The sequence below is a fragment of the Peromyscus californicus genome, unplaced genomic scaffold, assembly GCF_007827085.1.
Source record: "Peromyscus californicus insignis strain IS unplaced genomic scaffold, ASM782708v3 Scaffold_5__1_contigs__length_169319896, whole genome shotgun sequence".
Taxonomy (NCBI): Eukaryota; Metazoa; Chordata; class Mammalia; order Rodentia; family Cricetidae; genus Peromyscus; species Peromyscus californicus.
Genome location: NW_026294573.1, coordinates 51959356 through 52103534, shown reverse-complemented (window position 1 = coordinate 52103534; position 144179 = coordinate 51959356). Strand labels below are relative to the sequence as shown.

General features: G+C 44.3%; 2 protein-coding genes and 2 pseudogenes across 2 annotated transcripts; 2 read left to right on the top strand and 2 right to left on the bottom strand.

Moving 5' to 3' along the window:
- Positions 1 to 29444: 29444 nt before the first annotated feature.
- Positions 29445 to 31768, top strand: Foxd3 (forkhead box D3). The gene has a single exon (XM_052717918.1). The coding sequence runs from the start codon at positions 29834 to 29836 to the stop codon at positions 31259 to 31261; it is 1428 nt and encodes a 475-aa protein (XP_052573878.1). The 5' UTR covers positions 29445 to 29833; the 3' UTR covers positions 31262 to 31768.
- A 12105-nt stretch (positions 31769 to 43873) lies between these two features.
- LOC128097151 (ubiquitin-40S ribosomal protein S27a-like) lies at positions 43874 to 44544 on the bottom strand (annotated as a pseudogene).
- A 43776-nt stretch (positions 44545 to 88320) lies between these two features.
- LOC128097699 (60S ribosomal protein L27a-like) lies at positions 88321 to 88852 on the bottom strand (annotated as a pseudogene).
- Positions 88853 to 90139: 1287 nt separating this feature from the next.
- Alg6 (ALG6 alpha-1,3-glucosyltransferase) lies at positions 90140 to 143836 on the top strand. The gene is made up of 15 exons (XM_052716794.1): positions 90140 to 90253; positions 96382 to 96641; positions 106292 to 106376; positions 112069 to 112158; positions 113278 to 113366; positions 115551 to 115633; positions 116391 to 116455; positions 117933 to 118118; positions 118701 to 118836; positions 120892 to 120977; positions 124176 to 124260; positions 127348 to 127418; positions 129902 to 129970; positions 130071 to 130269; positions 142261 to 143836. Exons 2-15 carry the CDS (start codon positions 96560 to 96562, stop codon positions 142456 to 142458), a joined length of 1524 nt encoding a protein of 507 aa, XP_052572754.1. The 5' UTR covers positions 90140 to 90253; positions 96382 to 96559; the 3' UTR covers positions 142459 to 143836.
- The last annotated feature ends 343 nt before the right edge of the window (positions 143837 to 144179 follow it).

Below are 144179 nucleotides of genomic sequence, written 5' to 3'. Positions count from 1 at the left end.
GGCTCCGAGTTTTCTTTTATTTCCGTCTTCACGCCACGTCTAGGATATGGACGATTTGCAAATTCCTTGCTCCAGAGGAAGCCTGCTGCCACGCCCCCCAGTGACTGGCTCCCAGAGGCAGGGCAACTTTGCTGGAGAAGGCGGATTAGCTGGCGGATTAGCTGGCGGTAAATGGGAAACATTTTTTAAACACCACCGGGTTAATCAGGAATTGGGCCGAGGCTGACATGGTGCTCTGTCTTTCAGCTGACTCCAGCATCCCTATGCCAAGCACTGGCAGGCCACCGGCCACCCAGGGTTCAGGGTTCCAATGCAGCTCCAGAAGCTACAAGTTTTCAGTCCCTTTCTCCAGATCTCAATGTTGCCTAAGCAAGCATTAAGAGATTATGGTTATAATAGGTGTGCTTACACCAAATAAAAGGTTTCATTAATCAAGCTACATTGAGATAAACCTGTCACTGGACAGAGAAGACAAGAAATCAAATGCTGTGAAACTTCTGACAGATTGTTAAATAGATACCCTTTGAAACAGAATTTAATTTACTGTGATATTACAGCTATTTATGCATCGATAGACAAGTGCAGATTGAGTTCAGAGGTCAGCTCTAGAATTGGAAAAATAAAAGCACAGGATGAAACAAGAGGTGACGGTTACCTTCGTCTGATTACCCTACCTAGGAAGGTTCAACTGGATCCTGTAGAGAACCGAAGCGAGACACCTGGGGCAGGACTGGATAGACAACTGGGAGCAGGTCCCGTTAAGGGGCCTTCATGCTGTTACAGAGTTGACCACAACTTAAACACTCAAGAGCCGTTGTAGGGCCCTGGAGGTCACCCTAGCCGGTCTCTCGCTCCCCAGCAGGTGAGACCTCTCCTTTGTGTGTTGTATGTCACAGCTGAGTTCTCAGCCACTCAGACCAGGGTTCAAACCTTAGCTTCACCACTGACTCCTGCCCGGTGACTTTCTTCGGTTTCTGGGCCCCATCAGTAAAACAGAGGTACTGGCAGCCAGCACCATCTCAGAGGGCCGCTGCAAAGACCGAGGCCACATTTGAGTAGCATCTGGCAGAGGGGCTCAGAATGACAGTCCTTAGTCCTTCCTTAGTCCTTCTCGTTGTTTCTGTCCTATTTTTCTTCCTCCCCTGCCTATCCCCCAGCACCAGCCACCGTGCCCTACCACACGTCCAGGCTCTCTGTAACTCTTTGGCTGACCTTCAGGTCATGACCGGGTTCAAAATAAAGTTATAAAAGCCTTGTTTGTGGAGTCAGTCACACGACTCATGGAGCAAAACTGTATGCAGGCAAGCTTGATAGTCTCATATGATTTCCCAGGACACACATAGGGGCAGATTCCCACAAGTGATCCTCTCATCTACACACAGGCACACACGCGCACACACGCATGCAGAATGGAAAGCACAGTGTCTATTATAGTGAGGAAATAGAAAGAAAAGACCCAACTTTACTATTTCATATAAAGACTCAAATTGAAAATAATACCTATATTCTCTAACATTATTTTAAGTGCATGAAAGCTATAACTTCCACCCGGCATTTTAATCAGGTATTCCTTCGTTTAAGTTATATTTCTCAGCTGGGTGTGATGATGTACGCCTTTAATCCCAGCATTTGGGAAGTAGAAGCAGATGGATCTCTGTGAGTTCAAGGCTAGCCCTGTCTACAATCCAAGTTTCAGGCTAGTCAGGGCCACAAAGTGAAACCCTGTCTCAAAACAAAAACTAAATGTTTCTCACCCATACATTGAAATAAGTAAACTTTGTTTTAAGTATAAGTGCCTGCTTATACAGATATATACCATGTAGGCAAAGAGGCCATGAGAGGGTATTGGGTCCCCTGGACCTGTAGTTATTGTTGGTTATCAACTGACATGTGGGTGCTGGGAGCCACATCCAGGAAATGTCCTTAACTATGGAGCATCTCTTGAGCACCAAAGCAAGTAAATAGTTTGGAATCAAGACTGAGGGCATTAATTTTTCTTAAGAAGGTTAATTTCAGCTGGGTGTAGTGATGCATGCCTTTAATCCCATCATTCAGGAGGCAGAGGCAGGTGAATCTCTGAGTTCTGAGTTTGAGGCCAGCCTGGTCTACAGAGCAAGTTCCAGGACAGCCAGGGCTGCACAGAGAAACCCTGTCTTATAATAATAAAAAAAAAAAAAAAAAAAGGAGGAGGAGGAAAAGGAAGATTAATTTCCAAATTATTGTTTTATCTTGTTAGATTTGTTTTATTTGTTTGTTTGTTTATGTTGGTTTTTTTCCTCCCAATTGCTGGGATTAAAGGCATGTTCCACCATTGTCTGGCGTTATGTTTGTTTTGTTCTGGAGACAAAAATCTCAATATGTAACCCAGGTTAGCCTCTTGATCTTCTTGCTTCATCCTGTCTAATGCTGAAATTACAGGCATGTAACACGACGTCCAGTGTTCATATTGCTTTTTTGTTTGCTTGCTGGTTCTTGTTCTTGTTGTTGTTGTTTTAGATAAAGCTCTCATGTAGGATCTCAGGCTGACCTTGAACTTGTAGTCATCTTCCTGCTACAGCCTCCCAAGTGCTGCAGTTACTGGCATCAACCATCACATCCACCTCAAATGACTAATCTTGGCGTTGTCGTCAAATCTGACTACTTTAACCAGGCCCCATGCCTGAATTCTAGCACTTAGGAGACTGAAGTAGGAGAATCCTGACTTCAGAAACAGTCTGGTGGCACATGCCTTTAATCCCAGCACTTGGGAGGCAGAGGCAGGTGGATCTCTGTGAGTTTGAGATCAACTTTGTCTACATAATGAGTTCCAGGCAAGCCAAGGCTACATAATAAGACCCTGTCTCAAACAACAACAAAAATATTGAAAGGAATAATATGTGTGCTAGTGTAAGGTACATACTACATATGAAGTGGTGTAGCATCATTTGAGTGTAAAATACGATAAACATCTATACTATAAATTCTAAAGTAAACATTAAAGTAATAATAGTAATAAAGCTATAACAAGTTAGGCCAACAAACAAAAGACCTAAACTATAATGATAAGACACACTCATTCTGGAGCCAGGGTTTGTAACAAAGCATGAAGGTCAGAGATGAGGGTCACAAGTTGGAAGCCAGCCTGGACAACATAGTGAGACTCTGCTTTAAAAAAAAAAAAGTGCTCAAGTCAATTGAATGCAAGAAACATAAGGATCTCAAGTTCAAGACCAGCCTGAGCTACACAGTAAGTTCAAAGTCAGCATAAACAAGAGCTCTGTGCATCTAAGAAAGTATGTGCAAGTCCCTGGCCTCAATCTCCAACATCAAAGAAAATAGATAGATAGATAGATAGATAGATAGATAGATAGATAGATAGATAGATAGATAGATAAAATATATTAGCACTTAAGGTCAGTGTGGGAACCCACCAAGGTTTCCAAGTGGCTTTACCAGTAGGGCTGCATAAGAGGATGATTGGACCACAGGCCTGGGTACCAGGTATTTGGAAGGGTCTACACTTGGTTGTATCTAGCAAGGGGGAAGTCTTTGGCCTTGCCCCTTGGCATTGATATAAAAAGCCCTTTTGAATAAATTTCTGGACTGGTGCGTTTTGACCCAGGTCTTCCCGAGGCTATCCTGTGCTTCTGTCTTGCCTCTGGCCATCTAGGTATCTCTTTCTATCTAAATATTTCCCACTTCTCCCTGCTCAAGAGTACCTTGATCGTAAAAGTGGGGGCCGGTCCCCCATAGGTCAGCAAGGTGACTGGTTGGGTAAAAAGCTGGTTATTGCCAAACCTGATGATACGAGTTCAGTTCCTGGGAGTCACATGACAAGGAGAGAGAACAGACTCCTAACAGTTGACCTCTGACCTCCACATACATGCTATAGCGCATGTGCCCCATACACATGCACAAGTAAACAAATGTTAAACTATTTTTTGAAAGAGCATTCAAGGAAGCAAAGAAAGATATAACGAGTAACATAATGACCAATTTAACGTACCACAGCCAAAAAAATTCACATTAAATAAAGTGTATGAGCACCAGTAATTAAAAGTCAGAGATTGTCAATCTGAAGCAAAAAAAAAAAAAAAAAAGAAGGGCCAGAGAGACAGCTCAGCAGGGGAGGGTGTTTACCTCCAAAGCAGAAGGGTTCAGTCCCTGGGACCCACATGGTAGGAGAGAACTGACTCCTCCAAGTTGTTCATTGATCACATACGCACTGCGACATGTGAGCTCACACATATACATATATGCACACACAACTACTACAACTACTACGAATACGAATACGAATCAAAGAAGGAGAGAAAAGAGATGAGAACAACAACAAGTCTTAGCTTGGCTCCTTCCTGTTGCTGTGATAAAACACCACCATGAGAAGTGACTTGGGGAGGAAAGGGCTTACTTGGCTTACAGCTTGCAGTCCAGCATTAAGGGAAGCCACAGCTGGAACTAAAGCAGAGGCCTCAGAGCAGTGCTGCTTCCTGGTTTGTTCCCGTGGCTTGTTCAGCTGCTTTCATACACAGCTCAGGACTGCCTGCCCGGGTTGGCACCACCCACATCAATCCACGAATCAAGAAAATGCACTACAGAATTGCTTACAGGGAATCCGATGGAGGCATTTTCTCAATTGAGGTTCCTTTTCTGAGATAACTCTACCTTGTACCATGTACATACACATACACACACACACACACACACACACATACATATATATATATACATATGTATATATATACATACATATATATACATATGTGTGTGTGTGTATATATATGTATGAAAAAGGAAAGGAAAGCCCCCAGTGGGGCCTGTGGTTCCTACTTGTAGCCCAGGGTCCAGGCAGGAAGACTATTTGAGCTCCAGGCCAACCTGGACTATATTTTGCCACCCTGACTCAGACAAACAAGCAAGCAAAAATGGAATCAAGAGATCCACTATAGACATAAAGCTAAAAATAGAACCCGGAGCTTGGAGAGATGGCTCAGCAGTTAAGAGCATTTGCTGCTCCTGTACAGGACCTGAGTTCAGCTGCCAGCACCCACCTGATGGCTCCCAGCCATCGAGATTCCAGTTACAGAGGATCCAATGCCCTCTTTTGGCCTCCATGGACACTGAACACAAATGGTGCACAGGCATACATGCAGGCAAAACACCCATACACATAAAATAAAAGTAAATAAATCTTTTTTTTTAGGGCCTGGAGAGATGGTTCAGTGGTTAAAGAGCACTGGCTGCTCTTCCAAAGGTCCTGAGTTCTATTCTCAGCAACCACGTGGTGGCTCACAACCATCTATTGTGGGATCTAATGTTCTTTTCTGACATAAAGTTGTACATGCAGATGGAGCACTCATATCCATAAAATAAATAAATATTTTTTTAAAAATTTGTCAAAAGTTGAAAAATGAAAAAAGTTATACTTGTTAAAACTATCAAAAGGAAACTGAATATTAATGTCAAAGTAGATTTAATAGCAAAGATTATCACCAAAGACATTTTTTTTAAACAAACACTCTTTTATTTTGTTTTTTTTATTCATTTATTATGTATGCAGTGTTCTGCCTGCCAGAAGAGGGAGCCAGATCTCAGTACAGATGGTTGTGAGCTACCATGTGGTTGCTGGGAATTGAACTCAGGACCTCTGAAAGAGCAGCCAATGCTCTTAACCTCTGAGCCATCTCTCCAGCCCCAAAGACAATTTTTTATGTTACATTTATATTAGAAAATTTTATTTTATAAAAAAAAAAAAAAGGTTAAGGATTGGAGACACAGCTTAGCAATGTAAAGCACTTATTGGCTGTTCCACAGTACCTGAGTTAGGTTCCCAGAATCCATGTCAGATGACTCACAGCTGCCTGCAACTCCAGGTCCAAAGGACTGGTGCCCTCTTCTGGCCCCTAAGGGTACCCCCATTCATGTGCACAGACACTCACACATACACAGAATTTTTTAAAAGTTAAGGGGGAAGGTGTCAATTCTGGGGCTGGAGAGATGGCTCCAGAGTTAAGAGCACTTCCTGCTCTTGCAGAGGACCCAGGTTCTGTTCCCAGCTCCCTCCTAGTGTCTCAAAACACTTTAATTCCAGTTCCAGAGAATCTGACCTGGCCTCTACAGGCACCAAACACAAATGTGGTATGAATAAATATACACATGCAGCATGCAGATAAATACCAATACACATAAATAAAGATAAAATCTTAAAAAACATGAAAGTGTCAACTCATCAAAATGGTATAAAAAATCCTAAATGGTTATGAACCAAATAACTAAATTTCAATATGGATAATAGAAAACCTGATTGAATTCTAGGTAAATAAATGCACAATTTCAGTCAGATTTCAATATTCCCTACAAAACTTATAAAATAGCTTGATGAAAAGTAAGAAAATACACAAAAGACTTGAAAAATACTGGCAACCAACCTGAACTCACTGACATTATGGAACACCGAACAACAGTAAGAATACACATTATTTTACAAGGATTATTATCACAGACTACATAGGAAGGTATTTAAGCCGTAAAGAGTGACCACAGGCAAATTTAACTTAGAAATCAGGACCAGGCGGGAAGAACCAGTGTTTAATGTGAATGAGGCCCTGGTGTCAATGCCCAGGATTGGGGAAGAAATTAAAAAACCAAAAGTGCATGTAGGAAATTCCCAGGTATTTGGAAACTGAACTCCTAAATGTGTGTATGCATACACACACACACACACACACACACACACACACACTCTCTCTCTCTCTCTCTCTCTCTCTCTCTCTCTCTCTCTCTCTCTCACACACACACACACACACACACACACACACACACAAATAATAAAGAAAATAGTACAATGCAAACTCCCCTCCCAGCAATCTACGAGGTTGACCCTAGCAAAGACTCCTAGTACTAGGGAATATGGAACTGGCCATGTTCCATAACTAGGCAAGACTTCCAGTAGAGGGACTGGGACACCAACCCAGCCACAAAACCTTCAACCTACACTTTGTCCTGCCTGCAAGACATTCTGGGGTAAAGGTGGCTCAGAACTTGAGGGAGTGGCCGAGCCATGACTGGTCCAACTTGAGACCCATGTCACAAGAGAGAGCTCATGACTGGCACTGCCTGGAGGGCTAGGAACCAGAGGCTGGAAAGCCCAGAGACCTAGGATAGAACCGAACACGACCAGCACACACACACAAAAAGCTTAAGAGCACTGGCTGCTCTTCTAGAGATCCAGAGTTCAATTCCCAGCAACCACACGGTGGCTCACAACCATCCCTAGTGGAATCTGATGCCCTCTTCTGGCACAAAGCCGTACTTGCAGATAGAGCACTCATTTACATAACATAAATAAATCTTTATAAAAAAAACAAAACTAATAATAGCTGTATAGTTCAAGTGGATAAAATTTAAATAACCCCCCACCCTCACTAAGTGCAATACTGTAAATGGGTTCAATTATCCAATCAGAAGACTAGGAGAGAGGCTCAATGAACTAAAAAAAACTCCACCTTTGTTCTTTGTGTTTGCTGGAGACAGATTCTCTCTCACTCTGTAGTTCAAGCTGTTCTTAATCCTCCTCCACTTCTCAAATTCGGGGATTACAAACACGTCACCAGCCTGCTCAGCTCCCTTCCCCGTTCAAGGGCACACAGAGACCCAAACTAAAGTAGTGGAGACTGGAAGTAAAGCCGTAGAGAAGCTATTCCACATAAGATATTCCATACCGACCAAAACTTAAAGACAACAGACAGAGCTGTGCAAATATCAGACAAAATCAGCTGAGGGCACTTGCCACCAAGCCCGATGATCTAAATTCAATACCCAGGACCCACATGTTAAAAAGAGGGGACTGACTCCAACAAATGATCTTCTGAACCCCACATGCACACCATGGTGCGCGCTCGTGTGCGCACACACACACACACACACACACACACACACACACACGCACACGCACGTGCACACACACACATGCATGATGCACGCACCAAAAAAATTAGTTCATTTTTAAAATCTGTAGTGTGGGAAAGATGACTCAGTGATTCACAGTGCTTCCTACTCTAGCAGAGGACACCCAGCAACAAGATAGCTTGAACCTGAACCGCAAAGTAGACCCTGTGTCAGAAAACAACCCCCACCCCCACCCCCACCCCCACATCCCCCACCCTCCCATCTCCCCTCACTACCCAGCTAGAGAGATGACTCAGCAGTTAAGAGCACCTGCTGCTTTCACAGAGGGAGGCAGATTCGATTCCCAGCACCCGTATGGTAACTCACAACCATCTGTAACTTCAGTACAATGGGATCCCAAAACCCTCTTCTAGTCTCTGTGGCCACCAGACATGAACATGGTACACAGATATACATGCAGGGAAATATTTAAACACATTTTAAAAGTAATAAATCAAAGAAATGTACAAAAAGGGGGTAGAGGTGCTGGAGAGAGATGGCTCAAAGCATGTAAGAGTGTCCTCACTCCTCTTGCCCTGTTCTGTTCCCAGCATGCACATCGGGTGGTTCCTAACTGCCCATAACTCCAGCTCCAAGGAATCCAGCACCTCTAGCCTCCCAAGGGCACTTGCACTCATACAGGCAAATGCACACCACAGAGACACACATTCACATATGCAAAATTCCATAGAATGAAATAAATGTCTCCACCCCCACCCCACCCCCGCCCTAGCCCTGGCTGTGCTGAAACATGCTCTATAGACCAGGATGGCCTCAAACTCAGAGATCTGCCTGCCTCTGCCTCCCAAGTGCGGGGGAATAAAGTCATGCGCCACAACCGCCTATCAAAATAAATGTCTTTTTTTAAAAAAAAAAAGTAAATCTTTTGAAAAAGTTTAATGCAATGAAATGTCAAGGAAACAAAAATCAAAATTACAGCAGAAGGGAGGGTTATCTGGGGGAGGAACTCACAAACAAGAGAAAGGGAACAGGGGAGGGAAAATAAGAACAAAGTGTAAAGACATAGTGTATGGGCACATCAAAGTGAAATCTGACGCTTTGTATACTAACAAAAACAGCAATTAAACAATCCATGATTATTCAGGTGCAGCAAAGCATTCCAGGAATCGCAGCCCTCAAGAGGAGGAGATGGACGATCTGGAGTGAGCTCCCTTATAGTCATTTCAAGGCCAGCTGGAGAACTGTGTGAGACTGTCTTCCAACCCACAAAACAAGCAAGAGCTCTGCTAGCAGGGCGTAGACTAGCAGTGCAGTGTGAGTACGGTCGAAGATTCTTGGGAGGAGTCTTTGCGAGCTTAATGTGTACCCTGTTCTAAAATAGCTATATATTATAATCTATAAAGTCACGTAACCCACGGAGCGCTCACTGGCTCACTCCATAAGCCCGGACCCTCCTGTGAATTCCAGCTCTTCCCTCAAAAAGATACCGCCTCCCTTAGAAGACTATGACCTTAGCTCACCAAAGCAAAAGAACGCACAAATTACATAGTTTTCTCTGTGGTGTTGAAGGAAATGGCAAATCCGAGCACATCCCCTTCCCCACATGGGTGACCGTCACTAGGTTATTTTGCCCGCGGAAAGGTTAACCGCATCAATATCCAGTTTAGTCCTAGTTGGGAGGTGGGTCACATTCCTGAAATAGGTGTGGAAGCAGCCCACTGCCACCACTGCCACCACCACCCCACCCCAGAGAAACCCCCCTCTCTTGGGGGTGGGGGGGGGTGGGAGGACACCCAGGGCCAAAGCCCTCCAGTTGAGCGAGACACGATTGCTCTGAAGAAACAATGCACCAAGAAAAATGAGGAGGCTACAGAATATGCTAAACTTTTGGCCAAGAGAATAAAGGAAACCAAAGAAAAATGCCAGGAACAGATTGCCAAGAGACAAACTGTCCTTGCTGAGAATTTCTACTTTTAACTCTGGGTCCAGTCAAAAATAAGTCTTTAAGAGTATCAAATAAATGATCAGACCTTGAAAAAAATAATAAAATAAATCTTTAAAACAATGTGTGAATTCAGAAGGGGAAAGTGGGGTGGGGGGGTGGATAGGGAAGAAGTGAAGGGATATGGATTTGATCAAAACACGTGACATGCATGCATGAAATTCTCAAAAAAGAAAAAGAATTTTAAAAGTATCACTAGGCCAAGTGTGGTGGCACACTCCTATAAATCCTATGTTGGAGAGCAACCTAGGCCACACAGTGAGTTTCCAGTCAGCCCCAGCTCCTTGAGGGAAGGTGAGCCGATTCCATGAGTAAAAGGACTTACTGCTCCAGCCTGGTGCTTTCCACCCCTGGAACCCAAGACGGAAGGAGAGAACCAACTCCACATGAGTGCCATGGCAGGCACAAAACTGGCCACGCTACTAATAATAAATACAATTCAATAATGAAAACACATGAAGGGATGGCAAGGTGGTTCAGCAGGGAAAGGTGGCCACTACCAAAGCAGATGACCTGAGTTCCATCCCTGGGACCTGTGTGGTAGAAGAAGAGAACCAAACTCCAAGCATTGTCCTCCGTCACTGAGGCACTCACAGACACACTGACCCAGAGATACACACACACACACACACACACACACACACACACACACACATAATAAATATATAGGTGCACATAACACAAACTGGGGAGAGTGGGGAGAGGAGGCAAGAGCATCTGTAGTTCAAGGTCATCTTCTGTTACATTGGCTACATAACAAGTTCTGAGTTACAGGAGACTCTCATAAATAGATAAATTACAAATAAATAAATAAATAAATTATAACTAAATAAATGGGAGGCAGGGAGATAAATCAGTGAGTAAAGCATTCCATACAAGCATGAAGAGTTCAGATCTGCAATACCCACGTGTAGTAGTGGCAGCCGACCTGTTAGAACCCACTACATGACAGTCAGATACAGGGGGATCACCACAGTAGGCTGGTATAAAGGTAAACAACCCTATTGCTGGGGGTTCTAGACAGCCTAGTTTTGCTTTAAGGAACTCTCGAACTTTCCTCTGAAACTTTGAAAGCCAGACCTCCATCATCTGCCCTGCTCTCAGCATTGTATTCCAAGGTCTTACGATAGCTCATTAAACTCTGAACACTCAATGACCCAAAGTACCAAGTCCTTCCCCAACCCTCCCAAAACCACGTACAGGTCTGTCACAACAATATCCCGCAAACCTGGTACATACTAACTTCTGTCACAGTTGGGGATTCTATTTCTGTGTTGAGCAGAAGTAACCTGGGGAAGAAAGTGTTTATTTCATCCTTACCAGCTTATGGATTCCCTAAGACACTGTCTCTACTCCTAAGGTTGAGCATGTTTACTGACAAGACTGTGGAGACAGTAAAAAGCTCAGTGATGCTCAGGGTTGGGGAACGTAGATGAGGAGGAAGAGGACTGTGATAATGGGTGGATCGTCATATGTTTGTTCAGACCCATAGATTGTTAGACACAAAGAGTGACCCTGATGCAAACTCTGGGCTTTGGTGATAATGACACATCAGTCATAGCTAATGTCCACTCTGATGTGACACATTGTTAGTGGGGAAGGCTATGAGTATATGGGATATTCAGGTAAAGCTGTCCTAAAAACTAAGGCTTTTTTTAAAAATTGCCTTTCCATCTTTCAATATATAAATCACTAGGTCTGAAAATATTGCAAGGAGGGAAGGAATGCTTAGGGAAGTCTGGAGGACAAAGCAAGGAGGCAGGGAGGCTTGGACTTAGCTTTGGAACTCTTGAAAGTTTGCATGAATGTGCTTATTCAGTTCCATTATTGCTCAGGGTCTAGGGTGTTTTCTCCAAACTTTTGGTACCAACTCATTAGCAAGCCATGAAATTAGTTTTGTTTGTCATAACTAACATTTTTTACACAAGAATAGAAAAAGACATGGAAGGTACAAATGTAGAGTGGTGGTATCATTCTTTCCTACCATGTTCAAAGCTCTGAGTTTCTTCTTCTGCACCAGAAAGGGGAAAATCATGGTACAGAACACATGGTAAATCTTGTTTTGTGGAATGTGTACTTAGATTTCTCTTATATACACTGGTTGTATTAGTTACTTGTCTATTGCTGTGATAAAACACCATGACCAGGGTGACTTACACAAGGAAGGGTTTATTTGGGCTTACAGTTCCAGAGGGCTAGAGTCCATGCTGGTGGAATGAAGGCCTGGTGCAGGAACAGGAGCCTGAACTGAAATCAGGAAGCAGAGAGAGTGCACTTGAAATCTTTCAAAGCAGGCCTCCAGTAACACACTTTTTCCAACAAGACTACACCTCCTAAGCCTCCTCAAACAGCTCCACCAATCAGGGACCAAGGAATCAAATGTGCGTGACTATGGGAGACATTTTTATTCAAACTACCACAGTGGTTCACAATCCAAGACAAGCATGGTTAGAGTTATAAAACCAGAGATCCTTCAGAAAGGGATTACTCAGCTGGAGAATTAGCTGAGTTGGATGAGTCAAATGAAGTTTCAATATTAACACTTCACAGCCCATGCCCGCTGGTGTATTCTCTAATCCCAGCACTGGGAGCTGGGGCTTGTGGGTAAGGAGAGGGTTGGAAATGAAGGAAGACCTGAGTTCCAGGCCAATCTAATCTACATACAAGTTCTAGACCACCCAGGGCCACAGAGTGAGAGTCTGTCTCAAAAAAGAAAGGGGAGGGAGGATATTAAGGATATGCTCAATTAATTGCTTTTACATTGTGTGTGTGTGTGTGTGTGTGTGTGTGTGTGTGTGTGTGTGTGTGTGTGTATTCATAAAACAGCTACCTCTGCATCCCAAGTGCTGGGATTAAAGGAATATGGCGCCCTGCCCACCCTTTGTAGAGCTGGAGTTACAGATGGTTGTAAGATGCCCAATAAGAGTGCTGGGAAATGCACCTGGGTATTCTGGAAAAATAGCAAGTGCTCTTAACTACTCACCTGTCTCTCCAGCCCCCAGGTTTAACTCTTAAAACATTATCCTTTCCACTAAGACTTAGGAGTTTGGGGCTAGAGAATGGCTCATCATCGAGTTAAGAACACTGGTTGTTCTTTCTAGAGGTCCTGAGTTCAATTCCCAACAACCATGTAGTGGCTCACAACCATCTATAGTGGGATCATATGCATAAAATAAATAAATTAAAAAAAAAGACTTAGAAATTCAGTTACATGTGATGGCTCAACCTGTTACTTACTAATTTTTTTTTTTTAGAAATCCAAGATCCTGGGTAGTGCATGCCTTTAATCCCAGCACTTGGGAGACACAGGCAGGATTTCCGTGAGTTTGAGGCTAGTCTAGTCTACAAAGCAAGTTCCAGGACAGCCAGGTCCTTCCTTCCTTTAGAAAAGGACATGTGTTTATTGCAGGTTGTGGTGATGTAACCCTGTAATCCCAGCATTTGGAAGGTGGAAGCCTGGGGATCAGGAGTTCAAGATCTGCCTCAGTTCAAAGTTAGCCAGACCTACATGAGACTTCAGTCTATAAAAAGAAAATAATAAACAAGCAAGCAAATAAAGAGACTGTCTGGAGCAATGATTAGCCTCACAGAAAACAAAACAGAATGTTGCAGTATTAGTGGATGGTGTATTCAGATTTGCTATCTGCAGATTTTGTAATTCTTAGTTGAGAATTGTTTGCTGTGCCTTATAAATATTCTTTGAAGTAGGAGCCCTTGTATCAGGAAAATCATTTTCGTGGGATATTAATTCACATTTTTGCCTGTTATTTATTTACATGACTTTAAAAGCAATTAAGACATTTAGAAAACACATTAAACTACAGATTAATGTGCATTTTTCTCTTGGACTATCTATCACTCAAAGGTTTACTGTACCCTTTTCCACCCAGTGAGATAAATGTTTCGGAAGCAAAGAGGCATATTTCCTTTCTGTCTGCTTTCTTAGAATTTATCTAAACATGCTTATTGAAATATCCTGTCATGTAATATTTTAGCAAGATGCCCTAAATATATACAGCTTGCAGACGGTAAACATTGCAAGACAAGATTGCTACCATGTTTTCTTCCTTAGGCAAACAATACCACGGGCAAAATGCCATGTGTAAACAATTGCAGAGGTATGTAAATGAAATTAGCATAGTGAAAGCTTAGGCTTAGCTATTTTCTTCTGAGTCTTTTAAATAAGAGTGAATATTCAAGTAGGGTAAATGCTTTGGGACATCAGGGTTCTTTGTGAGTTTCTTTTCTCGGTTCCCGAAGAGGACGTACCGCCAAACTAAATACCACTTTCTCTAAACAACATCTGAGTCAGATCACAAAGAAAACACTTCCCTCTTTAAGACGTTGTGTTTAAATAAATTTAAATTCCTAAAGAGTCCCGGTGAGTTTGCTAAAACCACCGAAGACGAAATACTCCCAGTGTAGTTCCTTGAAACGGGTCTTCTGTTCCTAGGAAGGAAAGCTGCATGTCAAAACCAGGTCTGCCTTCTGTTAACCAGCCCGTCAGGACACTGAGCATAGAGCCATCTGAGCTAATACATGAAGATTCACAGTCTCTGGGTCATGGCTTAGCATAAAATATTCCGGGAGAGGATAAATATCGGGGGTAGCTGGCACCTTTTAGCAGCTTGTTACAGGTGGGGGTGGGTGAGCTGACCTTGGACTGAAATCTCAATCTAGTCTACCTTCCCTTTGTGATACAGCACTGAGGACGAGGTAAAGCCCGCCAGTAGACTCTCAGTTTTGTTTTCAGCTTTAGGAATTTTATCTTCTTTATTCAAAGGGAAACAAACGCTTACATTTTTGTTGTTAAAACTACAATATTGGTTCCCATAAAATTCATAGGCCTTGGTCAGTTTTCTGTTCATGTGAACCCACCAATTAAATACATAACTAGTTTAACACCAAGAGTTAGCAAAATTGTCCCCTTTCCCTTCCCAGGCTGGCTTGGACCTGCCTCAGCCTGGAAAGTGCTAGGATGGGATTACAGGTGCATCACCACACCTAGCTTGAAAATATTCTTTTTAAAAGAAAGAATTCTTCCAGGTGGTAGTGGCGGCACACACTTTTAATACTAGCATTCAGGACACAGAGGCAGGCAGATCTCTGGTCTACAAAACAAGTTCCAGGACAGCCAGAACTACACAAGGAAACTGTATCATGAAAAACAAACAAAAAAAAAACCAAAGAAACGAAAGAAAGGATTTCACCAGGATACAGGCCAGTGGGAGAGCACTGGCCCTGACAAGTTCAAAGTCTCAATACCTCAATTAAAAAAAAAAAAAAAATCTTTCAGACAAAAAATCAATACACAAAAGAATTCCTTTAGTTGCTGCTAGGGGTTAAAGCAGTGATTGCCACACGTGTTCCGGTCACTTTTTAGCTGTGTGACCGTGAACACGTGACTTAATGACTAAATGATGGGGAGGTTAGCTAGATGTTGTAGTGCAAGGCCAATATATACACACAGTCTCGGCCTTTGGGAGGTGAGGTCAAGAGGACTGAGAGTCCAAGGCCAGCCTCCCCCTTACATAGGAAGTTTGAGGCCAGCCTGGACTAAAAGAGACCCTATCAACAAACACATTTAAAAAAAAAAAAAAAGGAAAGGAAAGAACCTACTAGTCAAGGTTGTTGGGAGAATTAAATAAAACTGTGTGCAAATAAGGACCAGCTGCAGGAATGAGCACCCGGAAGCTTCACAGCAGGAAGGAAAGGAGACTGGATGCAGAGAAATGGAGGGAAGGGTGGGGGGAGGTGGAAATGCGCCATTACAATCACTTCTTTTGTTTTGTTTTGTTTTTGGTTTTTTCGAGACAGGGTTTCTCTGTGTAGTTTTGGAGCCTGTCCTGGATCTCGCTCTGTAGACCAGGCTGGCCTCGAACTCATGGAGATCCGTCTGGCTCTGCCTCCCGAGTGCTGGGATTAAAGGTGTGCGCCACCACTACCCAGCTACAATCACTTCTTGTAAAGTACACCCACCATACTTGGCAAACAGTCATATTACCTTCATGTCCCCTATTCTCCATATTCTCTAGCATGTACCTGAGCTACTGACACCCTCCACAGCCGGGCAGTGATGGTGCATGCCTTTAATCCCAGCACTTGGGAGGCAGAAACAGGCGGATCTCCGTGAGTTCGAGGCCAGCCTGGTCTACAGAGCGAGATCCAGGACATGCATCAAAGCTACACAGAGAAACCCTGTCTCGGAAAGAAAAAAAAAAGATATTTCAATATTCATATTTTAAAAGAGCAAGTACAACTGGACCACAGCAGTTCTGGAATCCAGGTAGGCACAGTTGGCATTTCTCTTCCTTCACCTGCTGTGGGTGTACCAACTGTCAGGTCTAAAGATCACTATTGTAAAGGATGACCTAGCAAGGAGCAGACCTCTACAAACAGTCCTGAGGTGGACTGCCATCAAACAATGGTCGCCCTGGCCTGAAGCTTTAGGCCATCACATAAGATATTGGGGAAGCACAGCCAGTCAGTGGCCCCTCTGAATTCCTTATTCACAGAATCTGCAAGAAAATATTCCGTGGAGATGGGAGTGTGGGGGGGTAAGAATAAAGTTTAATAATAAATATGAATGATAATGTCACCATAACTGGGAGTGTAAGTACACAACTGTAATTCCAGCATGGCGGGGGGGGGGGGGGGGGGGGGGGGGGGGGGGGAGAATTAGGATGGAAGCAAGAGAATCCAGAGTCCAGAGTCATCCTCAGCTACAGAACTAGTTCAAAGCCAGCCTGGGGTACATGAGATTCTCTCTCTCTCTCTCTCTCTCTCTCTCTCTCTCTCTCTCTCTCTCTCTCTCTTTCTCTCTCTCTCTCTCTCCCCCCCCCCCCCCTCACTCACACACATATAATACACAGACAGAGAGACAGAGACAGATTTTATTAGAAAAGGAGCCTTAATCTCTTCTAGGCCAGAAGGACTAAGTGGTTAGTCATTGTGACTGTGGGAGAAATTAGAAAGAGAAAAATAAAAAACAAAAACAAAATAAAACAAAACAAAAACAGGTATTTTAATGAAATTAAAAAGAAACATTTTTCAATTGTACATACAGTGAAGAAAAAAACTGTCACCTATTTTTTTTTCTTTTTGTTGTTTCACTGTGTAGCCCTGTCTATCCTGGATCTCTCTCTATAGACCAGGCTGGCCTGAACTCACAGAGATCCACCTGCCTCTGCCTCCCTGCACTGGGTGGGACTAAAGGTGTGCGCCACCACACCCATCTTCTAATATCTCTCTTAAGCTATATATCTGAACTGTCCAATAAGATAGTCACTAGTCACACGTGGCTATGGCACATTTAGGGTACAGCAGATCCACACATAATGACTGTAGGGTTAAAGTATACATCCTATTTCAAATACTTGGTAAGAAAAAGAGAATGAAAACAAATCTAAATAAATGTTATACCAAGTATATGCTGAAATGGTAATATTTTTAAGTGTATTGAGCTAAATAAAATGTACTGATGAAGTAATTTTTATGCATTTCCCTTTGCTTTTTAAAATGTGGCTATTGGGCTGAGATGGTGGTTCATCCTTCTCATCCTAGTACCCTGGAGGCTGAAACAGGAGAATTATGAGTTTGAAGATAGTCTATACTATTCATAGGAAGCCCCTGACTTAAAGAAATAACAATAACATCAAAAAGTATGATGATTAGGTTAGAAGTTTCATTTTGTTTTATATGAGAGTCTCACTATACAGTTGGACTGAAACACATTGTGCCCCTGACGTCGTTCTTAGCCTGATTTTACCTCAGCCCCAACTCTGGGATTAAAGGCATGTTCCACTGAACATTTAAATATATATACAAATCTCTCATTTGTGGCTCATATCACATTTCCACAATTACTATTTTCCAGACTCTAATGTCCTGCTAATTATCCCAAATGACAATCAACACCCCAACTCCAATAGGAACACAACCCAGATCACCACCAGGCCTTTCAGGCCACTCTCCACAGGGACAACAGAGTAGCAACAATGTGTCTAATCACATTCCTTCCCTCTCACACTTCTGCAATAGTCACTTTCAGGATGACAGTCTGAGCCCCTCCGTGTTACTTTCAAAGGCTCACAATGCCTACCTTCACCATACAGAAATAGGAAACAGGTGCAATGGCATAGGCCTGCAATCCCAGCAATCGAAGAGGCTAAAACAGGGTTTTGCCTGGATTACAGAGCAAGTTCAAGGATAGCCTGGGCAATTGATTAGGACCCTGTCTCAAAATAAAAAGTAAAAATTTAAAAAAGGAGGGGGCTTGACTACCTTGTCATAGTTGAGCCCTTGCCTAGTACCTGTGAGGCTCTGGGTTCAACCCCCATTACTATGAACTAAGAAAACAAAGAGAAAATGTCAAAAACATTGCAAAGATATACTCCATAATAAATAGATGAATCGTAAAACCCTGACCTAAGCATTCTGGGTGTCCTTCATCAAACAAACAAATAAATAAATAGACCCAAAGAAAACACACACATAGAGAGTTACTGTTACCCCCATTTTACAGATGAGAAAATGAGGCACAGTGGGCCTAAGGAACTTGCTCAAGGTCACACAGTAAGGGTAGGATGGAGGGCACAGTGTTTTGAGATTGGACTGTCGTCCTCTGAGCCTGGAGCAGGGCATGCATGGGAAACTGAAAGATATATTAGAGGCCCAACCTGGGGTGTAAACCTGCAATCTTAGCTGTTCTGGAGGATGAAGCTGAAGGGTCAAAGGCTTAAGACCTGCCTGGGCCCAGCAGTAGTGGCACACGCCTTTAATCCCAGCACTCGGGAGGCAGAGGCAGGCGGATCTCAGTGAGTTCGAGGCCAGCCTGGGCTACAAATCGAGTTCCAGGACAGCCAGGACTGTTAGACAGAAAAACCCTGTCTTGACAAACAAACAAACAAATAAGACCTGCCTGGATTACTAAGCAAGCTCAGTGTAGCCTGGGTAACTCAATGGGACCCTGTTCCAAAATGAAAAATAGCAAAAGGACTGGGCTTGTAGCCTTTTTGCCTGGTGTACACAAGGTCATGGGTTCAGTCCCCAGTAATGGAGAAAGGGGAGGGGTGGAAATATGAGAGTGCTCAGTGGTTAAGAGCTTGCCAGTTGGGTGGGGCTGAAGAGGTGACTCAATAGTTAAAATCTCTGGCTGCTCTTATAGAGGACCTAGTACCCACATGGCAGCTCACAACTGTCTGTGACTCCAGTTCCAGACGATCTAACACCCTCACACAGACAGACATGCAGGCAAAACACCAATGCACATAAAATAAAAATAATAAATAATTAATTTTTAAAAAAGAGCTTGCCAGTTACACACAAGGCACTGAGTTGGAGCCTTTGCAGAAAGAGACAGGAGGAAGGGAGAGAGAGAGAGAGAGAGAGAGAGAGAGAGAGAGAGAGAGAATATCAAATAGCAAGTTAGTCTATGGCCATACCGCCCTGAATGTGTCTGTTCTTTTTCTGATCTCACAAGCTAAGCAGGGTTAGGCCTGGTTAGTACTTGGATGGGAGACTATCTGTTAGAGGCATTAAAGAATTCAGAATTTGGCCGGGCGGTGGTGGCGAACGCCTTTAATCCCAGCACTCGGGAGGCAGAGCCAGGCGGATCTCTGTGAGTTCGAGGCCAGCCTGGGCTACCAAGTGAGTTCCAGGAAAGGTGCAAAGCTACACAGAGAAACCCTGTCTCGAAAAACCAGAAAAAAAAAAAAATTCAGAATTCATGTTTCCTTTATCTTCTCTCATTCTATTCTTTCTTTTCTTTTCTCTCCCTCTCTGTCTCTTCCTTTCTGTTCCTGTTCTTTGAGGCAGGCAGGGTCTTACTCTGTAGTCCAGAGTAGACTACCCATTAGAACTCACGATGTACAGCAAGCTGCCCAGAAGACCAAAGCTACACATGGCTGAGATAGCAGACCCATGCCACCACACCCAGCCAGAACAGAATCTTTTCTTCCATAAACAATGAGGCAGCATCAAGAGGTTTCTAATTAGGGAAGTGACTAGCATGCCCCAACTGATACTTAGATAACTTGGCACCCATATGAATGCCTGAAGAACAGGGACTAAAGCATCCCCCACTCAGCAGTACTGGAGGGTGAACCTAAGGTCCTTCCCCTGCCTGTGTCTCCAGCCCTTGGCACCCCCTGCGCTGTGTTCTCTCTCTCTCTCCTTCCAGACACCCTCATTTCATGTCAGGGAGTTACTATGAACTCCCTTGAAAAGCAGACTCTGCACTAGGTATAATGACGTACCCTCGTCATCCCAGCACTGGGGAGGCTGAGACAGGAGGATTGCCACAACTTCAAGCCTGGGTTATATAATAGGACACTGCCTCTAAAAAAAGAAGCAAACAGCCTTATTTTTTCTTCTAAATCCTCTCCAACCCAGGCTTTCTTCAGTTCAGCTTCTACAGTTTAAACCTGCATGACCTCTTTTTTCTTTTCTTTTTCTCTCTCTCTTTCTCTCTTTCTTTCTTTCTTTCTTTCTTTCTTCCTTCCTTCCTTCCTTCCTTCCTTCCTTCCTTCCTTCCTTCCTTCCTTCTTTCTTTCTTTCTTTCTTTCTTTCTTTCTTTCTTTCTTTCTTTCTTTCTTTCTTTCTTTCTTTCTTTCTTTCTTTCGGTTTTTCGAGGCAGGGTTTCTCTGTGTAACAGTCCTGGCTGTCCTGGAACTTGATCTGTAGACTGGACTGGCCTCGAACTCACTGAGATCCTCCTGCAACTGCCTGCCAAGTGCTAGTATTAAAGGCATGCACCTGGCCCTGCATGAACTCTTATCTCAGAATAGTTTAAATAACCTATTTACTATCTCTATTCTTGCTCTTTTCAATGTACCCTTCCCATGCCCCCAAAAGATCATTCAAAATGTCATTCTGATCATATACATAAAATCCTCTATTGGCTTCTTATCTACTTTAGACTTGACTTGTTTTTCTTAATTATACATGTGTGTGTTTGTATGCACAGGTATGCGTCTGTGCACATGTGCCACAGTACATGTGTGAAGGTCAGAGGGCAACTTGTGGGAGTCGGTTCTCTCCTTCCACCATGCCCAGTTCCTAGTGACTAAATTCAGGTTGCCAGGCTTGGCAGCAAGCCCCCTTTCCGCACCGAGCCACCCAGAACACCCCACTCACCTGTTTTTAGAGTGTTGGTTTGTTTGTTTGCCTTTGTTTGTTTTGTGGTTGTTGTTTGCAGGACAAGGGCTTTGCACAGGGTAGAAAATCCCCCTGCCGTGGAACAACTTTCAGCCCTGCTGCTTATGTGTCTTTGAGGCAGGGTCTCCTGTAGTCCAGGCTGGCCTCAAACTCATTATGTAGTCAGGATGACCTTGAACTCTTGCTCTTACTGCCTGTAACTCTCAATGCTGAGCTTATTTTGTGTTTGTTTTGAGGCAGGATTTCACTTTGTACCCCAGACTGGCCTGGAACTACCTATGTAGATCAGGCTGGCCCCAAACTCTGGGCAATCTTGCCTCTTCCTCCAGAGTGCTGGGGTTACAGATATGCTCCACTAATCTGGGCCAATGCTGTCTATGAAGGAACCTTCACGATTTTCCTCCACTCACCACCTCCTAAGCCCAGTCACTGCCCTATCTTCTCCCAGCTGTCCCAAAACCATTTTCTGCCCCTATTTTGCATAGCTCTGCACCTGGATTCAGGCTCTGCTTTCTGCCTAACTCTTCCTCTCTTCATCTGCCCACCTGCTACTCATCATCAGAGACAGTTTAAGGGTCATTTCCTTTGGGAGACTTCCCTACATATACCTCGTCTCCTCTGCAGGCAGACTACACTGCACTCCCGTAACATTCTATGATGTGTCTGTATAACTCATCATCCTGCAATTTAACTGTGGAGTCCTTGAATAAGTACTCCATCAGAGCGGGCTGCATCTTACTCATCTGTTCTTGCAACCATTATTTGAGCCCTACATTTCCAGGTGCTGAGCTGGAGGCTAGGGATGCAGTGGCGGGGGGAGGGGGGCACGACACGGGCCAAACTCCTGAAGTAGTTAGCACAGTTAGCATTTGGAAGATGCTGCTTGCCTTCTCACCCCTTATTCCAGTTCTGGGCTTGTATGAATGTGATAAAGTCAGAAAAGTCAGGGGGTCTACCACTCGGCCCTTTCAACAATCTCTCCTGTAGTTACCTTCCAGGTAATCTTTCCCACTTACATATGTGCCCATTGAAATGTCTCCTATGTGTTTACTAGTCAGCATCCTTTCATGCCTTCTAAAAGGAGGTCACGATAGCCCCAGGCACAACTTCTAGCCTAAGTTCCACTTTTCAAAAAGAATGTTTTTGTTTTTGTTTTAATTGTGTATGTGTGCACAGATATGTTCATGCGTGTGGGTGTATGTGGAGTGCCTAAGGAGGCCAGAGGAGTCAGTCCCCTACAGCTGGAGTGACAGGTGGTTGTGTGCTGCCCTATGCCAATGCTGGGAACTGACAGCCCTCTGCAAGAGCAGTACATCTCACTCCAGCCCCGAAGTTCCACTTTTTCACTCCCCCCCCTTCCCTACTTTCTTCCTTCTTTGATGTCCTGGCCACACCGTGTGTGCATTGGTTCTGTGCATTGTACTGTGCATTTCCCTCCTAAGCACCTCTGGCTCTCCAGAGGTGCTGTTAAGCACTCAACCTAGTACTTTCCCAAGGTATTCGCAGTTTTCAGTTCCCTTCTTCCTAATATTCCGCCGATATCCCTAACGTCAGTAGCTAGGACTGTGGTGTTTGGTTTTGATTTGCAGTTTTTCTGGTTTTCTTATCTGTTCTGAGCCAGGGTCCCTCCTACCCAGTCCCAGGTTGGCCTTGAAATGGCGGCCCTTCTCCTGCCCCAGCCTTCAGGATCCTGGAATTACGGGGATTAAGGGTGTGCCACCTCACCCAGCTTTCTCCCTGAACCGGAAAGTCTCACCCCCTTGCCATTCTCCACTCCATCCGGGCCCTGCTGAGCTGTCCTTTTTGTCTAAGGGAGATTCTGTAGCCTGCTCTTCCTCAGACTTTTCTTTTCATCACCAGCACTTTCCAGAGCCGGAAATAAAGTATTATTGAATGCATAGTTAGAAACAAATACCCCCCCACCCCACCCCCTCCAAATCCCAAGAGTTTCTACATCCCAGGAAAGCTACAGCGAGAGGGAGCCAGAAACATCCAAATTGAGGTCCAAGAAAAAAAAAAAAGTCACTTTTAAAAAGTATGGGAGAAGCTAAGTGTGTTTCACAGTCCTGAGTTTCAGCACACGGCTTAGGGGTTTTGTAAACTCCGTTGGACCTCCCATGTGAACAGAGTAATCCGCTGCTGCATCGGCGTTTCTGAATGCTATTCAAGTATTTTCTCCAGGATGTGTGCGAAGCAGAGGCGTGGTGTTTTCAGATTTTGCCAAGGTACCTAAATTGGAAATTTAGTTTCTCAATGCGTGTATTTCCGAGTAGAGAGGACAGGGAATTCCTGCATAAACGCAAAACCATGAACATTTTGGTGGACAGCGTTCTAATAGGTGTTCTAGGTCATTCAGGTGCTTGGGGTCATGCATAAATAGGAAATGGATTGCATGCTTCCCCGCAGAGAATCCTTCCCGAGGCCTGAAACTCCTCCCTCTCCTCCCCTCCCGCTCACAAGGCAGACTCCCCACGAGGCCTTGGCAAGGGGGGTCTAGCGACCGATGCAGAATCGTCCTCTCTCCTGCCAGGTCCCGAGATGGCAAAAGATTCTTAGGCCAGGTTTTTCCACACACACCCCCCACCACCCATGAGGTTCTGCTCCCAAGGCAAGGCAGGCAGGACCGAGTTGCGATGTGGAGAATTCGATGTCCGAGAGACCTCCTCGGAGGAGTGGATCGAGTTAAATATAACTGCGCGAATGGAATGGCGCTAAAAATAAGGTAGCAGCTGGCAGGTCCTCGGCCCTGTCCCGGGGAAAGGAGGGGGCCAGAGTGGTCCCGCGCTGGGAGCGGCCAGAAGGGTACAGCGTCTGCAGCCTGGGTCCGAGGATCACTGAGGTTCCAATCAACTGTCGGAAGCCGGAAAGGGGTGTCCGTCAGGCTGGCAAATCTCAGGCTAGGCATTAGGATGCTCTGGGCTTTCAAAGACGTCAGAGGGCATGCGCACGTGCCTGGAAGTGAGGGTAGAAGGGCGGGGCGTCCAGATGTCATGCCCCGCCACCAGGGGGAGCTGAGGGGAAGAGGAGAAGACGCGGACCCTGGGGGAGGTGGGTGGGCCCCGGAGATGTGGCCGCATCGCTGCCACCACGCGCTGCCTCGAGGCCCACGGGTGGTCGCGTTCTCTCGGCGCCCCCGCTCTCCCCGTCTCAGTGCCCCACCATCAGACCCACAATTGAAACGTTTCCAAAACGGGCTATTTATTTGCTCCCAATAAATCGATCGGCGGTGATTAAGAAATCGATGTGGCCTGGGTGGGCAAGTCTCTCGCTGCCATGGAAAGAGGCTTTTGCGCGCGCCCGCAGGACGGCAGAGGGCCAGTCAGCCCCGGCTGGGGACCGGCGTGCGGGGACGGTCACACCCGAGGACCCGGTACCTGGGCACCCTGGCCCGGAGGGGAAGGGGGGGGTCGCGTCCCCTCGGACTGCGAGCGGCGGACAGCAACGAGACTCGCCTCGGCCCCTTCCCTTTTTTCCCCAGCTCGCCGTGGAGCTGGGGCCGCCAGCGGCCGCCGTGCGGCTTTGAGGCTTTTGTTGCTCTTCGGCCGGCTGAATAGGGATTTTGTAAAGCGGGACAGATAAAAATGAGCAGCATCATATTGTTTGACAGAATGATCCCGCGTGATGAAGTGTCGGCTCCGAAGGGGGTGAAAATGGTGAATTCCTAAAAATCCAGCCCTCGGCTTCTCCAGCAGCTACCGTTAGCCTGGAGGGACCCAGCGGACGCCGGGCCCGCGGTGTCGCATCGAACAGCGTCGGCAAGACTCTAGCTTTCAATGCCAAGTCATTTTTAAGCCCCGATCCTGCCCAGGATCTTTCTCCTCGCGAATGAAAAGAACAATTTTCGAGAGAAAGGCTCGTTTTGATTAAATCTGACATGCTGCTGATAACTCCATGCTAATGTGAAATAATTAACATAATAGCCATAATTAAAAGCACGCTAACAATGCCATAAATTTATCACACAATTTTACTAGCTTTCTGCCCCTAACTGCTCTCTCATCGTTAATTAAACGTGTTGCCTTTTACAGAATGGATGTTTATACATTTCCAATATAAATAAATTCGAAACCATCCTCTCTCTCCCCCCCCTCTCTGTTCTCCTTTCCTTTTGGTCTCTCGCCATTTATAGGCAGGCGGACTGTAAGTACCAGGTACTGAAAATAAATGAAGTTTTGAGATGTAAATCTAAACAAGAACATTAAATTAGCCTCTCCCCCCAACCCTTCCCCAAAGAGCTCTGAAGAGGTATGGGGGCCGGTGTTCGTGGGGGTGAAAGTGTGTTGAAAAGCATTCCCATTGGGCAGTGGATATATTCTGCATGGGTCGGGACCCCAGACACCACCTCTGCCCTTCCCACCTTCTTCGGTGGCAGCCATCCAGACAAAGAGGTTGATGATGGTTTAATAAGTCTATGAAAATTGTCCAGAAGGAACAGACTTCGGCTTGGGGGAGTAGGTAATGGATCCTGGAAGGAGGGCTGCCTTTCAAATAATTCCACCCATGGTTTGTTTTCTCTGCTAAAGAAAGTAGCTGCCCTGAGTGGGGGACGCTCCCCTGACTTCTCCGGAGGCTGCTTCTCCGGAGGTGGTCTCGCCTTCCCGGATTGTTAGAAAAGTGCATTTGCGCGCAGGACCATTCGTCTGCTTCAATGATTTGGTCAAGCCCGTGCCATAGTCCCTGACTTAGGGAAAGACAGCGACTGGGGTCGTGTAGGCCTGCGTGGACCATCATGCTTCCCACACTCTCTGACCCAGCCCCTCCTCCGGTGTTGACCACTTAAGAATCCAAATTGAGTTGTAATTAATTTCCCCCTTCTCCGTCATAAATTGTTCCATCCACATCCTCCCCTTCCAGGACGCACACACTAAATCTCTCCTCCTCTGGAGACGTCTCAATTTTCCTTCCTATCGATCCTGACCACTCTTTCCTCCTGTTACTAGAACCTTAGTTCCCCCTTCACTCCCGGGCCTGTTTCGGTGTCTCCTCCAGCCCTGTGATACTACCTATTCTGTCAGCCCCACGAGAACCCGGAGTTTCTGTTCACTTCACTCTCATTAGGCAGAATCATTCCCAACACTTGAGACCGCTGGCTGCCATCTTCCTTTTAAATATCTCACGGGAAGTTTGCTAGCTGACCCAAGCTGTCACTCTCGTGCTTAACTGTGTTAGTGTGTGCGCCCCTTCTCCCTCAGTGCCCCAAATAATCTTTGGCGACTGAATGTTTATCCTTGCCCACCATTTCTGTTCCCTGTACCACTCCCTCTCTCCCCCAATGTGTATCGCCCGCCCCCCCCTCCCCGTCTCTATTTCTATCCCTAACTTTGGCGGTAACTGAGGACCTGGGTTTTTAGATGCAAGCTACAATCTCGCTGCTGTTTAGCTTGGAATCCAGGCAGCTTCCCGTGATGAGGGCCCCTGAAACCTTCTGGTCTACCACCTGTACTGCCGCTCAGCCGCCTTCTCTCGCACAGAGGCTGTGCCAACAGCAGTGTCCACCCGGCAGGAGGAAAGCCACAGCGGGTCCCCAAACAGAGCGACCGCGGGAATCTCCGCGGCCTCCCTAGAAATCGATATTAAGCCACTAGGCCCCGCGCGGGCTCCAGGTTTGGGGGCAGCAAGCAGCCAGTAGGTTCTGCACGTCTCATCATTGAGCTAATCGAGTCGAAAAGTTTCTGTAGGGGCCGGACCCAGCATCAGATGGTAACACTGATTGAACAAGAGATTAGCACAATAGAGCTCTAACCGAGGGGAAGCGTTGCTTTTCACGCTACGCACCGTAATTAATGGTATGAATCAATTAATTTGACTTTTATTGTGTCGAAGGAAAAAAGCGCAACAAATGGAACCGGCAGCTGGGAGTTGTTCACCACCCCCTTCCCTAGAGAGGTTCCAAGGAGACACACGGGAATGGACCGCCCAGATCCGGCCTTGGCGGAGGGGGAGAGGCTGCCAACGGCGACGCGGAGAAAGTCTCCTGAGCCAACTCAGGCCCACGGAGAAATCGAAATTAGGCTCATTTGGAGAGTATCTCAAAAGGAGCCCCCGTAAGCAGCCTGGGAGCCTGGGTTCTCGCGCGCGCACCGGCACGCACCGGTCCGCTGGAGGCCTGGCTATCAAGACCGCAGTCCGGTCGGCGCAGAGCTTTGCGCCTGCGGCTATCGCCTGGCAATCCAAGTTGGGCAAAAGGCGTTCCTGAATTGGTAAATTTGGATCATGTTTCCTTTTCCTCCCCACCTTTCTTTGAGTCGCTTGGGCCGTTGCCACTGTAACCTCTTGCCTAGGGTGATAGGCAGCCAGGCCCAGCTCGTAGCTCCTGTCGTTTTCCGAGAGAGGACTGTCTAGTCAGTGTAGAAGATGTTTTTATGAGCCAGTGGGTCACAAGCGGTGCAGCAGCAGAAATCAACTCAGACATGCGTTTTAGGGTCAGGTGTAACCCCGAGAACAACTGGAAACAAAAAAACATGGAGATTCCAGACTTCTCTGGATAGTCAGTGCCTCCACCCACCCTGCAGCAGCCCCAACACGGAAGGTCATCGAAGTCCATATTCAAAAGGCTAGTGGTATTAGCTGGGGATAACAGTCAATCTGTGTGTCCTAATGCCTGTTAAAAAAAAAAAAGTTTACAGATTAAAACAATTTTTTAAAATTAATTTGACGTTCCTGGGAAAGTGGGTCTAGGTGAGGGCCCAGGACATGGGAATCAGAAGCACACTGGCAGACTGGAAGTACATAACTTTTCCACTGTTTTCTAGAAGCACCACAGAAATGGCTTCCTCCCTGACTTCCTCTCTCATTCTTTTATAAAAGGCCTTTCCATCTCAGGCCTTCAGCTGACGGAACAGTCGGGTTTCAAGAGGGCCACAACCGGTAACTGCTCTGCTCTGGCAGAGAAGCGGCCTAAAGGCAGAGGGAAAAAAACAAGGATTCTAAGAACCACCGGGGGTGGGGGTGGGGGGGTGGGAGGAGCGGCTCCCCTCGGCTGGACCGAATCCACTAGTCCCAGGAGCACGAGGCGCCAACTCTGGGTCAGTTTAAAGTCGTCCCCCCCTACCCCCACCCCCAGCATCTCTGGGAATTCCTGGTCTTTCCTACCATCGCTGGCATTCCTGGTCAGGGAAAGTCCATGTGCGCTGGACACATCCTCGCCTCTTCTTTGACGCAGGTTTCTACACAGGTTAAGTCTTGAAGGGTTTGCCTGTGCTTTAAGAAATAACTCACATTAGTTAGAAGCAAAGGTGAACTCACCCCCGCCCGGCATTGCCCTAAAGCACTGTGGTTCCTTGGAGGCCGTGCCCTCTGCTCAGGAAGTCTGCGCCCGCTCCCCACAATTTTCCAACTGTCCCAGTCCGTGCGCGACCGACGTCTAATACCAAGGCCCAATGCCTCCTTCCCACCCCACCCCACCCGACTTACCCAGGCCTCTGCCAACACCTGCTCCATTTCCAGCTCATTTCCGACTTTTTCTGTGCTAAGTCGTTTAACAACTCCAACAGCCAGTTATGGCTTCTTTGTTTATAGGTTCCCTGTTATTTTACGTTCTTTTTATTTCTCTGCAACTATCCTAATAGGTTAATCAATAGCTATTTTCTGACCCCGGGAAACCCCAGCTGATGGTGTTGTGGCCATGCGAATATATATATATATATTGCTCATATATATATATGAGCAAGCCCGCGTGGAGCCAGGGAAGCTAGGTTAAGTCTTGAGTAGTTAGGTCTGAGAGTGATGGGGAAGCACATCAGCAGGTGTCTTGTCTCTAGAATAGCCCTGAGACAGGAGGGGGTATGAGGCCTAATTAGGAAAAGGGAGCCGGATGTGCTCCCTTAATCCTCGAATCGAAAACAAACAAAAACCCAAACCAAAGCAAAATCATAAGTTTTCTTAAAAACAACAATCTTGTTCTGCACTGCGAGTCGGTCTAAATAATATTAGCAAAGTAGGGAAGGCAGAAAAGGGCAGGGGGCAGAGAAGGCAGGGCGGTAGGAGCCCTACGTCCGGAGGACACTCTCTTAGGCCCACACCCTCTCCACCCCCACCCATCCACACTCACGCCCTCCCTGGACCCGGCGCCCGGCTCCAGCGTGGGCAGGGGTCTCCCGGCAGCCCGAAGAGCCCTCGGGGCCCACGGGATGCTAGCGCCTTGTCGGTCAGGAGTTGCGCTTCTCTTGTCCCTTTGTTGACAATTCCCTGAACCAACTTGAGTTTGGCCAGCTCCACCGCGGCCCTGACGTCACGCGCGGTCACGTGGCCCCGCCTCCCGCTGGATCTTTAAGTAGAAAGTAATCTATCAGGCCAGTCCTTAAAAAGGGACTTTCGACTACCCGGGCTTGGCGTCCCTGTCACCCCCACCCCACCCCCGCGGTTGCCCCTGTCCGCGCCCTCCGGAGCTGCTTGGCACCCGGCGTCCCGCTCTCGCCTGGACAGCTTCTGAGCCCCACGCCCAAGCCAGAGAGGCCGAAGAAGGCTGGCGAAGTGAGGGGGCGCGGCGTGGAGGAACCTTCGGGGTCGCGAGCAGTAGCTGCCGCCTCGTAGGGAAGCGTCGGGGACCGCAGGAGTTTGTGGAGCGCGGCTGCGGGCGGCGGAGCGCAGCGCCCGCCCCGCGCGATGCCGGGCCTCCGGGTGTGAGCTGACCCAGGAGGGCCCCCGAAGCTACCTGTGCCCTCCCCTCCCCCTCCGCTCTCTTTCGGGGGGCACCCGCACCCCCTTTCCCTGAGGTCCGCGGCCGCCCCTCACGGACCCCCTCGCTCTCTGCTCGCTCCCGGCCGCCGCCACCAACCCCGTGGAGGGATGACCCTCTCCGGCGGCGGCAGCGCCAGCGATATGTCCGGCCAGACGGTGCTGACGGCCGAGGACGTGGACATCGATGTGGTGGGCGAGGGCGACGACGGGCTGGATGAGAAGGACAGCGACACGGGCTGCGACAGCCCCGCGGGGCCGCCGGAGCTGCGCCTGGACGAGGCGGACGAGGGGCCACCGGCGACCGCTCATCACGGCCAGTCTCAGCCGCCCCACCAACCACCTCTGGCACTGTCCACCGAGGCGGCCGCGGCCGGGCCGGGGAACGACGCCGGAGCGCCGGAGGCCGACGGCTGCAAGGGCGGCGAGGACGCGGTGGCAGGCGGCGGTGGGCCCGGCGCGGGCGGCGGTGCCGCGGGAGGTCTGACCCCGAGCAAGCCCAAGAACAGCCTGGTGAAGCCACCCTACTCCTACATCGCGCTCATCACCATGGCCATCCTGCAGAGCCCGCAGAAGAAGCTGACCCTGAGCGGCATCTGCGAGTTCATCAGCAACCGCTTCCCCTACTACCGGGAGAAGTTCCCCGCCTGGCAGAACAGCATCCGCCACAACCTGTCGCTCAACGACTGCTTCGTCAAGATCCCCCGCGAGCCGGGCAACCCGGGCAAGGGCAACTACTGGACCCTGGACCCCCAGTCCGAGGACATGTTCGACAACGGCAGCTTCCTGCGGCGCCGGAAGCGCTTCAAGCGCCACCAGCAGGAGCACCTGCGCGAGCAGACGGCGCTCATGATGCAGAGCTTCGGCGCCTACAGCCTGGCTGCGGCGGCGGGCGCAGGACCCTACGGCCGCCCCTACGGCCTGCACCCCGCGGCGGCGGCGGCGGGCGCCTACTCGCATCCCGCGGCGGCGGCAGCGGCGGCGGCGGCAGCGGCGCTCCAGTACCCGTACGCGCTGCCGCCCGTGGCGCCCGTGCTGCCGCCCGCCGTGCCCCTGCTGCCCTCGGGCGAGCTGGGCCGCAAGGCGGCCGCCTTCGGCTCGCAGCTCGGCCCGAGCCTACAGTTGCAGCTCAACACCCTGGGCGCCGCCGCGGCGGCCGCGGGCACGGCGGGTGCGGCGGGCACCACGTCGCTCATCAAGTCCGAGCCCAGCGCGCGGCCGTCGTTCAGCATTGAGAACATCATAGGCGCGGGATCCGCGGCGCCGGGGGGCTCGGCTGGGGGTGGCGGGAGCGCGGGCGGGGCTGGGGGCGGTGGGGGCGGCGGGGGCGGCGGCAGCACCCAGTCCTTCCTGCGGCCGCCCGGGACGGTGCAGTCCGCGGCGCTCATGGCCACGCACCAGCCCCTGTCGCTGAGCCGGACGACTGCCACCATCGCGCCCATCCTGAGCGTGCCGCTGTCTGGACAGTTCCTGCAGCCCGCAGCCTCTGCCGCCGCCGCTGCCGCCGCCGCCGTTCAAGCCAAGTGGCCCGCGCAATAGTGATGAGCCGGTGGTGGTGGCCCGGCCGGGCGGCGGCCTCCGGCAGAGCCTGTGCTTTCAGGCTGTGCGCCCGCTCTGATCCTGGTCCTTCTGCCCTGGTCCTGGTCCCTCTACCCAATCCTGGATTCTGCCACCCGCCCCAGACTCCCCAACACCGACCAACAGCGGCCTCCATCCCCTCGCTCACCTAAGCTGGCCGAGCAAACTCAACACGCGTCCGCTGGGAATAGCTTTCCGTACAGGTAAACTGATAACCGAATTTCCAAAAATGCACCCGACGGCGCCTGCTCTCAGTACTGTGGGGGTGGGAGGGAAATTCTTTGTACATATTTGTATAAAAATCATTGACTTTCTTTTTGGGGTTTTTATTTTTTTAAGAAAAAAAACAAATTCAGTAGATTTAGAGATATGAACTTTCATTTTTTTTGAAGGTTCACTCTCCGCAGTTTTATGCGAGAAAAAGAATGTATAGAGACGTTGGGAGATTTTAAATACAAAAAAATTTTTCAAAAAGGCGAAGTGTCATTGTATTATAAAAGTCTGTTTATATATGAATGAATATATATGGTATTCTAAATGTTATTCCATCATGTTGTACACAACTTTGTAAATAAAATTTTAAAATGCTCAGCCTGGTGTTTTATTTAGGTGTCTAGCAAATGGTAAGATTTAATATGGGATTTGCATTGTCTTCCCCCAGAAAATCTAGCAGCCTCAACCAATGACCTTTTTGAACGTTGCAAATTAATAATTTGGGTGAAAAAACATTTGAATTTGAAAATGGAAAGAGTATACCTAATTTAAATTATAATTAGTTTCACATAAAGCCAGAATAAGGATGACGGTCTCATTTCTATCGAGCTACGTAAACTGTCTTTAAAAATCTAAACAACAGCATTCCCTTTCATTTTAAAGAAGTCCACCAGGCGAGCGTAACAGTGTTGGGTCATTTTAATCATCCTTTCAAGAGCAAAACTCCAAGCATCCCATATCTTAGCATTTAAACCTTGGATTTTTGAAATTGCTTTTTATCCCCTAAGAGGAAGTACTAAATTACATTGATTTTTTTTTTTTAATTAATAAGGTAGCGTTTCAAGTTTTGTATTGGGATGGCATTATTTGCATTAAGATGACAGGCATTAGTTCTTTTATTTTTTTTTTCAGAAAAAAAATTCAAGATCCCTCTTTCCATGGCAATAATCAACTCCCATAACTGGATTTCTAGAGGATTTCTGAAGCGGCAGGCCCTCCCAACCCGAGCCTTTCTGAAGGCCAAGAAATCATAATTAATTAACATCCTTCTAAAAACAGGTGCATTTTATCCCCCCCCCCTTTTTTTTCTACCTTAGCCAGGTTAGGATTTTTGAGAGATCTATACGGTAGGAGTGGGAAGTGTCCTCGTAGATTATTTTAGGTATGCATCCCAGATATTTCAACGTGCTTTGTTTTTTAAGGTGTTAAAGTAGAAATGAAACGTCTAGACTAAGAGGCCGGTTGGGCCACCACCAGCATATTCTCAGACAGCATCAATTCTAATTATTTTGTAATTAATTTAGCTGTTACAATTACTTATGCGAAATCAGTTTTTAACTCCAGAACTGCACGTAAGCGATGTCAGCTCCACCCTGTGAGCGTCTTGTCAGTGAAACCCAGACAGTGTCAGAAACCGTGTTCACTCCTCGCTTGCCACCCGCAATCCGAGCCTTACTCTCGGCGGCCGGCGTGGGCTTGCGGGTCGCTCTGAAACACACTTCCTCGCAAATACCGACTCTCTTTTTCCTGGTGAACCGTAAATGTTATTGTTCCCTGAGTAAACATTCCGTCGGGAGCCGAGTCCTAAAATAAAACAGGCTGCTGGGGTGAGAGTTTTTAACTTGATAAACAAGAACCCGATAATCAGCACTGTGGAGGAGCGACTGTAACCTTCAGCGAGGAGAGCTTTACTTCGGGCGGGTCCCTTCTAATCTCCATTTACAAGGAAAACTAAACGGATCTAAATTGGTTTGTGTGTTGCAGCTATAAAAGTCACAAGTTGTTTCACAGTTGTGTCTGGCTAATCGGTTTTTACACAAACAGCAAATGGTCCACGATTTGTGCAAACACACAGAGGTTACTTCTAAATTTAGCTGGCACCCCTGGGAAAAGGGAAAGGCAGGGCTTCTTGAATTCACTTTTAGCCTCAAGAAGCTGCTGATCCAAGGCTTCTAAATGACATTGGATAACAGGGGCCTCATTCCATCCCTGATCCTTTGTTACTTATAAAATTACTCGCTCATATTTCCGCGCATAGCAGCAATACCGGCCGAGCCTGAGCACGCAGCGTGACGCTCGGATACAAGCTGCCGCTGGAGATCCGCAGGGCCTTTTCCAGCGATGCGTTAGGCGGCGCGGTGTAGAGAACGCAGCAACTTTCCTTCAGCCACTTTTGCTGGAACAGCAAACAGCCTCCTTCCCGTGTGTTTGGAGGGTAAGGGGCTTCATGTCCAAACGCCAGAAGCCAACGGTTACTGAAAGTCCTGGCAAAATACCGGCAAAGTAGAGCCTAGCCCTAACCCTGGAAAGAAGCTAAGCTTAAACTGTTTAAATGGTGAAGCCTTAAAGCAGACGAGGAAATGTAGATATTGTCGATAAATGAATTCAAGCACTTAGTAGGGTGGGGCAAGCTTTAAACCCACGTTTGATGTTTGCAAACGCAGGCACGTGTGTTGAAGGGCGATTAAATCCCTCTGAAACTGAGATTTAAAAACAGTGCAATTGCCACCTGCTTTTTATTACAGTTTAAAAAAGAAATTAAAAGAAAAGAGGGGCATAAATAAAGGAAGCAGGTTGGTTTCAAAGGCGGAAGACGGTAGACTTTCAGTTATACACCGATTTAAGCATTCCCCACTTCTTCAGACACGGATTTCCAGGCAATCAATTCACTCTCAAAGCCCGGGGCTCCTAGTGTGACCTCAGGGTGGAGTTCCTGAGTGGGCCTCTCACCCAGTCCCTTGCGGGAATGCAGGGAGGATCTGGAGACTCAGAAAAACGTGAAATACTCCTACTGGCTGAGCAGAGCTGTAGCTGCGATGGTGGATATGGCCTGTAGGGGGCGACGAGCAGATGGAAAACTCCCGAGCTGTTTGTGAAGATCCAACGCTAGACGCCCTCACCCCTCCACCCCCACCCTCCGGTCCAGGTCTCTTCCTGGCCAGGCTCTGAATCAAGGCGCCGACACCATCCTTTATCCTCACGTCCTGGGACGACCAGGTCAAATCTCCGAGAAGCTACGTTCCTTGGCCCGTGTCCTGAAAGGGACAAGGTCTCGAGGCGAATTAGTCCTAGAAATTATGAAACAGTGAAATTTAGTGATGAGGACATACTGGCTGGGAAGCAGCTAAGAACTACATTTGAAGTTATTTATTTTCCGTGGCTTTATAGGAGGAGTCTCGGTGGCGAAGGGAACATCGAGTGTGTCGGGGTGTTTTAGAGTGAGTTCTTTGAGAAACTGACCTGTAGAGAATGTGATCTTAAAGAGTCAGCTATAGAACCATGAGTCCACAGAACTCCACCTGTGTCCCAGACGGTGCGGGCTGCAGCGGAACCGAAATAGTTGGGGGGGGATGTAGGGGTGGGGGGGACATCAGGGTGAGAGAGGCCTCGCAGTAGGCATCCCAACCAGGTATTTCCTTTTAGTCAAGCGGCCTAGTTTTTGTTTTGTTGAATCTCTCCAATTCTTTGACTCTCCTGCAGAATTAGGTTAGTGTCAGTGAAAAAAAAAAAAAAAAGGCTGCAAAAACTGTCTAGTATGAAAGTACCTTACACCCCACGCTCACGCTGGTCTCTCCTTTTCCCCGTCCCCCATGTACTCCAGACGGAGAAACAGTCCTGCTCTAACACTGGTAGTGTCCGCGGTGTTTTTGAACCTCTGGATGTTACGTGTGCAAAAGAGTTTTCTAAGATGGGTCACAGAACCGGTCCCAGCCCCTGCTGCCTCGGGGGGACTGAGCAAAAGCGAGGCAGCTTCTCCAAGTCTCGAACCGTCCTCGACCACGCCCTGCGCCCTGGGAGGAGAGGACGCACACTCCAGCCCGAGCCTGCTGCGGGAGGATTCCTCTCTGGCCCACCGGTCTACTTTCCTGCTGCCACTAACCCAGGCAAGTGGGGAAATCGGAGACCTCCGCTGACAGAAGCCCCTCAGCGCCAGGCCAGGCCTCGGAGGCGAATTAAAGGTAATCAGATCTCAAACCCGCCTAAAAGACCACCCTCCTACACCGCCCTCCAACAGTTGGCTGGGTGGTACCCAGAGCCAACTTATTCTCCACCGCCACCCGCTTCTCGTGCCCTCTTAGGAATGTACGAACCATTCTTTGCTCTCTGGGGTAAAACTTGCCAAATAGGGCTGTGTACCAAACAGAATTCGAATAGAAACCTAAAACGAGCACAATCATCCCGGTTTTATTTATCCAGGTGATGTCTTATATCGGAATTTCCCTAAATTACTCTTAAGAATTAAAATGTCCTACATTTTGTGAATAATTAAATTAGTCTACTTCCCTGTTTTTAAACATAAAACCGATGCCGAAAGCGTCTTCTCCCAGAGGACTGTTTATGCACACAGCTCCACCCCGCTAGGGGTGAGAATGAAGGGAACATCACCATTCCCTTCCAAAAACCATGCCTAGCATATCGGCCTTACAGCAAACGCCAGGGGATAGTTCTTTCCTTTACACATATACAGTTCCAGAAGACCCTGGGACTTGCCCAAAGCCACCCAGAGGCCAACCTCTGTTATTAGTCCTGGGATGGAAACATGTTTCTTACCCGGGAAGGACTGTGTGCCATCTGAGGAAAAGAAAACAGCTAGCCTTAGGGCAAACGAAGGTGGGGGAGAGAGAAAGACTAAAGAAGCATCGGGCTAGGGGCAGCTGCGGGAAGGCGGCAGACCTGGGCCTTAGGGCCGTCCCTCCATCCCGGGTGCCTTCCCTCAGCATCGCGGGTGAGGCACCGCACTGGGTAGCTCTGCCCCGACCGACTGCTTCGTGACCTTTCCCGGAGAACTGAGGGAAGAAAGTGAGAACTTGGGCCAGTGGCTCCCTTAGCCGGATGGGCCAGCTGCCCAGTCACATCGCTGCAGTGTCTGGAGTGGATGCCACCGGTGGTCCGCCCCCACCCCCACCCCACCCCCGCTCCCACCGTGCTCGCGGGGCATCAACCTCCACATCAACCCCGAGGGCTCCAGCTCCCGCAGCCTGGAAGTGTGGATGCAAGGAAGACCTGGAAGACTTTAGGAAGGCTACCCAGAGGGGAAAGGCACCTGCTGTGAAGGTGGCCTTGGAGAGAGATACACGCTGGGGACAAGTCCCCCCTCGCAGGGCCCTGCGACGCCCTAGCGGCCTGCGCTCGGGAGGCAACCTACAGGAGGCAATTGCCCCCAGAGTTAACCTAGGCAGCAGAAGCCCCAGCTGAAATCTCGGGTAAGTTATCACTCTAAGCCATGCATGGCTGTAGCTGAGGACTCTCAGCCAGCCTGGGGGACAGAGTTGAGTGTTTTCAGGCTTGGCCTGCCCGTGCCTCCTCCGGAGCCCAGGAAGAAGCACCCTCTCTGCCACCTGGCCCGCCCCTGTGCGACCTATGGGGACTCCGCCTTAGAAAGAGGGTCCTGAGAAGCAGCTTTTGGTTCCTTTCCTCTCCGGGCTCCTCGCACACCTCTCAACAGATGGAAGACAAGACTCGGTCTTCTACAAAAGCACACTCTTGGCCCTTGTTAGCCTTTTCTGCAAAGGGCACATGTCCGGTTTGTGAGGAATTCTGCACTACAGCAACCTCCAACGCTAATTTTTCTCTTTGCTCTCAAGCTCCATCCCGGAAGGCAGCGCCTCCTCCAGGCAGCCTTCCCCAACCATCCAACTTAAGTTAGTCGCTCCTTCTCTGAGCTCACAAATGAATCAGTTATTCGTGCTCTCTGATTCCCGTATGCACCCCTTACTTCCTATTGCTGCTGGGCACAAGGGACTGTCCAGATTAGATGCCAGCTGACCTCGAGCGTCGATGAGCGGGGGGGTGAAGAATCTTGGAGACTCTGAGGTCGTCATAGCAGGTTTTAAAGAGTTTGAAGGAGTGTTTTCTTCCCGTTCCTTTCCTCCGGCCCCTTTCTTTATAACAAATGCTTTCTATAAACAATCTTAATTTTTCAAAGTGAATTTTTTTAAGGCATTTCTTAGCTATCTAAAACATGGAAGACGTGAGCTGTTCATTGGATTTTCTGAGTATGTTTTCTCGGCCACTAAAATCGACTGACTACTTCTTGGCTGAAATACCATCAGCTACTTCTGCTGTCATCTGATGGGAATCCCCTCCAAGAGCCTGTGTGAGCCAGCCAGTGCTTCTGCTCTCACACAGTAGTCCCTCGATCTTAGGGCATCCTGATTTGAAAGTTTTGCTTTCAAAGGATTCTTTTATTTCCTTGGAAAAGGGCAATAGCTTTGAGAGCTCTTTGCTCAGGTTTTTATAATAAAGATGGTCCTGGTATATGTTGGGATTCTTTATCTAAAAACATAAAGAATCTATTGTGGTTTGGCAACTAAAATAAGATGGGCATGGGAGGGGGTGTCCCAGTACCATCTGGGAACCTTTCTCCAGGATCCATGTGGATACCACATTGCCTGTGACTGTGACAAAAGTCTCATGGAATGGTTGCTAGCATTTTGAGCGTTTCATGCCCCACCCCCTGTCAGATAAAAAGTATTTTTAGAAAGTTAAACAGGGCTGGAGAGATGGCTCAGCAGTTAAGAGCACTAACTAGCTGCTCTCCCAGAGGACAGAAGTTACATTTCCATCACACACATGGTAGCTCACAACCATGTAACTTCAGGGAACTCAACACCCTCTCCTGGCCTCTGCTGGTAACACACACACACACACACACACACACACACACACACACACACACGGTGCACATACAAAACACCCATACACATAAAATAAAAATTTAAAAAGAAAGTTAAGTAAATTACTCTTTCATTTTGAGTCCCTGGCAAAAAGTCAACTTTTAGAACTAGATGTAGTGGTACATGCCTGTAATCCCAGCACTCAAGAGATGGGGACAACAGGATCAAGAGTTCAAGGCTAGCCTCATACCTGGTATGTTCAAGTTTAATCTTGTTTACTTGAGACCCTTTGTCACACCACTCTCTAAAGTTATCTCTTACTTACAGCTCACTAAAGCCATTTAACTTATTAAAGTAGGAATTTAGATGTCTTTGGAAGATGTTCATGCAGGTCATTTCATATGGGGCAAGAGGAAAAATCTCATGTTATTTGGCCATTGCTTTCCAAATGGGATCAAAATATTGTCTGTGTGTGTGTGTGTGTGTGTGTGTGTGTGTGTGTGTGTGTGTGTGTGTGAATCATTTGATGCAGATTTTTGCAATTTTATATCTCAGTTTATGTGGTCGCCACTATTTTTAACCTTACATAACTCTGTTAGCTTCCTTCTCTGCATTGTTACAGATTCTAGCATCTCACAAATATAAATGTTGGCTATGAGAGCAAAGGAACGTCACGATGAGCATGACTGAATCACAGCCAGTGTGAAACACCTGCCTTATTGATGGTACGCCGATGGGAGTTAGTTCTTTATGGGAAAGTTTCTCTTGTTGTTAGAGGAAATTGAATGCAAGAAGTAATAAACTGGATTAAAAGACAAGATTAATTTTCAACCCTAGTCTTGACATTGAACTTCAAAGCACTGGATAGATTCTATATTTGCCCTAGTGGAGAGCTCTATATGTTTTTAAATTTAGTGTGTGTAGGTAGGTGGATGGGCAGGAGAGAGAGGGAGAGGTGAGGTGGGGGGCACACATGCCATGGTGCCTGTGTGATACACAACTTTATGCAGTTGGTCCTCTCCCTCCACCTCTGGTGACTGTGTCTCCGGGCAAGCATTTTTAACCAGATAAATTATATTGCTGGCCCTGAAGACTACTACTGAAGATTTAGCGAAAAGACAGGAATTATAGTATAATAACTATCATTTCAATTTTTTTTTAACTTTTTGAGTAACTGTTTAAAAATTTAAAGATTTTTTTGAAACTTTGATTTCACTTTTGTCTTGATTTAAGATATCTGTCATACTAAGCCATCTGTCATTCAAGTCTCCAGCACTGTGAAGACATTGCTAATATGTACATTAGGGAACTGAGTGTCTCCTCTACCACCATCCAGAAGGCCCTGGGAATAATCTTTAAAGGTGCTCAAAGTGACAGTGAACAAAGCTACCTTCCACTTTGGGAAGCATTATTCTAGTGCAGCTTACTCATTTACAAATTTAGTAGATTGCTGCTTTTTTTTTTCTGTTGCCTTAAAATATCCTTACATCAAATGAGATTCTATTTGATCAAGCATTTTATTAAATTTATTAGTTATAAGAGCTAAACATATCATCTGAGAGATATCTATTTTATTTTAAATTATTTCCTTTGCCATTAGGGGGTCTACTACTTGAAACACAGAATGGTATTCTAGAAAAAGCATGGGCTTTAGATTTGATGGTCTTGTGTCAAATCTTGATTCTCTCTCTGTTGTCAATTGTGTGTATTGTTTTCTTCTTTCTTTCTCTCTTTCTCTCTTTCTTTCTTTCTTTCTTTCTTTCTTTCTTTCTTTCTTTCTTTCTTTTTTTCTTTCTCAACAGGGGAATCTCACTCTATAGCCTAGGGTAACTCTGAACTTGTGATAATTCTCTTGCCTCAGTCTCAAGCGCTGGTCTTACAGGTTTGAGCCCTGTAAGTGGCCTGGCTGTATACACTCTTAGTCACAGTTAGCTAGCCTCTCCATTTCTGTTTTCTTGTTTGTAAAACGAGTATCAGAACATGGAGATTTACTGTGATGAATTTGGCAGTCTTAACGATGGTGACAACTCACTGCACGGCAGTTTTGCTGATTTTATCGTGGTCACATTTTTATGAGGCCACCTTTATTTTTTTTCTCTGATAACATATACCAAATAGCTGTCACATTTCATATTTAAAAATGAAGTTGCTGGGACCACTGTCTCTCCCATCTGTTTGAGTTAGGGATCATTTTTGTGTTCTCACAACTTAACAAATGTGAAGCAATTTACTCTGTGGTAGTGCTTGGTAAATCACTTTCTCACTCTCAGGGTATTTTTCAGTCTTGTGGATGAGAGGTCTTGACAATAGTCATTAAAGATATGATAGCGTTTTCCACAAGAACAAGGACATGTGCCTATGTCTCTTTGCTGAGCTCTGGTCTGGGTAGACTAATTTTGACATTTTTTTTCTTCTATGTCTACTCTGAAATTTCACTAGAGGAAGTCACTACCTGCCTAGACTGGACCTGATTAGGCCAAAGCCCAAGTTTTAGTTTATAAAAATCATCTGGGTTATCTACCTATCTAATGACAGAATAGGACATATAGATAATGGAGGATGAGCTAGAAATCAACTGACTTTGCTGGGTGTGGTGACTCACACCTGTTGTACCAGATGTGGAGGCAAGAGAATTGCTGTGAGTATGAGGTACGCCTAGGCTCAGAGCAACATGTTGCTCAAAAAAACAAAACACCCAGCAGCCCAGTTGGTAGAATGCTTGCCTAGCATGTGCAGAAGACCCTGGATTCCATCCTGAGCACTGCATAAAACATATGGTAATGGACTAGGGAAGTAGAGGCCAGAGGACAAGGTCAAGGTCAGGCCAGTGAGATGGTTGTGAAAGAACTTGGTCAGGGAAGCCAGAAGACCTGAGTTCTGTATCCCCAGAATTCACCACTAAAGGAGAGAACAGACTTCCAAAACTTGTGGCACACACATGCCCCCCCCCTCTCTCACACACACACACTCACACCACACTACTCACCCACATCACACACACCCACACCCACACACACACACACACCATACCACACAGACAATCTTGTACTCCTGCTGAGGCCATTGCAGATTTAACTAGCGTCAGATGTCCTTGATGGAGAATCCCAAGGGAAAGTTCCCAACTCTATTCTAGGAATCAAAGGTCAGGATGTCATAGCTAACTTATCTTAGCCTTTGTTAAAACTACCTGTATGTGCGGAACCGCCTCCGGCTAACCACTCATCTTAACTTCTACTAAACTGCTCACTTCAAACTGCTTACTCTGAGAAGCTCTTCCCGAAGCCGCCCAGGAAGATGCCAGTAAAGGTCTCTGCCTTTAAAAACCTCCTGTTCTGGACGCTCAGGCCACACTTAGGTTCCCGAACACTTGGGTGTGGTCCCAGCTGTCTGGAAGAAAGACTTTCAACTGCTATCAGGTTCTTAGTTACCCAGGCAGCGTTGGTTATGGGCTCCATCTCACGGAGTGGGCCTCAAATCCAATCAGGTGTTGGTTGGTTACTCCCGTAAGCTTTGTGCCACGGTTGCATCAGCGTATCACCATTGTAGATTTAAGGACTTGTAGCTGGGTTGGTGTTTACATTTCTTCTTTGTTAGTGTGCAGAACATATTCAGATACCAAAAATACTAGACAGTAGGGGCGAAGGCTCTAGGTAGACACTAGCTTGACTTCTCTGTGTTTAAGTGGTGGTGTAGGTGTTATTTTCAGCAATAGAGCCTTGCTGTCAATTTGTGGAGAACAACTTATCGCCTTGGCAACATCTTGGATTGTTTAGGGATTCCCATGGGACCACTTTGCTCAAAAACTCAATTAAATGCGGTTCAGTACCATTCCCAATACTGAAGCTTTGTTTGGTAATGAAAGACATCCAGTTGGGGCTTCCTGTTATTTGGCTCTGTCATTTAGGTTGTCTTCACATATGTATATAATTTAGGAAGCTTCTACTGTGTTAGGTTTCCATATGACCCCTCAAATGGCCCTTAGTTTTATCTGTCTCTTCCCATATCCTTTCCTTCATCATCCTCATCTCTTCTTCTCCCCGTTTGCTCCTCCTGTTCCAGTCCCCAGCCTGAACCCATCAATAACTATCTATTCTACTTCTTCTTCCTAAGGAGATGTCCCTCCCCCCAGCCCCTTACTCTATACCTAACCTCTGCGGTTCTGCTGATTGTAGCTTGCTTATCTTTGATTTAACAGCTGGCATCCTCACATAAGTGAACACGTACCATGTTTATCTTTCTGGATCTGAGATGCCTCACTCAGGATGATTTTTTTTCTAGTTCCATCCATTTTACCCAGGGATTTTATGGTTTTTTGACAGCAGAGTGATATTCCGTTTTGTAAATGTACCACGTTTTCCTTACCTATTCACCCGTTGACGAACATCTAGGTTGCTTTCAGTTTCTGGCTATTGTGAATAGAGCAACAATGAACACAGTTGAGCAAGTCTCACTGTGGTAGGATGCTGCATCCTTTGGGTAGATGCCAAGAGTGGTATAGCTGGGTCTTGAGGTAGATCAATTCCCAGCTTCTTGAGGAACGGCCACACTGTTTTCTATAGTGACTGTATGAGTTTGCACCCCCACCAGCAATGAATGAGTGTGGTGATATTTTGTTGTACTCTAATAAAACTTGCCTGAAGATCAACGGAGAGAATCAGCCACAGAGTTAAACATAGAGGGTCAGGCAGGGGTGGCACACACCTTTAATCCTAGCACTCCAGAGGCAGAGATCTGTCTGGATCTCTGTGAGTTCAAAGCCACACTGGGCTACATGAGATTGATCCAGTCTAGGAGAGAAACAGAGCCAGGCAGTGGTGGCACACACCTTTAACACCAGTGTTTGGGAAGCACACTAATCCCAGCAGTAGGAAGGCTGAGATAGACAGTGAAATGGCTGGGTGAAGAAAGGCATATAAGGCGTGAGGAGACAGGAACTAGAGAGCTCCTTCTGCTGAGGACTCGCATTCAGTCTGAGAAGTCGTGGAGAGAGGATTGACTGCAGAGTTGGCAAGGTGAGAAGTAGCTGTGGCTTGTTTCCTCTGATCTTTCAGCATTGACCCCAATATCTGGCTCTGGGTTTTGATTATAAGACCATTTAGGATTCCTGAAATATGTGAGTGTTCCCCTTGTTCCACATCCTTGCCAGCATGAGCTGTCACTTGTTTTCTTGATCTTAGCCGTTCTGACAGGTGTAAGATGAAATCTCAAAGTAGTTTTAATTTGGGTTTTTCTGATGACTAGGGATGTTGAACATTTCTTCTCAGCCATTTGTTTCCTCTTCTGAGAATTCTCTGTTTATACCTGTACCCCATGTTTAAATTGTGCTATTCGTTTTCTGAATATCCAGGGTTTTTTTTGAGTTATTTATATATCTCAGATATTAGCCCACTATCGGATGTGTTGATAAAAAAACATTTCCATTCTATAGACTGTTGTAGCTAATTTTTACTGTGTTTGATTTTTGCCATTCATCTACTTTGAAATCCTGAGTGTGTGTGTGTGTATGTGTGTGTGTGTGTGTGTGTGTGTGTGAGAGAGAGAGAGAGAGAGAGAGAGAGAGAGAGAGAGAGAGAAAGAGAGAGAGAGAGAGAGAGAGAGACTGTCCTGGAACTCACTTAGTAGACCAAGCTGGCCTCGAACTCACAGAGATCTGCCTGGGATTAAAGGTGTGGACCACACTGCCAGCCTACTTTGGAATCTTTTTTTTTTTCCAGTTCCTGTCTTTTTATTTATTCATACACAACTACTTGTCTTCTGATTTGTTGAAGCAGTAAGTCAGACAACACTTGTCACAGTAATGTCTGTCCAAGTGGCTAGCCATGAAAACTCCAGCACCACACTCATCAGGACACTCTCGACGAAGACGGCTAATTTTGCCATTTTCTTTTTTTTTAATTTTTTTTAATTTTTTAAGATTTATTTATTATGTATACAGCATGTATGACTGCAGGCCAGAAGAGGGCACCAGATCTCATTACAGATGGTTGTGAGCCACCATGTGGTTGCTGGGAATTGAACTCAGGACCTCTGGAAGAGCAGCCAGTGCTCTTAACCTCTGAGCCATCTCTCCAGCCCAATTTTGCCATTTTCATCCACCTTATAGTACTTTAGTACAGTCAACTTAATATTCTTCCTCTTATGCTTATTCTTCTTGGAAGTGGTGTAAGACTGCTTTCTTTTTTTAGCACCACCACGAAGTCTCAACACAAGATGAAGGGTGGACTCCTTTTGAATATTGTAGTCAGACAAAGGACGGCCATCTTCCAGCTGCTTACCAGCGAAGCTCAGCCTCTGCTGATCAGGAGGAATTCCTTCCTTATCCTGCATCTCGGCCTATACATTTTCTATAGTGTCTGAGGGTTCAACCTCGAGTGTGATGGTTTTCCCCGTAAGGGTCTTCACAACAATCTGCATCTTGGCGGTGGCGGTTCCACCACAGATGGTGCATCAGAAAGACTGCTTTGGAATCTTAAATTGTCATTTCCATGGTGACACCTGCTCCACCAGTGTTGTTCCAGAGTCAAAGGGCATAAAACACAGTTCAGTGGTTGGCAGGGTTTGCGGGTCTGTGAAATGTAACCTGCTTTTGATCTCTGCAGAGGGCTTGGCCAGGAAACCAGTCCTGGAACTTCACTCTTCTTCTGTGTTCTCACACAGGAAGCAAATTGTTCACAGAGCAGACCACCCCCGGGGATGATGCTGACAAGCACTGATATCCATTAAACACCACGTGCCAGAATATGCTCTTAGCATGTTGTGTGTTCTCAGTGAGGTACTGCTCTGGAAAGTACCTTCCTCTTCCTAGATTTTGTCTTGTTTTGTTGGAGGCATGGCTGACCCTGGCTAAACTCTTTATGTAGACTAGGCTGTCCTCAAACCTACTGTGATCCTCCTGCCTCTGCCTCCTGAGTGTTAGGATTGGAGGTACATCTCCCAACACCTCTTAGATGTTCTATTCTCAAGATTGTCCCATAGGTACTTCAGTCTTAAATATTCTGTGTGTGTGTGTGTGTGTGTGTGTGTGTGTGTGTGTGTGTGTGTGTGTGTGTATGTGTGTGTAGCTAATTTACTTTCTACAGAGTAGAACTAAGAAACAGTAGATAAGGCTGGATGCGGTTGCTCACATATATAATTTCAGGACTCCTGTGTGTAGTTCTCCAGGAGGATGAAGCAGAAGGATGGAGAGTTTGAGGCTAGCCAAAACTATGCAAGACTGGGTCTCAAACAAACAAGGGTGAAAAACAACTAAGTCCAAGCATGGTCTCACATGCCTACTATCCCAGCATTCCCGAGGCATGCAGAGGTAGGAGACTGCTGCAGGTTCCAGGTCAGCTTGGTTCACATACTGAATTTCAGAGCAGCAAGGCAAACAACACAAAACAATGATGAAAAAGTGCACAATGAGGAAGTAATTGTTTCTATGGAGAAGACTCTCTTTTTTTTTTTTTCCCTGTAACCTTGGCTGTCCTAGAACTTGCTCTGTAGATCACAAATTCAGAGATCCTCCTGCCTCTGCCTCCCGAGTGCTGGAATTAAAGGAATGCACCACCTCAGCCCAGCTCAATTTTTCTTTTATAATGTAAAGTTATTCTAAGCACTTAACACAGCAGGCTATGTAAAATAATCCACACACCTTCTTTGCAATTGTTTTGTAGGGCTATGTTAACTGACCACAAGAAATCAGGAGAAATTCTGTAAGTGTAAGCAGTATGGAGTTACAGTTACAAAGACAGGCTCAGAAGCCAGACAATTTGCATTTGAATCCAAGCCTTGCCCTATTCTAGTTGTGAGGTATTAGATAGTTTTCTTTTTTCAGCTGCAGATGAGAATCAAAACACTATCTACCTAGCACAGTCACTGTGAGGCTAAATTAGTAAACGTACGATTCTGTTTATAATGCCATTTGCTGCAGATCAGACATTAGAGGATTATTAGTGATACACAGGTTCTTTTGACACACACAGGAAACTTAACAATTTATCCATATGTATTGTATGTATATATCCATACGTGTGTGTGTGTGTGTGTGTGTGTGTGTGTGTGTGTGTGTATTGTTTTCGAGAAACAGCGTTTTGTGAATCCCAAACTGTCCTCAGAGTTGCTGTGGATCCTCCTTCCCCCACTTCCTGGGTTTATAGACATGCACCACCAATCTGATGCTGGGGATTAAACACAGGGCTTAATGCATTCTAGGAAAGCGCTCAACAACTGAGCTACATCCTGAACATTGATTTATTTACTTACTTAATTACTTACTTACCTTACTTATTTCTATGTAGTCAGTGGCTCAACATTTAGCCCAGGCTGGCTTTGAACTAGAGAGCCTCCTGCCTCCTGCCTCATCCTCCTGAGTGCTGAAATTAATGGCACATGTCACCACACCTGGCCCATGATTCATTATTTTCATAAAGAAGACTTCACTAATGATGAGAAAAAGATATAGAGACTGTTCAGGTAGTTTTAGGTGGGACCCCAAAAGCAATCAGTTCTAATGCTTGTCCTTGGCTGGAAACTGAACAAGTCTTTCGTTCTGTCTTGTTCTTGATCTTTTTCTGCCTATCTTTCTCCTTTTACATAGTCTAGAGGAGTGAGTAATAAAATAATAATCCCTTCCCCATCAACCATTAACAGTCAAATAGCTCCTCCTTGAGAGGCAGAGCCTCATGAGCCTTTACAAACCCCATCTTCAGCAGGTATCCATAGCTGCAGTGAGTTCATGAATTAGTTCAATGTCCACGTCATGGCCACGTCCAGTGGGCATATGGTTTTCAGGATATAAAGTTAAATGACTTCCTAAGAGTAAGATTCTAATCTGTTGGGACTGGTGACCTTGGTAAGAGCAAAACTTTGTCTCTTTTTCCTCTTAGCACGTGCAGTAAAGGCAAGCCATGGAAGGACAGAGAAAGAAGTTGGCTCCCTAGCAGTCCAGAAGAGGGCCTCATGGAAAACAGCCCATTCCTTAAGCTATTGTCATTCAAACCCTCCTGGGGAGATGTCTGCTCACCCCACTGAAGGCATCAGTGGCAAGCCAAAGAAACTGGTCCATGTCCTGTTTGTTGAACCAGTGAGTTCAATTGTGATTATTTGCAAGAATGTGGGGAGGGGTTACTTACGTACACGTGTGGGCAACTTATGTGCAGCTACGCCATCTCCCCTGGCTGCCGTCAATTGCTTATGTAGTCTCAGGGAGGGGAGGGGTCACACGATTCCCTTCGCTCCCTCCATGACAGAATGTAATGGGCCCAATATTGTGTGGATCCGCTGCTGATATTCACAGATGTTGAGAGTTCAAGAGGCCACTGTCCATGTCGTGCCCCTAGGACAGTGTTCAATGGCACTTTACTCTTTCTTCAAGGCTCCTTGAGACTTGGTGGGAATGATACAGATGTCTCATTCAGGGCTGGGCATTCAACAGTCACTTACTCTCACCACTTTGGCCAGTTTTGAGTTTCTTCAGTAACCGGTACTCACTGCGAATGAAGTCTTCCTGATGGAAGTTGACAACAGCAATAATTTGTGGGCATAAACATAAGTATTTAGAATATAATTTGACAGGTACATTGTATCCATTAAGAAAAAAAAAAAAAAGGTAGTAGCTTCCCCACTAGGGCCTACAACTTCCGCAGCCATGGGCTTTTGACCAACTGTACCAGACGTGAACTCCCACGTGTGGAGCGGGCCTCACATCCAATCATAAGTAATTGGTTACACTCACAATAGTCATGCTGCTGTTGTACTAGCAGATATATCCTGCCAGGAGTGTTGACAATGTAGCATTCAGGGTCCAAGGCCAACTAGGATCATGGATAACAACCCATCCCCACCTCCAGCCCCCACCCCCAGGACCTGCATAGCACCTTCAGCAGGACAAAAGCTCACCAGCAGGGCGGAAGCTTCTAACTTAATGCCAGCTTGATTGTACCATGTCCTGTAAGCAAAGCACAGTTAACTGAGCAATTGGGCCTTACAATTTGTTCCCGTAAGTAATCAACAGTAGTAGCAATTGTCTCATTTTGGAGCATTCTGGAGCCTTCTTGGCTAGCAACCGGTGGGTGGGGAGGTAGGCCCACCCCTGATACTAGGATTTTGTGGTTTCTGAGACTGTCTCTTTCCAACCACTCATGGTACCTTCTGTCAGCCTTTTTAACCAATTGTTTTAATGTTTACAGGCACAGAACTGCTGTAGAATTTGTCTCACTCTGTTTGGTGTCAGCTTGGCTTTATCAAGTGTTATATTTTCATTTGAACTCTCATTTGAACTGAAACATTCAGCCCTGGAGGAAGGCTCTTCAAGATTCAAGAAGAAACAAAACTTAAAGGACCCAGAAAGTGAACAACTCACAAATCTCAGGACCTATCTGAAATTTACAAGATTGACAAGGCTCCTCTCTAAGGTTGAAAAACCAGTAACAGCTGCTAGAGACAGGAGACTCCCCAAGTGGAGAAGCTGCCTGGAGGAGACCGTCCCACCAGTCAAGCTACCTGCAAGTCATGCAGAAATGCAGCTTTCATGAGTCATCACCCAGGCTAGGACGGGCCTTTTGGTGATGTAGCTGTCTTTGAGTCGTCTATGATTCTGTAAGAAAATCTCACTCACACTCAGGTAAGTATTCCCAATTAACTCGTTGGTTCACCAAAGTGAACTTCAAGGAAATCATTTCTTTGAGCTGTTGTTAGTTCCTTATCTGGGGTGAGTAGAATTTTGCTTATGTCTCCCCAGAAAAAGTTCCACAACACCCAACCATAAAGCACTCATGAGTGTCACAGCCGGGCTTGGCCCTTGCACCTTGTGTGAACTGACCTCCCACCCTCCTTCCCTTCGGTGTGCTTGCTTGTCTCTTGGCAGCTTTTCTAAATCTGTAAAACACCCAGAGGTTAGAATCATTTCTTCTGGGTAATCAAACCCTCTTGCAAAGGGTGAGCAGGTTCACCGAAGGGCTATCATCCATCACACCAAGCAAATGCCAGTCGGTCTCAGGAGTCCTCAACTGAAGGGATACTAAAGAAAAGTGTTTGTCCCATACCCTATTAAAAGAGCCCATTGCTTGTATCATCGCTGTCTCAAAAGATCAACATTGGGGACAGGTGTGGGTGGGAGTCACTACCTCATTTGGCTCTCCACAATCTACAGTCATTCTCTATGAGCTGTCTAGCTTCTTCACCCGAAGGTGCTGTCTCCAGGGCAACACACATCTCCTCGCCGCCAAGGGGCCAGATGGGACTCATTCTTCCTGTTCTGACAAGCTCAGGACCAAGGGAGAGCTCCCACCTGGTGAGCCTGCTCATACTGCCAGAGTCTGGGAGTCTCTGGGCCAGTGCTTCATCGGGATGCTTCCAACATTGGTGACGCCAGGCTAGCCCAGTCTCTAACTCCAATCTGTCTTATGCAGGAGAATAATACACACAGGTTTTTCTGGAGGGAATACCTGCCCACTACTGGAACAAGCAGTCTTTTCCACCCCCACTGCTATCATTCATACCGTCAATAAACTTTTCCTCAGGCTTAAGAGCTTCCTGGGGTCTTACACTCACTGGATTTGCCCTCTACCAATTGTTTCTTCAGGAACTTTAGCAGACCCAAATCTTGTTGCACTTGTTTTCCAGGGACCCAGACAGACTCTTTTGTCTCTGTCCTTTTGTTTTTCTCAGCCTCCCCTTTGAATGCTTTAGCACATTAGGGTCCTGATCTACAAGTCAATCTAAATCATTCCGAGCCTTTCTCACCTCAAAAAGATTATGGCCCACCTTGGCTCAACGTAGCTAACATCAGCAGGATGGCTCAGTAGGTGTGGCCTCTTGACAAAGACTGGGTTTGGTTCCTAGAACCCACATGGGGAGGGAGGAAAACAGCTTCTGTAGTTGTCCTCTGACCGCCATACATGATGTGGCACATGTGAACTCAAAAACAGCAAACAAATGTAAAATTTTAAAAAATTGATGGGTATTATATTTAATCTGTATATTAATTTTGATAGTACTGCCATTTTCATGTTATTAATTCTGCCAGTTTAGGAGTATGGAAGGCCTTTCAATAGTCTGGGTCTTCTATGATTTTGTTTTCAAGATTTATTTTTATTTATGTATAGGCACATGCACGTGTTCAAGTACCCATGGAAGCTGGAATCGGGCATTAGAGCCCTTGGAGCTGGAATTACAGGTGGTTGTGAGTCACTGGTGTGGGTGCTGGGAATTGAATTTGGGAACCTTTAAGAGCATCAAATGCTCTCGATTGATGAGCCATCTCTCCACCCTGATTTCCTTTTTCAATGTCTTGAAGTTTTCATTGTATCCATCCATCTAGCACTTCTTTGGTTAGGTTTACTGCAGGTTCTTACTTCCCATTGTTTCTTTTGTTAAGAGTGCATTATTTATAATATATGGTAGCTTCATATATATATATATACATATATAAATGTATATATACATATCCTTTGTATCCTGCAACTTTACTGTGTTTATTAAATCTAAGAGTTTTCTAGTAGGTTCTATAGGGTGTTTTTTTGTTTGTTGTTTTGTTCTGCTTTTGTGTCTCACTATGTAGACCAGACCTCAGACTCACAGAGATCTGCTTGCCTCTGACTCCTGAGTTCTGAGACTAAAGGAATGCACCACCACACGCAGCATCTATAGGGCCTTTAAGTATAGAACAATATCTGCAAATAAAGACAGTTTTTCTTTCTTCCTTATTTGTGTTCTTTTCATGTCTTTCTCTTGCTTAATTGCTATAGCTAAGACTTTAAGATAGTAAATAAAAAAAAAAAGGGCAGTGTGGGTACCACCTAGAAGTGGACAATAGTAACATTCAGTCCCTTTCTGGGACAACTCTGAAAGATACTGATGGAAAAAATTTTCACAGTAGGCAAAACTTCAATCATTCCACATTCGTACATTTTTCTTGGAAGGGCAAATGGCCAGATATGCAGTTATATACTGATCTATGGCCTGTAGATAATGGTTTGGCTGGATAGTCAGGGAATGGAAGGAGCATGATGGGAAAATTGGTAAGAAAGACATGTGAGGATGAAATGTGCAGATAGTTCTCTCCAAATGGAGGGAGGATGTGAAGATACTTGTGTCCCATGGGAATGCTCATCACCAGGTGACTTCAGCAGAGGAGGAGTTCAGGAATCAAGTAGATAAGATAACCTGTTCTGTGGGTAGTCATCCTCTTTCCCTAGCCATCTTATCATTGCCAGTGGGCCCATGAGCAAAGTGGACGTGGTGGCAGAGATGGAGATTGTGCATAGGCTCAACAACATGGACTTCCAGTCATCAAGGCTGACCCAGCAACAGCTGCTGCTGAGGGCCAGATCCACCAGCAGCAGAGACCAACACTGAGCCTCTGACACAGCACTATTCCCCAGGATGACCAGCCAGTGACTTGGTGGCAGGTCGACTACACTCGACCACTTCCATCACTGAAAGGGAAGCATTTTGTTTTAACTTGAGTAAATACTTACTCTGGTTATGAGTTTGCCTTTCCTGTACATAGTACTTCTGCCAAAACAACCATCCATGAATTTACTGAATGTCTTCTTATTCACTCTTAGGATACTCCACACAGCATCATTTCCGTCAAGGAACTTACTTCACAGCCAAAGAATTGCAACAGTGGACCCACGCTCATGAAACCCACTAGTCTTACCATGTACTCCACCATCCTGAAGCATCTGGCTTAACCGAACAGTTGAATAACCTCTTTAAGAAACAGTTACAGTTGTATCAGTTAGGCAGCAGTAGCCAGGGCGGGTGGGGCAGGGTTCTCCAGGAGGTGGTCTGTGCTTTGAATCTGCATCCGGTCCTACCTGACTGTAACTTAGTACCCATAGATCAGCTGTCCCCTTCCATCTTCCAGTACCTTCCAGGAACCTGTTTCAGTTTGTCCAAGGGGAGATTGAACCTCGGGACTGGTGCGTGATGGGCAGTTGCTCTATCCAGCCCTTTTTACAGCTCAGCTGGCCAGCAAGGCCTTGCGCTCCTTCTGTTGTTCAGGGAGGACAGAAAAGTAATAACTGACCATGTGAGATGCTGTCTGAAAAAAGATGATTCTTTGTATCCCTCCATCTCTGTTCTCACAGTGCTACTTTACGATCTAACATCTATTGTCCATTTTTTACTTTCAAAGTCTCAGTTTCCTTACAAAACCTTCCTTTCCTCATCCTGAGTGCTACTTGCAAGACTGGCCCTACATCTTTGCTCCAGAAGTTACTACTAGCAGTGAGGCTGGAAGTATAGCTCAGTGGTAAAGCATACTCAATTCCAGTGCCAAAAAGAAAAAAAAAGTGACAAACTGCCACAATCCTGTATCCAGGATGTAAAAAGACTGACTGTCAAGAGTTGGAAGCCACATAGTGACCAAGTACCAGGCCAGCCTGAGTTACTTAACAAGACCCCGTCTCAAAAAAAAAAAAAAAAAAAAAAAAAAAAAAAAGCAGTTGCTGTGGAGCCCATGCCTAGCTCAGCTTTGGCCAATGAGATCAGGCCAGATCTTTTTATGGACCTAATGTGAGAGGGACACTCTTTCCATCAATGTTGCCAAGTTGGTAAAAGGTGAGCCTGAAGCCACTGGTAGCCATCTGGTTCCACGAGAGAAGAATCTGCCCGGGATAAAAAAGCCAAGAGAAAGAAAGGTGACCTGAGCATGGAGGACTGATTCCTGACAGTGTCCTTTAGCATGGGATTAGCAAAGAGAAAGGCAGGCATGGTCTTTGTCGTGGCTGAGCCCGTAGAAGGCTAACAGGGCACACAAGCAGAGGTTAGTGAGCTGAGGTAGACTTCCAGGCAGGCAAGGAGAGGCATGTAAACATATATGGAAGTGATGAGCAGGAGCTGGCTGGGAGGATGGAGGTGACATAGAACAGTCAATGGCTGAACCACATAGTACTTTCAGGGAATTCAACATGAGTACAGCATCTGTAGCACGGCCCCAGACAAAATCTCATGTGACCCAGGACTTTAAAATCCCTCACAGTGAAATATGCCAGAGTGTGTTCAGCTGTGAATAGTGACAGTCTGATTAACTGTGACTCACAGTGACAACATTGAACCGTATGGAAGCAGAGCTGGGACCAGTGCTTCACAATGCCGTTAGGATGCCGAGGTCTTCCCATCTCTCTGCCTCGCCACCATTTTAACTTTTTAAAACGTTATCTTTTGTTCATTTGTGTGTATGTGTGCCCACTGTGTGTGTGTGTGAATGCATGTGGTACGGAGGTCAAAAGTCAACTTTCAGGAGTCATTTTTTTCTTTCCATTGGGTAGATTCTGGAGATGGAAGTCAGGTCATTTGGCTTGGCCACAAGTTCCTTTAATCGCTGAGCTGTCTTGCCAGTTCCTGTAGAACAATTCTTTGGTTTTTCAAGACAAGATTTCTTTGTGTAGCCCTGGTTGTCCTAGAACTTACTCTGTAGACCAGGCTGGCCTCAAACTCACAGAGATTCACCTGTCTCTGCCTCCCAGGGATTAAAGGCATGTGCCACCATTGCCTGACATAATAATTCTTAAAATAGTTTTTTACCTCTATTTATGTATGTATTCAGTATGTATGTATGTGCATGTGTGTGTGTGTGGTATGTATGTGTTTATGCACTCAGTGTGTGTGTATGTGTGTGTGTGTGTGTACAGTCATGAGCATACTCTGGTGTGCATGTGGAGGTCAGAGGACAATCTTAGGGAGAGGGTTTTCACCTTCTATCGTGTGGGTTCTGGGAATTGAACTCAGGTTGTCAGGCTTGGCAGCAAGCACCTTGACCCATTAAGCCATCTTGTTGACCCAGATTTTCTTATTATGTAGTCGCTGAGGATATATTTTTATTATTATTGCATTGTGTGTGTGTGTGTGTGTGTGTGTGTGTGTGTGTGTGTGTGTTTGCACATGACTGTAGATAACTGAGAAAGCCATGGATCCTCAGAAGATGGAGTTACAGGTGTTTGTGAGCCACCTGATGTCAGTTCTGGGAGTTGAACTCAGATCTTTTCATTGCTGAGCTGTCTCTGTCCAGCCTCATTTTGTGTGTATATATATATAATGGAAGATAGAGTAACAGGCTCTTAAAGATGCCCACAGCCTAATTCCCAGAATTTGAAAACACATTGCACAGCAAAAAGGACTTTGTTATTCTTCGTTTTATTAGACAGGATCTGCTGTAGTCCATGTTGACCTTGAACTTGTTGTGTAGCCACAGATGCCCTTGAACTCCTAATCTTCCCGCTTCTACCTCCCGAGTGCTCAGATTACAAATGTCCTCTATCAGATCCCACTCATGTGGTGCTATGGAATCAAACCCAGGGCCTCCTGTATACTGAAAAAGCCCTCTACCAAAGGGCTACATCTCCAGTCTGACAGAAAGGACTTTCGAGATGGGGTTTAACTAAGGATCTTGAGAAAAGGGGATAACCCTGGTTATCAGATGGGTCTAATGTAAGGACAAAGGGCCCTTAGGAGAGAGGCAACAGGACAAGTCAGAGGAGCTGTGTCAACAGGGGTCGGAGCAGAGGAGTGGGGAGAGGGATGGATTTGGACATACTAAGCAAGTAGCTTTGAAAATGAAGGAAGAGGATTAGAGAGAGGGTAAGAGCAGTCAGTGATCCCCAACTTTCCTGATGCTGCAGCCCTTTAATACAGTTCCTCATGTTTAGTGACCCCCAACCATAAAATTATTTCATTGCTACTTCATAACTATAATTTTGCTACTGTTATGAATTGTAAGTATCTGTCCTTTCAGATGGTCTTAGGTGACCTCTGTGAAAGGATCAGGTGGGTCAAGACCCACAGGTTGAGAACTACTGACTTAGTGACTAAAAGCCTTGCTGATCTTCCAAAGGACCCAGATCAGTGAAGTTTTAATTTAACTCAACTATTATTTATTGTGAACCTACTAGTTAAAAACACAGTGCTGAAAATTGTCAAAAGTTTTTTTTTTTAATAAAGTATTGAAAATATTATGTCATACTGTTTTTTTTTTTTTCTCCTCAGAAGTTTAAATTTTGAGTTGGAGACAGAATGGTTAGCAGCTGTGAGGCCCTGGGTTTGGTTCCAGCATTTATAAAAAGGGGAGAGAACTGGGCCTGCCTGAGCTACAGAGGAAATTCAAGGATAGCCTGGGCAAGTCATTTAGTGAGACCCTTTCTCTAAATAAAAAGCATAGAACCTGAGAGATGGCTCAGAGATTAAGAGAGCTATAGACCTGAGTTTCTTGGTCCTGCCCAGTCCTGCCCAGTTCTACCTGTACAGAAGCCATTTTTATAAAATAATCACTCAGAGGCTTAATGTTAATTACAAACTGTTTGATCTATGGCTTGGGCTTATTGCTAGAGAGCTCTTAAATTAATCCATTTCTAGTCATCTATATTTTGCCCTGTGGCCATGGCATTACTGGTCTGCTGGCATCTTGCTCCTTGGGCAGCTGGATGGCATCTGCCTTTACTCCACTTTTCTCCCTGTATCTTTGCTTGCATTTCCTGTCTGGCTATAACCAGTCTTACCATAGGCCAGAGCAGCCTCTTTATTAACCAATGGTAGCAACATTGCATTCACAGCATACAGAAAGACCATCCGACGGCAGAGAACTTTGCTGTTTTTCTAGAAGACCCAGGTTAAATTCCCAGCGCCCAAGTGGTGGCTCACAAACATCTGTAACTTCAGTGTCAGCCATTCCAACACCCCGAGGGGGTGAGGGGACAACTTTAGCGGTCATTTAAAGATAATAGTGGGCCTGCCTTTTGTGATGGCAGGTAGGGAATTCTGTGCTGAATTGAGCCAATATATCTGGATAGCATTTTTCTAGTCAAGAAGGAAATAAGGAATGAAATAGTTGTCTAAGCAACATCTCACAGGATTTTACATCTAATGCCTGAGGAGTGTGATCCCTTACACTGTTACAGAAGCACAGCAGCCATGCTATTCTTCAGTTGTCCATTCCTGCTGGGTGTCTCAGCCCATGCAGGTGGCCAGAACTAATCCCCTTTATTTTTTACCATCAAGGCTAGCTGTGGATCTGGAGCTCAGGGGTCACTTGGGTTTGAGAAGAATCTTTGTTTCCTCTAGTCTTGTTATTAGTTGTTTCATTTACGTGAAGGTAAGTCAGAAGCCTCGCTTGAACTTGGCTTCACTTGGAAGTATGGAGGAAATTTATCCCCCATACAGACCCTCCCCTCTGTGGACTGGACACTGGCTAAAGCTCACTGGGTGGATTCTCCATGTCCTTCCTGAACAAGAGAACGGGTGACTCTACACAGTGACAGAACGTCTTGAGAGATGTCCGACCGTCTCTTGAGACTTCTTGACCTTGGAGGACAAGGGGAAGAAACATTCTCCCTTTTAATCCCTCTGACCACATGAGTATAGCCTCTAAGTATGGTTATTGAACATCCAGAAGGTCACTTACACTGGTCTGGTATTTTTAGGTAAAATTTGAGCAAAAACCAAACAAACTTTTATCAGACATACATTTTTGTTCATTAAGCCAGTCTTTGTCATGGAGTATAGACCAATAAATCAATAACCACTGATTTAAGCAGAGGTTTGACATCACTGTATGGGGTTTTGATGTTTTCCATACCTTGCTCAGGCCCTTATAACTTGCTTAAGCTTTCCAGCTTTCTTTTCCATTCTGGAAAAACATCCAGCCATCCTGTGAGATATAACAACATTAGCAACTGAAGAATCCACAAGCCTGGATTGATGATCTTTTCTGAGCCAGTCCAGCTGATGTCATGGCAGTGGTTTGGCTTGGAAGATAGTGCTGTATAATACCAGCTTAGTAAACTGGATACATAAAAAAATCAATACTCCCTGGGCTTGGTAGGTTCCCAGGACAGCTTCATGGAGAACACGAGGCAGTCTTCCTCATTCCAAGAGTGAAGAACCAGGGCACAATTATAATCAGAACTTGGTGTCCAATGTCTGGGACTCACTCATGTTCTTCTGGGATCCAAAGGGCCTGGACAGCTTCATTTCCCTGACTTTGCCCTCCACAGCACACCATAGTTCACTTCATAGACTCAGCTTGGATCCACTCTACAGTTGATGCTGTCCTTGGTGGTTAGCTCACAGTCCTGGCATTTCTTGAAGTTTTTGTACCACCCAAACCAGCACCATGTGAGAGACTCTTATGCATTACCAAATTCAGCTGCCAGCAGGAGATGTGATTTTTGCTGTCTCTGGACTATAGCTTCGGTGGGCTGATCCTGAGGAAATGTGTCCAGAAGATTCACCTCAATGATTTTGGACTCTTGGTAATCACAGTTTCTCTCTCAGCCCCAGGGTCTTAGAGTTTCTGTTGCTGTGATAAAACACCAAGACCATAAGCAACTTAGGGAGGAAAGGGTTTATTTATTATACCTTACATTTCTCAGGTCATATTCTGTCATTGAAGGAACTCAAGGCAGGAACCCGGAGGCAGGAGCTGATGCAGACACCATGGTAGAGTGCTGCTTACTGGCTTGTTTCTTGTGGCTTGCTCAGTCTGCTTTCTTATAGCACCGAGGACCACTAGCCCACGGGCAGCACTGCCTACATTGATCTGGGCTCTCCCACATCAAACAGCGGTCAAGAAAATGCCCCACTGCCCTGGCCAGCGGGGTCTTCAACGGGGACCTAAAGGGAGGACCGGCAAATGAGAGGGACAAGAGACACAAAGAATGAGAGCAAGACAGGACGTCTGATCAAGCTCCAAAATTTTATTTTTCTCTCAAGGTATATATAGGTAGGCAAAGGGGGTTGCAAGCAGGAAGGGACTTAACTATGGGGGGTTGCAAGCAGGAAGGGACTTAGTAATGGGGGTTGCAAGCAGGAAGGGACTTAGTAATGGGGGTTGTAAGCAGGAAGGGACTTAATTATGGGCTGTTCGGCCAACAGGAAATGTTGCTCTGAGGGTTATCTATCTACCCTTGTCTAACTGCCTAATTGTTTAACTGCAGCTCATTCACTTGATATCTGAGAAGAGGTTATGGTATCTGTGAGAAGAGGTTCTGGTGCTATGGAGACTTAAGCAAGGCCTAGATCTAAGAAAAGAGGAGAGAAATCTAAATATGGCAGCATGTGTGTCAAGGGTCACTTAGGCTTATGGCTCCCGTCACCCCACAAACACGCCTATGGGCCAATCTGTTGATGAATTTCTAAATGGCCTTTTTAAAAATATATATATTTTATTTTATTTTTATGTGCATTTGTGTTTTTGCCATGGGTGTCAGGGTTCCCTGAAACTGGAGTTACAGGCAGGTCTGAGCTGCCATATGGGTGCTGGGAATTGAACTTGGGTCTTCTAGAAGAAGAGTCAGCACTCTTAACCCCTGAGTCATCTCTCCAGTCCCTAAATGGTCTTAATAAATAAAAAACATGGAGCCAGAAAGTTGGGTTAAAGCCAGAGAAAAAGATCAGAGGGCTAGGACAAACCCCGAGCTAACCTCACCTCACCAACTCCTCAGCTTTCGTCTACACTAATCTGATAGGTATGTGTTGCTTGACTTTTCCTGCCTGGCCCACAGTCAGGACAAATCTCTCTCACCTGCCAGTCCCACAGCTGCTCAGACCCGACCAAGTAAACACAGAGACTTATATTGCTTACAAACTGTATGGCCATGGCAGGCTTCTTGCTAACGGTTCTTACAGCTTAAATTAATCCATTTCTATAAATCTATACCTTGCCACGTGGCTCGTGGCTTACCAGCATCTTCACATGCTGTTTCTCATCATGGCGGCTGGCAGTGTCTCCCTGACTCAGCCTTCCACTTCCCAGCTTTATTCTCCTCCTTGTCCCGCCTATACTTCCTGCCTAGCCAATGGCCAATCAGTGATTTATTTATTGACCAATCAGCAACACATTTGACATACAGACCATCCCACAGCAGGTATGTAGGGGGTTTCTTTCTTTCTTTCTTTCTTTCTTTCTTTCTTTCTTTCTTTCTTTCTTTCTTTCTTTTAAGATTTATTTATTTATTATGTATACAGCATGTATGACTGCAGGCCAGAAGAGGGCACCAGATCTCATTCCAGATGGTTGGGAGCCACCATATGGTTGCTGGGAATTGAACTCAGGACCTCTGGAAGAGCAGCCAGTACTCTTATCCTCTGAGCCATCTCTCCAGCCCTGTAGGGGGTTTCTTAACTGAGAGTCCACTTCCTAGATAGATCTAGTTTGTGTCAAGTGGACAAACAAACAAACAGAAACCAAACAAACAAACAAAACCACTAGCCAGCATACCCAGCTAATCAGGGTTAATTGTTCCAGGAGAGCAGGGGTTTCCTGTCAATGGTTGTGATTTTTTGTGAATCACAGCGGATTCTTTAGCCCCAAGTGACCCAGATCATAGAAACCATCCCAATAGAGTCTTAAATGGACTCTCAAACTTCCTTCTGAACTTGCAAAAATCCAGGCCTACTAGACCATTATTAGCCACAGTTGATAGACAGGCTTGGCCTTCCCTTACAGGTTTGCCTCTGGTACCCATCACATTCCTATCTGGTACCCAGAGAGATCAGGTTGGAGGTCTTTGTGGGACATGACTTCTGCTTATGCAAACTTCATATTTGTGACTTGGCCCAGAGTCTACATACAGATAATGGGTCTTTTTAGAGTTGGCCAGCAAGATTTCATACACTTGCTGGGTGTATGCATTGCATTCACACCATTACTGCTCTGCCCATTTTTCAACAGAAACTGGCTTTTCCTATCTACTTTCTCTATTATATCTCACGAGACCAAGGACTCAAGGAGGCAGCACTCAACATATTAAGCAATGGGAGGATCCTTAATAGGGAGAGGTCTAGAGCCATTCCTGATGGTGTAAGGGGTATGTAATTGATAGGAAAAGTGCTTATAGTCCCAAAGGTCATTAGGACTGAAGGGTCCATGGTATATCTGCAAGAATACTCTTGGCCACTAGGATAACAGCATTCTGCATCCTTTGGATATGACCTGGCCATCATGACAAGGCCCAGGGGGTGGCACCTGAGGTAGAAAAGCAGCATTAGAAGCAATGAAACTGGATACCCTACCCCCCTTTAACTAGAGGAAGCCAGAACCTAGGAGAATGACTCAGGTGCTCAGAACACGTCAGTCTGACTTCATTCCTTCTTGTTCTGATCCTACAGCACTGAGTGGTTCCTGCTATACCTATTATTACACACATCTGTAGCTTCTGGGGCTCTTCTGAATGTGTTTCCTGTATTGACAACACTTGAAAGAAACTGCAAAGTTCTTAACAGCCCAAGGACCTGCAGCAATAGCTTCTCAAGCCTCACCAAGCAAGAAAAACTGTCTATCTAACTCTCAATCCATGCCAGAATCTGCTCACAGCTGTAGAGACTTACTTAGGCCAGGCCAGTGTGTAGAAAAATACCATGTGGCCCTTTCTTAAGGCCTGTGGATTAGAGAGACCCCAGTGGGTAAGGGCACAGTCTAGGGGAGCCCTTGCTGATGACTATACATTGTAAGTCAAAAGGAGCTTTATTGGAGCATCTTCCAGATTGTCTTTGTCTTCCTCCCCAGAGCATCCTATGTAGAGTTTACTGAGATGAGCATGGGTCCCTGCATCCTATTCCTCATTAGTGACCATAAAAGAAGGGAGATCCTGTTCAGATTATTTGGTTTTATTGATGTGAGATATGACTCTTTAGTACCTTTGTAATCTTAATGAATTCCTAGCCTTATAAGATCTGTCATTCAAACAAACAAACAAGCAAAAACAACAACAAGAAACCCTGAAAACCACACCTCAAGCATGATAGGCACTCAGAATGAACCATTTACCCATAATCTAGAGGATATGAAATGTTCTTTTCCTTGACCTTTATGTCATAGCAGCTGGAAAGTAAAAAAATAAAGCATGATGGAGTAGAAACAGAAGCAGATGCAAGGAGGAGAGAATAGAGAGAAACAGACAGAGGATGCTGAGCAAAAAGAACAGGCATTAAGACCCAGTGGAGCCCGAATCCCCAGCATCCCTCTTAAGCAAGTTGATCCTTGCCTCTAGCTTTTACTGGTAGCTGGTTATCTAGCACCTGGCTCTGGGCTGATGCAAATTCAGTAGGGGAGGGGGAGGATGAAATTCAGGGCCTTCTGTGTCTTTAAGAAACTTTCAAAAGGCACAAAGAAATAAAAAGAAAGTTAATGTTGTCGTTGATTTTTTTTTTTCTCTTTGGCCCTTGTGGGCCCTGTCACCCAGCTCTCAAATAAATACATGGGGGCTTATTCTTAATTATGAATGTCTGGCCTTAGCTTGTTTCTTACCAGCTTTTCTTAACTTAAATTATCCTGTCTACCTTTCGCCTCTGGTCTTTTCCCTTTTCTTACTTCTGTAATCTTACTTTCACTCTTACATGGCTGGCTGGGTGGCTGGGTGGCTGGGTGCCTGGGTGCCTGGGTGGCTGGGTGGCTGGCCCCTGTCCTCCTCCTCTCTTTGTTCTCTTGCTCCTTCCTCCTCTCAGATTTCTCCTCCCATTTTTCTCTCTGCCTGCCAGCCCCATCTATCCTTTCCTGCCAAGCCATTGGCCATTCAGCTCTTTATTAGACCAATCAGGTGTTTCAGACAGGCACAGTAACACAGCTTCACAGAGTTAAACAAATGCAACATAAAAGAACGCAACACAGCTTTGCATCATTAAAACAAATGTTTCACAGCATAAACAAATGTAACACATCTTAAAATAATATTCCACAACAAGTTTAAAAAAAAAACAACTTTCTACCCCTGAGCCCCACCCACAGCTCCACCGATAACCCCGCTGACAGCCCCACAGCCAGTGCTCAGGCCATTTTCTTCCCAGTTTCCCCATCAGTCTGGGGACCTCTAGAACCCAGTGTCCTCTGCAAGGCCAACAGAGGATTCTGCGCACACACACACACACACACACACACACACACACACACACACACACACACGGGCCATGGGAGAACCTGGGCTAAGGGAAGGGACATGTATGAAGAGAGCATTTGCAAAATCAGAACTGTCGTCCCTCCCACAGTCCAGCTAAAGAAGATCATGGAGGTGGGTACTGACTGGGTTCCCACCATGTTAGTCATGGTCAGGATGTCCCCCTCAATTGGAAGGAGCCCTTGGAGTACTGGATGGGTCCCAGTCACTTCTGAGTCTGTCTCTCCTCTTTCAGTCAGGTATGTATGGCCTCGAGTAGAGGTCTTCTCAAATCCCTGATGACAGATCCCAAGAAATGAAATGTGGGGTGGTGGTGTGCCAGTGGTTGTCTAGGGGATTGCCTAGTGGTTGTCTAGTGTTCCCTGGCACAAGAGAGAATTGACCACCAGGAAACACAGAAGACTAAACCATGGAGAAAGGGAAAGTAACAGCTTTATATGTTTGGGATGGGAGAAGTCAAGGCTGGAAGTCCTCTAAATGAGTGCTGGCTGGGTAAAGGGCCCCTGGTCCTCCCCTTTCCCCTACTGGTTCTGTTTTGATAACCTCCCCCATGCCTTACCAACATTTCTCCTCCAAATGTTTTCTGGGAATGAGAAGCTGTCATCTCAGGAAGTCCATTCTTGTTTTTCTAGTCTACCTGTAATGTCTTCAGAATGAGAGTATAAGAGAGACTGTAGTAATGATGACTGCACAAGGTAGGACTCCCCCCCACAACACACACCTCCAGAGGCTCGGCGTAGTATCATTATTTCAGCAAAAAGGAAGAGGATCTCAGAAAGACCTTTCCTGTATTTAGAGTGGTCACTAGGGTCAAATCACAGAAGACTAAAGGGGGAACTTGAAAAACTGAGTGTTTAGGATGCATCAACCCTCTTCTCTACCCTTTCCTCCCAGGGAGAGTGCGACAAGATCAAGATCTCGCGTTTGTGACTTTCTGAACTGAAGAATCCCTTTCACTGTTACTCTGCGTGGGTATCTGAATTAGACAGAGACAGCACCTAACCAAACTCTGGCATGCCAGATGAGTTCAAAGCAGACAAGTAAGTAGTCCCCTAAGATATTCTCTAACACCCGTATGATGGGGAGGAACAGAAAAGCGTTTGACAAGCATCGTTACTTTTTACTTTTGTATTCATCTATTGATGGTTTCTTTTGTGTTCAAAACCACCTAAATAAAAAAGGCAAAATGAGGCTGTGCATGGTGGTTCCTGCCTGTGATTCCAACACTGGGGGTGGTGGAGGGTACTGAGGCAGGAGGATCAATGTAAGTTTGAGGTCAGTTTGGACTACAAATGGAGTATCAATTCAGCCTGAGCTAAGAAGTGAGACCCTATCTTAAGCAAGCAAACAAAGCCACAAACAGGTGGATATTCTTTTGGGTGGTTGCTTGTGTTTTAGTTCTGAGGGCTGTGGTCGTCTTAGTCAGGGTTTCTATTGCTGAGATGAAACACCATGACCACAAAGCAAGTTGGGGAGGAAAGGGTTTATTTGGCTCACACTTCAGCATTGCTGTTCATCACTGAAGGAGGTCAGGGCAGGAACTCTAACAGGGCAGAATCCTGTAGGCAGGAGCTGATGCGGAGGCCATGGAGGGGTACTGCTTACTGGCTTGCTCAGCCTGTTTTTCTTATAGAACCCAGGACCACCAGCTCAGGGATGGCCCCACCCACCATGGGCTGGGCCCTCCCCCATTGAACATTAATTGAGAAAATGCCTTATAGCTGGATCTCAAGGAGGCATTTCCTCAACTGAGGCTTCTTCCGCTCTGACTCTAGCTTGTGTCAAGTTTACACACAACTAGTCAGTACAAGGGGTTTTATTCGTTTATTTTTGTTTTGCTTTTTTTGTTTTTGGAGAAAGGGTCTCACTAGGCAGTCCTGGTTGGCCTCAAGCTTGCACGGATGCTTTTGCCTCCATCTCCCAGGAGCTGAGATTGCATACACCACCAAGTCCAGCTCTCGATATAGGTTTCTTGTTTTTTTTTTTTTTTTTAGACTAGTCAACCCCAATTTTTTGCTAGAATACAGGGTACAATATCAATTCTGTTCTGTTTGGAGCACTGGCCCATAAAGTCCTGTCACAGTTCCCAAACCCTGAGAATAAATTGAGTTGATGCAGGGATGGAGGGGATGGAGCTTTAACCGACTGTTGTTGCTTTCTTTGGTTTAAACAGGATTTGTAATCTCGTTTTATGAGTGACTGTGTTGTTTTTCCAGTGTCTGGCACTTCAGACACAGGAACTAATGGAGCAAAGGTTGTGCATCTCTGAGGAATGCCAGCACAGCGTGTCTTTCTGGAGGGACAACACGTTCTCTAGACTTTTATGGAGTTACATTTACTCATCCTAAAATATTTAGAGTTATGTACTTAAAAGATACAGAGCATAGATATTCCGCTGTAGAGAAGGTTTTAGTCAGTGAATGTTCAATGTAGCAGGTGGAGATGAACTTAACATGTCTTGGAGACTGAACTGGGAACAGACTCTTGAGCCATAAAATGCACTTAACAGTCTATTTAATAGTGGTGAGGTCCTTGAAAATGCAATATCCATGCTAATCTTGCCTTTTTCCAAACCACAGATGAAAAATAGGTCACTTAGGTAGAGCCTTCCCTTTCTATTTAAAGTGTGACATTTAATCTATTTAAACAACTACCAAAACTTTACTAATTCAAAATAAGACAGACGTGCTGAAAAAGTAGGGAACTTTATTAAAAACATAAGATTTCCCCAAGTTTACTTTGGATATCTTAGATCTTAGGGTTCAAAGAAAATGTGCATGCATGTGTGTGTGTGTGTGTGTGTGTGTGTGTGTGTGTGTGTGTGTGTGTGTGATGAATTTGAACAAAAGAAGGACCAGAGAAAAGCAATCTAGAATGTAATTAAACCTCGATGGGGAAATAGCTTAAAGGGACTGGCAGTTTTACAAAAGGTAGGACGCAAACTTTAGGAACCGTGTTCCAGTGTGGTGGTGCATGACTGCAGCCTCTGTACTTAGGAGCAGAAGCAAGAGGTACAATGTGCCAGATCTTGTTTCAAAAGTAGCCCTCCTACCCCCCCAAAAAAGGAGGGGGGAGGAAGGAAGAAGAGAAAGGAAAGAAGAGAAAGATGGTGGGGGTACATTCCAGAAAGGCTTTCCACACTCCTGACACATCTAGGAAAAAACCCTTTTGAGAAGTGTACACGCAGGGAAGAAACCAAGGAACGCATCCAGTCCAGAATTTGCTGGTTTGCTTGCTGACGTGTTTGAGACAGGGTTTCTCTCTGTTATTCCAACTAGCTGAGAACTCACCACATAGCTCAAGTTGACCTTGACCTTGAGATGATCCTGTGCCTCGGCCTCCCAAATGCTGGGATTACAGATGTATGTTACTGTGTTGGGCTCCAATTATGTTTAATGTAACATGGAAAGCACAGTGTTCTGTAGACTTCTTTGGAGAGGAAAAGGTAGAGTATGTCATGAATCAGAATCGCATCTCATGAGTTTCTGTTTGGGAGAACAACGGACCTACTTTTCTTCCCTAGGCTTCTCTTTTTTTGAATAGGATTCAGTACTCTGTGGCCCCATGCTGGCAATCAGCTCAAAGTATGCAGGGCAATGCAGTGGTTCCCTGTTTCCACCTTCTGGTAGATTCCAGGGATTGAACTCAGGTCCTTAAACTTTGTGGCAAGCACTTTGCCTGCCAAGTCATGTCATTGGTCTCAGACTCTATCTTCAAATAAAATTTCATTCCAGTATCAGACTTTATGGGCTAGTGATGGGCTTAGCAGGTAAGAAAGCTTGCTGCCAACATCAATGACTTGGAGTTCGATCCCCAGAACTCTCATGCTGGAAGGAGAAAACTGACTCCACAGACAATGACTACCAGTTGTCCTCTGGCCTTCATGCATATGCTGTGGTATGTCTACAAACACACATACAGACACACAATCAATCAATCATCAATCAATATTAAAAAAAACCTAACTGTAAATTATACAAGTTGGAACCTCCTACCCTCTTGATTTAAATGATTTTAAAATGGAGTTCTTTCCATCTCCCTCAGGGAGGTTTTGGGTTGAACAGTTCTCACTGACAGGTTGCCTCCTTTATAGTTAGCCCAAATGTTCACTTTCAAAGACAATTTTAGACAAGTACCATGACAGCTGTAAGCCAGTGGATCTGGATCTGTGTGTCACATAATAGAGTGTGACAATTCACTCAGTCGTGAAAGACGTTGGAACTGTAGTCGAAAGAAGCAGCAGCTGTGTTCTTATACTGTCCTTATACACCCATCTGAACACTGACCCGACCCTGGACGTAGAAATTAGAGATGCTTAGAGTGTTCCGAAAATACCTTGGACTGAGTTTCATATCATATATTTAAATTCAAAATCCTGGGCTAAGAGAGAGAGGGGTGCAGGTCTGTGACACTCCTTGGAGGTTTGGGGGTCCATGAAGCAGTGATGATTTTCATATCCAAAGAACTCTTTCTCTTTGTAAAGATATAAGCATCCTATATTTTTAAAGAACTTAAAGAAAGCAGAGTAATAGGGCAGACATATAGACTAGGCATGGTGGCCCATGCCTTTATCCCAACGTTCAAGGGGCAGAGGAAGAAAGATTTCTGTGAGTTCAAGGCCAACCTGGTCTCCATAGCAAGTTCCACTCCTTCAGGGGCTACATAGTGAGATTCTGTCTCCAAAAACAAACAAAAAAGTAGTACAATTTTAAGATTTTATTAAACTTAGACTTTTTTTTTTTTTTTTTTTTTTTGTTTTTTGAGACAGGGTTTCTCTGTGTAGCTTTGCGCCTTTCCTGGAACTCACTTGGTAGTCAGGCTGGCCTCGAACTCACAAAGATCCGCCTGGCTCTGCCTCCCGAGTGCTGGGACTAAAGGCGTGCGCCACCACCGCCCGGCAAACTTAGACTTTTATATCAATTATGTCTGGAGTTTTTAGTTTTACACTTGTCCTATCTTTTTATGTATGTATTTAAATATAAATGAGTGAATATGAAGTATAAATGAATGTCCTCAGTATCATTCTTAGATTATGTACATACATTGTTTCCTTTATGGTTCATATTATTACTCCTTTTTTAAAAATTTATTTTTGATTTTAAAGTTATTGCGTGTAGGTATGTGCACATGAGCACAAGTGTCCTTGGAGGGCAGAAGGGGGTGTCAGATCCCCAGATCCCCCAGAGCTCGAGTTCCCAAGAGGTTATAAGTCTCCTGACATGGGTGCTTGGATGGATCTTGAGTCCTCTTCAAGAGTAATTCCTACTTTTAACCACCAATCCATCCCTTCAGCCTCACGCAAAATTATTCTTACATGTGTGATTATATACATGGGTACATTTGAAGTATATGTTTATATAAAAGAATAATTCTAACTGTATCAGAAGTTGACCATAAAAAGAATAATGATTATGTTCTTCTGGGATGTATACATTTTGGTCTGTGTGCTTAGGTAGGACATTTATTCAATAAGTATTTGTTGAATAAATATGTATATCCATAAAAATTATAAATTAACTTTATAGCTTCATTCAACAATAAAGAAATCAAAATCACTCTACTGATACTAGACAAAAATTCAGTTTCAGGTTGACTCTAGGTTCATGCAAATATAAAATGACTTTCAGAACTTCTCGAAGAAATTTCTTCCACTGGCCTGGAAAAAAGGGTGACTATGTGTGTATGCATGTGTATTGTGTGTTTGTGGATGAGAAAAAGGAAGAGGGAGAAAGTGGGGAGGGAGAGAAGGAAGATGAAAGAGAGAAGATTTGAGGAGTGGTTAGCTCATGAAAAAATGTGAAAGCCGTCAGATCAACACGGAAGTTATTTGTGTTAACCTTTACCAATAAAAGAAGGACAAAAAAGGAGCTAGGAAAAGATACTGACCTGTGATTGTTTAGTCAGAACTATAGCAGCAAAAGTCTCCCAGAACCCTGAGCACACCAGAACCCTGAGCACACCTTTTCAAAAGACTTTTTTAAACACTTATTTGTTTATTTATTTACTTTTTTGTGTCTGGGGGTGGGGCACACCACAGTACTCCTGTGGAGACCTAGCACTGGACAACCAGCAGGAGCTGGCCTCTTCTTCTACCAAATGGGTTTTGCAGGTCAAATATTCAGGTTGCCAGATTCAGGCAGCAAGTGTCTTACTTTGCTGGGCCATCCCACTGGTCCACAAAAAGTCCTACAGGGACCCTTGCCCAGAAAGTCCCCAGTGTCAGACTGACATCAATCTCGTTGCCAGTTATTGTGGCCAAAGATTATTGTTTCAAAATAATCTGATACAAGGCTCCTTAGTTTTTCAAAAATATATTTATCATTTATCTTTTATGTGTATGAGTGTTTCGCTTGCTGTATGTACGAATGTGTACCCCATGTGTGCCTGACGCCTTTGGAGTTCAGAAGAGGATGTCAGATCTCCTGGACCTGGAGTTACAGATGGCTGTTAAACCACCAAATGGATGCTGAGAAATGAACCCAGGTCCTTAGGAGGAGCAACAAGTGCTCTTAACCACTGAGCAATCCCTCCAACCCTCAATCCTCATTTAAATTTTTTTTACTTTATGTAAATGTTTTGCCTTTATGTATGTGCATGCCTGGTACTTGTGGGGACCACACACTTGGATCCCCTGGAACTGGAGTTAAAGACATTTAGTTGTGAGCTTTCATGTGGATGATAGAAACTGAACCCTAGTCCTCTTTGAGAGCAGAGTCAATGCTCTTACCTACTGAGACTTCATGCCCTCCCCAAGCCTCCTCAATTTATCTGTAACATCCCCCTTGCCTCCACCTCTTTGAATATTCCTATTGTTTACTATGAATTATGGTAGTGCTCTGCCATTCCCAAATAAATATCATTATCTTTTAGAAAACACTTGGCTGACTGAGTTTTCAATTTAGGTTGACATATTATTTCCAACCCAGTGTGATCCTTTAGATAAAATAGAATAACTGCTTCATTCCATTATTTACCAGGTTTCAAAATAATGAGTTTGTTTTCTTCCTCCGTAGGTGTTCATTTTTTCTTTTAATTTTTTTTTTTTTTTTTTAGAGACAGGGTTTCTCTGTGTAACAGCCATGACTGTCCTGGAACTCACTCTGTAGAACAGGCTGGCTTCGAACTCACAGAGATCCACCTGGCTCTGCCTCCCAAGCACTGAGATTAAAGGCATGCACCAATACTGTCCATTTTTTTTTAACAATTAAAAAAAATGATGTGTATGACTGTGTGTATGTGCATGTAAGTGCAGGTGCCCACAGAGGCCATAGGAGGGCATCAGAGAATTCCTAACCACCAACCTATCCCTCCAGCTCATTTTCTCAGATAAAAGTATCACTTTGAGCATGTAAGGAATGTGTTATATGCCGGGCAATGGTGGCACATGCTTTTAATCCCAGTCCTTGGGAGGCAAAGGCAGGCAAAGCTCTGTGAGTTTGAGGCCAGTTTGGTCTACAGAGCAAGCTCCAGGATAGGCTCCCCAGTCCTTGGGAGGCAGAGGCAGGCAAAGCTCTGTGAGTTTGAGACCAGTTTTGTCTACAGAGCCTCCAGGATAGGCTCCATAGAGAAACCCTGTCTCAAAAAACAAACAAACAAACAAACAAAGAATGTGATATACTTATCTGCTGTATCTGGATCCGTTGTAATTCTTGTCTCACCTTAGCAGCCAGTGACAGTATCTTTAAGTTGACCCGGGTCCTTCATTTTACAGTAATGGTAAGGAATCCAGAGCTTCACACATATGAGGCAAACACTACCACTGATCTCTGTATAACAAGATGTTCTATGTTTAGTTTTGTTTCGGTTTATTTCTCTTCCAGATCTGTAGTCAGGTATTTCTCCAAGGATCCCTAGATTCTTTTAGTAGGTAATGGTTTTGTAAGACTATATCCTGCAAGGAGAGAATGCTCACTGGGTTGGTCTTGGTTTTGTTATTATTCCATACATATTTTATTTTTTAGTACTGGGGATTGAACCTGGATGTTAGACAAGCACCCTACTACTGAGTTCTATAGAGTACCAGCCCTTTTTTTTACCTTTTTTTTTGAGACAAGGTCTTATATGTGAACTGGAACTTACTAGGTTGACCAGGCTGTCCTGAAATTCATAGAATCCAACGGCCTTTGTCTCCAGAGTGTTAGAGGTAAAAGAGTGTGTCACCACAGTCTGCCCTCTTTTTACTTTTTATCATTATGTTGCCCAAGCTAGTCTTGACCTTGAGCTCTCTCCCTAGCCCAGGCTAGCCTTTTACTTATGATCTTGCCTCAGCTTCATAAGTATCTAGAATTATAGGGTTACCAACTAGGCCAGGCAGCTATTATTATTTTTTATGTGTGGGAAAAGCTGGTGTGTTGGCACAGGCATGTTGGTACATTTTCTCCTCCTCTCTCCTTGTCTTCCTCCTTCCCATCTGTGTTTCTTTTCTTCCTTTCAGATTTAGTAAAGAATATCCTGAATTTATAACTCATTTTTTCCAGGCTAAGAACCATTGTCCTCAGCCAGGACATGGCAGTGCATGCAGAAATCCCCACATTTGAGAGGAAGAAGCAGGAGGAACAGGAGTTCAAATCAAGCCTTGGCTACATTGAGAGGTTTTTTTGTTTGTTTTTAATTTATGTGCATTGGTGTTTGGCCTGCATGTATGTCTGTGTGAGGGTGTTGGGTCTCCTGGGACTGAAGTTATAGACAGTTGTGAACTGCCATGTGGGTGCTGGGAATTGAACCCAGGTCCTCTGGAAGAGCAGCCAGCGCTCTTAACTGCTGAGCCATCTCTCCAGCCCCCTACATAGGTTTAAGCTACCCTGTAGTTGGTTACTTTTTACTCTTTGCTCTTTGTGGGCCCACCACCTAGCTCCCAAATAAATCACATGGAGGCTTATTCTTTTGTATAAATGCCCGGCCTTAGCTTGACTTATTTCTAGCCAGTTTTTCTTAACTTAAATTATCCCATCTACCTTTTGCCTCTGGGCTTTTTCCTTTTCTTACTTCTATAACCTTACTTTCACTTATTCCATGGCTGGCTGTGTAGCTGGGTGGCTGGCTGGCCCCTTCTTTTCTTAATCCTTGATCTCTCTTGCTTCCTCATCCCTCTTTTTCTCCTTCTATTTATTTTCTCTGCTTGCCAGCCCCTCCTATCCTTTCTCCTGCCTTGCTATTGGCCATTCAGCTCTTTATTAGACCAATCAGGTGTTTTAGACAGGCAAAGTAACATAGCTTCACAGAGTTAAACAAATGTAACATAAAAGAATGCAACATGTTTTGTATCATTAAACAGATGTTCCAGAGCATAAACAAATGTAACACATCTTATAATAATATTCCACAACAATACCCTGTCTCAAAATCTCAAAGTGGCCGGGCAGTGGTGGCGCATGCCTTTAATCCCAGCACTCGGGAGGCAGAGCCAGGTGGATCTCTGTGAGTTCGAGGCCAGCCTGGACTACCAAGTGAGTTCCAGGAAAGGCGCAAAGCTACACAGAGAAACCCTGTCTCGAAAAACCAAAAAAAAAAAAAAAAAAAAATCTCAAAGTGTGTGTGGGGGATTGGGAATCTTGGTTTGAAATCATCAATGATAGAATTTGCATATCATATAAATAAATTTTTTTTTTTGGAGACAGGGTTTCTCTGTGTAGTTTTGGTGCTTGTACTAGAACTCACTCTGTAGCCCAGGCTGGCCTTGAACTCACAGAGATCTGCCTGGCTCTGCCTCCCAAGTGCTGGGATTAAAGGCGTGCACTACCACTGCCCGGCACTAGTATTAATTCTAATGAAGATATATAATGAAAAGGAGCAAGCTGAGCAAGAAAAATGTTTGAGGAGAAAAGGAGCACCAGAAAGTGTACTGGAGCTAAGTCCTGTATTCAAGGAGATAAACATTAAGAAATGGAATAAAGGGAGTATTGACCTCAGGGCAAGATCCCACCCCGCTAAGTTTCCAACTTGTAAAAATGAATTAAAGAAAAATTTAGAGCTGGGTGTGGTGGTATATGTCTTTAATCCCAGCACTTAGAAGGCAGAGGTTGTTGGATCTCTGAGTTTGAGGCTAGCCTGGTTTACAGAGCAAATTCCAGAACAGTCAAGCTTAGTCAGTGAAGGAAATTACCAAAAACAGAAAGCTGTGAAGATGTAATTGAATAAGGGGGCATGTTTCAGCTCCAGTAAGCCACAGAACTTGGCAGCTTTGCCATGTGGTCCTGGCTTTAGAGCTAAGGATAGAAGAAAGGGGCTATGGAATTTGCCTCCACGACTAAGGAAAGCCACTGAGACCAGACATGTATCAGGGGTGTCCTTGAATGGAGGCCCAGAGAAGCCATTATGTGATGCTGTGAGTTAAAGCCTGAATTGCCTTGGAGACTCCAAGATGATGGAGATGGCAGAGCCATGAGATACTTGCCCAGAAAAACTGCTAACAGGAAATGGAACCAGCCCAAGAGAAAGAAGTGTGTTGTCGTCAACAAAGCTGAACTAAGTTGGAGATCTGAAGAGTGTTTTGACATTAGATATAAAGATGCAGAGTTTGGAGTTTGCCCAGCTGGTTTTCAGTCTTCCTTTGGTCCAGTATTTCCTCACTGTGCTCCATTCCCTATGTTTTGGAATGGAAATGTATACCTTGTGCCATTATATGTTGGAAGTATGTGATCTGTGATCTGTTTGTTTTGTTTTGATTTTATAGAGGATTACAGTTAAGAGATTACATGAATCCCAGAAGAGACTTTCAACTTTGGACTTTTCAACATTGTTAAGACTGTAATAGACTATGGGGACTTTTGAAGTTAGACTAACTGCATTTTGCATTATGATATTGTTACAAGGTTTTGGGGGCCAGGAAGTAGAATGCTGTGGTTTGAAGAAAATGGCCTCCAAATGGAGTGGCACTATTAGGAGGTATGGCCTTGTTGGAGTAGGTGTGGTCTTTTTGGAGGAAGTATGAACGTGTGGAGGTGGGCTTTGAGGTCTCATATATGCTCAAGCCATACCTAGTGAGATAGACTACTTCCTGTTGCCTGTGAGTCAAGATGTAAGAACTCTCAGCTCATTCTCCAGCACCATGTCTTCCTGTATGCTGCCTTGCTTCTCACCATGATAATAATGGACTAGACCTTTGAACTTAAGCCAGCCACCACAATTAAATGTTTTCCTTTATAGGAGTTGCCATGGTCATGGTGTCTCTTCACAGCAATGGAAAACCCTAAGACACCAACAAACATTTTTATTTATTTATTTTAATTAAATTTTTTCATTGAAGTGTTGTGACTGTAGATCTTCATTGTCCACGTGACTAGACAAATAGACTTGATTAAGAATTACCGAGGAGACTTACCTCCAGTCTGTGAAAGGAAAGACCCACTCTGAATGTAATTGGTATCATCCCAAGGGCTGGGGTATTAGACTGATATGAAGAGAAAACAGAGAAAGCTAGCTAAGCACCAACTTTCTTCTTTCTTTGCTTCCTGATCTGCAGAGATATGAGTAATTTCCCCCTGCCACATCTGCAGAGAGGTGAGCAATCTCCCCCTGCCACATCTGCAGAGATGTGCACAACCTCCCCCTGCCACATCTTCAGAGATGTGCCCAATTTCCCCCTGACACATCTGCAGAGATGTGTCCAATCTCCCACTGCCACATCTGCAGAGATGTGCACAACCTCCCCCTGCCACATCTGCAGAGATGTGCACAACTTCCCCCTGCCACATCTGGAGAGATGTGCGCAATCTGCCCCTGACATCTACAAGTGCTTTTGCAGCCATGGTTCCCCACCCCGATGGGCTGCACCCTCACACCATGAGCCAGAACAAACCCTTCCTTGAGTTCCTTATGTCCAGTATTTTGTCACAGCGATAATAAAAGTCACTAATATAGGAAGTTGGTATCAGAGAGTGGTGTCATTACTGTGATGAGCCTGACCACGAGGTTCTTCATTTGTGGGAGGAATGTTGAAAAGTTTAGAACTTTGGGCTGGAGAAGTCCTAGAATGTCATATACAGAATTTAGTGGACCATTCTGATTTGAGCTCAGAAGACTAGGATGCCAAGAAAAACCAAACAGTGGAGGCTGGGCTCATGAGGTTTCAGAAGGGAGCAAAGGACTTGTGAGAAGTGGATTAGAGATGGTGTTCTATTTTGGCAGGGAAGTTGGCCACATTTGCTCTTGCCCTAACAAGTTGGGTGAGGCAAAACTCATCATCTATAATTTTAAATATATTAGTATAATTAAGGAGGAGCATCACATTTTGCCGTGAGGGCAAGATTCTACTCATCGAAGGCCCTGGCTTGTAAAAATGTGAATTCCTCTGAAAGGAGAGAGACTGAACTAAGCATGCCACTGAAGGAGTTCCTACTGAGGAACAGTCATCTAGGAAAATATTTTCCCAGGTTCATCCAGCAAGGCACACAAAGGGTACACTTTTAGCTGCCAGTTTAACTTGACAAGTCATCTACGTGATGATAATTTTTCAGGCATGCAAAAAGCAAAATGATGGAACAATGGAAGTTCCAGAAAGCTGCTGAGGCAAGGCAACGTTTGGCACCATGTAAGCGCAGATGCCCAAGGTCAGATTCCCTGAAAGGATATCATGAGAGTTCATTGAGTGAGGCTGGGAAGGGAAAGCCAATGTTGCAGTAGAGACTCTAGAATATGTCAGATACTTGGACTGTGGGCTTGGAGCAGCGCTTGCTCAAGAGAGAAGCTGTATGTACTGCAGATAAAACTGGAAGGGAAGGGCTACTCAAGGCTGTTGGAAACCAGATGATGCCACCAACAGCCCCAGATGCTGAACATGGAGCTGCATGATGTGTTTTCCCTGCTCAATCTTATTTTAGTCTGATCTTTCTTTGGTATGTTCCTATTTCTCCCTTTTGGAATGGGAATATTTAACCTCTGAGTTTTTTTTTTTAATTAATTAATTTATTTTTGGTTTTTCAAGACAGGGTTTCTCTGTGTAGCTTTTGGAGCCTATCTTGGAACTCACTTTGTAGAACAGGCTGGCCTCGAACTCACAGAGATCTGCCTGCCTCTGCCTCCTGAGTGCTGGGATTAAAGGCGTGTGTCACCACTACCCGGCCTACCCTATGCTGTTTTATATTGGAACTATATCTCTTGATTTTTTAAATTTCATAGGGGCTCACAGTTAATAAATTCTGTTGGGTTTTAGAAAGGATTGAATGGTGGGCTTTTGACAGCACCAGAACTGTTAAGACATTGGGAGCTTTTTGAAATGGACTAAATGGAGTTTTGCATTATGAGATGAACATGATACTTCAAAGGCCGAGGAGGAAAGTTATGATTTAAAATGATTTGATTGGGTGTCAAGTTGATAAGTGGCAGAGCTGAGATAGTTAATCATTATTGCCAATTTAACTGGATTTAGAATGACCTAGGAGATGTACCTCTTAGCATATATTTCTGTGAGGGTGGGAGAGGAGGGAAGACTGTTGTGTGGCCTTTTTTTCTTTAGACTTAACATGTTTATCTCATTGCCATGTTGCCTGACCTAGTGGCCTTTTATGAGACTTGGATAGGAATTGAGTAGAGACTGAGGCAATGTTTATTGAAACTGGTGATTTCTGAGTATATCACTGGCTAAACTCAGCCAGTAAAACTGGTTCCAAGGGATCCAATGCCCTCTTCTGGCCTCCTTGGGCACCTGCACTTACACGGTGCACATGCAGACATGCAAGACACATACACATAAATAAAAAATAAATTATTTTTTCAGTTACAAAAACATGAGTGCCTAGAAGTTGAGGGTACAGCTCAATGGGAGAGCACTTGACCAGCATGGGTTGAGGGGCAGGAAACAGGATGGATATGCCAGGAATGTCAGCATATTAGCATACACCTGTAATCAAAGCTACTTGAAACTCTAAGTCAAGAGGATCATTAGTTCAAAGCCTGCCTGAGTTACATAGTATGTTCAAGTCCACCCTGAACTACATAACAAGACCCTATCCCCCCTAAAAAAAAAGAAGAAAGAGGGAGAGAGAGAGAGAGAGAGAGAGAGAGAGAGAGAGAGAGAGAGAAAGAAAGAAAGAAAGAAAGAAAGAAAGAAAGAAAGAAAGAAAGAAAGAAAGAAAGAAAGGAAGAAAAGCCTAGGCGGAGTGGTACATGCCTTTAGTCCCAGCCAGCACTCAGGAAGCAGAGGCAGTGGACCTCTGTGAATTCAAGGCTAGCCTGGTCTACACAGTGAGTTTCAGGTCAGCTAGCGCTGTACAGTGAGAGCCTGTCTCAAAATTAATCAATCAACTAAAAGAAAAAAGTGAGGATGGGCTTAGGGATACAGCAATTATAAAAACACTTTCTAGCATGTGGAAGCCCCTAACCCAATCTCCCGAACAACAAGAAGAACCCCAGGGATATCAGTTTTATTGACTTTCAGATCTGCAAAAAGTGTCAAGGATATGAAATTTAGAAACTGATTTAATTAAAAAACAAAACTAGATTTAAAAAAACCCAAGTTCAAAAGCAAAATAAAATTAAGAACATTAGTTTGGTGGGCTGGGATATAGCTAAAAGCTTTTCTAGAATACAGGAGATCTTAGGTCCAGTCCCCAGGACCAAAAAAGAGGAAGATTTGTGTTTCCAGTAGGCTTAGCCACACAAAGTGAGAGTCTTATGGACCATATTTTAGCAAAAATTGGTCTTAAGTTTTCTCATCTGTAGGAAGGGGTTAATAAAGCCCATCTACCATTCTTTCAAAGCTACTTTGAAGGTCAAGGGAACTGTACACAAAAGTCTTTTGTCAGTGCCTGCATGGTACTTGAGGATGTGGCAGTTCTAACACTACACTATTTAGGTGACTTGTGCCCTGGAAGGGGCAAGGGTGTGATGAGACTTGGCAATTTCAGAAGAATGGACAATGGCAAGAGAAGGTCAACCGAGGAAGTGCTACTAACAGGAAAGGAGACTGAGTCAAGGAACAATTGTGAGCAGATAGATGGTTGTCACTAGAAATCAGGACGTCTGGGATCCGTATAGTCAAGGCCTTGTTTTCTTAGTGAATGGAAGTGCCTAGGGGAGACTAAAAGCTACTCTTACAGTGTGATTTGCATCTAGACATGGCGGTACCCCCATATTCCCAGAGCTTAGGAGATGGGAGCAGGAGGAGGAGGAGCTGAAGTTCAAAGTTATCCTGGACTACATGCCAACACTGAGGCCAGTCTATGCTACCTGAGGCCCTGTCTCAAAACCCGATGATTTGTGTGAGGAAGGTTGCTTTAATCACTGAGGGCTGGAAAGATGGCTCAGCAGTTAAGAACACTGGCTGCTCTTCCAGAGGACCCAGGTTCAATTCCTAGCACCCATATGGCAGCTCACAACTGTCTGTAACTCCAGTTCTAGGGGATCCAACACTATTTCACAGACATATAAGCATGCAAAACACCAATGCACATAAAATAAAAATAATTAAAATAATTCTAATAAGATATATATTAGTTATGGTTTTAGGTAACAAAATGTCAGAGGCCAAGGGGTGTAAATGACAGAACAATGTTTCCTCAAGATTCTGGAACATGGGGCTAGGCTTGTGGTATGCCCCTGAAACCCTAGAACTTTGTCTTAAAAATACCAGAAGAGTTCTAGAATCTTGAGATCTCACATCAAAGTGCCTGAAGGGTTTATCACTCATTCACTCATTCATTGCCACCTTCCTCCTTTCTTTCAACTTTTGGACAGGATCTCATGTAGCCCAGGCTAGCCTCAAATTCACATGGACACCTCAAATTAAGTAGCCAGGTTGACCTTGAACTCTTGATCCTGGTCTTCCTGTCTCCACCTAAAGAGTGCTAGCATTATATGTATGGCTACCAGGTCCAGTTTATTGCTGGGAACAGAGCCAAGGGGTTCATGAATATTAGGGCAAGCTCTCTACCAACTATGCAGCATCACTGTCCCTGAGGGGTTGGCTTCTTCCCAGCCCCTTTCCTGACCTCATAGGTGACTTCTTCCTGTCTTTATGTAATCTTTATTGCATGCATATGTATGCCTATGTCCAATGTTTTTATTTTTAAAATTTATTTATTATTGATGTGTGTAGTGATTTGAATGGTAACTGTCCATCTAGGCTTAGGTGTTTGAACAGCAGTTGGTCTATAGCTGGTGGCACTGTTTGGAGAGGTTATGGGAGGGACAGCCTTGCTGGAGGAAATACACCACCACCTGGTGGAAGTTTATTTATTTTTTTAACATTTACTTGTAAGTTGAGTTTTCCTGCCTGACCCACAGTCAGGACAAATCTCTCTCACCCGCCAGTCCCACAGCCACTCAGACCCGCCCAAGTAAACACAGAGACTTATATTGGTTACAAACTGTATGGCCGTGGCAGACTTCTTGCTAACTGTTCTTACAGATTAAATTAATCCATTTCCATTAATCTATACCTTGCCACATGGCTCGTGGCTTACCGGCATCTTCACATGCGGCTTGTCATCATGGCGGCTGGCAGTGTCTCCCTGACTCAGCCTTCCACTTCCCAGCTTTATTCTCCTCCTTGTCCCGCCTACACTTCCTGCCTAGCCAATGGCCAATCAGTGTTTTATTTACCAACCAATCAGAGCAACACATTTGCCATACAGAACATCCCACAGCACTTCCCCTTTTCTTTTCTTAAAAAGGAAGGTTTTAACCTTTACACATCTCCAAAGTCAGCTTGGTATATTTGGGAATTTGGGCGTAGCTTCTCTTACTACTTCCTGCTGGAGGGGGGCGCTGTATCTTATGGGGACACAAAGAATATTTTAGGATTATGGAGTAGTCCATGAGGGTGTATCGTCTGAGCCAGTTTCCTTGAAACGGTTCTGGATGTTTCCAGATCGTCTGGGCCATGGTGTCATCGGAGACCTTTCAGGTGGTCTTGGCTGGTCAAACCTGATGTATCTTAATCTGGAATAAATCCATAGCCTCTGGCTTTCTGTGGAAACAAAAGCAGAGCCTCCTTTCCAAAGCAACATATCCTTACATCCAAATTTTGAAGTCAAGGTACCTTTAAAATATACATTTTGGCATAACTCAACAGCTTTTGTAATCAAATGTTTTTCTTCAGTTACGAATATCAAAGAGAACATAATCCAGATTTTCTGTGTGGTAGCCATCTTTACGTGGCTTATTTTTTTATATTAGCTTGAGCCTATTGCTTTAAACTGCAGCCTTCTAAGCCTGAAACTGTGCTGGCATTGTGGCTGCTGGCTCCGCCCACTTCAGCTTCCCAACATGGCGGTGGTACATTTTCCGCCAGCTCTGGGAGCCATCAACTCTCAGAAATAGTGGGTCTATGCTTCTATCAAAGCAGCGTGTAGCCCAGAAACCTCTTTTTTTTTTTTGTTTTGTACTAGCAATGGCTAAATCCACCACACAGCTTAATGTGCCACTTGTAGAGGCCTCATTCCCGCCATACTGCAGGTTGAGCATGCACGCCAGGAACCCGCCATAGTAGCTCAAACACGCAGGCTGCTGCTAGCTTGAGAAAAACAACTAGGAACTGTTTTTAGCTCTGTTTTAGAATCTTTTTTCTCAGGTTTTAGGTGGAAACTCTTGCCAACACGTTGGACGCCATTTACTATTTATTTTGTGTGTGTGTGTGTGAGAGTGTGTGTGTTCCCATATGCATGAGGTCAGGAGTTGGTACTCTCCTATCATGTGGGTTCTGGGGATTAAATTGAAGTTCATGTCTTGAGGCTTGGTTGCAAGTGCTGAGCCATCCCTGGCCCCAAGAGATGTTTTTTTAAGAATGGAAAAGCATTACTGAGAATGGGTATGGTCAAAGGGCACCAGACCACAAGATTCAGGACCTTTACAAGTCATACACATGGTACCCAACTCTCCTAGATTGTGCATCATGGCTTTTCTCCAGCTCTTTTTGCTGGCATACCCTGGTGGGAAAAGACTTCAAGTCACCAACTGGCTTCGTCATGGTTAATCTTGATTCTCCAGTCTCCAGGGCCAGCTCTCAAGTCACAGCTTCCCCCAGAGAGTTGTGGTCCAGAGCACTTTGAGGGAAGCAGGACCATGAGCAGTCAATACTCTACAATGAAGTCCATGCTGATGAAGGGTGTGGTTCCCGGATATGAGCTGCTACAAAACTTTCCCTTCTTTACCTATTAGTTGGAGAAAAAGCTTTGGATTTTCTGTAGTAAGAGTTGGCTGAATCCCTGTACCCCATGAAATTTAGTTTGAAATTGCCCCGTAGCCTAGAAAACAAATATAAAAAATTTAAAAATTCTTTGACAGTTTCATACATGCATTTAAAGGATATTAGTCATTTTCACTCCCCATTACCCTCTCTCATCCCCCCTCACTCTCTTGCTTAAACTCCTCTCCTTCTATGCAACCCTCCTCCTACCCTCATGTCTCTGTGAATGTGGCCCAGTGAGTTTCATTAGGGTTGCTTTCATTAGGTGGGAGGTTATTTTCTAGGCCACATATCAGTGGACACATCACTGAAGAAAGTGATTACCACCTCCCCTAGTAACCATTATCTGGCAATAGTCTCTCAGGGAGGGATGAAGCCTCATGAAGCACCTCCCCATTTTTCTTTTTCATTTTACTTTCTTTATTTTCATTTTTTATTCATCTATTTATTTTACATCCAAGCTGCAGCCTTCCCTCCATCCCTCCTTCCATCTCCTATCTCCCAATTTTCTCCTTTTCTATCTCCATCCAGGAAAAGGCAGGTCTCTCACGAGTATCAATAAAACATGGCATATCAAGTTGCAGTGAGACTAAGCACCTCCCCTGTGGTGGTATAAATAAAGTTGCCTGGGGTCAGAGCTATTAGAGCCATAGCAAGTGCGTGGCAGTGGTGGCGTACGCCTTTAAGGACCTGGAGGGCGGTACATACAGGCAGTGACGAGGCAGTCACATGATTGGGTTTACAACCAATCAGAAGCCAGAACAAGGAGACTAGAGAGACAGACACACAGGAAGTAGGCTCTCTCTTTCGGAGAGCTCTCTTGGCTGAGGAGGATCCCTGAATCAGGAAGGGTGAGGCTCTTGGCTCTGACCTCTTGGCTTTCTTCTCTAAATCGGCTCTGTGTTTCTTGTTTGATAAAACCGTTGGCTACATCTACACTGAATTACATCTACACTCCCCATTTTTCTTTTTCATTTTACTTTCTTTATTTTCATTTTTTATTTATCTATTTATTTTACATCCAAGCTGCAGCCTCCCCTCCATCCCTCCTCCCATCTCCTATCTCCCAATTTCCTCCTCTTCCATCTCCATCCAGGAAAGGGCAGGTCTCTCATGAGTATCAATAAAACATGGCATATCAAGTTGCAGTGAGACTAAGCACCTCTCCATGTATTAAGGCTGGGTAAGGTGACCAGAAGGGTCAAGGACGTCACAGGAAGGCTCACACAATCAGCTAACCTGGGCTGACAGGGGCTCACAGAAACTGAATGGACCACCAGGAAGCCTGCCTGGGACTGACCTAGACACCCAACCCCCTCTTTTTATGATGGAATGTCTCATATGCTCAGTCTTGAACAAGTGACCACAGCTGTAGTGATTTCATAGTGCAACAGCTGGGTCACGTCCAGAAGACATCTTTTTGTGGCACACCTCCCATCCTGTCTTTCAAAATGTTCTCTGAGCCTTGGGGACTGATATAGATGTCCCATTTAGGGCCAAGCATGCCGTCATCATTTATTGTTGGCATTTTGATCAGTTATAGGTCTCTCTTTATTAACCACCACCAGCCACAATAAAAGTGTCTCTGACAAAGGCTGAGAGTAGCATTAATCTACGGATAATAAATATGAGTATTTAGAAGACAGCTTGTGGCTGGCAAGATTGCTCAATGAATAAAGGTATTTACTTACTGCCAAGGCTGACAACTTGAGTTCAGTCCCTGAGACTCCCATGGTGGAAAGAGAGAACTGACTCACAGAAGTTGTCTTCCCGCCGCCCCCCCCGCCCCCACATCACACACAATAGATGTGATAAAAGTATTTTAGAAGACAGTAGAACTATAGGGACAAGAACAGTTGCAGGGATGGTGGATTTTGGCTGAAGATAGACTGGGAAGAGAAAGGAAGTTGAAGGTGTACCATCTGGTCAGCCCTGTCTCTCAGAAGGCTGGCCACAGGGGCCCTGCCAACCAGGCAAAGTTATGATTTTAGGGTGATGAAAAATAAGGAGAGGGAGAATGAATAAATGTTTCGGTTTGCTTTCTGTTAGTGTGACTAAATGCAATTTGGGGGAGTAAAATCTGACCTGAGATAATGATAATTAAATAACATCTTTAAATTTTTTCTTTTACATTTATGAATGTGTGTGTGTGTGCGCTTTGTGTGTGTGTTTATGGGTGTGCATGTGAGTACAGGTGCTCTTATTGAATCCCCCTGGAGCTGGAGTCACAGGTAGTTGTAACCTGTTCAATGTGGGGGCTGGGAACGGAATGCCAGCCCTCTGCAAGAGTATGCACAGTGCTCTTGACTACTGAGCTATCTTTCCAGCCCAAATAACATCTTGACTAAGATTGTTTAATTACACACACATTTCTTGAAATTTTATAAACTACAAACTAAAAGGAATTTGGGGTAACTTGACAGGTTTAATTTATATGACCATTTACTTATAAGTCAGTTTGGTACCAAACAGACATTCAAGCATATGTACATAGTATACATGCACATAGTCATACATAAAAACAAATTTTTTGTTTTCACACTGATTTTTAAAGAAATTATTCTTTGATAATCTCATATACTAATACAATGAATTTAGATCATATCCCTCCTCCTGCTCCCTATCTTAAGTCCTCTTGGACACCCCGTCAACATCTTGCTCTTAACTTCTCTCCTCCTCCACCTCCTCCTCAGTCTTCTATAACCCACTGAGTTCAATTAGAGCTTTGTTCCTGGATGTTGGAACGTGGGTACCTTAACATGGTCCACACCACTGAAGAGAATGGACCCTCACTCCCCCAGCAGCCACCGACTGCCAATCAGCTAGGGGTGGGACCTCATGAGCCCCTTCTCTATTCATGCTGGAGTGTTGATTGGCTTGGTCTTGCTTAGGTCTATGCCAGCAAACATGTGCTATGAGTTCAAGGGTTCAAGAGCCATGCCATGGCTAAAAGACTTCCAAGAAGAATTAAAAAAATATAGCAAGAATCTCAAAACATTTACTATAATTATTCAGTTTTAAAGGTAGACTATTTATCTGATACTTTATAGCATAAGGAAATCCTTAATCTAAAAGCTATACTTTTAAAGACATAACTTGATTTCTGAGGCACAGAGCCTAACCTGGTCATTGACCAAGAAGACTGAGCAGGTAGTCATAGCTTGGACTTATTTAAATTATTTTTAAAGATTTATTTTAGTTTCAATTGCGTCGATGTGTGTTTCTGTGTGTGTGTGTGTTATGCATGTGAACGCAGGTGTCTGCAGAGGTGAGAGGTAATAGATACTCTGAAAGTGGAGTTATATGTGGTTTTAAGCCACCTACATGGATGCTGGAATCTCATCTTGAATCATCTATAAGAACAATATGTGCTCTTAAAAAGACTACTTTAGGGCTGGAGAGATGGCTCAATGGTTAAGAGCACTGGCTGCTCTTCCAGAGGTCCTGAGTTCAATTCCCAGCAACCACATGGTGGCTCACAACCATCTGTAATGAGATCTGGTGCCCTCTTCTGGCCTGCAGGCAGAACACTGTATACATAATAAATACATTTTTTAAAAAAATGACTACTTAAAAAAAATTTAAATTGGATAAGAACTTTGAAAACCTGTTTTGAAAGAGGAGAATACACATAGCCAGACAATAGTGTGCATGTCCTGTGCACATATATGAACACATCTGTGTGCAGATGTGTACGTCTGTGCACGTGTGGAGGTCAGGCCAGTGCCACCCTTGCCACCACCACTGCAGTTACTGCAGCTGCACTGGAGGGCTTGGTGACCCGTGCCTCCCTTCCAAGCTGCCCTGCTTTGACTGGGTCGTAATAGTAAAATCGAGACTGTTAGAGTAGGTGTCTTGGGTGTGATGGCAGCCTGTACTGCCTCACAGTCTGCCCAGCCTTTTCTCCACCTGCTGCAGGGACTGGGGACTGCCCGCTATTCTGCCCCTTACATTTGTCAGGCCAGGTTGTTGCTGGGTCTGCCCCTCTACCTTCTATGACACCTCACAGCCCCACCATCCCTAACTCTCAGCCTTTGACTTTCCTTTCTCATCCTCTTCCCTCCTTTAGGGGCAGGCTCAATGTAGGCATTCCACCTGATGAGAATGAAGACCCTACTTATTTGGCCAGACCTGCCACTCCTCCTGCAGGAGGGGATCCCAACACCAATGTGTGTAGATTCCCCTCACGCTCTCTCCTTCCCCACCCTTCCGTTCTTTTCTACCACAGCAACTCATGCATCTGAATGCCTGGTCTGGCAGCCATCTTTAGGGCCTGTGGTGATGTATGTAGACAGGATACCTCTCCTGAGGCTGCTATTTTGAGATCTCTTCCAGGCTGCAGTAGGAGCTCTTTCCCGTTCTCCTACGCAGCAGAGGCACACTCTAAGTGCTAATAGTCTTCATCAGCCCCCTTGCCTTTGCAGCCTCTTGCCTCATCCCGGTTCTAATTTGTTCATCCTTTTGGCTTAGAAATCATCATCCCAGGCCCATATCTGGGGCTCCTTTACATTTCATTGATTGATTGATTGATTGTGTGTGTGTTTGTACACACACACACATACAGAGCTCAGAAGGATGGCTTTCAAGAGTCAGGTCTCTCCTTCCACCATGTGGGTCCCAGGGATTGAACTCTGGTGGGCAGGCTTGATGGTAGTGCCTGCCCTGCTCAGCCATCTCTCTGTCCCCATAGCTGGGGTTTTTGATGGCAAGCAAAAGAGCACCTCTCCCTGGAGTGTTCCTCAACTGGGGTCCATCCTGGACTGTATCCTGTACTTGCAGCTCTGGTAGCAGGCAGCACCTGTGTAATTCATCATCCGATCCTGCCACTGAACTCAAGGATATGGGTACCAGTCACCATCTTCTACTCTTCTCTTGTTTCAAATGACAGCAACGTTTTGTTCTGTATCATACTTCTGGGTTTGGGGAACTTACTACCCCATGATCGTATTGCTTCCACCATGTGCAGTAAGTTTTGGGGCCAACTGAAAGTTGCGATCACACTTTTTTTTAAATTTTGATTTGTTTTGTTTTTTTGGTCACACTCTTTATACTCGATCCACCCCTCAGTTCTAGTCTGGGGTCCTTAATAAGCAGCTCTTTGGGAGGGAGCCAGCCGCCTCAGCAACAGCCTTCTGCATAACCTCTCTGGCAGCCCGGTCTCCTAGTGGCAGCACAAGGTAATCAGGACTTAGAAGCGTGAAGTCACCCTGATTTGCCTGTGGCACACCTGTCACAAGCCCAGGTGCTTTGCACATTGCTGCCGTCATAACTTCTCACATTAGAATCACTGCTAGGCTGCCTGGCTCTGGGAATGCACCTCACCATTTCCCCTGTTCCACTCCCAGCACACTAGTGTTTATGAGAGCTGCAGCTCCATTGAACAGAGGGAACTGGGTTTAGCTTCAAGTTGAGAGCATGCAACTTCATAGATGTACTGAAGGGGACAGCCAGTGCCACTGCAGTTACCCCTATTCTAAAAATTTGCGATTTAGACACAGCAAGAATGCTGTACAAGGGGTGAGCACAGTGGACTACCTGTCCCGCTCCTGATCGGCTGCTTACTAGGCTGACTAGCTCTGGGTCAGTGTCCCCATCACTGGACCTGGCAAGCTGTCTCTGCTTTATGCAGACATTCTCCCTCTCCCTTGCCTCAACATCCCCCTCTCAAAAAGGTCTGGACATAAAAGCCTGGTGATTTTTTAATCCGCTTCTGGTTGTGTTTCCTCTTTCCTCCTTTGGCTTAGTGTAGAAGAAGCAATCTTATCTTAGTGACTGTCTGCTGAACTTGTCTCTGACTCAGGGGACATAGGGGACTTTCTAGGAGACACCATGCTGGTCTAGACTTTTCATTTTTGGATTGCAGTTTCTGTGCCTGAATTTTTTAATGACTCCATTAAAATATAATTGGCATAGAATGAACTGCATACCTTTTAAACATACAATTTGACAAAATTGCTATAAGCAGATTCCCAAAGTTCTTATCAGAAAACAAACACACAGGTCACTCACAACTGTTTCCTTGTGCTCACTGACATGGTCCTCTTTTGCCCTTCCCACTGTCTCTCCACAGCCCAGGACAGTGCTGATCTTTGCCACCATAGAGTGGTGTCATTTATAGAAATGTAAATGAATTTTTACAATGCCCCTTCTTTTGTGGATCCTTTCACCAGAAATAATTATTGCGACCCTAACCTGGACTTGTGTGTTACTGATTTATTTTGCTAATAGTATTCTGAGTATAACAAAATTTACTCATTCACATGTTGAGGGGATTTGTTATTGTTTTCAGTTATTAAATATGAATTTATTTTTGGTTTTTTGAGACAGGGTTTCTCTGTGTAGCTTTGGAGCCTTTCCTGGAACTCACTCTGTAGTTCAGGCTGGCCTTGAACTCACAGAGATCCACCTGCCTCTGCCTCCTGAGTGCTGGGATTAAAGTCGTGTGCCACCACTGCCTGTCAAATGTGAAAATGGTTTAAAAACAATATAAGAATATATAAAAGGGGAAACTTACAAACACAGGAGCAAAAAAAAAGACAAACAAATTCCTGAAAACTGACCAACTAACCTTAGACAATGTATTAGAGCAACTTTTTTCTCCCTCTGGCCTGTGAAGACACACACACATATACATTCACCCCTTTACACCCCACACATTCACACACTCACTCCCCATTTGCGCCAACACTTATACGCACTCACATTCCACACATACATACATCCCACACTTCACACATACACACACACACCCAACCCCACACATACACACACACACACACACACACTCACTCCCCATGTATCCCACACTTACACACACTCACACCCCACACATATACACATCCCACACCCCACACATACACACACACTCACCCCGCATTTATCTCACACTTACATACACTCACACCCCACACATACATACACACCGCACACATATCACACATTCACATTCACACCCCAAATATACACACACACACACACACACACACACACACACACACACACACACACTCCATGAAGTATCTGATAAGACAGTTGAATAGTGAAAGGAAACCAAGTCAACTGAACAATAATCAGCAAACAGCGCAGAGCTGGGCTGTACAGCTCCTGGCATGGGGGCAGAGGGAGTAGAAACCTCATCCAAAAGATAAACCAGATGGCCCTGCTGAGAGTCTGGCATCCTATTTACAGGACAAGTCCATAGTTCCTGCAAGCCTCAATGTCTTTGGGGTTCTCATGACACACTGATGCTTTTGGCAGAGGTCAGCAGAGGAGAACAGGTTTATTCTATCACTTCTTCTGTCTTAGAGGCCTATGTCTGGATGCCAGTTTGAGAGGGAACCTATTGAGACTAAGCTATCCCAAGATCCTGATAACGAGGAACAAAGAAAGTTCGGGAGCCTGTTGTCAACTGCTACATCCCAGAGTGGATGGAGAGACAGACGGTGGCCGCCAGAAGCAGGCATGGTGTGGGGGAGAGCTGGAGGTGCAGACATGCTGAGGACGAGCCGGGCTTTGCACAACATGTATAAGCATGCTATATACTTTCTCTGCTCATCTTTCTCCTTGTGGGTTGAACATACAGTCACTTAAGTCCAGCTGTCTACTTCTCCATTAGCTCCCTCATTCTTCGGCAATAAAAACATTTCATCTATCTTTAGCTCCAGCTTCTTCCCTGGGTTCTGATTCACAACTGGCACCCAAGTATCACTATTTTGTTGTGTTGATGTCACACATGAAATTCACTATAGCATAGCATCTTCCTCCAAGGTAGCTCCAAGCTTCCCAGCTCAAAACCTTCGGAACCATTCCTCAATCTCCCTTCCTTTTCACTTCACTTCTGCACACTTAGTATGTTACAAAGACCTGGACATATTCCCTCTTGCTCTGACCCTTTCTACTTCTCACCCTTGTCTAGCTGTGAATTACTATGAGACCTCCACCTTTCCCTCTGACTCATCTAACCCATTATCACCAGTTTAAGTTTTCTCTAGCCCAGCACTGTATACACTTGACTCCCTGCTAAATGTCACTTAACGGGCCTTTGCTGATCACCGAATGATTTCAACACCACAGCCTGCAGCTCAGAGTTCCTCCACCTTTTCTTATTCACTAACCACCATGAAAGCAGGGAGAAATGTTCTGCACTTTTTCAGCTGCTGTGATTCTGGTGTCAATCATTTCCACTGTCTAGATTCCGACACCCACACTCTTGGCTTTCTTTACCTGTGTCCAGTTTTTCTTTCTTTTTTTCTTTTTTTGGAAAATGTTAGCATTTAATTAACCTCCTTGGGCGGCTTCAAGCCACCAGGACACAGGCACCTCCAACACCCTTTATCTTCTCTTCAGCTCTTCTGCTGAAAAATTTGGCTTTCACGATGACAGGCTGCTTAGGGAGCTTCCCCTTCCCCAGAACTTTGTAGTAGCCCGATTGCACAACATTGATGATGGGAGCAGCTCCAGTCTTGTTCTTTGCAGCGTTGACGCGTCTCTGCTCACTGACCAGTGTCCAGGTTGACAGTCGGAAAGAAGCTCTGGTTCCTCTTTAAGTGGTAATGCCTCATACCAACTTTCCCAAAGTAACCTGGATGATATTTGTCGAATTCGATCCTGTGGTGATGTATGCCTCCAGCATCCCCCGCGGCCTCCTGGGTGCTTGCCGTGTTTACCGATGCGGCCGTGGCCGTGGCCCCCGGAGTTTCCGGGTCTTCCTCAGTCTGGATGGCATGGCGGCAGCAGAACGGAAAGACCCAGTTTTTCTTTCAAAGCCAAGGTGGATCATCCAGGAAGAAGCATTTCCTGGTAGTTGATGGTTTACATGGAGCCCAAGTCTTGTCTTAACTCCCGTGGGTTGTAATGTGTACACCACTAATGTGACAGTGTGTACTTCCTTCTACTGCTTTCTATCTTTTTTTTGCATGGGAAGTCCTTTTCAAAGAAAATTAAATATTGTGAGAGCAGGGATTTGGTTATAGCATGTCATATTTCCATAGTAAATTTTTTTTCTTGTGAGATAAGATCTCGGGTAGCCAAGACTGGCCTTCAACTCCTGGAGGTAGCTACTTGCAGACAGGCAGACATGCCTAGAGTTCACTGGCCAGTCAGTGTAGTCAAACAGGTGAACTCCAGATTGAGTGAGAGACGCTGCTGTCTCAAAAAATAAGGTGGAGATGCATCGAGGAAGACCCCAGCGTCGGTCTTTGGCCCCCATAAGTACACACAAGTACACATACCTGCACACATACACACACAGACACACACCTCAAACAAAATAGTCCTAGCAATAGCCAAATATTTGTTTTTACTTATATCGGAGTTAGTGTCTATAGAATGGCACAATTCAGGAGCAGGGTGACCGAAGCTGGGAAATATTATTTTTGGCAAATGTGGGAACAGGCGATTCAAGTTGCCTGATGGGGCATGCAGAGTCTATTCTGGGATGGAGCTGGGTTTTTTTTTTGGCGGGTCAGGAACAGGGTCTCGTTTTGTAGCTCTAACTCCTGATCCTCTTGCCTCAGCCTCCCAAGGGCTGAGATTGGTGACAATCTCAGGCTAGTGCTGCTCATAGGCTCAGCCAGAGGCTCTAGAAACGGTTTCTCACTAGAAGCGACTTCCCAGTCTTACTAGGCACTAGTCTTTGCTTAGCTCCAAGAAAGTAGGCTGGCTTGGTGGCTGCTAGAGGGCACTGGCCCAGGAGGAAGACCTGCCGCCTAGGGTGAGGACTGACCAAGGGCTCGCCACAGCGAAGCGGGCAGGAGCCGCCCCTCACAGGAATCCATGGGCTAGGCAGCCGCTCGGGCCTTGGCCACGATCCCGGGAAAGAGGAGCAAGGGGCTTTCCACCTGCCCCTGACCTAACCCCAGTCGCCAAGCTTCTCGGGTTCCAGGGCTTGGACCCCGCCTGCGGAAAGGCGGCAGCCCTGCCCCGCCCCGCTTCGCCGAGCCCCGCCCACCGCCCCGCCCCGCCCCGTCGAGCCCCTCCCACCTCCCCACCCACCGCCCCGCCCCCTCGCCTTACGGGCTCGCTTCCGTGATGGGCGACGGAGGCGCGCTTGCACCGTGGGCGGCGAGTGCGCAGGCGCCTTCACTGGATCTCCACGGGCGCCAATTCCGGAGGCTAGTAGTAGCTGGTAAGAGTCTGGGGTTGCCGAGGTCTGGAGCCGGCAGGCGCGGGGAGGTGCCGGCAGCCCGTGCGAGCGGACGACTCGGGGGCTTGTCGTAAGGCCTCGTCCAGCCCCGGGGCCCTCGACGTGCGGCCGTCCTGCAGTGGTGACGCGGCCTGGCCGAGGTGGCCCCGGTGATCCTGTCCCCTCGGTCTTGCGGGTCTGTCCCTCGGCTAGGGAAGTGGAGCACTCTGGGACTCGGCGGCCTGGCCCCTGTCGTGATGGCGTGAGCTGCCTGCATGTGGCTTCCTGAGAAAGTTGCTGAGCTGTGTGCTTGCAGGGGGAACAGCACTCACAGTTTGAGGGGGAAATCGCAGGGCTCGCAGGGTGTGGTGGCACTGGGAAGCAGAGGCAGGCGCAACTCTTGGAGTTCCAGGCTAGCCTGGTCTACTTAAGCTAGTTCTGGGCTAGCCAGAGCAACACAGTGAGACCCTGTGTCTCACTGAATAACCACATAGGACTCTGAAAAGTTAGTCTTCCTCCCCCATCTCCTCCCTGCCAGTCCCCTCTATTTGTGTTCCTGCTTTCTGCCGACTCTGGCCTAAGTGTGGAAGGGCACTGAAAGGACTCAGGATCTTTGCTCTTATAGCATTTTTGTTCTAAATGACAAGTAAATGACATTTTCTCCTAAGCTGTTTTGTTGGAATAGTGTACTTGCAGAACCATACTGTAGATAACTGTACTGGAAATTGTTGCTCATTCATTTATCCACCTAGTGAACACGTATTTTTTACTGTTACTCAGTTCAAATGACAATATTCATAGCATCTCAGAAGACCTCCCCAGAGACCCCTTCCCCCAACCCTTAGGTAACTTTTTTATTAATTTGTAACACTATACAGGTGTGCTGGCTAGTTTACTGTCAACCTGACACAGGCTGGAGTCAATTGGAACTTCAGTTAAGAAAATTTGGCTTATGGGCAAGTCGGTGGTGCATTTTCTTTCTTTTTAAATTTTTTTTTTTTTTTTTTTTTTTTTTTGAGACAGGGTTTCCTCTGTGTATTCCTGGCTGTCCTGGAACTTGCTCTGTAGAACATGCTTACCTCGAACTCACTTGCCTCTGCCTCGCAGGTGCTGGGATTAAAGGCATATGTCACTATGTCTGGCTGCATTTTCTTGATTGATGATTGATGGAAGAGGGCCTAGTTCCCTGTGGACAGTACCACCCCTGGGCAAGTAGTCCTGATTGTATAAGAAAGCACGCAAGGCTGGGCAAGCCATGAAGAGCAAGCCAGTAAGCAGCACTCCTCCATGGCCTCTGCTCCAGATCCTGTCTTCAGGTTCCTGCTTTGAGCTCCTCCTTGCCTTCCCTTCATGATAGACTGTGACCTGGAAGTATAAATGAATAAGCCTTTTCCTCCCTGTGTTGCTTATGGTGGTGTTTATCACAGCCACAGAAGCCCTGAGACGAAGGTGGAGTCCCAGGTTCTTCGGTGTCAACCTTCTTTTATTCAAAAGCATGCATATGAGAATGTGCGGTGGGCCGGGCGGTGGTGGCGCACCCCTTTAATCCCAGCACTCGGGAGGCAGAGCCAGGCGGATCTCTGTGAGTTCAAGGCCAGCCTGGGCTACAGAGCGAGAGCCAGGACAGGCACCAAAACTACACGGAGAAATCCTGTCTCCAAAAAAAAAAAAAAAAAAAAAATAGCTGTGTTGTGAAAATACAGTTCTGATGGTGAAAAGGCGGGAAAAGAAGGCAACCGTACAACCTGGGAGGAAATTTTCACTAGGGAGGGCTGATCTTTCCAAGCGATGACTTTATACCAGAAGGTTGACGGGGAGCTGAGTTACAAGCGCGAAGAGAAACTGAGCCTGGGTGAACTTGACAGGTTCTCCCAGAAGGAAGACCTCTGGCAGGAGGTGTGCAGGGAGATGCAGCCAGAGGCAGGCAGAGGCTCGATAGAAAAGGCCCTGGCTGGAGTGTAAGGGTTTGAAGTGTGCAGATGTAAGAAGGATGGTCCTGGGGTTTTCCACGTGTTTCCGGTGTGAAGGCCCAACCATTTCCTTCATTCAGAGGCTCTGCAAAAGTGCCAACATGTCTTTGTGGCTGGGAGACACTGACGCAGACTTAGAAGACACTATGGGAATTAGCCATTTGTTCCAACTCCTGGTTTTTCTTTCTCGGGACACAGTCTCAATATGCAGTGCGGCTGTCCTGGGACTTGCTCTGTAGACCAGGATGGTCTCGAACTCAGAGGTCCATCTGCCTCTGCTTCCTGAGTGCTAGGATTAAAGGCATGTGCTACCACCACCCGGCTTATTCCAATTCTTAAAAATATTCCTGGAGGGCCGGGTGGTGGTGGCACATGCCTTTAATCCCAGCACTCGGGAGGCAGAGCCAGGAGGATCTCTGTGAGTTCGAGGCCAGCCTGGGCTACCTAGTGAGTTCCAGGAAAGGCATAAAGCTACACAGAGAAACGCTGTCTCCAAAAACAAACAAACAAACAAACAAACAAACTAATAAAAATATTCCTGGAGGGCTGGGGAGATGGCTCAGCAGTTAAGAATGCTTCTGTTGCAGAGGACCTGAGTTCAAATTCCAGCATCTGTGTCAGGCAGCTCACAACAGACAGCTCACAGCTCCAGGCACCCCTACTCTTATGGACATATGCGCATACACACACACACACACACACACACACACACACACACAATTAAAAAATAAAATAAATCTTAAACATTCCTATGAAGTCAGGTGTAGTCTATACCTATAATCCTAGTGCTTAGAAATCGGCAGGAGGATCCCAAGTTTGTGGCCAGTCTAGGCAACAAAGCAAGACCCTGTCTCCAATCTAAAATATTACCATCCAATAGTCAATCAATTTCTGTTTGAACTTGAAGAGGCATTTCCTTCATGAGAAGCCCATTTGTGTTTGGACACCTGTCCTCATAGATGTTTTTTCCAGTGTTTATCTACTTACTGATGTGGGGACCTAGGACCTGTGTGTATAGAGCATGCATTTTACCACTGGGCTACACTCCTAGTCAAGTTTTCTTGCTAATAATCAGAGTGCCTGGTAAATGGGCCATCATTCAGAGGTCCAGCAAAACTGAAGATTGTTAGTAGTTATCTGCTGCCTTCTAGTCACTCAGCACACACTAGTTATCTGTTGCCTTTAGTCACTCAGCACACACTAGTTATCTGTTGCCTTCAGTCAGTCAGCACACACTAGTTATCTGTTGCCTTTAGTCACTCAGCACACACTAGTTATCTGTTGCTTTCAGTCAGTCAGCACACACTAGTTATCTGTTGCCTTCAGTCACCCAGCACACACTAGTTATCTGTTGCCATCTAGTCAGTGAGCACACACTTGTTATCTGTTGCCATCTAGTAAGTCAGCACACACTAGTTATCTATTGCCATCTAGTCAGTCAGCACACACTAGTTATCTGTTGCCAACTAGTCAGTCAGCATACACTTGATTTTTCCCCCCCACATTTAAGTATGTACTTGAATTTATAAATTCTTAGTCTAGAGTATGGTTTACTCCATAGTTGCTAGAGAAAACTTTGGATTTGAGTGTTCCATCTGTTACATAGCTGTGTCTTCCACCATTGTGCGCTTCTTGGCAAGCTGAGTCAGCATGATACCTGTTAAGCATTCCATTGTGTGTAAGTTCATGATGCTGATGATTCAGTATCATCAATAGGCTTGTTTTCATTAAGTTTCCTGAGGAAGTACTTAAATAAAATGATCTAGAACAAGGACAGTTCATTTAACCTGGTTGTTATCAGTCTCCTAGTTTGCTTTGTGTTGCTGTGGTAACCACCATAACCATAGCCAACACTAGGAAAAAAGGTTTGTTTTATCTTCTAGGTTATAGTCTGTCATTGAAGGAAACCAAGGGAGGAGCCAGAATGGCCAGAAACCATTCTGTTGCTTGCTGTCCTGCTTCTTGCCTTGCTCAACTAGCTTTCTTATGCAGGTCCAGGCCCACCTGCCTAGAGATGGCCCAGCCCGCTGTGGCCTGGGCCCTTGTGGTGGTTTGAAAGAAAATAGCCCCCCAAAGGGAGTGACACTATTAGGAGGTGTGGCTTTGTTAGAGTAGGTGTGCCCTTGTTGGAGGAAGTGTGTCACTGTGGAAGTGGGCTTTGAGGTCTCACATATCCTTAAGCTGTGCTCAGTGTGATACACAGACCACTTCCTGTTGCCTGCAAGATGTAGGACTCTCAGCTGCTTCTCCAGCACCATGTCTCCCTGCACATAGCCATGTACTACAATGATGGTAATGGGCTGAACCTCTGAACTGTAAGTGAGCCACCACAATGAAATGTTTTCCTTTACAAGAGTTGCCGTGGTCATGGTGTCTCTTCACAGCAATAGGAACCCTAACTGAGAGAGCCCTTCTATATTAATTAATTAGCAAGTAAGAAAATGTCTCACTGACATGGCCATAGGCCAGTCTGATCTGAGCAGTTCTTCAGCTGAGGTTCCCTCTTCCTGGGTAACTTTAGGTTTATGTCAGGTTGACAGCTTAAGCTAACTATGACCATCAGTGATTTCAGTTTCCTTCTTAGAATATTATTTAAACTACATGTTAATTAGTTAAATATATATGTATTTAAGCTACCCAGGAATTAGCATTTGAATTATAAGTTTGAAGTGTCCTAGCAGAAATATAACATTGCAAGTCTAACTACAGCACATGTTGCTAGAAGAGACTTTAGTGATAGACCAAAAAAGCATCTGAATGGATTATAGTGGTCTCGAACTTGTGCCAAATCCAGAGTCAGCATTGGAAAGTGATTTCACTTTAATTTTGTCTTGCCTCTGAGATGGCAGTTTTAGGAGCAGTCGAAGGACCAGAGGAGCATCACAGTGAAGAGGAAGGGAGTGTATGTCAGTCAAGCCATAAGAATGGAGTTATATAGCCTCACTCTGTGCCTTGAGTCATTCTACCCAGGCTCCATTAGTTCTGGCCTTGCTTTTGATATTTTAAAAAATTGAAAAATTACAATATTTTCAGTATTAATTTTATGATGTTTTCATTTTTATTTTTATGTGTGTGGCTATGGCTGTGTGAGTGTATGTCAAGCATGTCAGTGCACACAGAGGCCAGAAGAGGGCATCAGGTCCTCTGGACTGGGGTTATGGTAACTGTGAGCTGCCTGCTTTGGATGCTGGGGATGAACTCGTTTCCTTTCCAAGAGCGTCAAGCACACCTAACTGCTCAGCCATCTCTTTAGCCCCTGATATTTTTAAGTAAGAAAGTAATTTAAGCTTAAGAGGTAGACTGTTCCAATTTTCTGCAAAAGTTCTCAACTGACTTATATGTATTTCTCTGAATATGTTTAATATGGCTCATAATTTTTCAAAGGAAGGTGTCCATTTGCTTCTTGCTTTTAGCCTACCAACCTGGTCTGGGATATGCTTCTGTGATGTGAGTACGTACTAGTGTGTGTGAGACCCTGGGTTCCATCCCCAGTACCTCAGAAACAATATAACAAAACATACTATTCAACCTAAAGAAAAAAATAGAAAGGGCAGAAAAAGAATTTTCTAGGTGATTAATTATTATTTTAATTTTTTTTGAGGTTCTTTTCTAAGACTTGGGCCGTTCTTACCTATTTGTCTTGGAAAGTTTATTTCCCTCCCATGGGAGTTGATGTGTATGGTTAGCACACAGATGGTGTGGAAGAAGGAACTGAAAACAAGACGAGAGATTCCATCAATGGGAGGCTTTGCTAAACTAAACGCAAAGGCAGAACTCCTCCTTTGTACCAAAGATAACTTACCTTTTCCCACCTTTGTGGACTCTGTGTCGTCAAGGGTCATGTCTTAGTTTCCCAAGTGCTAGAATTGGATTGCAGGTGTGTGCCTTTACCTGCTGTACATAGATTGTGCCACTATCCACACCTTTCAGAAATTCTCACCTGTAAAAGCAGGCCTTTGTCTGTCTTATCTTTAGACATGATTGCATCACATTTTACAGAGAATTGCCTTCTGCAGTGTATTTCTCAATCCCGGGGATAAAGAGCCTCTGGAACTCTCCCAGCCCCCTCCCTCTCCCCTAAGCTCCCATTTTTCTGTGACTTCATGGGTTCATTGTTACGGTGCTGTGCTGATTGACATTTTGGTGCTGTTTTCTCCCCAGGCTATTTCCACAGACATGATTGATTTTTCACTGTGCTGAAGCAAAGCATCCTTTAAAATCCTCTCAAGCTCCTAACTTCAGAGATGGTGACATTGCCTTGAACAAGGAGACAAGTGACTGACTTTGTGGGACGTGCTCTGGTCCTGGCTTTTGTTTTCCTCCCCGAATTTGGAGAACCATGGAGAACTGGTCTTGGATGACACTAGCGGTCTTGATAGGACTCACAGTGCGGTGGACGGTTTCTCTTCACCCTTACTCAGGTAGTGCACTTTTCCTCTTGGAAAGACTGGTAAATATTCCTCAGTGGGTTGCTTCTGCTTGTTTTGATAACTGTTTATAGTTTTTGACTGAAACAGAAGAATTTGAGGCTTTATTGTTATGATTAAGAAAATACATGCGCCTGGCAGTGGTGGCACATGCCTTTAATCCCAGTACTCGAGAGGCAGAGGTAGGTGGATCTCAGTGAGTTCGAGGCCAGCCTGGTGTACAGAGTGAGTTCCAGGAAAGGCGCAAAGCTACACAGAGAAACCCTGTCTCAAAAAAACAAGCAAAAATCCATGCATCTAATTATAATGAGAAAGTGTAAGAGGTAAACATACTTTGTGATATGAGCAAACAAAAATGTATTCTAGCTTGGAATATGACAGATGGAGGTGTGATTATGTCTTGAGCTAGTCCTTGAAGATGGTCTCAGAGACAGAGGTTTCTGTTTGTTGATGTTGTTTGTGGTAGAGAAGACACATGACTAGATTGAGAGAGTAAAGAACAGTGGAGAAGAGTAAGATTCAAATGAGGGATGGAGTGTGACCCTGCAGACCGGGGCGGATAGCAGATTTAATTCTGCAGGTACGTAGTTAGAGCTTTGTTGCAGGTATCACATGTGCTAGGTGTGAGAGATAGAAAGTGAATATTGATGTCATAGAACCCAGTTTCAAATTGACAGTCACTGTAGGGTGTGGTAATTAAGATTTAGCTATGTTTGAGGCACAAGGGTAACAGAGAGGTGGCTGATGAAAGTGCACCAGTGCAGATTTCAGATAAGATGGCTGACTTGGGGGTTTGAGGGATTAATCAGAATTCGCTAGACAAATGCAATGGGTACAGTGTTTTAGAGAATAGGGACTTGCACAGAAACATAAGAGCATATAGTTATCAGTATGTGGTATTAGAGTGACCTAAAAAACTAAAAAGAATTGAGATTTAAAATGGTATCAAGAGGAGTAAAAATGGAAGGAAAAAAAAAAACAATGAAAAATTGATTATGTCTGTGGAGAAGTAGCCTAGGGAGAAAAAAGAACCAAGATGTAGCTCAGCATAACCATTTTTAGAAATGGCTGGAATTTTGGCTGTCCATTTATCTAGGCAAATTTGGTTGTAGAAGAATTTTCTGGTTATAAAAGAGATTGTAGGAAAAAGGTCAGCGGTAAAGAGACAATAACACTAGTAGCAATGCCAGTGTATTTTGAGCATTGACTGATGTTTGGCACTGTTTTCTTTAGGATTTATTAGAACCACTGAAGATGGGGTAATATCTAAATGTACAACCACAAAGTGGGACAGTCCTGAAGAGTAGGGGTTTTGATACTGGACCGTTTGTTCTTAGCCTGCAATTAACATTTGCCTGTGCTAATAAATCTAAACAGAATTTGGAATAAGGAAAGCAGTGAACTGGTGAAAGGCTCAAGCGGTCTGAGCCTGGTTCCTGGCACCCACATGGTGCCAGTTACTGGCTGTAACTCCGTTTGCAGAGGGTCCAGCGTCCTCTCTGGCCTCCCTGGGCACCGTGCACATCACCGTGCACACATGGTACACAGATGCACATGCACATGTAAACGACAGCTGGGCTCGGATGTGATCACTTGATTCCAGCCAGCACGTTTTTGACTCTGCCCTGAGGCTTCTGAGAAAGAAGAGGACCTGACCAAGACAGTGAAAAAAGGTGGATTTGTATTATGATGGTTGTGTCAGTTGCACACCTACACAGTGGTGTATTGATTGTGTCCAGCAACCTTTCTTCCACCCCTGCTCCTCGGGTTAATTCGTACTGTTGAGGCAGTTAACAATCACTTAAATGTTGTGCAGTAAAGCACGGGCTCACATCTTAGTTTATCTGTTAGTTGCCTAATCTTGGGGAAGTTATTTAATTTTCCTGAGCTTTTATACAAGGTAGGACTGTCAATATATGTTTCAGCAAATTGCTTGAGGGATTAGTTCAAGTAGTAAGTATGAGCTGTACTTTATGTAGGAATAGAATCAGCACATTTATGGCCATGCCATACCTCTATTGATCATCACATTAGATTATTTAACTCCAAATATGGCCAGGTGTGGTCACACACCTGTAATCCCAGCACTCAGGAGGTAGAGGCAGGAGGGTCAGGAATTCAGGGCCAGCTTTGGCTACATAGTGAGTGCAAGGTCAACCTGGTTTTTATGGGAGCTTGTCTTAAAAAAACAAAGAAACCCTCCAAAATATTGTTTGCTGTGTAACCAAAAAGAGGTCTTGGTAATTATTAAGGCTTTAATAATAAAGAATGATAAATGGTATCTTCCCTAGAGAAGGTAACAGTTTGGTGGGCAGGGTGGGTATACAAATATATATTACATTAAAATTTAGTGCAGTATAAAGCGGCTAGATTTAGAACTCTAGATATTTTCTAATTCAGATGAGAAAATATTGGTATGTATGTCACATTTAAGTATATTCTAAAAAATTTTACTAGGTAGAAAATGGGTGAGAAGAAGAACATTCTGATATAAGAAAACATGAAACAAAGCTGAGACATTTTTGAAAGATGGAGGAATACAGGGGTGTGTGTGTGTGTGTGTGTGTGTGTTGTGAGGGCAGGAAGTTCCTAAGATCCTACTTGTTTTTATGAGCTGGTTCTAGAAGCTTCCTGGACTTTGGAGCCGGGTGAGGAGAGGTAAATGGGGTCATCTGTGTGCAGTGACCACAGTGTGCTCACCACATTTATTAGTATTGTTTCATGAGCTGGTTCTGTGGTTCAGGTCAGCTACCAGGCAAACAAACAATGAAGGAGGGGTGTGGAAGAGCCGTGTAAGCCTCCTAGTTGCCTAGCTATAGCCACAGAACAGCAGCTTCTCTAGGTTAGTGAGGAGAAGGGCATGTGCTAACATGCTGTGCTTTTTTATGTGGGTGCTGGGGATCCAAATGCAGGTCCTCAGACCTGTGCAGTAAGCACTTTGCCAACCAAACTGTCTCCCAAGCCCCAAGACATTTTTTTTTTTCTTTTTCTTTTTTCAATGCTGAGGATGGAACCCAAGGTCAAACATGCTAGGCATGTACAGTATCACCCTCGATCTCCAGCCCACGTGTGAAGAACTGTGACATGGAGAGCTAAGAGAGTTATGCATGGGAGATGGAGAGTTGTCTCAGCAGTCAAGATCTTGTTGCTCTTGCAGAGAGCCTGGGTTTAGTTCTCAGGACCCACACTGTGCAGCTCCCAAACTGCCTGTGTATCCAGTTCTCGTCTGATGCCCTCTCCTGGCCTCCAAAGGCACCTACATGCACATGGTACACATGTATACCTACATCTACTCAACGCACACATACAATAAATACATATTTAATTTCTTTATTTTAATTTTTTAAATAGATATATTTTATTTTCCTTTTGATTTATTTTCTTTTAAGAGAGTAATTAAGGGCTGAGGCGATGGCTCAGTGGTTAAGAGCACCGTCTGCTCTTCCAGAGGTCCTGAGTTCTATTCCCAGCAATGAGATCTGGTGCCCTCTTCTGGCCTGCAGGGACACATGCAGGCAGAATACTGTATACATAATAAATAAATAAATCTTTAAAAAAAAAAGAGTGTAATTAAGAAGCATTTGTTAGAGAGGAAAAAACTCTTTTCCTTCAACCCTTCTAAGTTGTCTGTTAGAGTATGTGTAACAAAAGACAAGTTAGCAGATAACCGTGCATATGTGTTCATTGTAAGCTTTATGTGACATGGGGGCCTTCATGAGGAAATGAGAAACCAAAGGAACACTTAAACCTGAGTGTTTTGCACTAGGTCTGATAAAGTGTAGACAGGTTCAATCCCTGTTGCCACATAATCTAGGTGTGTTGGTGCATGCCTATAGTCTAAGCACTGGAAAGGTGGAAACGGGGTGTGGGGGGAATCAGGAGTTCAAGGTCATCCTTAGTTATGGAGAATTTAAAAGATCAGCTTGAGCTACCTGAAATGCTGTCTCCAACAACAACCAGAAACAGTCAGAAGGGATGGATATAAGCTGATAGTTTCTTGGTTCTTCTGGCCTGACCTTCCATGTTTTGGAGATAAGGATACCGCAGAGCACTTCTTGCTTGGTGGTCTTGTGACTTGCTTTGGAGAAAGGTCAGAGAGCCCTGTTCGCGCCTGCTGTTTTTCAGATGACCACAGCTTAATCTCTGCGTTGTGTCACTTTGGTAGTATGTCCCAATCCCTGCCATACTCAAGTATAGAAGTTCAGGTTAGTGTGCGTTCATTTTACTGAATTATTCTTTCTTTGAAATGTGTATATCATTTGGGCAAATTACTTAAATACATTATTGTAATTCAGTTTTTTCTAAAATGTATTCTCTTTATATTTTTAGTGTTGCTTTTTCACAGAACTAAGATACTGAATATTGTAGGTTGCATTAAACGACCTGTGGGTAATAGACAGTTTCTTATTTTAGTACCAGTTTGCCATTTCTTTTTTCTTTCTTTTTATTTTATTTTATTTTTTTACTTTTTTTCAAGACAAGTTTCCTTGTGTATCCATCCATAGCTGTCCTGGATCTCACTCTGTACACCAGACTGGCCTCAAACTCACAGAGATCCACCAGCCTCTGCCTCCCAAGTGCTGGGATTAAAGGTGTGCGCTACCACCGCCCAGCCAGTTAGTCATTGCTTAAAGAGATTTACAATGCCTCTTACATTCCACCCAAAGTACTATAGCAACACTTTGTTGAGGAAGGCTGTTTTTTGTTACTTCCCTCGAACCCCCACTCCAAGTCATATTGGTAGCTAAGGAAAGCATCATTAAAAAAAAATCATTTTTTGCAAAATATCTGTTATTAAAAAGCATGACAGCATGTGATTTAATTGGTTGATTTCATTTGACTTATCCATTACTGTTTGTGAAAGGTTACATGTTCTTACCAGAAACAAGAAGAAATCCGTGGGAAAATGTAGTCAACTCTTCTCTTAGAATGTTTAAAGCTTGACTGTAAAGTATATATTGTCCACAGGCTGCTTATTCTTTATATTTAAACACAGTTTTGAATAATTTGGCAATTAATAAAATGAACATTTTTTTAGTGCGACTTAGTCCCATTTTCCTGGGAGCATGACAAAATTGAGGTTCTGTAAATGCACGTTGGTATGTTTTCTTTACGTGGCTCTGAATCTCATGTGAGTAAGTTTGTAGAATTAATCACTGTGGAAGGAATTCTTTTGCCCTTCTGAGTGAAGCTCCCACAGGCACAGTTGGGCTGTCCTTCTAGGTTGCTTTGAGGGCACTTTAGCAGTTTCAAAAACTTAAGTACTAATTTCATAGCCAGTGTCAGCTGAATTTATTGAAGTAGGTCAGACTCTGGATAAAAACTTGTTTCCCAACCCTGAAGAGTCGTTATCCATTCTTCTGTTTGCTAGAGAGTGTAATCAATTCTCCCACGTCGACCACACGATTTCTAGAGTAGTTTTAGGAAATCTAGATAGTTTGATTTTTTTTTTTTTCAGGTATAGGAAATTACCTGCAATCTTTTCTGACTTTATTATCCTAAGGGCATTGAAAAAAGAAAAAAAATAACTGATTTCTCTTTCCAAAGAAGCCATATATCCAGTGGTTGTATTCATTAGACTGGATTCACACACACATATCCATGATGACACACGGAAAAAATGTAAAAACTCTTGGAAGAATTCTTTTCTTTTAAGAAATTATTAGAAGAAATTATTTTTTCTCCTGTTGAGTTTAATTGAGTACCTTTTTAAATTACTACATGCTTAACATGTTGCTTAGTTTGATTAATGGAAAACATTTTTTTTCTGTTCTAGTAACTAAAATTTCTACCTGGTTATCAATCAGGAAGTAGTATAGGCATATCACAAACATGATATGGAAAGTATACATATCATGAGAAGTCAATAATTCACCATTTATATTTTAATTTGTAAAGGGAGACTCATGGGGGTTGGGATTTGAAGTGATTTTGTTTGTTCTTTTGAGACAAGGCTTGCTTTTGTACAAGGGTGATTGTACTGTGGGTCATTTCTTGTACCAGTTACTCAGTGTACATGCTGTAGACTTGTTAGGCTGTTCTCAGTGTACACGCTGCAGACTTGTTAGTGTGTTCTCAGTGTACACGCTGCAGACTTGTTAGTCTGTTCTCAGTGTACACGCTGTAGAGCTGTTAGTCTGTTCTCAGTGTACACGCTGTAGACTTGGTCTGTTCTCAGTGAACACGCTGTAGACTTGTTAGTGTGTTCTCAGTGTACACGCTGTAGACTTGTTGGTCTGTTCTCAGTGTACACGCTGTAGACTTGTTAGTCTGTTCTCAGTGTACACACTGTAGAGCTGTTAGTCTGTTCTCAGTGTACACGCTGTAGACTTGTTAGTCTGTTCTCAGTGTACACTCTGTAGAGCTGTTAGTCTGTTCTCAGTGTACACGCTGTAGAGCTGTTAGTCTGTTCTCAGTGTACACGCTGTAGAGCTGTTAGTCTGTTCTCAGTGTACACGCTGTAGAGCTGTTAGTCTGTTCTCAGTGTACACGCTGTAGACTTGTTGGTCTGTTCTCAGTGTACACGCTGTAGACTTGTTAGGCTGTTCTCAGTGTACACGCTGTAGACTTGTTGGTCTGTTCTCAGTGTACACGCTGTAGACTTGTTAGTCTGTTCTCAGTGTACACGCTGTAGACTTGTTAGTCTGTTCTCAGTGTACACGCTGTAGACTTGTTAGTCTGTTCTCAGTGTACACGCTGTAGACTTGTTGGTCTGTTCTCAGTGTACACGCTGTAGACTTGTTAGTCTGTTCTCAGTGTACACGCTGTAGACTTGTTGGTCTGTTCTCAGTGTACACGCTGTAGAGCTGTTAGTCTGTTCTCAGTGTACACGCTGTAGAGCTGTTAGTCTGTTCTCAGTGTACACGCTGTAGACTTGTTAGTGTGTTCTCAGTGTACACGCTGTAGAGCTGTTAGTCTGTTCTCAGTGTACATGCTGTAGAGCTGTTAGTCTGTTCTCAGTGTACACGCTGTAGACTTGTTAGTCTGTTCTCAGTGTACACGCTGTAGACTTGTTGGTCTGTTCTCAGTGTACACGCTGTAGACTTGTTAGTCTGTTCTCAGTGTACACGCTGTAGACTTGTTAGTGTGTTCTCAGTGTACACGCTGTAGACTTGTTAGTTTGTTCTCAGTGTACACGCTGTAGACTTGTTAGTCTGTTCTCAGTGAACACGCTGTAGACTTGTTAGTCTGTTCTCAGTGTACACGCTGTAGACTTGTTAGTCTGTTCTCAGTGAACACGCTGTAGACTTGTTAGTCTGTTCTCAGTGTACATGCTGTAGAGCTGTTAGTCAGCTTTTCTGGTCATTACAGATTGTCTCCTTATAAATTCCAGCATTGAAAGAGTATTGGTAGGATGCAGCCAACTAATGTAAGCAACCAACTTCATTAAATCTGGAGAAAATCTGGGTTGGAATTCAATGGGCATGTCTGTTACTATTCAGTGTGACACCTACTGACTGGGTTAGAAGTATATAGGGCTATTTTGATTTCTACCTTATTTGCTGACTTAAGAACCTGTGACTCTATTGTACCTTGTTGGGCTTCCTCACAGTTCAGTAGTCAACTGCTAGTTAAATAGGGTGTTTAGTATGTGCCATAGAGATTTGTCATCTATGTGGGCATGATAGGGTAGGAGTTAAGAATGGGTTTTAGGGGCTGGAGAGAAGGCTCAGTGATTAAGAGCATTGGCTGCTCTTCCCAGCACCCACATGGCAGCTCACAACTGTCTGTAACTCCAGTTCCAGGGGATCAGACACCTTCACACAGACACACACTTAGGGAAAACACCAATGCACATAAAATAAAAACAAACCATTTAAAATAACTTACTTCTTTAAAAAAAAAAGGTTCAAGACAAAACAAGAAGAATGGGTTTTAGAGCCAACCTGCTGGGTTTATATCTTCCTTGCTTTTTGACTACTTTAGTGAACATTTCCTCTTCCCTAGCCTTTGAATAGGGAACGTCATAACAATTAACTCATAGGATTATTGTATTTAGCACTACAACATACATGTTAGTTATTAAAGGTTTATTATCCCTTATTTATAAAAAGCAAATTACAAGCTGTTGTGTTTTTTAAACATTTCTTTGCTTATTTATTATGTGTGTTGCATGTGCTACATTGCTTGGCATTTGGAAGTCAGGACAACTTAGTAGTTGGTTCTCTGGTTTGCATGTGGGTTCTAGGGTTTGGCCTCGGGTTTGGTGGCAAATTCCTTTAGCTGCTAAGACATCTCACCAGCCTTTGAGTATTTATACAAATCATTTGATAGTACAGGCTGACCTTTGTCAATACATAGCCTGTTTTTATTCTGTGTTCGAACTTAAGCTTTTATTTTTAGTTTGTAAATGCAGATATTTGTTGTTAATTTATGGTATTTTCATGAAGTATTTGTGTTGTTACTTTTCTTCTTACTGTGACCAAATACCTGACCAGAAACTACGTGGGAGAAGGGTTTATCTCCCTCCAGTTTGAGGGTCTGTGGGATGCCACTGCAGCGGAGTGGGAGAAGGCTGCTCACACTGCATCCCCACTTGGGAAGAGTGGAGAACTGGAGGGACTCTGGCCAGCAAGCCTTGAGGCCCTGGCCCAGGGACCCACTTCCTCAAGTCTCTACCTCTGAAATGTTCCACAGCCTTCCAAAACAGCTCCACCAGCTGTGGACCATGTGCTCAAACCTGAGCCTATCGGTGACATTTCATATTCAGACCACAGTGTTGGTGACAGTTCTTCTCATGAAATAAAAGTAAACCTGGTGGCTGGCAAGATGAATCATTGGGTGCTTTCATGCATGCTGGATGACTCGAGTTTCATCTCTGGATCCCATAAGGTGGCAGGAAAGATCCTCTCTTGAGACTTGCCTTTGACTTCTACACGTTACACACATGCACACACACACACTAAAAAATGTTGTTGGTTTTTTTGGTTTTGTTTATTTATTTGAAATAGAGTCTCACTGTGTATCCCTGACTGGCCTAGAACTCACTATGTAGACCATACTGGCATTGAGTTCATAGAGATCATCCTGCCTGTCTCCCCAGTACTGGGATTAAAAGTGTGCACTATTAGCCGGGCAGTGGTGGTGCACGCCTTTAATCCCAGCACTCGGGAGGCAGAGCCAGGCAGATCTTTTTGAGTTCGAGGCCAGCCTGGTCTACAGAGCGAGATCCAGGAAAGGTGCAAAGCTACACAGAGAATCCCTGTCTCTAAAAAAAGAAAACAAAACAAACAAAACAAAACAAAAAAAGTGTGCACCATCACAGCTAGCAAATATAATTGAAAAACAAAAACAAAACCCAATCATAGATACCTGTATTGATAATAGCTGGGTGGTGCTACAGTGGCCCTGCTTACTGAGTGTCTGCTATGCTAGGCTCTGTACTGGCTGTTTACTCTTGTTTGGTATTTGCTCTAGCAGTTCTCTGAGTAGACTGTGTGGCTCATGACTTAGGGAGGGTAAGGAACTTGCCCATCACGTGGTCACTTGGTGACGAGCAGTACTGGGTTCAGGCCTCATCTCTGACTTCGATACTCCTGTGTTCTTTCCCTGGCTTGCATTGCCCCTGTAATATAGGACATTTTTATAAGGAAAAAAAAATCCTCATGTGCTGAAAGTCCATTTTTATCCTCTTTTTGTTTTAGGTGCTGGAAAACCTCCTATGTTTGGTGATTATGAAGCTCAGAGACACTGGCAAGAAATTACCTTTAATTTACCAGTAAAAGAGTGGTATGGATGATTTTGGCTTGATTTTGTTGTTCATCATAGGTAATATAGATTATATGAAGATATTTAAAAGAAAAACCCCATTTTCTTCATCTCTTGCATATGGTGCTTTGTATATGTTGTCTTTCATATTGCATGTCATCTTTAAAGTTTCACAGTCCTGAAAATTACCCACATGCATGCTCAGTTAGCTAGGATGTGCTATTCATCTAGAACTTCTCATTTTAAATAATCTATAAATCTTATTTCTTCTCATCCTGTGTGATGATATGGGGGTGCACTCATGTCACAGTGTGCCTGTGGTGGTCAGCGGACATGTGGAGTTGGTTTTCTCCGTCCACATTTACACAGGTCCCAGGGATCAAACCTGGAGAGCCAGGCCTCCGGACAAGCACTTTTACCCACTGAGCCATCTTGCCAGCCCTAACCTCGAGGTTTGGTGCAAGAACACTGTGTATCTGGGAAGCCCCTCTGGATAGATGCAAGCTGAAACGGTGGCAGGAGCGGACAGTGTTTTTGCCCTGTTCCCTCACCTGTACTTTTCTTACTAAAGCTTACTGTGACATCAGCTCTAGCTAAAAACAGAAACGTCTTGGCAGTAGTAACTGGCTATATGTGTGGCGCTGAAAAGGAATAAAAAGGAGATTTGAATTTGTTTTCAACTGAAAAATTTACTTCTGTCCCTTGGCCACCTAGAGTACTCTGCATCTAGTGTGGGTCCTGGCACGATGCAGACCCCTGTGAACACCTCTCGAAGGAAGGAATGTTCATTTGTCCTTTCTTATGTGGTCTTATTACTATAGCTCTCCCTGTAGTGTAAAGAAAAGGCCACTCTACCATCAGTGGTTTCATGGTATGGTTTGTATGGATCTCCTGCTTTGTAGAACTCAGAGCATCGTAGAGATTGCTGTTATTCTCAACCACTGAAGCAGTGGTACTTCACCTTCATGTTGTGTGCACATCTGCCTGGAGGTGTCCCAGAGTGTCTCTTCGGGACCTTAGTAATGTTAAAACGGGAAGAGTGTAGGTGCCATGCAGACCGCCTGAGTTCAGCTCCCAGGTCACTGTTGGTTCCACCTCTGCAGACAGCTTAACTCTCTCTTCTAGCAGAGTGGAAGTAACTGTCTCCATATTTTACTGGGTCAGCAAGGGCTTTTTTGTTTGTTTTTGTTTTTGAGACAGGGTTTCTCTGTGTAATAGCCCTGGCTGTCCAGGAACTCATTTTGTAGACCAGGCTGGCCTTGAACTCAGAGATCCGCCTGCCTCTGCCTCCCCAGTGCTGGGGCTAAAGGCAATCGCAACCACATGCAGTGAGTAAGGGTTTGATTAAGGCATTTCCACACATGCTTTGTTCTTATCACCCTTGCCCACTCCCTTCTCTTCTCTCGCTCACTCTTCCTGGTTCCCTTTCTCCCCAACCAAGAGTCCCCTCTCTGCTCTCATGTCTTACATATTCTATAGCCCTTCTTTTAAAAGGACTTTAAATTTTTTTGTGTGCCTGTTTGTGGGCATGTATGCAGTTGAGTCCAGAGGATGATGTTGGATCCCCTGGAGCTAGAGTTACAGTCACTCGTGAGCCTCTGGATATGGGTGCTGGGAACCAAACACTGGTCCTCTCCAAGGGCAATACATACACCTTAACCAATGAGCTGTATCTCTAGCCCCCCATTAGTCCTTTCTCTCTTCTCAACCCTTTAAGATCTTTTCTCCTTTCATGGTCCCCTTTCTAATTTCTTCACCTACACCTTCGTATCTGTATGTATATGTGAGAATTAAAATTTAGGATCCACATATGAGAGAAGATGGAGCAGTAGCTCAGAGCTACATCCTGATCTGCGAGCAGAAAGAGAACTGGGCCTAGCATGGGCTTCTGAAACCTAAAAGCCCACCCCCATTGAGCACACTTCCTCCAATGAGTTCACATCTACTCCAACAAGACCACACCTAATCCTTCTAATCATTAGAGTTCCACTTCCTGATGACTAACATGAAATATATAAGCCTAGGGGAGCCATTCTGTTTATTTATTTATTTTGTTTTGGTTTGGTTTTTCAAGACAGGGTTTCTCTGCATAGCAGCTCTGGCTGTCCTGGAACTCACTTTATAGAGCAGGCTGGCCTTGAACTCACAGAGATCCTCTTGTCTCTGTCTCCTGAGTGCTGGGATTAATATGGGAGCCACTTTTATTCAAACCACCACACTGCATGCTAGGCAAGGACTGGACCACCAAGCTGCAGAGCTACACAGCCATCTTCTGGGCTTCTTTTTTCTTTTTCTTTCCCCCTTTTAAACAGTCCCACGGTGTAGTCCAGGCTGGCCTTGAATGGTAATTCTGTTGCCTTATCTGAGTGACTGTGATTACAGGCCTGTGCCTAGGAGCAGGCTCCCTCTTAGGAATTACCCTAAGAGTGGGGAGCGCAGTCTTAACATTACCTTCTTGCCATAGCAGAAGTCTTTGCATTTTTACAGCTCATTGTCACTTCAGCGCCTCTTCCACTCATCTCCAGTGAATTTCAAGGTTCAACTAAACGAAAATTAGCTTTTCTTTATAAGCTGGAAACCACATCAACTTGTTTTGGTCAAAATGTAATCTTCAATGACTCGGTGACTTCCCGTTGCTGTATCCATCCCAGTAGTTTGTTGGTTAATGGCAAATTTGAACTACTGCTAAGAACTTAGGTTCTGCCAAGCAGTGACTTGACAGCTTCACTTGTTTAACTGAGTGCTTGAACAGCGCTGTGAGGCAGACGCAGCGAAGTGTTGTGCGGTGTGCCTTCCGGTGGTGTGAATTTGGAAGTAACACAGTTGGTGCCTGGCATCAGGCAACCCTTCCTAGAGAACCGAGCCCTTGTGCACCATCTTTTCCTGGCAGATTCAGGCTGTGCAGAGGGCCTGGCCTGCAGCTCATGAGGAGAAGACACTGATTTCTGGCTTCTGGTGCCAGCCACACACAGGACTCAGGATGCTCCTGTGGATGTTTCTGCTGGAGCATCCGAATGCCACCAGCCATACTGTACCACAGTGCCCCCACCCATGTCATTCAGCTCTCTAGTAGGCTTCAAACAATTTACTAATCCTCAGCTCTGTACACGCTACATTTAAAGAAGAGCAAATCTGGGTGTGAACAATCAATTACTTGATGGAGATCTCTGTAAATACACTTTAAATATATTCTTTGAGAATATCATATATGTATTTTGATCATATTTACCTCCCCCCACTCTAGCTTCTCCCAGAGACCTCTCTGCCTCAGTCTCCTTCCAACTTCATGTCTTCCTTTTGTAACCCACTGAATCCAGTTACTGCTGCCAGCGTGTTTATGGGGGGTGGGCCACCTGCTGAGCACGGCACCCTACCAAACATCTGACCCTCCCTTCCCTAGCAGCCATCAATTGCCAACAGCTCAACTCAGGTGGGCTAGATCCCCCCTCTTGATGAGAACCTTGTTGAGTGCTAACTTAAGTCTTCATGTTGGAGAAGTGAGAGCTTGTGACCCATTTGAAACAAGATGATGAGCGGTTATTTGGAGGTGATGCAGTTTGCTCTGCATTACTGTAAATTGCTCCTGAGACTGAGAGTAAAGTGGATGGAAGAAGTTGCTTATCTATAAAGGACATAACTAAGAAATATATTTATATAAGCTTAGTTTTCCTTTTAGAGACACAGTAGCTTTTTATAATTCCTTCACAGCTGTAACTGGAGGAGCTGAGCATATTTATGGACTCTAGACAGGTTTTTTATATGCAGCTAAATTGTTTTCAAAATCTTCATCAAGCCTCCTGACTCCATGAAGTCTTCCTCTTTCCATAAACTGTATTGTAGATGAACAGTCTTATTAAATAAGAAACACAGAGCCAATTGCAGAGTTAAAAGCCCAAGAGGTCAGAGCAGTAGCTGAGAGCTGAGCTTACCCTTCACTGCCGCTGCTGCTGCTGTCCTTCCTCTCAGCAAGAGCGCTACTTCCTGTGTATCTGTCTTTTTATAGACTTTCTGTTCTGCCTTCTCATTGGTTGTAAACCAAACCACATGACCTCCTCATCACTGCCCATCTATACAGACCTCCAGGTCTCTATGGTTGGTATTAAGATTAAAGGTGTGTGTCTCCATGCTGGTGGTATCCTTGAACACACAGAGATCTGCCTGTCATGTGATCGGGATTAAGGGTGTGTGCTACCATGGCCAGACTTCTGCTATGGCTTGCTATCAGCTCTGACCCCCAGGCAACTTTATTTATTAACATACAAATAAAATCACATTTCAGTACAAATAAAATATCACCATACTGTATTTTCTTGTGTTCTTTGAAACTGGCTTTGTATTTTTTTTTTTTTTTTTTGCACTGATTTTTTTTTTTTTAATTTATTTTAATTTATTTTGCAATACAATTCAGTTCTACATATCGGTCACGGATTCCCTTGTTCTCCCCCCTCCTGTCCCCCTCACCTTCCCCCCAACGCCCCCCCCCCCCCATTCCCATCTCCTCCAGGGCAAAGCCTTCCCCACAGACTAAGGTCAACCTGGTAGACTCAGTCCAGGTAGGTCTAGTCCCCTCCTCCCAGGCCAAGCCAAACAATCCTGCATAGGCCCCAGGTTTCAAACAGCCAACTCATGCAATGAGCACAAGATCTGGTCCCACTGCCTGGATGCCTCCCAAACAGATCAAGCCAATCAACTGTCTCACCCATTCGGAGGGCCTGATCCAGTGTGGACCCCTCAGCCATTGGTTCATAGTTCATGTGTTTCCATTCATTTGGCTATTTGTCCCTGTGCTTTATCCAACCTTGGTCTCAACAATTCTCGCTCATATAAACCCTCCTCATTCTCGTTGATTGGACTCCCAGAGATCCACCCAGGGCCTAGTCATGGATCTCTGCATCCAGATCCCTCAGTAGTTGGATGAGGTTTCTAGCACAACAATTAGGGTGTTTGGCCATCCCATCACCAGAGTAGGTCAGTTCGGGCTGTCTCTCGACCATTGCCGGCAGTCTGTTGTGTGGGTATCTTTGTGGATTTCTGTGGGCCTCTCTAGCACTTTGCTTCTTCCTGTTCTCATGTGGTCTTCATTTACCATGGTCTCCTATTCCTTGTTCTCCCTCTCTGTTGTTGATCCAGCTGGGATCTCCTGCTCCCCCAAGCTCTCTTTCCCTCGACCCTCGCCTTTCATTACCCCCACTCATGTCCAGGCTGTTCATGTAGATCTCATTCCATTTCTCTGTCATTGGGCGATCCCTGTGTCTTTCTTGGGGTCCTGTTTTCCGGGTAGCCTCCCTGGTGATGTGAGTAGCAGACAATTCATCCTTGTTTCATGTCTAGTATCCTGCTATGAGTGAGTACATACCATGTTTGTTTTTCTGAGTCTGGGTTACCTCACTCAGGATGATTTTTTCTAGATCCATCCATCTGGCCTTGTATTTTTTAAATTATGCTTTAAAAATGCTGTTTTTCTAATTTGTTATAGTATCAGAAACAAATTGTCCTTCTTGCATATATTTTGTTGTATGAGTATAATTAATTTACTAAGTCTGCTAAGAATAAGTCCTAGGTACCTGGGCATCCCTGTTTGTATTTGATGTCATAGAGTAATTATTAATGCCTTAATTAGTCAAACCATTAAGCTTAATTTTAATTAAATGGCGTGAGATATTAAATTACGTCTTGAATATTGGTAATGGAATTGTGCTTTTTATTTTTCCAGGTATTTTAACAGCAGTGACAACAATTTACAGTACTGGGGACTGGATTACCCACCTCTTACAGCCTATCATAGTCTCTTATGTGCATATGTGTGAGTTTCTCTTTTTAAAATAGAACTGAATATTTATGCCCTTAGACACAGTGTGATCTGGTTTATGTAAGTGTGATTGCTTGTAGCTTCGATCATATGACAAGTTTAAGAGCCACTATCAGATTTTGAACATTTCTGTAATGTTTGTGGTGTACAGGCAAGAAAGAATGCAGGACTTAATTTGTTTTGGAGTAGAGCAGTTAGCAACTGCACATGACTGCTGAGCAGTGTAATATAAGAAAGCTTTAATTTTTCTGGATAGTAGCCAAGTAAATGAAAACTGTAGTTCCAGTCCCCTCCCACCCCACCCCCCATTTCCCTGTGCATCCCTGGCTGTCCTAGAACTCACTCTGTAGGCCAGGCTGGCCTCAGACTCAGAGCTCTGCCTGCCTCTGCCTCCTGAGTGTTGCCAAATGGCCTTCTTAACTTATCTGCTAAGGTAGAAACTTGTAGGATAGGCATGCCTCCTTTAAAAAAATAAACAAATGAAGTGCTTTCTAGACGAGGACTTGTGTTTGGTGGGGACCCTGTTCACTGCTGGAGCACATTCCTCGTAGACTTCATGTGTCAGCAGACATTTGAGAAACATCTTCACGGTGTCTCCTGAGCTCATTTTTCGTGCTTTATTATTTCAACCTTTAACTGTTTCATATTTTAATAATGGGTTGAAATTAAGTTCCTAAACATGATGGTTAGTTATACTTTGTAGTGTTCAGGATATTATAATATGATTAAAAGCTAGATTTATCAATAATAATGGCTGAATTTTATGGGAAATTTATGACCAATATGTTTATTATAGCCAGTTGTATTGGTAACTGAAGAGGTTCTAAGCGAAGTATGTTTTTAATAATGAAATGTGATATCAGAATATTTTTTACACTAGAATGACAAGGGTCAGACATCTGCGTATTGCATGGTTTTATTGGAAGATGGGCAAGGTAGATGAGATACTGTTTTGTATCCTCAGTGAATTTTGCACGATTAAATACAAGGAGAAGAGCTTCAGTATTGACCCTATTAACAGCAGCAGCCGACTCTTAGAGTCTAGGTTCTCAGGTGCCCTTCTTACTAAAACCAAGAAGAATAAAGTGCATGTATGTATGCTTTGATTTGCAGGGCAGAGTTTGTAAATCCCGACTGGGTTGCTCTGCATACATCTCGTGGCTATGAGAGTCAGGCGCACAAGCTCTTCATGCGTACCACAGGTAAAAGAGCAGTTGGCATGGGGTCAAAAATTTGAGTTTTAAAAACAATTTGGGTAAATTGATAAAATAGCGTTATTATTCTTTTTTTGTTTGTTTTTGAGACAGTGTCTCACTGTGTAGCCCTGGCTGTCCTAGAACTCACTATGTAGACCAGGCCAGCCTTGAACTCACAGAGGTCTGCCTGCCTCTGCCTCCTGAGTTCTGAGATTAAAGGTGTGCGCCACCATGCCTGGCTACTGTTCTAATGGTTTTAAAATTGTATAATTATGCATATATGTGTGTGTGTGCTGCAAGACTAAAAGTATATGTAAGCTTTAAACCAAGAGTAAAGGAATAAGTCTGTGTATTTCACATCGATTATCTCACTTGCTCCCATGATGCAATGAATATTCTTACCCTTATTTTAAGCTGAGGAAACTACTGAGGCTCAGTCAGATAGTTAGGAACTGAAGTTGTACTTGTTTACGCTGCTGCTTTAGTATCCTAATCCCAGGTTCCTTCACTGTTCTTAAAGCCGTCCTTAGAGTGGGGCTTCATACATTGTGGTGTTTGTACATTAAACAACCCACTCAAACACTCCCTCCTCTCTCTTTTTTTTCCCCCCTCTTTGGTTTTTGGAGACAGGATTTCTGTGTGTAGTTTTGGTGCCTGTCCTGGATCTTGCTCTGTAGACCAGGCTGGCCTTGAACTCACAGAGATTCGCTTGGCTCAGCCTCCTGAATGCTGGGATTAAAGGCGTGCGCCACCACTGCCAGGCTCTCCTCCTCTCTTTTTGAGTGGTGCTGGGGACTGAACAAAGGGATTTAAAATGCTAGGCAAGCCTTCCCACCGAGCCGCACCCCCAGCCTGTCATCAGTGTTTGTAGAGCATTGTTATGCACTGCTCTAGGTTGAAAGTAGTAAGCTTTGATTTCTTTAAAAGCATTATAGAGCTAAGATTTAATTTATTTAATATCTGACTTTCACCTTTTGTTGTTAATTAACCCAAGGACTTTCTGTTGTCTTTACTGTCCACCTCTTATGGAATATCATCCAGGAGATAGCTTGTGTTTGTCTGCCCTCTTGCTCGTCTCTCCTTCTTCCAGGGCTTTCCACTGTTTTCTTTTTTGGCATGTTCGTCCCATGGTTCTCAGCACCCACACTGATATCTGTATCCCCGAGAGTCACACTAGTTAAAGCCCATTCTAGTTCAGAGAGTGCCCAACGTTAAAAGTGCCTTCCTCATGCAGGATAACAGACTTTTGGGACAGCAATGTTGTCCTGTTGGAGAATTTGTTGTTGTTGTTGTTCTAAAACGACTGTACAACAAGGAATTATACATTGCTGTTTCTCTGTTTTGTCCCTGCCCCTATTCTTTTGTCTCGTACCATCCCTTCTTATGTACACACAGACACACACTCATACACGATGTATGTATTTCCAGTTTCTTGCTTACCCAGGCCTCTCAAGCTCTTTTTTTTTTTTTTCCTTTGAGACAGAGTCCTGCCATGTCTTCTATCATGGCTGGTTTGGAACTCATATGAAGCCCGGGGCCTCATTCTCATGCTGCATCCTGCTGATGGATAAAAAAATAATGTTCATGAGACACTGCTAGGCTCTCTCTAACTCTTTATATGCATCAACTAGTAAAAGTTTGTATGTTTTTTTTTTTATTTTTTTTATTTTTCTTTTCTTTCTTTCTTTTTTTTTTTGGTTTTTCGAGACAGGGTTTCTCTGTGTAGCTTTGCGCCTTTCCTGGATCTCGCTCTGTAGACCAGGCTGGCCTCGAACTCACAAAGATCCGCCTGCCTCTGCCTCCCGAGTGCTGGGATTAAAGGCGTGCACCACCACCGCCCGGCAGTTTGTATGTTTTTATAAATAGCAGCAGTAAAGATTCTCCTTGGAGCTGTTCTGAGCAGAACATTTTGAGTGTGCAGATACGAGAGACCAGACTGTCTTCCTGTCCTCTGAGCGTTCATTTGACGCTCAAGTCTGAGCCGCAAGAGCGTGACTGCGGGTCCTCGTCTCGTTGATTACGTGTATTAAAGTCAGAGAAGCGTCTTGGGATGCAGCCTTTATAAGCAGAGGGAATGCAAAGGGCTAGTTGTGTAGGGACTTGCAGGTAGTGTTAACACAGTTCTCAAGGCTGTGGGAGGAAGGTGGTTGGTGGAGAGCCTGATGGACGCATTGTATTTGCTTGTTACAGTTTTCGTTGCTGATCTGCTCATTTACATCCCAGCGGTGCTTTTGTACTGTTACTCCTTAAGAGAAAGCTCACCTAAGAGAAAGGTAAGTTTTAAAGCTGTCTGACATTTCATCTCTGAAATGTTTATTACTAACATACTAAGTACCAACTTTAAGGAAGCCCTGCTCTTTGGGAGTAGATAGGATAATGAATATTTTGTCTTCTATTTATTAATTTTCATTTAGAAACAGTAGTTTAACTTGCAATAATTACTTTAAGTGTGCTCTAGTAATAACAGACTGCATTGAACTTCAGAAGTACTGTACTGTTGACCCATGCCATGCTGGACTTATTGCTAAGCTTGTAAATCAGAGTTCTGAGCTGGCTGGGGACAAGGACTTGACTAAAGGGCATGTTGGAAAGTGTGTGTGTCTGTTCACAGTCATTATCAAGCATCCTTTCTTGAGAATTTTACATTGAATGATTAGATAGCCAGTCATTTGATTAAATGACAAGGGTGCCTTTAATTCCAGCATTCTGGGAGGCAGAGTCAGGTACATGCATCTTTATGAGCTTGAGGACAGCCTGGCCTACATAGTGAGTTTCGGGACACTCAGAGCTACATAGTGTGACTCAACAAAACAACTGAACTTTTTCAGTAATTTTTACTTTTTATTAAAGTATTTTCTTTTGCTTCCATGAAAACTTTAGTGTCTTAACAGGTGTCTCTTGAAAATGGAATATTTTGAATAAGGAAGGACAGTGCCTCAGGAAGATGGATGTTCCCTGCATGCTGGATGTACAGTGCTCGTCACTCTGCTATAATAATGACCTCTTTATCTATCATACTTTTCTTCACAGATCGCTAGTGCATTATGCATATTGCTGTATCCAGGTCTTATTCTTATCGACTATGGACATTTTCAGTATCCTTTATTAAATTGGAAATGAAATCAGTTATATATTATAATCTAGGCTCACTGCACGTAGTAGCTGAAGTTTTCCTGTGTCCCTCCTGGCCCGTGGTTAGGACAAATCTCTGCCACTTGCGTTCCCCAAGTAAACACACAGAGGCTTATATTATTTACGAACTGTATGGCCGTTAGCTCAAGCTTATTACTGACTAGCTCTCACACTTAAATTAACCCATAATTCTTATTTATGTGTAGCCACGTGGCTTGGTACCTTTTCTCCGTTCTGCTTTTATATCTTGCTTCCTCTGTGTTTGGCTGGTGACTCCTGACTCAGCCTTCTTCTTCCCAGAATTCTCCTTGTCTGTTTATCTCCCACCTTCCTGCCCGACTACTGGCCATTCAGCATTTTATTTATCAACCAATCAGAGCAACACATTCACAGCATATAGAGTGACATCACCCATCAGCACGTAGCACTGCCATCCTCTATTGTCATATATACTTATATGAACTCTTTTCAGTTGATAAAAGTCTGGTGTGGTGAATTAAAGTCTTCAAGTTTCTGAGTTACGCAATTTTGTGGGGAGATATTTTTTTAAACAATTATGTATTCTTTCCTTATTATTTTTAATTTTATTTTTATTTACATTTTTTTTGTGGGGGGGACAGAGTAACTCTGTATATAGCTCTGGCTATCCTGGAATTTGCTGTAGACCAGACTGGCCTTAAACTCATAGAAATCCACCTGCCTCTGCCTCTCCAGTCCTGGTATTAAAGATGTGTACCACCATATCCAACATTTTTTCCCCTTATTTTTTTTATAGTTTATTTTTATTTTATATGCACTGGTGTTTTGCCTGTGTGCATGTCTGTGTGCATGTCTGTATGAGAATGTTGGATCCGCTGGAACTGAATTTACAGACAAGTGTGAGGTGCCATGTGCATGCTGAGCTTTCTTCAGGTGTTAGAGTTTTTATTTCCCTCTTCTGCAGGTTTCCTTTCTGTTTTGTGCCTTATAGGAAATTACTCTGTCTTTACCATTAACACCTCTGTTAAATTCCATTTGTTTTGTTAGGCATGTTTTGAATTTCTAATTAAGATTTTCTTTCTCTTCCTGCTCCTCTTTTTCTTTTGATTCTTACCTGATTGACAGAAGCATACAGTGACAACAACGATTTTGTTGTCGGTGTTGAACTTGCTGCCAGAGTGGTTTTATTCTGCAGATTTGGAATATTATTATAATACTGTGAAGTAGTTTAACAGAAACAAAACTATGTTGTCTGTATTTGTAACTCCTTTAAACCTTTACACATTGCTGTTTAACAGCAGACAATATATTTGAGCCTGCTGTGTATACATTTTTATCACTTTAATATTTTCAGTTTATATTTAGAAGTAAGCTTTTAGTTTACATGTTGTTTTTAATCACACAAGAAATATGTTTACAAAATGCAAGCTCTGTGGCTTAATTTCCTTGACACAGGGACAGATATAATTCTGTGAGTCTTGGTTTTGCTTTGTGGGGTGTTCTTGGAGTATCTTGTGACTGGGACCTGCTAGGATCATTGGCATTTTGCTTAGCTCTAAATTATAAACAGATGGAGCTCTACCATTCCCTGCCATTTTTTTGCTTTTTACTTGGCAAGTGTTTTAAAAAAGGCCTCAAAGGAAAGGGGTAAGTGACTCTTAGAGCACAGAATTAAAAATTTTTAGAGAATTTTTTTGCATACTTATCTGGAGGAAGGTGGTCTTTGGTTTAGGTGCTTTCTTATAAATGTGTTGGCCATGCATGGATGAATGGAAGAAAGTTATTGAGCCATGTTCTGTACCCTTGCAAATCCTCGTAACTACAGGACTGTTTGGATCCATGTACACTTCGGAGGCAGTCTGGGCCAGTTTTCCAGAATACTCCTGTGGAGTGCTATCACTTTAGAGCTTATCATGCTATCCACTTATTAAAAATACTCCTGCTTGACATTTTTCTTTGTGGCTGCATCCCTTCATGCCTGTAGCAGTGACAGCCAAGCTAAATGCTAATTATGATAGTGGTGGGTCTTTGGCTGGAAAAATGAGTCTTTTAACAGTTGTGAAAATTTCAGCTGTGTTGTGAGTGGATTCCCATCTTAAATCTTTATTGATAGTATCAATTGACAGTGCTGTTATATTTGCGGTTATTGTATTGAATGATAGTCACATCACTTTTCAAGAATTGTTAGGCTTTCTCTGTCTTACTGCTTGTCTCCGCTCTTTGTTCTAGGTTTGAGTCGTTGATTAAGATAGCCTGTACTGTCGTGGCTTCCTTCCTTCTGTGTTGGTTGCCCTTCTTTACAGAAAGGGAACATGCCCTGCAGGTTCTAAGAAGACTCTTCCCTATTGATCGTGGATTGTTTGAGGTATGTTTACAAATGGACCTTCTTCTATTACTGCACCTCCCTTTTAACTTTGGGGAGCTCATAGAGGAGATACCAGGGACAGTAACTTCCGTTTCCTCCTCCAGTCATCCTGTCAGTTATTAATCCAATATAGCACCCCTGACTTAGTTGGCATTTTTTAGTGCCTTATGAATAGGTAATATTTTTGCCATAATTAGGTCCATAATTCAGTTGTACTTTTTTTTTTTTTTTTTTTTTTTTTGGTTTTTCGAGACAGGGTTTCTCTGTGTAGCTTTGCGCCTTTCCAGGAACTCACTTGGTAGTCCAGGCTGGCCTCGAACTCACAGAGATCCGCCTGGCTCTGCCTCTCGAGTGCTGGGATTAAAGGCGTGCGCCACCACCGCCCGGCTTCAGTTGTACTTTTTTAAAAGTCAGATTGGTCCATGGTAAAAGAGCATTGAATGCTGAGGCAACCAAGTTAACCAGCCTGCCACCGTGTTGGTTTACATTCTCTTCTTAGTTTGCCAGAATTATTTGTTAAGCTGATAATCCTGTTTGCCTCAGAAAGATCTCATAATTCCTTATGAAATATATAACCTTCATCCACAGTAATTTTTAATGAGAATCCTTCATTTAATGCTACTTTAATCACTCTGGTTAAACTTTTATTGCATGAATAATTTGATCATTTAGATTTAGTAATTAAATTAAACAAACCATTTATTTCTGAAACAAAAGGTCTTTTAATAAACTTAGAGACAACATATTTATAGATAATTTGCTTTTGAATAACATTTCTTTTGAAAAGAATTAGAAAGCATCTCTAAGTTTTGAATACATTATTTCTATAAAATAGTTTTCCATGGATTTACAGGAGGATGGGATAACGTTTTGAAAGAGACTAAACAGTGTGGTTGTGAATGCAGAGGTGTGTGGACAGTGTCGCTGTACAGATTGGTGGTATCCCCATTGTTGCTTAATATCACTCGTTAGGTGCTAGACCCTTCTGCATGACTTATGATCCCCACAGCTCTAAGATGGCTCTTGTCCCTGTTGTACAGATAGGAAACTGAGGTTAGACATTCATAGACATGGTATGTGGCAGAGTCATGATTTCAAGTCTTGATAACCTTAATAGCAAAGCAAAGCTTGATTTTCTATAAAGACTGCCTGTTATTTGTTGTATCTTCCATTTCAGAAAGTGTCTGTGACAGTGAGTCATGGAGTGGTGTCAGACATATTTAATGTGTCACCAGTCCCCTGTTCCTTGTTCACCACAGAAGCTCCAGAGCAGTGGTTCTCAACCTTCCTAATGCAGCAACTCTTTAATACAGATCCGCATGTTGCGACCCCCCCAACCATAACATTATTTTTGTTGCTACTTGATAACTGTGATTTTGCTACTGTTATGAATTGTACTGTAAATATCTGATGTGCAGGTGGTCTTAGGCGACCCCTGTGAAAGGGTGGTTTGACCCACAGGTTGGGAGCGGCTGCTCTAGACCTTGTCTTGACCAGGAAGTGGGTGGGGCAGTTGCTGGCAGCCACCCCTCTCCTGATGCCATGTTTGCAGCTGTGTAGAGGATGGGTGGCACCAGCTGGGGAGCTGAGATAGCAAATCTCCTTCTGAGTAAGCCCAGCCCAACTGCTAATGTTTTAAAGCTTCTTGATTTATTAGCAATTAGTCTTGTCATTGCTAGTACCTATTAGATTATGTGACAGAAAGTTACATTTGTAATAAAATGGTGCAAATGTAATTAATATTTATTTTACAAGTTTGGGGAGATTTTTGCTTAATATACTGCCTTTTGAAAAATATTAAGTAGTTTACTAGAATGTGGATTATGGTTGACTAATGCTTTATATAATCTGCATTTCAAAAAAGAAAAAGAAAAATGCTCTAGGCTGTGGGTATATATTTTTATTGCTTGAAGAGTTTAATCTACTTTGTTATAAATGTGAATGAAAGTTTCATGTCTCTAAAGTTTATTACCTGGAGATTATAGGCTGTACTTCATGGGGTTTAATATTTCTTTCAATTATACCAAAATGTAAAACTAACAAATTTCTTTTAAGGATAAAGTAGCCAATATTTGGTGCAGCATTAATGTTTTTCTGAAGATTAAGGACATTTTGCCTCGTCACATCCAGCTAGCAATCAGGTAACTAACATAATATATATATATAGTGCTTTATAAACTAACCTTCAAAAATATCACAGTAAGTGGGGCGGTGGTGGCGCACGCCTTTAACCCCAGCACTCAGGAGGCAGAGGCAGGTGGATCTCTGTGAGTTTGAGGCCAGCGTGGTCTACAAAGTGAGTTCTAGGACAGCCAGAGCTACACAGAGAAACCCTTTCTCAAAAAAAACCAACCCAATTACAGTAATGTGCTATTTATCTGAGCTGGTCATTAGTGACTTCCCACTTAATACAATACAATTCTGTCCTCCTCCTCTTTCTCCTCACCACCCCCTTTTTTTATGTTTATTTTTTTAAAACAGGTTTTTTGTGTAGCCCTGTCTGTCCTTGGTACTTGCTCTGAAGACCAGGCTGGCCTCAACTCAGATCTGCCTGCCTCTGCCTCCCCAGCTGGGATTCAAGGCAAGCGCCACCGCTGCCTGACTTCTCCTCCTCCTAATCTTTATCTTCTCCCTCTTTTCCTTCCCAGTCTGAATTATTTTATGTGAACATTTTTCTTATTTTTCCTTTAACTAGAACATACACTATAGGTTAACATTATCTTGAAGAATTCATGATTGTCACAGGTGTGCAGCCAGCATTTGCCAGCAAAATAGAGCAAGTTAGAGGTTATTCTGTGTGTGAACTTATCACAAGAATTGGATAATGCAGTTGTGGGGTCTGGCTAAGCAAACCAGAAGTCCACATGACAGGCATCAGGAATGTTTTGGGAAGGAAGTGCACCTGCCCCATCATGGCTATTAGGAGGCCTAAGCTGTCTTCGGGGCTTCCAGCTGATTGCCAGGCCCCAGGACAGACACTCCCCTTTGCTTGAGTAGCAGGTGGGTGTTGCCTTTCTTGTGGGCTCTGCCTGTAGACCAATTGCTAAATGGTCCTATTAAACAAAAATCCCAGTGCCAGATAGTGAGGTGAAAACCTGAGAGATCAGAGGAATAGGAAAAGCCACAAGCCAATGTCACCTCACCGACCCCTCAGCTTCCAAAGAGACCTACTTCCTGTATACCCACGTCTATATGCCTTTCTGTTCTGTTTGCTCTCTCTGTCCAGCTACATCACTTCTTCTTCCTGCCCAGCTCTGTCACTCCCTGTCTGTCTATACAGACCTCCAAACCTTTATGGTTAATTAGTGTTGGAATTTAAGGCTCTGTTCCCAGTGCGGCCTTGAACTCACAGAGATCCAGACAGATCCCTGCCTCCTGAATTATAGAATTAAAGGCATGTGCTACCATTGCCTGACTTCTATGATTAATATAATGGCTGGCTTTTTCCTCTGATCCTCAGAGAAACTTTATTCAGTTGCACAAATAAAATGTCACCACATTCGCCTCTCAGAATAGACTTTTTTTCCTCACAGGAAATATACAAAAAGGGAGTCTGGGGACTTCAGTTCAGCCTCGTGAGCTCATTGGGTACAGAACCCCCGAAAGTAAGGAAGTCAGGAGGTTCTGTGTTGAGACTTATACCGTGTTCAGGCTCTGGGAGCTGTCTTTCACAGTGCTGAGGTGTGCTCAGGCTCTGGGAGCTGTCTGTCACAGTGCTGAGGTGTGCTCAGGCTCTGGGAGCTGTCTGTCACAGCACTGAGGTGTGCTCAGGCTCTGGGAGCTGTCTGTCACAGCGCTGAGGTGTGCTCAGGCTCTGGGAGCTGTCTGTCACAGCACTGAGGTGTGTTCAGGCTCTGGGAGCTGTCTGTCACAGCGCTGAGGTGTGCTCAGGCTCTGGGAGCTGTCTGTCACAGCGCTGAGGTGTGCTCAGGCTCTGGGAGCTGTCTGTCACAGCGCTGAGGTGTGTTCAGGCTCTGGGAGCTGTCTGTCACAGCACTGAGGTGTGCTCAGGCTCTGGGAGCTGTCTGTCACAGCGCTGAGGTGTGTTCAGGCTCTGGGAATCACATCTCTCACAGTGCTGAGGTGGCTGTGTCTGCCTTGTCTCTTCCCTACTCCCCAGCCATCACTAAGAGAAGCTGCTCACTCCTTATGATTTGTTCTTTCTGGACTTGAAAACTCAGATTGTCAACTTTTGTGGAGTGAGGGCCAGGACTCCCCTGAGAGTTAAGTTTATGAGTAGTTGTGTTGGAAATACAGTGTTGTCTCCTTAGGCCTGGTAGTGTTTTTTGATTTTCTAGTGTTTGCTAACTGACCTGCAACTCTGTTCTTTATATCTTTATACATGATATTAAATGCGAAATGACAAATGCAATACTTGGTATTGTTTGGTTTTGTATTATATTGGAATGTAGCATGAATCTTAAAAGTTCTTATTAATAAAGTCAAACCCGAGGCCAGTTATTGGGGTCAATGCTGGTAGATCAGAGAGACAGAACAAGCCACAGCTATCTCACCTTGTCAATTCCTCACAGCTATCTCACCTTGCCAATTCCTCAGTTGGTCTTGTTTCCTCAGACTGGAGGCTTCTGTGTCCTCATCCCAATGGCTCTCAGCTGAACTGTGCTGCTCAAAAGCCTGAATGCTTAACCAGCCAAATGCTTAACCAGGCCAAATGCTTAACCAGCCAAATGCCTCTAGTTTCTGGTCCTCACGCCCTTTCTGCTTTCTACCACCACTCCCTGGGATTAAAGGCTGCTTTCTGGGATTAAAGGCGTGAGTCACCATGCCTAGCTGTTTCCAATGCGGCCTTGAACTCACAGAGATCCAGAGGGATTTCTGTCTCTGGAATGCTAGGATTAAAGGCGTGTGCTAACATTTTCTTTTTTTCTTTTGGTTTTTCGAGACAGGGTTTCTCTGTGTAGCTTTGCGCCTCTCCTGGGACTCACTTGGTAGCCCAGGCTGGCCTTGAACTCACAGAGATCTGCCTGGTTCTGCCTCCCGAGTGCTGGGATTAAAGGCGTGCGCCACCACCGCCCGGCTGTGTGCTAACATTTTCTAGCCTAAGTATCTTGTGGCTTTTCTGTTCTCTGACCCCAGATAAGTTTATTAAGGTACACAATATTTTGGGGAACACAATACCACCACATTGGAATTGTGTACAAAAGTGTACACATACTTCAATGTGTATGCTTTATTTAGGTTCTAGTTTAAAGTTTAATAAATAATAAAGTTTAATCTGGGATCAAATTAGATTGATGAATGATATAATCCTTATATTTTAAAAAGTAATTGTTTTAGCTAGATTTCTGTCACAGAAGACACATTTTATTGCTTTTTAGCTTTTGCCTTACATTTGTGAGCCTGCTTCCTGCATGTATAAAACTGACCCTTCAGCCTTCTTCTAAAGGATTCAGATTGACTCTGGTAAGTTTCTTATGTTTCTTAAGATGTTTACTTCTTGCTGTAGCTGACTGTTTAAAAACATCACTAAGTATTTTCTGCTTTGGGGTAAGATTGACTGGGCTGCAAAATAAAACGCTCGATCATTTGACCGACACTAAACACCATCCTTGTGCAGAAGATGCTGGATTAGGCATTAGGCCGAGCAATCAGAATCTTCGGTTTACTTCAGGAACTGTTTAGTTTCCGCTTTGTATTGATTGAGGGAGTACAAAGGTGGTGATAACGTGCATCTGTACTGACTGCTTTTGTGTGTCAGTTTGACACAAGTTAGAGTCATCAGAGGAAGGAGCCTCCCTTGTGGAGATGAGATCCAGTTGTAAGGCACTTTCTCAATTAGTGATCAATGGGGGAGGGCCCAGTCCATGGTGGGTGGTGCCATCCCTGGGCTGCTGGTCCTGGGTTTCATAAGAAGGTGGGCTGAGCAAGCCATGGGGAGCAAGCCAGTAAGCAGCACCTCTCCATGGCCTCTGCATCAGCTCCTGCTTCCAGGATCCTGCCCTGTTTTGAGTTCCTGTTCTGACTTTTTTCAATGATGAACAGCAATGTTGAAGTATAGGCCTGATAAGCCCTTTCCTTCCCAGCGTGCTCTTTGGTCATGGTTTTTCGCCTCAGCAGTAGAAACAAGAGCTAATGCTGCTGAGCCGCCGGCATTGTGCTTGGTCAGGTACAGATCAAGTCTGTTGTGATGGGGAACGTGGAGATCTTGGAGGAGGATTTTAGACTGTTGCTTGGCAAGTGGGATTTCAGCCAGATTTGGGGAGCTAGACAAGGCTTGGAACTTCTGGACAGCAGAAAAGAAACTCAAGGCAGAAGAGAGCTTGAGCTAGGAAAGGACAGAGAGCAGCCTAGGAATGGATGTTAAAATGCATATTTGTGTGTGTGCTTGTGTTTAAGGGTAGGTGAGGAAAAGGTAAAAAATGGGGCAAATTTCAGAAGATGTCAGATGTCTGGTTGAGAGGCTTCTGTATGAGATGTGCAAAGACAGATTTTGGGAAGAGGAGAGAACAGAAACATATTTGGGTTGCTCAAAGAATAAAGGGGTAAGAAAAGTGGCTTGGGCGAAGTGGGGTGAAGGAGACAGACAGTAACTGGTGGATTAGGAAAGACAGAGTTCACGAGAGTCCAGGCTTTATTGGATGTGTACTAGGAAGCCTGCGGTGGGGTTTGAGACGGGCATCATGTGATCTGACACAGCTGTGAAGGTTCCTGTGAGAGGCAGGAGTGCTTCCAGTTCGGTTACTGTACTGGGCCAGGTGACGTGCAGGTTGCTTGCCAACATCGGCAGAGCAGAATGGAGCGAAGTGGATGGCTGATGTGTGTGGGAAGTGTCAGCACATTTACGGAGGGGATGTGTGGGGTGTGTAAGTCAGGAGTTGTGCTTCAGCAGCTAGAAACACACACACAGATCTGAGACACGTACTGAAAACCCCAAGTAGCTGGGTGACTTCACAAAACAGGTACTGTGTCTCATTGGGGCACGCTTTTTAAAAACACTGCAGTAAATTTGTTTGATTTTCAGTTTTAGACTTTGACCTTTTTGTCTTTCATGCTTAACAAATTTACATTTATTTTACTTGTGTGTTTGTGTGCACTTGTGTGCACGTGCCATGGCATGCCTGTGTGAAGCAGAGGACAGCTTATGGAAGTTGGTTCTCTTTTTCCTCTAGGTGGGTTCTGGAGATGGTACTCCTGCCCTTGGGCAGCAAGGGCCTCTACCTACTGATCCATCTTGCTGGCCCTATATGTTTTAAGTAGTTTGCCAGGCCCCAGGGGGCAATGGGGGTTTGACTGTTATATTATTGCCTGTACGTGGTAGTTTTGTTTTTTATTATTATTATTATTATTATTATTATTATTATTTAAGAAAATTTTTTATTCATTTTACATACCAACTGCAGATCCCACCTCATCCCTCCTTCCACTCTCCCCCTCAACTCCCCCCTCACCCTCATCCCTTCCTCCAAAAGGGTAAGGGCTCCTATGGGGAGTCAGCAAAGCCTGGTGTATTCAGTTGAGGCAGGACCAAGCTCCTCCCCGCTGCATCAAGGCTGAGCAAGGTGTCCCACCATAGGTAATGGGCTCCAAAAAGCCAGCTCATGCACCAGGGTTAGATCTTGATCCCACTGCCAGGGGCCCCTCAAACATACCAAGCTACATAACTGTTTCCCATATGCAGAGGGCCTAGTCTGGTCCCATGCAGGTTCCAGGAAGGAGGGATGAGGTGGGATCTGCAGTTGGTATGTAAAATGAGTAAAAAAAAATTCTTTAATAATAATAATAATAATAATAATAATAATAATAATAATAATAAACAAAACTACCATGTACAGGCGATAATATAACAGTCAAACCCCCATTAACCCCTGGAGCCTGGCAGTTTAAAGTTTGTGAGTTAATATGAGCTTGGTTCAATTGTCTCTGTAGATTTCCCCATCATTATCTTTTATTATTTATTATTACTTTTATTGGTTTTTTGAGACAGAGTAGTGCTATGTAGCCCAGGCTGTCCTGGAACTTTCTCTGTAGACCAGGCTAGCTTTGGATTCACAGAGATCCACCTGCCTCTGCCTCCTAAGTGCTAGGATTAAAGACGTGTGCCACCAAGCCTGGCTGGTAGTTTTGTTTATTAGTAGCCGAGTTTCAGAACCATTTTGGATACTTCTATGTAGCCTTTTAATAGTTGCTTTTTAAAAAAAACCTTTATTTAATTATTTTTTGGTGTGAGAGGCTTTACATGTGTCACCACAGGTCAAGAACAGTGTGTGGGAGCCAGTGCTCTCCTTCCACCAGGTGGGTCCTGGGGACTGAACTTGGGTCGTCAGCACCTTATTCCTACTGCACCTTCTCACCAGCCCAATAATTACTATTAGTTTTTAAGTTCTACATGCTTAAAATTGGTTAAGTATTATGCACACTCTGGGTTTAATTTTCCCTTTTGACTAGTAACTACACTATTTAAACTTGGAATGTTTCTATTTACATTTATAGTTCCATTGACACAGTTTTCAAGTTGTTAAATCATGTTTTACCCTCTTCTTCTTCTTTAAGGTTAGCTGTGCCCTATCATTCTTTCTGTTTTCTTTCCAAGTACATGAGAAGTCCATTCTCTTGGTGTCATTGTAAGTAGACAGCTTTGAAGTGTACATCCATTATAATTTTATTATATAGTATTATGTATAACTAAGTTTATAAAAGTGTTAATTTAAATACAAAATAAAGCAACACAATATTTTTGCATATAATTATTTTAGTCATTCTCAGAAAATGCTTTATTTTACTTTATAAAATATATTTTAAACCAACACAGTTGATAAAATTGTTATTGACGTATTCTTATGTCTTCCTGGTCTTCAGATTTTTCTCTACTAATTAAACACATTTCTCCAAGTGGCTTTCCTGTTTCTTCTCTTTGTCTTTTGTAATTTATTCATTTCCACATCTAATGGATAGCCTTATTCTCTACCATTCATCTCCATGAGGTCCTCCATATGTTGTTTCTCTTGTGTTTTGTTTTTTGCTCCCCCCCCCACACACACACACACAATCACAGCCTGTAGACGAAGGTTTCAGACCCTCTTGGCAATCCTTCAACAGATTACTTTTTTTTAAGAGCATTAAAATTTTCCGCTCTTCATAGAAAGAACTGGGTGACAATTGGGCCGTGTTATCCTAATTCTAAAGTAGTATAGGCTTAGAATAATGTGCAATACTTGACTCCTCCCCGGGTCAGTCCCAACTGTCTGCTGCCTTACGCCCCACCCGGTGCTCTCAGTGGGCTTGTAGAAGACACCGGTACAAAATGGCCAGGGAGATGAGGGAAATGCTCGCGCTTTTCTTAGGTGGAGCTCTGGGCTGAAAGCTCTGGGCTGCCTCTGTGGAAGCATCTTGGCATACAAGCTGCTGCACAGGGTCATTGCAGATGGGAGGACATGTCCGCCCCTGAAGCCTGTACCTGGTTAGGGCTCCCCAATTCAAACTACCCGCACAGTAGTCCAGGTCAGGTAAGACCTTGGAAGGGCTTCTAGAAACTTCGGCTTTTTTCTGAGGGAATGGCAAGCCAGGCATGGTTTCTGCAGATGAAGGGGAGAGTGAGGTCCTGAGGACATAGAGGGCTTGCTACTTGATCCACCTTGCAGTTAAGGCCAAGTAGTGTTTCATCGTTATTATTTTCAGAGCAGTGCCTATGTGTAATACAGTTTCATTTGGTTTGGTAGTTGAAAGAGTACATGGGAAGGGGAACTCAGAAAACCTTACTTATTGAATACTTACTATGTTTGTGCTGATAAACCCCTTCTGGTATAGCATATTGAAGCACTGGAAAGTCCTCTAGTGTGATCCCTTAATAGGAAACAGTGGTTTTCAATGCCAAGCTTAAACCTTATATGCTGGTTGCCATGCAGAAAAACATTCCTTTAAGAAAGGGAGTAGATTAGTTCTTTTTCTGTCGCTGTGATAAAACACCATGACCAAGGCAACTTATAGAGGGAAGGGTTTATTTGGGTTTATGGTTCCAGAGGGCTCGAGTCTGTCACCATCATGATGGGAAGAAGGCAGGTGGCTGGAGCAGCAAGATGAGAGCTCACATCTTAACCGTTAGCGCGAAGCAGAGAGCTCAAACTTGAATGGCACATTTAAGCTTCAAAGCCCACCTCCAGTGACATACTTTCTCCAGCAAGGCTACATCTCCTAAGTCTACCCAAGCAGCACAACCAAATAGGGACCAAGTATTCAAATATCTGAGCCTATGGAGGACATTTCTCATGCAAACTACCCTAGGAGGAGAATGTCAAGCCTTTGGAACCTTTTTAAACATAACGGGAGAGAGATTAGTAGTAATGGCAACAGTAAGTCAACAGTGGTCACTCTTAGAAAAGCTTATTTTGTATTGCTAAAAACAAGTACAAGTGATCCTTGCAGAGACATTAATCCTTGGCCCAGGTCACACAGTGAGTGGCAGCCATGGGACTAGGACTCAGGGCTTTAACTGGCTTGCTTCTCCATGAGCGTGGATGCAGTTACACCCAGACAACATCAGTCAAAGACTGTGGGAGAGCACCTAAACACAAGATAAGAAGAGGAGGCTCCACTTAGCAGCGCCCTGTTCAGGCCCTGTGTCCTTGTCCTTTCCATGTGGCCTCCAACTGTTTAGTTTTCATCTTTGTCTTTAGTTTACTAGTTTTAACCTGTCCCTTCTGTAATTCACCTGTTGTCCTTTCTTCATTGATGTGGCAATCCTGTTTTTCATGACTTTAGTTTGTGACCTGTAACATAGAAGAAGTTTGAAAACAATGGCCTTGGGATTCACTTTGTATTTGCAAAATGACTGAAATGCAGAGGCTTCTTTCTCTGGTCCTTTCCTTAAGGGACTGTTCCGTGGCCACAGAGGAGTGTTTGATAGTGACCTAGTCAAGTGGCTGTTGTCTGGTTTTGAGAAGGTGACACTTTCTGAGTAGTCACATGGAGAACTTTTTTTTCTTTTAAACTAACCTTGGAAATCAGACATGTAGAGTATATTTAGTTGTTTACAGGCTAGAGATAAAAATTATATTCTGAAAAAAAATTACATTCTGTAATATTAAAATTGTTTTTCTTGTCATTTTAGACCAGTTTGCTTAGTTTTAAATGAAATTCCTTTCATGTCGACTTGGTTTTTACTAGTGTCGACATTTAGGTGAGTCAAACCAATTTCCATATAACGTCTCCAGCACGATTCTTACAGACTCACATTACAGTTGAACTTGCTGCCTTTGATCCCCCATTTTCCCTTACAGCATGCTGCCTCTTCTATTGAAGGATGAGCTCCTATTGCCCGCAGTTGTGACAACGGTGGCGTTTTTAGCGGCTTGTGCCACTTTCTTTCCGGTGTTTGAGAGTACTTCTGAAGAAGAACTTCAGTTGAAGTCCTTCGCAGTTTCTGTGAGGAGGTGGCTCCCGGGCTTCACGTTCCTTCCCAGAATGATCCAGTATCTGGTAAGCTCGGCAGCTCGTTTTTAACTTTATTTTGTGCCTGTGTGTCCTCACGCCTCACAGCACATGTAGAGGCCAGAGGGTAACTTCTGGGAGTTGGTCATTTCCTTCTACCATGTGGGTTTCAGGGATTGAACTCAGGTTGTCAGGCCTGGTGGCAAGTGCCTTTACCTGCTGGGTATCTCACTGGCACGGTGCAGCTTTTAAGAAGTATATTTTCTAGCATGTTACTATTTTTTTCAAGTTACTGAATTTTTGTTGTTGAGACAGGGTCACACTCATTATGTAGCCCAGGCTAGCCCGGACCTCACAGTAGCACATGCAGGATTTGAACTTTGCTCCTCCTGCCTTAGCCTCTTGAGTATTAGGATCATAGATATCTGGCTTGAAATGCCTTTTGTAGATTTTTGAGGTGGTGTTCTATAATCCACCACTTAACAGCTGTGTATAACTGTCACTATCATCTAATTTTAGATTATTTTTATCACTCTCCTCAAAGAAAGTCTCCACTCAGTAGCAGTCATTTATCACGACACTATCATTGCTAACCCAGCCTTGGGCAGCCACTAATCTGCTTTTTGTCTCCAAACTTGCCTTTTCTGAATATTGCCTATTAAGGGAATGACTTCGTCAGTGCAGGCTGCTTAATAAGGTACACAGAACTGCACTTCCTCCCAGTTCTGGGCCTGGAGGCCCTGACAGCAGGGTTGGTTTCCAGTGAGTCTGCTGGTTCTGACATAGCTATATTGCTTCTCCTCATGTGGCCTCTTGTCTGGTATCTTCCTTATTATGAAGATATATAATGGATTATAGTAGTCATAATTGCCTTTCTAAAAGCCAGTGTCCAAATACTGTCACATTGAGGGGTTCAGGCTTCAACATGTGACTTTTCGGTTTTACATGTATTGATGTGCATGTGTGTGTGCCTGTACTGTGGCACATGTGCAGAGCTCAGAGGGTAACTTGGAAGTCAGTTCACTCCTTTCACCATGTAGGATTCGGGTTAGACCTGGGTTGTCAGCTTTGACAGAACATTTGTACCTGCTGAGTCATCTCGCTGGCCCTCCATGAATTTTGAGGTAGGACATAGTTGAATCCATGACATGGAATCATAAAATATGGTCTTCATGACTGGTTTCTTTCATGGCAGAGTCATTCATGCTGTAGTGTATTATCAGCACGTAGATTTCTTTTGATTGACAAATTATATTCCATTAATATGTTCCACATTTTTTTTAACCCATCGGTTAACAGACATTAGGTTGATTTTGGTATTGTGAGTAATACTGTTAGGAATATCTGTGTATAAAATATGGAATCCCCTGCTTTCATCCCCTGGAAAGTATACCTTGGAGTAGAGTTGCTGGACACCATAGTAATTCAATGCCTGATATTTTAGAAATTGCATATTTTCCAAAGTCAAGCGTGATTGTGAATTGTCGTGAACCTGGGAGGAAGGTTCTAGCGCCCATGTCTTTGACAGTATTGTTGCTGCCTCTTTAACCACAGCTATCCTATTAGCTGGGAAGTGGTGCCATTTCATTTCAGTTTGCAGTTTTCTAATGAAAAATGTTGAATATCTTTTCATTTCTTTACTGGCCAATTATCTATCTTTTTTGGGGGAAAATTACTCAAATCTTTGTTCTTCCTATCTCCCCATCAGCTGGTAATAAAATTTGCACATTCTAGGTAACCTCTCAATGATGGCTATCGCTTCAGCCACCTCTGCCTATTTTTAATTCAGTTGTGTATTTTATTTTTGAGTCGCACAAGTCTTTTATACATTATTTAAAATATATAATTTTGATTGGGTGGGAGACACGGCTCAGTAGTTAAGAGTGCACACCGCTATTGCAGAGGGCCTGAGCTCAATGATGCACACATGTGAGAAAAATATTTGCTAGTCTGGTTTATTTCTCCTTTCCTGTAAATGTCATGGTTTGCTCTTTGTATCTGTCTTTCTGTCTGTCTGTCTTCTTTTTCTTTTGTGGTTGAATAAAAATGGTCTATATGTACCATGTTTTCTCTATTAATCTGTTGGCCTACATCTAGGCTGGTTCCATTTCTTTGCTATTGTGAACAGTACAACAATAAGCATGAATGTACAGTTATCTGTCATGTGTTGTCTTGCAGTCCTTTGGGGATATCTTCAGGAGTGTAACAGCTAGATTATATAGTAGGTTGTAGGTTTTCATTGTTGATCCTGCACACTCTGTTCTACATGGCTGCTCTGCGTTACATTGCCATCAGCAGAGTAAGTGTTCCACATTCGTTCCCCATAGCCTTACCAACAGGTTGTTCTTTACTTTCTCTAGGACGGTCGTTCTGACTAGGGCAAGATGGCAATCACAAAGGAGTTTTAATTTGCATTAACCTGATGGCTAAGGATGTTGAATACTTTTGAAAGTATTTATTAGCCATTTGTATTTCTTTTGAGATCTGTCTATTTGGTTCACTCATTGGGTGATTTATTTTTATGATGTTTTATGTTTATAGTTCTTTATGTGAATCTCCTTTCTGGCAGATTCCTCCACTCCCCACCTCTAGACTGTCTTTTCACAGTGGTGAAACAATTGGTGATTGTTTCCTTGCTATACAGTTTTTTTTTTTTTGTAATTTTTTTTTTTTTTTGTTGTTGTTGTTTTGTTTTGTTTTTTGAGACAAGGTTTCTCTGTGTTAACAGCCTTGCTGTCCTGGAACTCACTTTGTAGACCAGGCTGACCTTGAACTCAGTGCTGGGACTAAAGGCAGGCGCCACCATCACCCAGCTGCTGTACAGTTTTTTAAGTTCCACGTTACCTCGTTAGCATTTTTCCTGCTAGTGGGTCATTTTCAGGAAGCCTGTCTGCATCTCAGTGCAGGATTTGCCTCCAGCACTTTCAAAGTTGCAGGTCTTCGATCCGTTTTGAATTGAATTTTGTGCAGGGTAAGTTATGGATATAATTTCATTCTTCTACATGTGTATATCCAGGTCTCCAAAACCATTTTTAAAGAGACTGTTCTCAACGTTGGCTTTTGACAACTTTGCTAAAGATGAGTTGGCTATAGATATTGGGTTTATTTCTAGGTCCTCTTTCTATTAGTCTACTTGCTTATTTTTGTGCATTTATATGAAGTTTAGGAATTTTTCCACTAGTTCTTTGAAGAATGCCATTGGAATTTTAATGGAGAGTTAATGCTGGATATATAGGTTGCTTTAAATAATATAACTAATTTTACAATATTATTTTTTGATAGGCAATTTGTTTTGTTTTGAGACAAAGTCTCATGTAGCCCAAGATGGCCTTGAACTCACTGTGTATGTGAAACTGGCTTTGAGCCTCCTGCCTCTCTCCCGAGTGTTCGAATCACAGGCTCATGCCACCATGCCTGGCATTTAGACTGCATTCTTTTTTGATCACATTTTTCCCTTCCCACAAATCCTCCGTACCCACCCAAATTTATGTTTTCTCATTCTTTAAAACAAACACAAAACAACCCCCTTCATACACGGAACAAAAAAGCAAAAGATCAACAAGACGTAAAATACCCAAACAAAGCAGAATGAGACAAAAAGTTTACAAAAAAAACAAAACAAAACAAACAAACGAAACAAAACAAAACCAAAAAAACAAAGAATTGAGTTTGTTTTGTGTTGGCCAACTACTGTTGGGCATAGGGTCTTCCCTGAGGTGTGGTTAATATACTCAGTGAGACTCCATTAGAAAAAACTGATTTTTCCATTGCCAGTGGAATCACTTGCTGATAGCTTTTTGGTTAGGGGAGGGAACCCTTGTCTACTTCCTCTTATTACTGGGACTTGTCTGGTTTGAACCTGTGTGGGACCCTGTGCATGCTGCCACAGTCTCTGGGATTTCATATGTGCATCAGTCCTGTTTGCCTAGAAGACACTGTTTTCTTGGAGTCATCCATAACCTTTGGCTCTTACAATCTTTCTGCCTTCTTCACCTCTTAGATCCTTGAGCCTTGAAGGGGTGGGGAATGGAGGCTTTGAAGACATCCTGTTTAGGACTGAGTTCCCAAGGTCTCCTATTCTCTGCACACTGTCCAGTTGTGAGTTTTTGTGTTAGCTCCTGTCTACTGCAAGAAGCAGCTTCTCTGATGAGGGCTGAGCGAGGCATTGATCTCTGGGTAGAGTATCATTAGGAGTCATTGTATGGCTCTGTTCCTTTAGCAGAATGAGAGAGTATTCGGTTTTCCTCGAGGCTCATGACCTGTCTGGTCTCAGGATCTTGGTCGCTGTAGCAGTGTGAGGTGTGGGCTCCATTTCATGGAGTTGGCCTAAATCCAACCAGAGAGTGGTGATTATGCCATCACATTCATGCCACTGTTGCCCCAGTAGATCCTGCAGGCAGGTAGATCACTGTTGTGATATATATATATATATCTGTATATAGCTAGGAGATATTGATGACTACCTTTCTCCTGATCGTGTGCAGAGCACCTTACAGTATTCGACAGCATTCTTAAATGCACAGCTCAGTGAGTGTCTTGAGAGTTTTGCACTGTTGGTAATGACCATGAAGGAGAAGGTTGAAGCAGAAATTAAGAGGTGAATAAGAAAGACAAAAATAGATTAATTTGCTTATTCGGGGTTTAAGTGGAGAGCACGGTGTAAAATTTATTTTTGTTAGCACATGCCTGAATGCTTGGATGTATGTAGAACTGCAGCCTCTTGTGACAGCCACAGGGTGGTCACAGGTGGTCTTAAGGTGAGGAGTATCCTAGCCTCCTCAATTTATTCAGCTCATTGAGTGCTTACTATGTGCTAACCACTTTTTTGGAGGTTGAAAATATAACAGTGGGGAAAAATGAAAACAACCCTCCTATCACAGTTGTAGTCAGGGGAATCAAAGATGCTAGCATGTCGGAAACACACATCACAGGGTATTAGAGGTTTGGAGAAAAAGAAAGCAAGGGAACAAGGACAACGGCAGTTTTCAAGTAGCAGGGTCCTTTAAAGGACTGCACCTAACTGTGCAGATAGTTGAGTATGGCTTGTCCCAGGTGGGAGGAATCAAAGTATGGTATCATGGAAGCATGGTGTCATAGAAAGTATGGTGCCACAGAAGTACGGTGCCATGGAAGTACGGTGTCATGGAAGCATGGTGTCATGGAAGCATGGTGTCATGGAAGTACGGTGTCATGGAAGCATGGTGTCATGGAAGTATGGTGTCATAGAAAGTATGGTGCCACAGAAGTACGGTGCCAAGGAAGTACGGTGCCATGGAAGTACGGTGTCATGAAAGTACGGTGTCATGGAAGCATGGTGTCATGGAAGTACGGTGTCATGGAAGCATGGTGTCATGGAAGTATGGTGTCATGGTAGCTGAAATGAAGGAACGATTTCATGGTGATGGGTGTACTGTGTTACTTCTATACTGTTTACTGAGAGGATGGATAAGGGAATAAGAATATACCCAGGATGGAGAGATGAACACAGCTGTTACATGCAGCAGTAAAGCAAAAGCCCAGGGGACACAATTCACCAGTGATGGAAGAATTGAACACGGTGTCTACAGGTACTTTCTGAAGCTTTGCTATAATTATTAGTATAAAGTAGAGCAAGAGCTGCAAGAATCAGATTTTTGTCTAAAGTGGGAGAAATTTCAGCATCCTTTAGTGTGTGTGAGTGTCTCTGTGTGGCTATGTACATGTGAGTGCAGTGCCTGCAGAGGTCAGAAGAGGGCATTGGTTCCCCTGAGCTGGAGTTACAGGAGGTTGTGAGCTGCTGCCTGGCATTGGTGCTGGTAATCTAACTCCTGTCCTCGGCAAGAGCAGTATGTGCTCTTAACCGCTGAACCATCTCTCCAGCCTCAAAGCTTAACTTTTCAAGTTAACTAGTTTAAGATCATGGTATTTCAACTATTTTGAATATTTTCAAATACTTAAAATTATTTCTTAAATTTAAAGTTTTGTGATTTCATTTCAGAAAATTTCACACCCACCCCTCTACTCAGGGACCTTCCCTTGAGAGAATACTTAACACCTAGCAGGTCCTGCCCTGCTCGCTCTCCCTCTGGGATGGCCAGAGCCTTACTCTCCACTTGGCTCTCAGCAGTGCTGTCCTGATGGCATCACGGAGGAGGAATCCATTATGTTTTGCCTCCTCCAGGAAAGTCACCATTGGTTTACCTGCTTTTTCCATTTACTTACCCAGCTTTTGTGTATCTGCTGTGCTAGGGGTAAAGTGAGTGCAGTCTGGTTAATCTACAACTTAAAGGGAGCTCACTTGAGCTAAGCTACCCATATACTAGCTACTAGTCACATGGGGAGACTTAAACTTACTGAAATTAAATGAAAACGTGGTTCCTCAGCCATATGAGCGCCATTTCAGATGCCCAGTAGCCACACATGCTAATAGCTCCTGGACTGGAGAGTGCAGAAGGACATCCTTGTAGAAAAGTTGTATTTACAGCATGCTGGTCTAGAGAAGCCGACTACTACATGGTTACCATAAATGTATTTTTACTACTGATTTTGATGTTCAGTCAAATAAGACTTTGCGATTTTAGTTAATGTGCCTCTAATCCCTCAAGAGAACCACGTTTTGTCACTGTGCTTTACCACAGCATTAGCTCATTGAAAGTATTCAGTGACTATAATTTTCCCTTGACCATGGGAAAGTTTTCAGACAGGTTCTCCTGGTTAGCTTAGAATTTTATATTCTACTGGAACTGGGTAAAGGAATACTACCTATTACCCTAAGTAGTGAGATTAGGTATTCCTAGTTAGGGCATTTTTCTTCAGTGCCTGTGTGGAATGAAGTGTGGTCGGTAGAGGTTCTGATCCTTGGCCAAGACCATGGCTTCAGGAAAGGAAAACCCAGGGTCCTGGTAGCCAGCCTCTTTCCCAAAGATTTTCTGAGTCTTTTGGGGGCTGCGCCTCCTCAGACAGCAGCAGTTACTGGTGTTGCCTTGGTTGGTGTCCACACAGGAGACACCCTTACACTTGCATAGCTTTTCCTCCTGTGACACTTCCAGTATTGGAGAAAATCATACTTGCCAGAAAGCTATCACATGACGTTGCCAGATCTCTGACTTTCTTGAGGAAAACGATTCAGTCCTGATGCCCTGTAGGAAGCTCAAGGGCAGAACCAGAACGCAGGGAGAGCAGAAGGCAGGCAGGCAGGCACTCCATGCCTGTTGATAGAGCAACCTGCAGTAAGGAGGGCGATCTGCTGTGGTGCCCTGTGTACTTGTGGCATCACAGGGAACCAGCTGCAAACAGGACCACTTGTTCTCCAGTCAGATGGGACTCCATGAAGGTTTCCTAAGAGAAAAGAATGCACCGAACAGGAGACCGTGAATGCCGTGCTGCGTTTCACAGTGCACTCCATGCAGAAAACCCAAGCAGGACGGGCAGGAGCCAGGACAGGAGCAGCTTGCTGCTGTAGGTGGTGGCACTGGAACAGCTCTTTGGGCTGACATCAGAGCTTTGTCAGAATGGGTGATTGGCACCATGGAAACCAGAAACCTATCTGATACCCACTCAGAATTTTCCTAAATAGGTTTTTACTTCAATATTTGCTATTCTTTGTTCAGCTTTAGTCAAAACTCTTTGTTGTAATAGCAAAAGCTTCCATTCCGAATTCATTACCTTCATTATGTCCAATGAGCAGTGGTAAAGTGACCCATACACATGGTCTGATGTCGAGAATTCTGCAGACCAAAGTTTCTTTCTCAAGAGAAATAATTATTTTTTTCAGAAAATCCTTCTCTAGGGGTATTACACGATGGAGTCGGGGGGGGGGGGGGGATGAGAAAGGGGCAGGAGCTGCTTTAAGTGCCATTGTTACTTTGATAATCTTTGCACCCAAAACTGAGTTGTGTGACTGTAATGATGGATTTTTTTTTTTTTTTGGCCAAAGCACTAACTTGGAAATATATAGAAAGTATACCTCAAAACAGTATTGTCTTCAAAGTGCATACTTCAGGGATTTATTTCTGTATTTTAATGCTATATGTACTAACAAACTATTGAATCCTTGAAATTATACAACCCACTGAGGAAAATTGTGTCATCAGCATTTTTTTTTTTTTTTTAAAGCTACGGGCTGGTTTTGTGTGTCAACTTGATACAAGCCACAGTCATTAGAGGAAGGAGCTTCAGTTTAGGAAATGCCTCCATGAGATCCAGCTGTAGGGTATTTCTCAATCAGTGATCAACTGGGGAGGGCCCAGCCCATGGTGGGTGCTGCCATCCCTGAGCTTGTGGTCCTGGGTTCTCTAAGAAAACAGGCTGAGCAAGCCAGGGGAAGCAAGCCAGTCCATAGCACCCCTCCATGGCCTCTGCATCAGCTCCTGCCTCCAGGATCCTGCCCTGTGTGAGTTCCTGTTCTGACTTCCTTCAGTGATGAACAGCAATATGGAAGTGTAAGCCAAATAAACCCTTTCCTCCCCAGTTTGCTTTTTGGTCATGGTGTTTCATTGCAGCAATAGAAATCCTAACTTTAAAAAATATTTTTTATTTTTTAAATAATATAATTACCTAATTTCCTCCTTACCTTTCTTCCCTCCAGACCCTACCATATACCCCTCCTTGGTGTCTTTCAAATTCATGACCTCTTTTTTTTTTTCATGAATTGTTGTTACATACACATGCGTATACATATATACTACTAAACACAAACTGTTTAGTCTATATAATGTTACTTGTCAGTTTTCAGGGACCATTTGATATTGGAAAAGCAGTAGGTCTGCTTTTCCCTGGGGAAGATTATTTCTCCTACTCAATGTTTAACTGCCTATAGTTCTTTGTGTAGGGTTGAGACCTTGTGGGCTTTCCCCAACCACAGTAGCATGCATGTCCGTTGCTGTGATCTTTGTTCAGCTCCTGTGTAGGCAACCATGTTGGTGGGACTATGGATATAGCTTCTGACATTCCTAGGGAACATGGTCTGAACAGCAGACTGACCAACCCTCTGGCTCTTACAGTCTTTGCACCCCTTTTGTGATGATCCCTGAGCCTTAAATGTGGGCGTTATTTTATAGATTTAGCCATTAGGTCTGGACTCTACACCTAAGCATGATTGGTTGTGGTTTTCTGTAACAATCTCCTTCTGCTTCAAAGAGAAGTTTTTTTGATGAGGAGTGAGGATTACACTTACCTGTGGGTTTAAGGATATTTAGAATGTAGTTAGGGGTTATGCTAGTTTACTCAAGTGGTAGTTGTAGGTTCTCATCCAAGATCTGTGATGTCACTAGCCCTGAGTCGTTGGCTACATTTCCAGTACCAGGCATGGTATCTTTCTTGTTGAGAGGGTCTTAAGTACAGTTTGAGAGCTGTTGGTGACCACCAAGGTGTGTGTGCCACTACAGCACCCTTAGGCTTATAGTGCCATGTTACCACTGTTGTGGTTCACAGGTGTCATATGTGGGTAGGACTGTTGGTTGCTTTCCTTCTTTGCAAACTTGCATGATGCCTTCTGAAACCATGAGAACTAGTCCTTAGAGAGGAGGCTTTCAAATCAGTTCCAGCCCAGGGGCCTCTGGGCAATGCATCCGAAGTGCATGGTCTCTTCAGCAATAGAGCCTTACTATCCACCTCTGAGGGGCAGTCAGGGTTAATAACCATAACATGTAATGTTTGGGGAGTCTCTTGGATAACCCTGCACTAACTCAAAAGAGGTGCTTCTCAGGCCTAGTGTTTTGGTTTTTGTTAGATGGTCTTTGGCTTTTGGGGGCAGCATGACCAGCCCAGATGGGAAAACTTCATTTAAATTATATAGTAGTATTTCATAGTGTATGTATACCAAATTTTCATTATCCATTCGTTGGTTGTTGAGGGGAAAGCTGCCTTTGGAATTGCCTTAGTTAGGGTTTACTATTGCTGTGAAGAGACCCCATGACCATGGCAACTCTCATAAAGAAAACATTTAATTGAGTGTGGCTCGCTTACAGTTTCAGAGGTTCCGTCCATTGTGATCATGAAGGGGAACATGGCAGTGTACAGGCAGATGTGGTGCCTGTTGAGAGTACTACATCTTGCAGGCAACAGGAAGCTGACTGCTTGTCACACTAAGTGACACTTGAGAAAAAAAAGCCCACCCCCACAGTAACACACTTCCTCCAACAAGGCCACACCTCCTAATAGTGCCACTCCTTTTGGGGGCCATTTTCTTTCAAACCACTCCAGGATTTTTTTCTAATAGTGTAAATAAATACACCTCCCCTAAAATCAATTTTTAAAGAGGACTTATTAACTTCTAAAATTATGCTTATAAATATGTGTAATTAGTTAATGTAATTAATGTGTAATTAATTACATAGCTATTCAGATGTTTGGGAGTAAGGAATTAAGCAGCTCACCATATAGATAAGACAAGGACAAAGCCATACTGTTGAAAGATGAAGTTTTTGGTGTTATGTTGCATTTGGGACAGTAAAAGTCTGTAACTCTAGAATGCCCCCTATACTAGTTCTGAACTGATTAGTCTAAATTAAGTCTAAGCAGGCTGACATCAAGTGAATTTAGTGTGAGGCTGTGATGGACAAAACTGTGAAGGATAGACTGTGTGTACTGCCTCCAGCAGCCTTTGCCTAATACTGTGTGAGATACTAAGTAGCCTATAGAATGGTGTTTTTGTGGTTACTGAAACTTGTGTATTGGGCTGGGGAGAAGGTTCAGAGGGTAAAGTGCTTGCTGTAAAAGCTGAGGACTGGAGTTCAGATCCTTAGAACTTCTAAAAGCTAGGTGAGCATAGCAGGGTGTGGAGATAAGGAATTCCCGGAGGAAGTTGGCTGGCCAGGCTAACTGAACTGGTGAGCTTGAAGATCTGCAAGAGATACAAGGTAGAGAGTGACAGAAGACACCTGACGTCAGCCTTGGGCGCCCTAACACGCATGCACACACTGTGTACCCACACAGGTGCACATATGTGTACATAAACATTATCCATTACATATTGCATTAAAAAGACAGGTTCTGAGCCTCCAAGATGGCTTAGCAGGTACAGACACTTGCCATCAAACCTGACAATCTGAGTTTGACTGCCAGGACCCATATGTTGGAAGGAAAAACTGGCTGGCAAGCTACCCCCTGACTTACACACACACACAGTGGCCTGAGTGCACTCCCTCCGCTTTCCCCCCAAAACACCGTAACAAACAAAGACAAAGGTTGAAAGTTTAGCTTCATATGGGAACCCTCTGGAGAGCTTTATCAACAGGTATTTATATTTAAGGCTTATCCTTAAATTTCTAGTTTGCTTGGGGTGTGGCCTATGCATGGAGGTTTTTAACAGTCTGTCTGTCAGATAATTCCAACATAAAGCCAAAGCTGGGATCCACTTGTAGGACAGATTGGACAGCCTTAAGCTCTCACCTGCAGTTCTGCTAATATAACAGCTACAAATCAATGTTACCAGCTGTCTAAGTCTGTTGCTGGGATAAAGACCGTGACTGCTGGTTGTGGTCGTACACGCCAGTAGGATTTGCTGAAGGAGGTGGAGGATCATGAGTTCGTGGCCAGCCGGGGCTGCACATTTTGCCCCAGTGGTGGTGACACATCGGAAGGCAGAGGCAGGTGAATCTCTGAGTTCAAGGCTAGCCTGGTCTACAGAGTGAGTGCCAGGACAGTCAGGACTACACAGAGGAACCCTGTCTCCGAAAGAGAAAAGACCATCAAACGCATCTCGGGAGGAAAGGCTTCTTTGGCTTACACACCTGGTTACAGTGCTCTGCGAGAATGTGAGGAAGGGACTGAAGTGGAGGCTGTGGAGAAATGCTGCTCACTGGCTTGCTCTTCTTACCCATCCTGGGACCACCTGCCCAGGGTGACACCACCCCAGTGTGCTGGAACCTCCCACATCAGTCATTAATCAAGAAAACACACTGTAGACTTGCCCACAGGCCAGCTGATGGGAGCATTTTCTCGGGTGAGGTTCCCTTTACCCAGATGACTCCAGCTTGTGTCAGGTTGACAAGAAATGCAGCCAGCACACTGGCCCGGCCTTCTCTACCATTCAGTAATAGTCTTTCTTTTCTCTTACAGTTTCTGTCTTCACTCGTCACCATGGTCCTTCTGACGATTTTGAGTGTCACAGTGAACCCTCCCCAGAAATTACCAGACTTGTTTTCTGTACTGGTGTGTTTTGTGTCCTGTATAAACTTCATATTCTTCTTGGTATACTTTAACATTGTAATCATGTGGGATTCCAAAAATGGAAGAAATCGTAAGAAAATCAACTAGCTATTTTCCCAATCAAATGCAATCTTTTTTTATGTATAAGTGAGTGTGCATCTTTAGAATCATGGCGTCATAGGAAAAGAAATGGTCACTGCCTATTGTTAACCTACACAAACTGTATATGGGACCAAAGCACTCGTTTTTTAAGTATTTTTTGGTAAAGCATATTGTAATTTTGGTAATAATCACAGATATTTAAATGATAAAATAAGAGAAAAAAATGTCCCAGCTGGTTGTAGTAGCTCACATCTTCAGTCCTAGTACCAGGAGGTAGAGGCAGGTGGACCTTGGTTCAGGGTCATCCTTGGTTACATAGAAAGTTTGAGGCTAGCTTGGGCTACATGATACTCCTGTCTCAACAAAAAAGGGAGAGAAAAAAATGTTCTTATTGCCAATATTTAATAATGAAATACGCTCTGTAAATTATGATCTTTTAAAAACTGAAACTATAGTGAGTTTATTGGAAGAATTAAGCTTCTGTCTTATTTGAGCTTTAGCATATGAGTAATAAGCATCTCATTTAAAGTTGTATCTCAGGGAATTAACTTTTTTTAATTACTGAAATTGAAACTGAATACGTATCATTGCATATGCAAAATTGGATGCTAATAAATTAAATGGTATTTTTGTTTCCAAGAATATAGAATCACTTGATTCCATTTTTAAAAGAACTATTGACTATAAATCTAAGAAGTTTGAAGCCTTTTTGGTTACTCATGGTCATTAGTTCTACATTTCTAGTCATTCTAAATTAAACTATTTTATCAAGATTCCATCTCCTTTCCGTTACCTTGTTTCAGGTCTCCACTGAAACAGTGTTTACTCAGGCCACGCCTCCCGTCCGCTTGGTCCATAGCTATGGTTATCCCTTCCCTGTGCTCACTGTACTGGTCTCAACTGGTAAAAATCATGTAGTATGTTTTTCTTTCTCATGGAAAGCTCTTTCTTTTAGTCTCTGATAAAAATTAAAGTCACCTTACGGTAGCACGAATTGTTATAAGGTCTTGTTAAATAAGAAACAAACCTTGGAGCCAGGTATTGTGGTGAATGCTGGAAGATCAGAGAAGCAGAACAAGCCACAGCCACCTCACCTTGCCAATTCCTCAGCTGATCCTGTTTCCTCAGACTGGAAGCTTCTGAGTCCTCATCCAAATGGATCTCAGCTGAACTGCTTCTCAAAAGCCTGAAAGCTTGCCCTGCTCTAGTTCCTGGTCCTCAAGCCTTATATACCTTTCTGCCATCACTTCCTGGGATTAAAGGTTCTTGTTACCACACCTGGCTGTTTCCAGTGTGGCCCTGAACTCACAGAGATCCAGAAGGATTTCTGCCTCTGGAATGCTAGGATTAAAGGCATGTGTGCCATCATTTTCTGGCCTCTTTATCTAGTGGCTGTTCTGTTCTCTGACCCCAGATAAGTTTATTAGGGTGCACAATATTTTGGGGAATACAATACCACCACACCTTACCACTAGCCTATTTTGTGTATATTTCTTTCATGATATAGTTATGAAAGAATTAAGTCGTTAATGGCATATTCTAAAGTAGTAGAAAGAATTGGTTCTGGACATGAATAGGCTGATGCAAGGAAATGTGTTTTTCTCAGTCTGATAAAGGAAGTGGGCCTAGACACAGTAAATGTGTGTGAGGATTGAAAGGGCAAGATCAGCACAGAGAAGCAGCCTTGGTCACTGTCCAGTCAGCAAGGACATCACTGTCCATGGCCA

What these genes read in the sequence shown, in the direction of transcription:
- Foxd3 (XM_052717918.1), top strand. Translation starts at nt 29,834, where the DNA reads ATGACCCTCTCCGGCGGCGGCAGCGCCAGCGATATGTCCGGCCAGACG.
- Alg6 (XM_052716794.1), top strand. Translation starts at nt 96,560, where the DNA reads ATGGAGAACTGGTCTTGGATGACACTAGCGGTCTTGATAGGACTCACA. An exon ending in AAAGCTCACCTAAGAGAAAG is followed by an intron (nt 115,634 to 116,390) that starts GTAAGTTTTAAA and finishes TTTTCTTCACAG; the next exon opens with ATCGCTAGTGCATTATGCAT. An exon ending in AAAGGCCTCAAAGGAAAGGG is followed by an intron (nt 118,119 to 118,700) that starts GTAAGTGACTCT and finishes TCTTTGTTCTAG; the next exon opens with GTTTGAGTCGTTGATTAAGA.